General features: G+C 44.0%; 1 protein-coding gene and 1 pseudogene across 1 annotated transcript; one reads left to right on the forward strand and one right to left on the reverse strand.

Annotated features, from left to right (window-relative positions):
• Window positions 1-32,006: 32,006 nt before the first annotated feature.
• Window positions 32,007-97,506, reverse strand: SIAH3 (siah E3 ubiquitin protein ligase family member 3). Its single transcript, XM_066237146.1, has 2 exons — window positions 97,303-97,506; window positions 32,007-32,697 (listed from the first exon to the last, which is right to left on the reverse strand). The coding sequence occupies exons 1-2, from the start codon at window positions 97,435-97,437 to the stop codon at window positions 32,029-32,031; spliced, it is 804 nt and encodes a 267-aa protein (XP_066093243.1). The 5' UTR covers window positions 97,438-97,506; the 3' UTR covers window positions 32,007-32,028.
• LOC136309867 (U6atac minor spliceosomal RNA) lies at window positions 83,564-83,655 on the forward strand (annotated as a pseudogene).
• Window positions 97,507-144,179: the final 46,673 nt, after the last annotated feature.

The raw sequence follows: 144,179 nt of genomic DNA on the forward strand, positions 1-144,179 counted from the left end.
GCACGTCCTGAACTGCAATTCCCTGTTGTTACTGAACAAGCCCATCTTGCTGGAGAGATTTTGTACGTAAAAGGCAAACTTGTTGGCAAGTTATTTTCTATCTCCATGAACTGGCTAGCTTTGGGAGGGGCTGTCCCTCCGGAGTCAGCAAGGCCTGAGACATCAAAGTATCAGAAACAGAAAATAAAAAAGCATTATTAATGCATATATAAATGACTGCTGAGCCAAAAGGTGCCACTGTAGTCTCTCAGGGCCTAATAGAAAACTGGAACTTAGAAACCCTTTACTTGTAAGTGTTAAAAAGTGGTTTTTATCACTTGTCTGGAGGGGGGGGAGATTGAAGGGCAAGGGTGCAAGTCCAGAAGTCAGAGACCGGACTGTATCTGGCCTATTGAAGCAGCACCCCAGGAGGACCCTCAAAGAAGAAGTTTCTAAAGATTTGGATTAAAAACAACAGAGCTGTGTATATCTAGAAAGGGCGAATGTTACTGAATATAAATTTTACCTCAATCAATATGACTTTAAAAAATGAATGAATCAACAGAGCTGTCCTGTTTATTATTCCATCAATGAAGTGAGGGTTGACTAACTTTCTTTCTTCCCCACCGTCCTGCAGAGAGCAGACTCACAATTGAGGGAGAGGCCAAAACCAGAGGAGTCGAGTGGGACCGAGGAAGCAGGCAGACTCTTTGCCAAAGCTTCTTGGCAGGGGGTCAGGCTGCCCGCTCCCCCCATCCCAAGTGCTGTGTGACGGGCCCTAGCACCTTGGAGAGCAGCTTCAGGGACAGCAAGGGAAGCTCGATGTCCTCCAAGCGCCCGTGTTCGTGGGCACACTGAGCTCTTGGAGTCCCTCCAAAGTGTGTTAGAAATTTTGGTGACAGATATTCAGAAAGTCAAGTGGGACTGAATGTTACCTGAAAAATGTCAGCGCACCATCTGGTTGTTCCTTGAGCTTCCCTAACTCAAATCGTGGTCATTTAACAAAATGGAACACCAAGTCCAATCATTAGTTAAAAATTAGTCTTCATCTCAAAAGGTCTGAGTGTTTCAGTATGTCCCACAGAATCTGTGACTACTGTGCTGCAAGGAGAACTTTAAAAATGATGGAATCTACAGCCAAGGACAATAGCCCCTTATCACCAATAGTCAATAGTCACCTTTGGCTTTGTGACTCCTACAGCAACTGGGCTGATGAATGTGTATGTTGGTGGCAGCATGGTGCTTTACACTGAGGTCTGCCAAGGCACTGCCATCTGAATGATCACAGCAGAATGGCTAGCAAAATCTTTGGGACAAAAAAGATACTTAAAATATTTGAAATATTAAATATATTAAAAATCTGTGTATTCACTTAAGATATTTTTTATAGCTTGAAAGAATCCTTTAGGTATTCATTCATATTTACCTAATTAGAAAAAGATATTCACTGATGGCTTGAAAAAATGAACTAATGGTAATATAAATAATACATTGATAATATAGTAGCTGGTACTTACATAGTGCTTACTATGTCCCAGGCATTGTTCCAAGCCCTTCACTTGTTCATTCTTACAACAACCCAATGAGGTAGGTAGTACTATTTCTCTTCACAGATAAGAACAATTGAGACTGGGCGATTTCCCCACTAGTCATGCAGCTAGTAGATGATGGAGTTGGGATTTGAACCCAAGCATGTCAACCTGAATGCATGCTGTATCCCGACTCTTTGTTAAGGGGGGAGGATGGATGGAAGGGCAGCACTGTCTTTGCTCCAGCTGGTTACTTCCTTTTCATTCTGTATTGCTGTCTTGTCTTGTGTCCAATCGGGAGTCACGGCGTAGATCAGGTATGGAAAGTCACTCCTTTACAGTCATCACAGGGTCCATAAACTCACACAGGCTCATCATGGCTTCAGGGTCTTCATATTGCAGCTCTCCTGAAACAGGAGTCCCCTTAGAACACCAGAAATCTTAGAGATCTATAATTACTTATAATTCTGGCAAAGGCTCCTGTGATCTCAAAGCTCTCTTCTTTTACTTGTTCCTGGTTCAAAATCTTGGTTGCTGAATCAATCAGGATAGGCTAGAGCAGTGGTTTTCAAACTTTCAACATTTTGGGACTAGTGACCTAACCAGCCAGAAACACACAACAAATAAAGTTTCATCTTAGTGCACATAACAGTGCAACACAGTGCTTGATTTCCAAACTCCACATGTACGATGCACTGAATACTGCACAAATTTGTCTGAATGCTTTTTGTCTATTCTGCATGATTTGTAAATGCTCTGCCTCTGAAAGTAACACAAAATACAAAGGACAAAACTGGTCTGTGGCTCCACCCAGCCACAGGGGACCAGGAAGCACAATCCCATGTGCTCAAAGTGAGGGAGAACAAACTATAGGTGGCAAAGAGCATGAATGACCTCCACGGGGCTCAGTGTGAAAAACTGTGAGAAAGAGGATTTCAGAAAGTGCTCAATATGCTAATCAGAAGCTGCTGAGATCTTGGTAGCACAGAAGAGGGATCAGTGCCAAGTTTTATTGAGTCTGCCTTAAATGCATTAGATTAGAAATCACTCTATTTAGCTGATTGTTTTCCTGATTTCAGTGACTGTGCCATCCGTTTCCTCTGCTTTTCTCCTTGCCTCCTCCCCCATTTGCCTGCTCGGTCCCAGGATTTTAACAGTGATGCTGCTAAGCTGGCACAAAGCAAGGCCTCAGGGCAGCTTTCATTCATACTGGTTTTAAGGGTTGGATGAAACCATGAATCCAAATGGTGAAGAATAAGAATATATTTGTAAACATGTCCATCCATTGATCCATCCATTGATTACATGTTCAAAAGAAGGTACTCCATGGAACTCCTTCCTTAGCCCCCATTCAAGGGAATCATTTCATTTTGCTGTACTATTTTTGGTGTGTGTAAGATGCCTCCCTTCACTAACACGCTGACCTACAGCAGAGGAGGTAAGAGACCTGCCACTCCTCAGTTGAACTGGTTGTGGGAAAAAGGTTGAACTGCAGACATGACTGATGTCCACAAGAACATCTCAGCACCTGTGCTGAGCACTCCTTGGTCTTGGCCACCAACCTCTCTTTCCTGCGTTTCTGTGATGGCCTCATCAGTGGCCTCCTCAGTTCCACACTCACCTCTCCCTAGTCTGTCCTCATTATAGCAGCCAGGGTTACCCTCTGAAAATTTAAGTTAGATTATGTGACTCTGTTGCTAAAACTCCTATAATTTCTTCTCTTCCCATTTCTTCCAGAATAAAAGCCAAAGTCCATAATTGGGCCCTTCTACACCTCTGTGACTTCATTTGCAACTACTTGCTCAATCTCCCCCAGTGACATTGGCCTACTTGCTGTTCCACAGTCATGTGCCCATGGATAGCTCCCTTGCTTCCTTCACATCTTTGCTCAAATGCCATCTTAACAGATCCCTCTCTCACCACTCAATTAAACCCTCACCATCCCACCAGCCCAAGTAACCTCTTACCCAGTACTAATTTTCCCCTAGTACTTACCATATTTTTACACAATGTATAAATTATTTGTTTATTATGTTTATTGTTCTTATCTTTTCCCAGCCAGAATGAAAACTTGGCTGGGATTTTTCTGTTTTGCTCACTGATATTCTTCTTGTGCTTAGACTATCTAGTAACTTGCTAAGGAAGAAGGAATAAAGGGAGAGAGGGAGGGATAGAGGAAAAGAAAGAAAGATTCTTCCATTTTGTTGGAAGCTCTAAATATTAAAACCAAAATTGCTAAGCCAAAATCAAAGTAAATCCACATTAAGTGAAGGGGTGGGTGCCAAATTGTTGAGAACTAGAGAAGGAGGCATTTCTCACACGCCGTTTTTTTCTGATTGAACTCTGTATGAGTGGTCTGCAGTCCTGGCTCATATTGATTAAATAGCTTCCTGCCTAATCAACTGTCCATCAGTTATTATCCATGCTCTCACCTGTCAGCCACAGTGAGTGGGGAATAGCTTCCCCCGGCTCCTTCTCAGGCCTTCAAAGCTGACAAAGTTCTGAGGATGGTGGAAGAAGATGCTAACTTAAACAGAGGTTGAGAAAATCTCCCTCTTGGTGATCAAGGGCCCCCACTGTAAATGTTTCCTGGAAACCAGCCCTTTGTGGGGGTGCTGGCTTTTGTGAGCTCGCTGTGAAAGCATTTGTCCCATCACACCTGAGCTAGCAGCCGCTATCGCCTGGGGTGAGAAGGCAGATCCAAGAAAGCTGTGAATCGGCTGGAAGTGATTTCTGCTCAACAGCAATATCTCCGTATTAGCCCTCACAGAGCTCGAGGATTACAGGGGGAAAAGCCGGGTCAGTGCCCACTCCATGGCTCCCTATGAAGGTGGCCCTTGGAGCACTTTCACAAGATAGGATGGAGGTGAGCTCACCCTATCTTCCAGCCACCCAGTATCTCACCTTTTTGAATGGGGTCTAAGTTGTCCCATGTTGCACTGGGTGAGGTCCTTATGGGTTGAGTCATTGAAAGGCTTCTCAGTGGTTTTCAAAGGCAAGGACTACATATGAAGGCAGTTTCTCCAGGTGAAAGTGACTAAAGTGGTTTTAAAATTTGGTCACTAGTTCTTGGACTCATCCCCCATTGAGAGGTGAGGTCTAGGTCCCCTCTCTTGTATCTGGACAGGGTCTGTGACTGCATTGTACCAGTAAAAGTGAAGTGATGCCATGTGACTTCTAAGGTTAGGTCATTGATGTCATGCAGCTTCCACCTGTTTGTGGAAACACTTGCTTTTGGAGCCCTGAGCTACCAGGTAAAGAGTCTAATTGTCCTGAGACTGCCATGCTGGAGAGGCTGCTTGGAGGCATCTCAAATGACAGTCCCAGCTCAACAAGCTCATCTCTAAGCCCTTCTAACCCAGGCACCAGACATGGGAGTGAAGAAGTCCTCTTGGAAGCAGGTCATCCAGGTGTCATGGAGCAGCTGTGCCCTTTCCAAATTCCTGACATACAGAATCCTTAAACACAATCAAATGAGTGTTGTTTGATGCCACTAGGTTTTGGGTAGATTGGCAGCAACACATACCTAGAAGAGTGGCATATGGAAAATATACCAACTTGGAGCCAGTTATAGGTCAGTTCAAATGCCAACTCCTACTTGGCTGGATCTGTGACCTTGGATAGGGTCTGATATAACTTTAAGATGGGAGAAAATAATCCTGGCCAGTGGCTCAGTAGATAGAGCATTGGCCTGTCATGTGGATGTCCTGGGTTTAATTTCTAATCAAGGCACACAGAAAAAGTGACCATCTGCTTCTCCGTACTGCCTTCTCTCTTTCTTTCCCTCTTGCAGCCAGTGGCTCAATTGGTTTGAGCATGGCCCTGGGCACTGAGGATAGTTCCGTTGGAGTGCATCAGCCTCAGGTAGTAAAAATAGCTTGGTACTGGAGCATCAGCCCTAGATGGGGTTGCTGGGTGATTCCCGGTCAGGACACATGTGGGAGTCTGCCCCACTATCTCACTTTCTCTCACCTAGAAAAAAAAAAAAAAAGATGATGGAAAATATCACCTGTATTTCAGGTTGATGTGAGGGTTAAATGAGGTAACATCACATATTTCTCCATGTATAAGATGCACCCTTTTTAAAAAAATTTGGGGTCTAAAAACTGGGTGCGTCTTATACATGGTTGTAGATTTTTTAACTTGTATTTCCTGCTTTTTCGCGCTTGTTGTCTTTGCGCTCATTGTTTCGCACTTGTTACTGGTATATTATGGTAGGTTACGTTTTGCCCCGTTTTGCCCAGAAATGGCTCAGAAAAGACTTTTGTACAGTATTGAATTCAAGTTAAAAGCGATCCAGTTTGCAAAAGTGAATGGAAATTGTGCTGCTGAACGTAAGTTTGGTTCTCCTCCAACTGAGAAATCAATCCAAGACTAGCTACGGGAAGAAGAAACCCTACTGAAAACAGCATGGCAGAAGAAGGCCAGGAGAGGCGAGTCAGCAAAATGGCCTGATTTAGAGAGGGAATTGAAGATATGGATTGAAGAGCAAAGGGCAATTGGAATTCTTGTGTCCACAAAGATGGTTCAGCATGAGGCAAGAAGAATTGCTGATGAAAAAGAAGTTACTGATTTCAAAGGAGGACACAATTGGTGCTTCAGATTCATGAAAAGAAATGGACTAAGCATGTGTACATGCACCAGACTTGCCCAAAAGATGCATGAAAGCTATGAGCAGAAGGGCCTTGAACTTCATCATTTTGTCATTCAATGTCAGAAGACACATCAGTTTGAGTTGGGACAGATTGCAAATATGGATGAAGTCCCCCTTCAATTTGATGTCCCAAGTAACAGAACTGTTGATAAGAAGGGGGTGGTAACTGTGAAGACAAGTGGACATGAAAAGAGCCATTATACAGTTGTTCTAGCTTCTTGTGCAGATTTTCAACTGATTTTTCAATGCTGATTTTCAAACACAAAACAATGCCAGAAGAAGACATTCCTTGAGGAGTGATTGTCCACATTCATGACAAGGGTTGGATGGACCAGGATGGAATGAAGATCTGGTTTGAGAAAGTTTGGAGAAGGAGACCAGGTGGGCTCTTACACAAACCTATTGGTGCTTGATCAGTTCAGGGCACACGTAACAAAAAACACAAAAAAGATTGCCGCAGAGCAAAAAACAAAACTTGCCGTCATACCTGAGTCTTAACATCCCAGCTCCAACCACTTGATGTCAGCATTAACAAACCCTTCAAAGCTGCCATGAGAGTCAAATGAAACCAATGGATGAAGTCTTCTGGGGACAATTTGACACCAGCAGGAAGAGTGAAGAAATCAACTATAGGAGAAGCTTGTACCTGAATGAACAGATTCTGAGATAATATCAAGATTGAGATCACTGTCGAGTCATTTAAGAAGTGTGGCATTTCAAATGCCATAGGTGGAACTGAGGATTAAGCAATATATAAGACGGTGATTCATCATCAGACACAGATGAGGACAAGCTAACGGATGGGAGTATTGACAGTGATGAGGAGTTTTTTAAATTTTATGATGAATAAAACTTGAGTTCAAAAACTTTATGTAATATATCTTTTTTTCAAGTTTTGGGCCCCAAAATTAAGATGTGTCTTATACATGGGGAAAATATGGTTTTACCTCATGTATAAACAAGGACTATAATGTATTAGATATTTGCAAAAATATTTTAGTTTTCCTTTTCTTTCTTTCCCCTTCATCTTGGGGAGAAGAAAAATAATAGCCTGACTATGTCTGTGCTGGAAATGTGAGTATAGTTGCAAATTTGACCCCAGAGTGAGTCATTCTGAATTAGAGCAGTCTCATCACTTGTCCCTGACTGCCTGCCCTTCCCCAGCTCCTTAGACAGGGCCTGCTCTCTACAAACTTAGAGCTTAGCCCAGGGATTTGCTCAAAATAGTTGCTCAGTAAGTGTTGTCAAATAAATGTGTTGAGATGTCTATAAGCAGAGACCTGAACTTGTATTTATGGCTTCATAGTAGGTTAGGGATTATGGAAATAATATCTGTAAGAACTAAGCTTGATTTTTAAATGTCAACTATTAACAAAACCCGAACTTTGGCACTCAACTTCCAGAGGTCAATCTTGGCTCTATTCTTTGTTGGCTGTGTGACCTTAGGCAAGTTACATAACCTCTCCATGCCTACGTTTCTCCATTCACCAAAAGGGACAAAAAAAAATGGTACTTACCTAAAAGGTATGTTGTGATGAGTAAACACTATGCATAAAGCACCTGTAACAGGTCCTGGCTGGTTGGCTCAGTGGTAGAGCATTGGCCTGGCGTGCAAGAGTCCCGGGTTCGATTCCCGGCCAGGGCACACAGGAGAAGTGCCCATCTGCTTCTCCACCCCTCCCCCTCTCTTTCCTCTGTCTCTCTCTTCCCCTCCCGCAGCCAAATCTCCATTGGAGCAAAGTTGGCCTGGGCGCAGAGGATGGCTCTATGGCCTCTGCCTCAGGCACTAGAATGGCTCTGGATGCAACAGAGCAGCACCCCAGATGGGCAGAGCGTCGCCCCCTGGTGGGCATGCCGGGTGGATCCCGGTCGGGTGCATGCGGGAGTCTGTCTGACTGCCTCCCCGTTTCCAACTTCAGAAAAATACAAAAAAAAAAAAAAAAAAAAAAAAAGCACCTGGAACAGTGCCTGGCTCCTGGTAACCCCGTATTGTTGCTCCTCAAAGCATGGTCCTTGGGACCAAGACCATCTGTGAGTTTATTAGAAATGTAGGTGTCTCAGGCCCAAACCAGAAAGATCAAATCAAAATTTACATTTTAACAAGATCCACAGGTGATTCCTATGCTAACTAAAACTTGAGAAGTGCTGCTCTAATAAGCCTTAGCTATTATTACAGTGTAGAATTGGCATACATTTGGGAAAACATCTTCCTAAAAATTTCCTGCAGCTCCAACCTGCAGGGTTTTACAAAATGGGATGACGTTGGGGATTAGGCCAAAAGAAAGACAATGCTAGGGATTACCATATGCTCCCGCAGCAGCTTTCTCTTCTTCCCTCCCACCACCATTCATCCTTCAGTGTCTCCCCTTCTCTCACTGCAGGCTATTGCACACCTTGCCAGGTGGCTTCTGGTTTATGCCCAGGCCTGGTCACTCTTTGTGCTCAAGTTTGGTCTATTGTCCAGTGCACACTCCAGGAAAAGGGAAACAGCATCATCTGCAGGACCCCATCCACGCAAATTTGCTTCACATTTGTCAGAGAGATCTTCTTTGGTTACACCTATAAGTACACCTGTAATTTCATCTCAAACTAAAAGCCCATTAAAAATGCATTCCTTTGTATAAAGCCTCAGACAGCTTCACAGTTAACACCTTGGCTGCTCTTATGCAAAAATAACCATCATAGCCTATTTGTGAATTGGTTCTTTCAGTAATATACACCTCCCTAACTACATGTGTATCACTGGGGAGATAGTTACTCAAATGGTTTTTGGAATGAAGGTAATCCTTACTTGTAAAATTACTGCAAGCTGACTTCTCATTAAAATTTCATTAATGCCTTTCATTGAGGGTGTTAAATTGGACAGCTTTAAAAGCATATTACTCTATTTGTGTGTGTGTGTATGTGTGTGTGCGTGACAGAGACAGAGAGACAGAGAGAGGGACAGACAGGGACAGACAGACAGGAAGGGAGAGAGATGAGAAGCATCAATTAATTCTTCATTGCAGCACCTTAGTTGTTCATTGATTGCTTTCTCATATGTGCCTTGATGCGGGGGTGAGGGGGGACTACAGCAGACCAAGTGACCCATTTGACCCATTGCTCAAGCCAATGACTTTGGGCTTCAAGCCAGAGACCTTTGAGCTCAAGCCAGCGACCATGGGGTCATGTCTACAATCCCACACTCAAGCTGGTCAGCCCGTGCTCAAGCCGCATAAGCCCATGCTTGTGCTGGCGACCTCGGGGTTTCAAACCCGTGTCCTTTACGACCAGTCCGACGCTCTATCCATTGCGCCACCACATGGTCAGGCCATATTATTCTATTACATATCCATTAATATTGTCCACTAATTTAATAGTCCTGAACTGTCTTAATACCTTTTTATTTAATACTTCTGCACTTTGTATTTTAATACCTTTGTGCAAGAAAAAGCACTGTGGAGTGACTGAAGTAGAGTAAGCACCCTGACACAGTCCTTTGCACATCCATCCTTCCCCACAGCTCTCTAACTCCATAGAACTCGGCAGTAAAGCAGGAGCGCCTGAGAACAATTCTGGGAAAATACCAGTTAGGGGATCAGCAGATTTTGCATCGGGGTCCTGAGGCCCCTGTGTTGTCATTTGAATGAAAGGGCTCTCCAAAGCTGGAAATGCAGTTTCTTCCATGGCATGGTGGTAGCAACTGGGTCTTCCCTGGGGGCAGCAGGCAGGCTATGGCCAGCGCACAGCATTTTGGACCTGTGACCAAGCTGAAAGTCAAGGAGGCATCGTCCACTCCTGCGTGGAGGCACTCTAAACCTTCTCTGTCCCATGGACCCTGCCATGCCTCCTCTACCTCACACAGGCATAGGTCCCCAAGATACTGCAGACACCAGAGGTGAAATGGTTTGGAACAAAAGGGGAGGAAGGAGTGACCACCTTACCATGGCACCTGTGTTCATGCTGCCTCCTTCTTCTGTTGTGGTTTAATGATTCAGTTAAGTCAAAGAAAGCTGGATGTCTTTATGTCTCCAAAGGGAGTCATTCATATTTGCAAAGCCTCTACCCCAGCCCACAGGAGTCTAAAGGTTTTCTGGACCAAATGATCTCTTTCAGTACAGATATTACTATTTTAATATAATGAAAACAAATGCAATAACATAAAGGGCTGACAGTTGCCTTCATCATTCATCCTTTCAAGCCATGCAAGTACATTTAGTAAATAAATGGAGTAATCAGGGAGCACAGGGCAGGCTGCTCCATTATTCAGGTTTTAGGAAATCAGAATGGCAATATTTACCTTCTTATTTTAGTTTTCCAATTAGTGGGAGGGCAATGACAATAGCCAAGCGTGGGGTCTCTTGGGAGATGTCTGAAATTTTACATGTAGTTTAAAGGGATAGAAGCAGTTATCAGGGCTGTGACTTGTGCTAGTCTTCCCTTTTCACCAAGGGATTAGGGGGAGAGTTGTGGATTTGCACCTTTAATTGGGGAGGCTGCTGGAACTTTCATCACAACCACTGAATAACGCCCATGCTCCTTTCATTTCTGATGGAGCAGGTCACTGGGCCCTTTGTGCAAAGAATCGAGCATTATCGAGGCTTTCTGGAATTGGCAGCTGAGTGGTCAGCTGCTTCCTGCTCTGAGTCCTCCATTCCTGGCTCTGTGATACCCTGTCCCTCGGCCACGTGTATGATTGAGGACACCACACTTAGTTGGACACCTCCTGTGCTCCAGCCAGCCTGGTTGCTCCCAGCCCTCCATCTGTGCCCAATAACTTCCCTGGAATGTTCTCCTTACCCCCCTCGTTGGCCACCACACTGGGCTGTCTCTTCTACCTCTGGGGACAGAATTCGACATGTATCTTCTTTCTCTCAGGCCTAGTAGTCTGTAAGCAGGCCCTTTTCTTCTTCTTCTTCTTCTTCTTCTCTTTCTCCTTCTTCTTCTTTTTTTCCCTCCTCCTCCTCCTCTTCCTCCTTCTTTTCTTCTCTTTTTTTTTTTTTTTGGTGAGAGAAGGGGAGATAGTGAGGCAGACTCCCACATACATCCTGACCAGGATCCACTTGGGAATCGTATCTTGGGCTGATGCTCGAGTACTGAGCTATTTTTAGCACCTGAGGCTGACACACTGGGACCAACCCTAGCTATCCTCAGCACCCAAGGCCATGCTCAAACCAATCAAGCCACTGGTTGCAGGAGGGGAAGAGAGAGAATTGGAAGCAGATGGTCATTTCTCTTGTGTGCCCTGACCAGGGAGCAAACCCAGGACACTCACATGCTGGGTTGACTATCTACTGAGCCAATTTCTTCTTAAAAAACTATGCTAAGATGTGATTATAAGAACAATTTATTTTAGAAAATGGTGGTAATACAGAATATAATATAAACTACATATAACCCCACTGCTTTGGAAGGTATTCATTTTCAGCCTTTTAGCTACGGTTTTCAGATCTGCATATTCAGTTAATATTGTCGCTTGACAATGCCATTAGCTTTTTCTCAGGTCATTAACAATTTTTCTATGGCATCATTTTAAATGGCAGAGTAGTATTTTATTGTTTGAGTTTCATGTTATTGTTTTAAAACCAATTCCTTATTTTGGGCCATTTAAGTGGTTTTTAAGATTTCTCTCACATAAACTGCCCAGTAATGAATGTGTTTGTACATATGTGTTAGTATTGCCTTAAGAGAAATTCCTAACAGTAGATTTACTGAGTTAAAATGCATGCCTATTGTAACGCTGGTGGCCGAGGCCAGGCAGGTTCACATTGGATTTGGGCAGACAGTAGAGAAACTGTGGAGCCAGAAAGTGTCGGGCAATACCCGTTTATTGGAGGCTTGCAAAGACAGGTGAGCAAATAAACAACAAAAGTGAAAGAGCTAATAAACAAAGGAAAATCTGCTATTCGCAGTAAGGGCCAGGGAGCAAGGAAAACTGCACCTCATGGTGTCAGGAGATCGATCTGGGAGAATCACCGCCCAGAGGAAGCATCCATAGCCTTATATGGGCTATGCCCAGGTGCCTCTGTCACGTGCTCATACACTAATCAAGTAAAGGGCTTGCAGCTGGTAAACCTGTGAGCAAGCCTAACACAGCTGCCCCACACAGGATAATGAAGAAAAGGGAGGATTTTAACTTTTTCATAAATATCATAATGGAAATAATCATATTCTTTTTTCATTTGTTTATGAAAAACATATCTCCTTCCATTGTAATATAAGACCCTTGACAAGAGAGATTCTGACTTGTCTTGGTCAGGGCTGTTTTCTAACATTATGGGAGCAATGTCTGGCATGCGGTAGACATTGACACAGAATATGCAGACCCACCCAGCCAAGCAACTGATTTCAACTCAACAAATAGTTAATGATTTTCTATTGTTTGCCAGATCCTGTGTTGGGCCCTGGGGACGCTATGGGGAATAGACACAGATCCAAGAAGACAAAAATAAAAGAAGGCACTACAGGCTGTTACAGAGCAACAGGAAGCAAGGAGCTCGGAGAGAAGAGGTTAAAGGAGCATGAGCCTCTGTTAAACCAGAGGTGTCAGGAAAGTCCTCCCTGAGGCATACGGAGGAGTGGGAGTTATCCAGGTAAACGGAGCTGGGGGGGCCAGAGGGAGAGCATTTGGGGCAGAAGCAACAGCACGAAGGCCCTGGAGAGAGAGGGTGTGGCACAAACCCTGGGGTCTAAGAGTTGCAGGAGGACAGAGTGTGAGGGAAGATGGGTGAAATAAGGGTGATGGTTGCAACAAAGCGACGCCCCAGATGGGCAGAGCATCGCCCCCTGGTGGGCGTGCCAGGTGGATCCCGGTCGGGCGCATGCGGGTGTCTGTCTGACTGCCTCCCCGTTTCCAACTTCAGAAAAATACAAAAAAAAAAAAAAAAAAAAAGAAAAGAAAAAGAAATAAGGGTGGTGGAGAGAGCAGGATAGAAGTAGCCCGGTGGACAGAGCTGACAGAGGCTCAAGGGACAGTGCGCTGGGGACTTGCACTGAGAAGGCTTCAGACCAGGGTTAGGTGATTCCAGAGGCCCACAAAGGGGCAAATGGCAGTGCTGCATGCTGGGCCCTGATGTGCTTCTTTGTCATCATTGGTTAGACCTGACAGGTGGGTGGGGGGAGCGTTTCTCCCATAGGTGTGCCTGACCCAGAGCACACCACTGAATGAGTAGTGTGGATCCCAATCTTAGCCAGATGAAGATTGGCAGCAAAGTCGCCCTGACCCCAACAGTTTACCTGGGAGGGACTTCCAGGGCGGACCTGGTGGTAGTGGTGGGGCTGTTCTGGAGCGGAGCTTTGGCAGTCACATGGCATTATAGTATGGTCTTTTATTACTCATTGTTTTATTGATGTATGCTTTCAATCTCAATTAAAATATCAGAAGAGACATGTCTGAGGCCTGTCCTGGGGGAATTCTAAGCCCTTAATTCCTTCCATTAATAAGTCTATTGAGACTTCCCTCCCTTAGTCTCACCCAACTGATCTTTCTCCAGAAATAGTAACTGATTTTTCTCTAGAAATAGTTTAATTTCTAGCAGGATTTGCTATTTCAACTCAATCCAATAGCATTTTTAAAATTACAAATGACATAAAATATTATATTAATTTCAGATCTACAACAATATACAACATAGTGATTAGACATTTATATAGCTTATGAAGTGATCACCCCCATAAGTCGAGAGCACCTCGGATTCCATCAATAAACATTTCTTGAGCACATGCTATGTCAAAGTGCTAGGTACTGAGGGGGACAGTCTTGGCTCAGGGGACACACGCATTAGGGGAGAGGTATATGAACCACTAAATGATATAAGGAGGGGTGAACTAGCTGCTCTAATAAGGCTTTGGGAAAAGTGGGATCTGGGGGCAGGAAAGGCTTTTGCTGAAGGATGACCCATGTACTGAAGCTGAGAGCCCTGATAGGAGGAAAAGGGAATTCAAGTGGAGGGGAACAGCATAAGCAAAAGTCTAGAGGAGTAAACACACTCCAGTTACTGAAGCATAGTGTGTGTGGTGGAATACGTGGAGGATGCATTTGAAAGGGGTCAGGAGGAACATATTGCGATGGTTTTACATACCACACTCAAGAGTTAGAATTGCCTTGTAAGCTGGTGGGGAGCCATTGAAACCTTGAAAAGAGGAGAGTGCCGTGACACGGTCTGATATGTGCTGCAGAGTGATCGTCTTTCTTGCAGTACAAAGAGAGGATTGGAAATGTAAGAAATTGGAGACATAGGGAATGGGGTAAGGGATGGATGATAATTTTAGTATCTAGGTAAGAATTTGAACAGAAGCAGTAGGAATGGAAAGGAAGGTTAAATATAAAGTCTGAGAGAGAGCACCCCACCTGAAATGAAGTTCATGAATAATATAACCAACTTCCTCTCATAATTTCAGAAATTATAATACACTAAGTGTAATAATATAAAGGAGAAACATCAAGAATGTCATTTACAATCAAATAACATGCATTTCAATATGACGTAGTCAAATATTCTTTTTTTAGCCTGTACTGAAATCACCATGAAGGTGACAACAGGAAATGCAGCATAATATAGTGGGGGGCATTTCATGTGGTAATTTGAATACCTTGAGTGATATTGTGGTGTGATTTTTTGAAATCTGGAAAAAATCTTGGAGAATGAGTGATATAGGGGAAGAATCAAGAGGATGCCAAGACTGCCTGGACAAGTCAGGGAGGAAGAGGGAGGGGTTTCAGGTGCCTCTGGGGTCCCTAGTTTGGGTGACAGAGAGTGGAGTGCTGCCTTAGCACAGGCAGGGGACTCACGAAGAACAGAAGGCTTGATGAGGATGCCCCTGTGCAGGTAGAGGCTGCAGGTCAATGTTGGCTTTGGGTAAACTGAGTTTGAGGTGCTTAGTGGACCTCTGTATATAGTGTTTAGGAATCTTCTTGAAGTCCATGACCACATGTAGCAACAAATGTAGCAGAGAGATCGAGTACAGCCAAGACTGAGAAGAGACCACTGAATTTGGCTATCTGTGACTTGATAGGGCCGAGGTAGTAGAGTTGTGAAGAATGAAGTGAAACACAGAAAAGGAAGACATTAGAAGTTAATGAACCTTGGCCAGACAGCTGGGTTGGTTGGAGCATTATCTGGAAGTGCAGAGATTGCCGGTTTGATCCCTGGTCAGGGCACATACAGGAATAGTTCAATGTTCCTGTCTTTCTCTCCCTGTCTCTCTCGCTCTCAAATTAATTAAATAAGTAAATAGAAGTTAATGAAGTAGGAGCAGCAGATTTTAAACATATAGATTGTTATAAGGAGTGGGAAATGAGTGTGGATACAGAAAAGATGTGTGTGTGTGTATGGGTGTGTACATTGATGTAGATGGGGAAACAGAGGTAGGTATAGTGAATTACAATTAATTTGGCATGGTTCTATTTTATAACTTAGAGAACTATACCCTAGCCAACATTTTACCAAATTTGTTGAATTAATAAAAACAATAGCAGGATTTTTTTTCTTGAGGAATTTATTTATTTATTTATTTATTTGACAGAGACAGAGAGAGTCAGAGAGAGGGAAAGAAAGGGAGAGAGAAACAGGAAGAGAGAGAGAGATGAGAAGCATCATTTCTTTGTTGTGGTCACCTTAATTGTTCATTGATTGCTTTCTCATACGTGCCTTGACGGGGGGGGGGGGGCTACAGCAGGTGGTGTGACCCCTTGCCCAGCGACCTTGGGCTCAAGCCAGAGACCCTGGGCTTCAAGCCAGCAACCTTTGGGCTCAAGCCAGTGACCATGGGGTCATGTCTATGATCCCACACTCAAGCTGGTGAGCCCGTGCACAAGCTGGATGAGCCCATCCTCAAGCCTGCAACCTTGGGGTTTCGAACCTGTGTCCTCTACATTTAGTCCGATGTTCTATTCACTATGCCACTGCCTGGCCAGGCTCTTGAGGAATTGAAAAAGCATCTAACCCAGTGTTTCTGGCACACATCTTTACCGCTTTATTATTATCAGTTAAATCTAGGTATCTGTTGGCCTTCCAGTAAAACAAAGATAAGCTAGTTAAAGGGTGTGTTGGTAATTTAATTATTGTTTTCCAATGATGAAACCAAAAGATCAGAGTCCAAGGCAGCTGCTGTTGGGCTAAGACTCCTTGAGGCAGCAGTGGGCAAACTGCAGATGTCATCTCTTCCTTTGGACATGGACAAAGAAAAATGTGATTTTTTAAAAAGGTCACCTGTGTGGCACCAGGACGGAAGTGCGTGTAGGGTTGAATCATGAGATTAAAATACTTAGAGGGTGATCTTCTGAGCTCACACCAAAGCACCCTAGACCCTGAGCCCGCTGTAGAAAAATTTAATTCCATTTTACATCTCTGACCTGCTGGGCTTATTGCCTTGATTTTCTCCCATTCACCCAATTGTTTAACACAACTGAATCAAGCTGACATTTTGATAATAAACTCCAGGATGGGGCGAGTTTTCAAATTTGGTATCTTTTCCCCTAATCTTGTTTCACAGACTCCGAGCGTTGTTGGAACAGCGGTGGCTCTGTTACCGTTCCAGGCGGGGACTGCGAACACGCTGAGTGCAGAGATAGCTCAGATTTCTCAGCTTCCTCTCCCGCAGCAGCTCGGGGAAGCAGGAAGCGGGAAGCGTAAGTGGGTTGGGGGATGGGGCGCGTGTCGAATGGAAACATTTTTAATCTCAAAGCAACCAAACAAAACGGATCCTTCAGAATAGTTTAATTTTCTGTGGTGACATTGTCATGGGCACACTATCTCCTCCTGTTCCTAACCTAAGGCTATACAGCCTTTTGCCTTACCTCATCAGTAGCAGAAAATAGGATTTCTCACCTACAGATGGTGAAGAGAGAAAAGGCTAGCTTGAACATTAGGTAGAAATTACTTGTCAGGTTTGATCAATTCAGAGAAAATCCAAATCCCTTTTGAAAAGGCACAGTTGATATTTGAAGATTAGCAGGGATATCCTTATGGATCTGTTGTTTGGCTAAATTGTCTGCATATGCAGCATGTGTGCTAAGTGAATGATGCATTTGCATCTAAATGGTCCATAAATAATTTGATTCTGCTGAAGACAGAGTAATAAACAAGCACCTTCCCTACAGTTGGACTCGTGAGATGTGTGTGAGTGTGGACTTCTTTCTTATTGCTTTGACTGTGCTATTATTTGACAAGGTGTTGGGGAAGAAGTACACGAATCTATTAATGAGAACCAATCTCCATTATAAACTGGGATTCGAGTGAGTTGTCAGAGAAATCTTTCATAATGCGAAATCCTTTGGCCTCCAAAATAAAATCCTTTCTGGGCAAAAATTTTAAAAATAGAAATTAGAAATCAGAGTTGCTGCCACCCTAGAAACACTGCTTTGTATATTGGGGACAGCGTGAGGCCTTAACTACCATCTGCTTGCTGCTTTTGATGAGAGCATCAAGTACCTCCACCTCCCATCCAGCCCCTTGGTGAGTATTTCTAGCATACATGTGGACGTGGGGCCGTGATCTACACCAAGTTCTTACTCTGAGGACTTTAGCTACTAAGTGGACATATCCTGGTGTTAGGATCACACAGACCTTTCCCTCCATGTCCAAGCTGATGGGTTCCAGCTCTTAATTTGGAAGGCAGGGGGTTTGAGGATGGCACTGACAATTGCCCTTTTCCATTTGCAGTTATGTCATGCCTGTTACGTAAAAACTGTGACTCTTTATGGTCCCCTTTCAGGAGATTTGTGATGTTCCATTCTTTTAAAGGCTCCAAGGGGATGGTATACCTTGATTTAAGAAAGCTCAATCTATTAAATCCAGCTTTATGTGAAAGAAATATATAAGGACAATTATTCACTTTGCAAAAGGATTCACAGTAGGATTGTAAAATAATAAATGCTATATGTGTCACTTAGCATGTGATTTAGTTTATTTTTTCAGGAATGGATCTATTGGCAAAATGCAGTCTACCTACAGGGTTTCGGTGCTTCTTCAGAATGTTCCCAACCTTGTTTCCCAGCCCACACCAGCATGGGGACAGTCCAGAACTCAGATGATGACTCCAGTGGTGCTTACTTCTAATCCTCTATTTTGTGCCTGGAACTCTGACCCTCTCATCCTTTACTGTGACAGCATAACTTGCTTTCTAAGCTCTGACTCCGATCTCCCTCCAGTTTGCCTTCCCGAGCAAAGAGCCTGGAAGCTAAGACCAACATTCCTATTTTCCTGGGCATTTAAGACTCTTTGTATGATCTAGGGATTTGATCTTCTGGCAAATATGGTGCCAGCAAGGAAAAACATTGGTCTTTCTACCCCTCTGAGTTCTTAGCTGAGACCCTTGTAATAAAACACATATTAACAAGAGAAAAACAAACAGAAGCTTATTAATGTGTATACCTTATGCACACATGGGAGATTTCCAGGAAAAATGAGTAACTCTCCATGGGGACTTAGAATTCAATGGAAATAGGCCTCTTAGGAGAGAGCAAATGATTTTAAGGAAAGATTATGACAAAATTTGTCTGAATGTGACATTGACTTACAACCTCCTCTCCTGTGACGAATCTGTTTTTCCTGGTTGATGGAATTGCTGGAAAGGAGGTCTATGACAGTTGAGTACCTTCTGGAGGCTCTGTCATTACACAGATGAGGGGAGTTTGGAGAAACCCTCTCCTCGCATTTGCTGATTTTTAAGTGCCACAGCTCAACATAATCAGTAGACCAAAGTGGCATATTTTGGGGCTGTGTGCCCTGCTACCCATTCCTCTTCTGTGGCAACTGAGGCGGCGTTGCTGACCCTGGCATCTGGTCCCTAGTGAAGGAAATGAGCAGTCAAAGCGTGTCCGCTGGAAGAGTTCTGAGCTGGGTGTCCTCTCTGGGCTCTGTCCCTGGCTCTGTGACTCTCTGGCCAGCCTGTGAACTTCCTAATTTATTTTCTACTTAAACTAACTAAAGTAGACTTTATTGTCCACAAGTAAAAATCTTGACAGATATACTCCCCCTTCCCTGTGTGTCCCAGGCGGGTCGCACTCAGGGCTCCTGTGTCCGGCCATGCAGACTGTGCACTGGACCGCTACACAGGGCGCTGCTCACATGGAACAACTGAACAACTGTTGCTTACAGATTACTTTCTTCTTGAAAGGCTGTTTTCTGTCCCCGAGCTTGGCTGTTTCCACTGCTTTAGTTTGGGCCTAACTCCACAGCTTATTCAGTAGCTACTGAATAAAGTGTAAAGAAAGAATTTTCCACAAAGATTGCATCTCTTTCAGATCACACGACCCTTTCCAACAGGCTAAAACACATTAGGCTATACCTTCTTCCATCTCGACACTTAGAAAAAAATTTCCAGGGGGCTAGCTGTTTTAATCATGTGTTCTATTTCCTATATTTTATGATGTTCTGACATCTTGGGGTCCTGAAGAACTGTGAAGGGGCTGCCCCTTCCAAGATTAGCTAGCTAATTTCTAGAGACAGCAAACAGCTTGCTGTGAGCATGACTGATATGCAAACCAACCAATCCTGGATTCACACCTCGACCCTCCTCCTCTTAGGCTTCTCAAATTCAGAACATCATCCCTTGCCCCAGATCACCCCAGGGCCAGGTGTGGTACAGATTAGAGGCCATCCTTGTGGCCTACAGCCCACTGAACCAATTCAAATAGTATTAACCTGCTCAGCCACTTAGCCTACCTCACCCATCTTTCCCATGAAGAGACCACAATAAAACTTGCCACTGATGCATCCCCCTTACTCCTCCTGCTGCTGATCAGCTCTGCTTCTTATGTGACTCTGTGGCATGGCCTACCTTCTTCCTCTTGGGACTTGTAATAATAAACTTTGCTTTGTTTTATTATTTTATTTTATTTTTAGTGAGCGAGAGAGAGAGAGACAGGAAGGGAAAAAGATGAGAAGCATCAACTCATAGTTGGGCACCTTAGTTGTTCATTGATTGCTTTCTCATACATGCCTTGATTGGGGAGCTCCAGCTGAGCCAGTGACTCCTTGCTAAAGCCAGGAACCATGGGGCCATGTCAATAATCACATGCTCAAGCCGACGACCTTGCACTCAAGCTGGTAAGCCTGCACTCAAGCCAGCGACCTCAGGGTTTCAAACCTGGATCCTTAGTGTCCCAGGCTGATGCTCTATCCACTGTGCCACTGCCTGATCAGGCAAACTTTGTTTGCAAAGGCAGTGGCAATTGTTTTTATGTCTCTTCTTACCACACTCAATTAAATCAAATCCTGAGTACATCTCGAATCACTGGGAAAGAAGCTATCAGAGCAGCACCACATAGTGTCATAGTCCAAAGTTGTCTTCTACTATGATGAACTGGGTTTCCCAGGACAGACTCCTTTTATTTGACTGTCTTCTGCTTCAGGGAAGTTACAGTCTTCTCCATCAATGCACCCCCCCTCGTTGTTATTATGAAGCCTTAATTCTGATGTTATGGACAGGTCACTGACTTTCAGACGCCAAGTCCCCTCCATCACTTGGTTCAGAGAACATAGGATCTGTCACAGGTAAGGCTCTCCATGGCCTTCTGGAATCCCTGGCTCTTCTAGAATCTTGGAGGTGAATAGATAGACTAAAATTCTAACAGTACTCTAACTTGAGTCTTCTATTTGGGAGAAAACTCAAAATACCTGTATAGTTTATTGTTATTCTACCACGTCCCTAAACAATAATGAATTTCAGAGTGATAAAGGATTCCAGGAATTATGTAATTTAAATATTTCTTCTTTCATTCTTTTCATTATTCACGGCTTCATCCCACTTTCTTCCTCTTGAATGAATCCCTTCTACTATTTCCAACATTTCGTTACCCATTTCTTCTGTGTGAATGTCCATTGTTGTGTGTTCTAGTGTAAGAGTTGACAAACTATAGCCTGTGGGACAAATCCAGTCTGCTGCTTGATTTTGTAAGTAAAGTTTTATTGAAACACAGTCACATTCATTTAGGTATTGTCTATGGCTGTTTCCCTAATACAATGGCAGGAATTGAATAGTTGCAATAGAGGGCACAGGTTCTTCAAAACCTAAAATATTCATTATTTACTAATTAATATTTATTTATAGAAAGAATTTGGCAACCCTATTCTAGCAGATAAAATGGGCTGGTAGTCTTGTATTTACAAATTCTTCAGGGACAATCTGACATTCTTCCTCTATGAAGCATTCTCTAACTGCATCAGCTGCTATCAAGCTCCTCATCAAACCATGTCAGTTAATCATTTCATTAGCTCTGTTACATAAGCCTGAACCCTGTTATTATGGACATCAAGATTGCTGTTGGTAGACAGCTGTCCACGAGTCTCTCATGTAATAGGGACAAACAATCAATTTGCTTTAGAACTATCTTTTCAGGAATATTAATAGAGGCATGGAGTGACTCTTTTTAGAATAAATTTATTTATATTCCTGGATAGGGACGATTGAGGTATTCCCTTTGCAGAAAGATTGGCTTACATTCCAGGGTAAAAAAAAAAAAAAAAATCTCTCTCCCAGACGGGAGGAAAAGCAGATTTGCTAGCAACCCTATATAGGACCAGAGTCTCCTAATCTCAGGGTTCTTCTCCTGCAGTGCACCCCCACTCTGTGTGCAAGTGATGCCTGGCCCTCACTACACCATCTTATTGGAATTGGGGTCAGGGAACCTGCACCAGAATGTTCTTATTGCTGTAAACAATAGCCTAAATACATTTGGGCCCATTGCCTTCTAACTGGCTAAGTCCAACCTCAGCTGCTGGGCTGCTGCTTGGAAAGAGCCAGGTACGTGACCATTGTTGCTGGATGTGTGTATAAGTAACTACACTTGTTTTGTTCCCTCGAGTACACCGAGAAGTTCCTAGGGGACAGGATCAGATCTCTCCCCTTTGCATTCTTCAGCAACCCCAACATACAGTTGGCATTCAGTAATATTTTGTTACTCAAGATAAAGGCACCCCTATACCTTTCCTGAAGTATTCTCCTAGTGGCTCACAGAGACTTGGGACAATTTCTAAATTGCCATGACTTCCTTTTCTGCTCAAGTGTCCCCAAGACTCTGGCATCTAAAGGGATTCTGGTCTTGTTTTATAGCAGAGGCAAGTTCCAGCCCACCAATGTCCACCCAGAGAACAGGCCCAGCACGAATGTAGCCACGGGGACTAAGGAAAATGGCCCCATCAGCCCTGTTGCCAGAGAAAATTGGACACACCCTCAGTTCCCCAGACTGGGGGCAGAATTAGCACAGGGAACCCTCCTTCCTGAATGATTGTGGAGGGTAGAACCTTCATCCACAATAAAATGAATGCACTTTATGGACTCTTTCCTCCTAGGTTTGCCAGATTTAGCAAATAATATACAGGACACCCAGTTCAATTTGAGTTTCAGGTAAACAAACAATACTTTTGTTGTATAACTATGTCCGAAAGTTTTCAAAGATATACTAAAAATTCAGATTGAACTGTGTGCCCTGGGTTCTATTAAGTAGGCTTGTTCTCTGCCTTCTCCCTTCCAGAGCCCACGCCCCACCTCATGCCTCCACCCGCAACTGAGCCTCAGCACAGGGGCGTGGCCACTGCTTTACGCCAGCCTCAGGGGCGTGGCCACTGCTTGACCCCAGCCTCAGCAGTCTGTTTTCCTGATTCTTCCTTTCTGCACAGTGCCTCTCTTGGGGTGGCCAGTGCAAAGCTGGATGTTTAGGAAAGGGACCTAGACTTTCAAGAGACTTCTCTTGCGTTTTGCAGCATGGCCTAACCTTCTGTGAGGGTTTGCAGGAAGCGGGACCACGAGCTTGGTGGTGAGCTTGTTTTCTGAGTGACCTGAAAGCATTTTGATAAGTTGAGGTGCTTAATGTCCTTTTAAATTGTGTTTTATTTTCAAATCCATAATTCCCAGAATTGCCTGTCAAGTCAGACCTAAAAATCAAGAAATGTCTATCTCTTGTGTGCTTATGAAAATTTAATTGGAACCCAGGAACAGGCAGAGAGAATAGAAAATGCAATCTTCTGCTAGCTGGGTGGGAATTCATGCCCCAACTTTGATCCTTAACAGAGCTTTTCCCACTGGCCCCCCTGCAGAGGGTGGGCAGAGTATATCTTGTCTACCTCTAGGCTGATAAGAAATGAGTTTAGTGATTTCCTTTTCTCTTACCCCATAGGCGAGGCTTGTGTGGGGCTTAGCTCTGAGCGGCTGGGGGGAGTGGCCTGATGATTCACAGTCCCCACGGAGAGCCCCGAAACATGACCCCTGCTTGGGATTCCGGGAGATCTGCAGGAGAAATAAATGCCTCCCTGGGGATTTGGTAGGTAACTCACTGTCAGGGCTGGGGGTAGAGATGTAAATATGAATTATCATTCCAGCCTGGCAGGGATTTGCAGCAGGAGCCTCTTCTGTGCTCATAGGGAAGATTGACGCAGTCCCTTCAGTGGCACCAGGCTGCGGGAGTGTCACTGTGTGAAGCTCAGCACTGGGAACCATCCACACTGGCCCCTATCAACCAGCCCTGGTCACGGGTCGTGGCTGATGAGCTCTGCATTCTGCCCTTACAGCCACTCATCTCGCTCTACTGCCCTCAACTGCCATCCCCAAATGACTGAAGAATGTAGAGCGCATTACTAGCAGCTGTGGCTGATGCAATGCTGTGAGAATACTCCAGCTCCCAGAACCTCCTGGGCACACCCAGGAAGGGAGCTTGCCCGCTATAAGGAAGTGACTTAGTGCCAACCACACAGCTCCCTGATCTTTTCAGCCATTGGCTTTGAGGATCACACTGTAACATCCTATTGGCTGAACCCATGTATCTAAGCTAGCTTACTTCCTGAATAAGTGGATCTGCGTCACTGAACCTGGTCCCGGAGTCGGGTCTATGCGTCTCCGTCGTCCTCACCCCCGGCAGGACTTGTCCACAACTGGCGCCCAATGTCAGGCAGGGACCTAACCGGCATCCAAGGGACAAGTGAGTGACCCTCTGCAATGAGAAACCTTCTCCCCCACTCTCGAGCCCTGCAGGCTCGAGCCCTGCACGCCCTATTGCAGAGTAGGTGAGTTAAAGTTAGTGAGAAGGATCTCTGTACTTACTGGGAGATCCTCTCTCATCTCAATCCCTGGATTGAGGACGCGCCGCTCTGGGACCCGGATACTTGGGCCCGAGCTCTTTGACGTGTTCATTCGGCCGAGGTGCATGAGGGATGGGCCTTCCCTCTCGGCCTCATTGGGAATACACGCCTGCTTGACCGGTGCTCCTGCTGGGGACCCTACGCAGGTCCCTAAGGTCCTACAGGCTACTCCTCTTTCAGAGGAACCCTACCTCCCTATTCGCCTCCCTCTGTAGAGGAAGAAAAGGGTTGGGCCACCGAGTTTGATGGACTTGTGGCCGGGGCATACAGAAACAAAACTAGATACATTAGAAACTGCGCCATCAGCTCTGCCACCCGAAAAAGCAAAGCGGAAGTCGCTAGTTCCGCACTCCCTGCCGGGGCTCAGTGCCCCACCCCAGCCTCTCAGACTCCATTTTCTCCAACACATGTTCCTGCTGCAGACCCATGGGCCAGACTATACGCCCCCATGTGTCTTTTTTCTGTCTGTCTTGTATCTCTCGCTCTCTCTCCCCCCCCCCCTGAAATGATGCTGAAAGGGCCCAGCCATGGCACAGTGGCGGGGATCATACCCTCTTCTAACGCAAGGGAGAGGTTATGCTTGTGTTTTTCAGCCAATTTGGATCCCAGGAACCCCCCAACCTGCTTGACAGGGTTTCTTGGGCATCAACTAAGTGGTTCAGTCTTCACCCAACCAAAGCCACAGCCCTGGCCTTCTCCACACTGACTACGCCTGAGGGGAGGAGGTCCTCAGCGCTCCAGAAGAAGACCTCGCGGCCCGCGTGCACCCCATCACCTGGGGGGATGTGGAGGCTTTGGCGGGGCGCCCCAGAGAATTGCCCCTGATGGGCCCCCAGGCCCTGGTGCTCTGTTCTTGCTTATGTGTGCTATAGTAACTGCTGACTCCCAGATGCAGGTGGCGGCAGCCCAGCCCGGGGCTCAAGCCCGGCAGTGCGAGCTGGTGTTTTCAGTTCATCTTTGGAGGATGAGGAGAATTGGGCCAGAGTGACGACCCACAGTCTCCAGAGGTGAGAGCCCAGCAGGAAGAAATACTTACTATGCTCCTGGCATGTCTGCGATTTTGGGACATAGGGGTGACTGCCATCATGCTCTCCGGAGCAGAGATGGAAATGCTGACTGCCATTGCCACATGCTCCTCCTTGGGACAGTGTAAGACCTGCCAGGATGGCAGGGATGAGAGGGTGGCTGAAATCCCATGTGCTTGGACTGATTCCTGGACTATGACCAGAGTAGGCACTGGATGGACTTATGGATTTTGGACAATGTGAAATAACTTGATGTGGGTGGGATGCAGCTTTGCTGGAGGCCCTTCCCCTACCCTGGGAAGTCTCTCAAATGGCAAGGAAGAAGGCTGAGGACATTTTGCTCTTTTAGCAAAGTGCTCAGAGACTGGTGAAGTGTACCTCTGTAATTGTTGAAATTGTACGATTTGTCATGTTGTTGTAATTTGTGTAATGTGTCTTGCAACCATATGCAGTACGCAGCCCATGGCAAGCCATCCATTCTGTGTTTGGACACTGGGACCTTTGTGGGAAGGGGGCATGCAGGGATTTATGTCCATTTTTTAAAATCAAAATGGAACTGTGTTTTTTTTTTTTTTTTTCTTTCTGAAGCTGGAAACGGGGAGAGACAGTCAGACAGACTCCCGCATGTGCCTGACCAGGATCCACCCGGAACGCCCACCAGGGGCGATGCTCTGCCCACCAGGGGGCGATGCTCTGCCCCTCCGGGGCATCGCTCTGCCGCGACCAGAGCCACTCTAGCACCTGGGGCAGAGCCAAGGAGCCATCCCCAGCGCCCAGGCCATCTTTGCTCCAATGGAGCCTCGGCTGCAGGAGGGGAAGAGAGAGACAGAGAGGAAGGAGGGGGTGGGGGTGGAGAAGCAAATGGGCGCTTCTCCTATGTGCCCTGGCTGGAATCAAACCCGGGTCCCCCGCACGCCAGGCCGACGCTCTACCACTGAGCCAACCGGCCAGGGCCTGGAACTGTGTTTTATGGCACCTAGAAGGTCTCTAACACTGGTGAAGTGTACCTCTGTAATGGGAGGGAAATGATTCCTCCCAAACCCTAGGAGGAATCCCCTGTTTAAGACCCCCGATCTATTTCCTAACTAGTCAAACATTACAGAAGCTTGCCTCATTGTTTAATTATAGTTGTTTTAGTTCTACTAGGGTTCCGTTGCATAATGCGTAGCATTCAGAAGCTACAATAGCAGCAAGCTGTCATTCATCAAGTCCAATTGGCCTTAATTAAAAGAGAAGGGGGAGATGTGGGTGGAGCTCAGAGTGCAGTCCTAGCAGCCATGGCTGATGCAATGCTGTGAGACTACTCCAGCTCCCAGAAGCCTCCTGGGCATACCCAGGAAGGAAGCTCACCTGCTATAAGGAAGTGACTTAGTGCCAACTACACAGCTCCCTGATCTTTTCAGCCATTGGCTATGAAGGAACACGCTGTAACACGTTATAGGCTGAACCCATGTATATAAGCTAGCTTACTTCCTGAATAAAGTGGATCTGCATCACTGAACCTGGTCCCTGGAGTCGGGTCTTTGCGTCTCCATCGTCTTCACCCCTGGCAGGACTTGTCCACAACTGAAGAAGAGAGTTCTCTCTGGGGAGCTCCTGCTCAGCTCCCCTCTGCTATCCTTTTTGGCCTCCACCTCCTGATTCTCCATCAGAACTTAACTGTGGCCACTCCCCTCACCTGCGTTCCTGCCTCCCTCCCTCTTGCAGAAGGACTAGCTCTCTTGTTCAGGTGACTTTAATCTGCTCCTTTGTTTTCTGTGGTCCCTTTTCTCACCAGCACGCTCAGCAGAATCCTGCGGGGAGAGTGTTAAAGATCAGAATCCTCATTCTACTCTGGACCTCCTGAATCAGAATCTCTGGTTCTGAGACCCAGAAGTAAAGTTCTCTGGATAATTCTCAAGTACACTAATGTTTGGGAACTAAAACTCTAGATTTCAGAGTGGAGCCGGACTGGGCCTCCTTTGCCTGCTGAATTGCAGGGGGTCGGTTTCTCCTTCCTTTCAGTGAGTCCTCACTCACACTGGCAACCTTACTGCACATTTTTTGAGGGTATTTTGAAGGGAAGGGCAAGTATCTGGGGTGTAGAATTGTCCCAAGAGAAGACATGGCCTGAAAACAAGCCTGGCTCATGCCTATTCATGCTGGCCATTTGGTCCGTTTTGATCGCTCAGATCAATTCAAGGCATTCACTATAAGCCTTTGTGAGAGCAGGAAACAAGTGCTGGGAATAAGAAGGTAAGGGAGAAGATAGAGGTTAAAATGAATTGACAGGCAATAGGATTAGAACTCTCGTTCTATCCTGATCTTGCGAGTAAGTAACAGTAGCCTGAAATTAAAGAATTAAACCATGAAGGCTCCCTTGACAACTGATCTGATAGGCACAGAGTAAATTTCAGGGATACTGTTGTCAGGCAGAGGCTCGGGACAGCTGAGATAAGGGCACTAGCAGGAAGGGGCTGGGGAGTGATGCCTGTTTCTGTCTCTGCAATCTGGTGAGAGGCTCGGTCCTTCTCAGGGCAACACCGTAAACTGAAATAGCATCAGGAGCAAATTAGTGGCTAAGGCTTTTAGTCACCTCCAGTGGCACTTCCTTCCTTACATCCAATTATAACTTTAAAGGGAGGCAGAAACGAAAAGGGGAGGACGATAATGAAACATAAGTCAAATGTGGCAGCTGGCACATTTCTGATAATTGTACTTCCCTTGTAACCTTTCATTTCTATTCCCTCATGTGGCATGGTAGCCTGTGGGGAGAAAAAAAATCCAACAAAAACATAGAACAACTCTGAAGGGTTCAAGGAAACAATAGCAAGTGCAATTTAATGACACTTTCCCTGGGAGGCAGGGTAGCAATAAAGCAGTGTTCTCAGTTTGCTGCTTGTCTTTAACTTCATAAGGTCTAGAGAATTGTATATACATCAGTTTAGGTTAAGTAAAGTGATTCTCGATTACCTTTTTCTTATCTCAATACCTTAAAAAAAGGTTAATAAAAGAGTATTTATAGTATAGCACTCAAGGTAAAATATTTTCATACAATATTGGAAAAGACAAACTCTAACCCATGTTAGAGTTACCTGTGTGATAACCTGATTAGGGGGGAAATGAATGCTCTTGAAGAAACTTAGAAACCTAAGAGTCTCTTCTCCAGAACAGTTTGTATTTTTCTCAATAATTTGTTGTTTTGCTAGCTTGGCTGTCAACTGTGTCCCTTTCAGTGTGGCCACTAGGGTTTTGCTAAAGTCTCCATCTAAAGTCCCCACCTCATTGTGTGTATTGGAGATGTCTAAGCAGTGGTGTGCTGGTTACTGTTTAACAACTAGCTCTCAGAAAAAATAAGCCCAGTTTATAGCATTTGCCAATTTCTATGGGGTAAATACTACCATCACGGTCACTTCAAGCTATGTCACTAAACATGGAGTTAAGAGATATGTACTATAGGATATTATTATATACTATGTTCACTATACAGATATGATAGATGGAAATAAACTCTAGAGCACAGAAAGTAAAAAAGTAGTGAAATAATTAGTGATGAGTTTCAAATATATCTTTGTTTTTATAACTTATTTAATTGTAAATTTATACAATTTAATTTTTAATAATGACTGCGCTTAACATTTGGTTGTTGCAGAAATGCAGGTCAGGTCATACAAAAGAAATCGTCTTTAACAATCGGTCTCTGCATGATCTTGCATCTGAGATGGATCCCATCACTATCTGCAGGGGCAGAAATAGCCTTCTCTTCACAACTCCTGAAAAAATTGTCCTCAAAGATGCCTGAAGTTTCAAATACTGGTAACTTACTTCTTGCTGTTAAGTGAAGCTGTTCCAGGCCTTCTTTTAAAATGCAAATGCTCCTAACCGGGTGAGTCATTAAGTCAGCACCTGGCCTGGTCCTCGGCAACCAGTCCCAGGGCTCTCTGCACAGGACTCCTCCAGGAGCCCGGGAGGGGGCTGAGGACCCTGAAGACTCCACTTGCCGGTTCTCACAACCCTCCTCTCCTCTAGCTTCCAGGGTGACCAGTTCTTCAAGCTGAGATGCTTCTAAAAGTGAATCTCTCTCCCTGCTCCCTCAAGTTTCCCATGACCAAGGCCCAGTTGGCCCTCAGGCCACTGACAAGGTGGGAATACTGCTTAATGTTTGAGTCAGTCTTTCTATTGCAAGGACACCAAGTTTGTAATTGATTTACTTGGTTCTAGTCATGGTTTCAACCACTTGATGTGCAACTTTGGGAAGGTCATTTCATGTGTCTGAACTTTTACATATTTATTTATTTTGGCATATTGAGAATTAACCTGAGACTCAAATGAGGGAGCCCTTTGTGCCTATAAAGCTCAACACAACCTGCTTTGTTGGTACCAGTCTCTGTCCCTGTTCACTGTGTTCAGCTGGCTCCTTGTTCTTCCATTCCTCACACGTGGATTTGAAGAGAAGGGCATTCTTGGTAGCACCACAGATGGACAAAAATAACACATTTCTACCCTTTATTCTAAAGGATTCTAGGAACCAAAAGTATCAGTTCCCATTTAGGATCACTTATTCATAACACAGTCTTGTGAGTAATAACTAGTTATTCCAGATTTGGGTCAGGTAACTCAGCACAAGAAGGCAGAGGTAATGCCTGCTGAAGCCACCAAGGCTCTGTGAATACTAATTATATTCTTATTGAGGTTTCCTTTGTTTATTTCTCCGGGCACCTGTGATGCTACACAAGCGCTATGAAAACGGTTGAGTACCAGACACCCAGTGAGTAGCTGTGGCTTCAGAGAGAACAGACCAAGGAGGTCTTAGCTTCCAGGCGTGGGCCTGGGGGTAAAGCAAGAAGCCAGGTGAGCCAGTCTCTCCCTGGGCTGGCCCAGTGGCTCCAGCTAGCTCCCAACCATCTGTTCAGTTTGAGGGGGGCAGCTGGTGCCCTGGTAAATGTTCTGCCATCCTAAGAGAAAGGTTGCAACCTGATGTATACCTCAGTTGGTGACACAATATTTATTGACCCCTTAGGGCTCTAACAGAAGGAAACCTCAGCCCCAGAGTGGAGTCCCAGCAATCACTGTATGACTAAGGGGCACTTTGTCATTAAATCTTCCTCTGGGAGCTTGGGGTGTGCGCTGGCAGCACAGGTGGCTGGAGGATGACCTGGTCATTAAGGGGAGGTTGTTGTGTTTCAGGGTTGATTATTTTTGGTGGGGAAATGATTGCTGATGGCCAGCCAGGGCAAGCTGCCGGAAACTAAGTACTCCTTCGGCAGCCCGGCAGGGCCCAGGCAAGGTGGCCACGGCGAGGGAGTGGGGCAGACAGCAGTGCTGGGGGGCGCTGGCCCGCTTGGTTCTAGTGAGCACCATGCGAGGCTGGCCGTGCTTCTGCCCGCCTGGGGGCCGGGTGGGGGGGGGGGCAACAGAAGCGACAGAGAGGAGGGAGCAGAGGGTCCACTGGGAAGGCTTGCATAGTCAGCCTTGAACAGAAGAGACAAAGTTGACTAAACGTGCTGTTTTCTTCAAATACATGAGAGATTGCCACAAGATGTTGACAGTCTGCCCTGACAACCACAGGAGAGAAAGCCATCTAGGAGGAGGCAGTATAACTTTTCTTTCACGCTGCAGCGGGGTGCCGAATACCTACCTGAGGAGGATGACACTTGTGTGCTGAATGGGCCCTCAGAGCACCTTAGAAAGTGAGGAAAGGAAAGCGGGCCTGCCCCACCAGCCTAAGGTCTGGCCCAGTTCGGGTCTGTATGGCCCAAGGGCAGGGTGGGTGCCCTGCATGTTACAAACGTGTCCCACATCAGTGAGAGGGCTGCTGGCTTTACACCTTGATAATAAAACTCTCTTGAGGAGAGAGTCCCTTCCCGGAAGTGGGCGGCTGATTTTGTCCTTTGTGTTTTCAGCAGCTTCTCTTTCCCCACATCTCACCCATCACTTTTTGCTCCTTGCTCAAAGGAGGGCAAAGAAGTTTTCAGAAAAGCACCAAAAATGTGAGGACTTGATTCCAGAGCAGGGAAAGATGGCACCGGCAGAGAGCACACCCACGGCAGCCTGCCAAAGGAGGTTTCAACATCCCCCACTCCCGTGGGCCTGGCCTCCACTCAGGGGCCTTGCTGTGTGCTGGCGCCTCCAGCTCGGAGCCCCGCCTTCCAGGGAGACACCGTCTCCTCACACCCAGAGGCAGAGCTGACCCTGAGGTGCTTGGGAGGGAGCCGAGTTGTGTCTGTTCGGTCTGAAATATCTCTGAGTGGCCAGATCCCCTTCCCAACCTGCCACACTCACACCCTGCAGCGCTAGCTTGCGTGGAAACAGACTGGAAAGAGAAGGAAGAAGCGGTTTAAATGCCAAGTCTCTTTTCAACCCCAGCAGTCTGCTTCACGGTCTCAATGGCTTTTGTTTATTTTGGAAGCCATAGAGAAGGGAATTGGGGGGGGGGGGGTGATAACCATGATGAATGAATCTGCTTAAAAATGTTCTATAAAACTATTCCATCTAATTAGGACAAACATCACAAGAAGAGCTTGAATCACAGGATGTTTACATAATATAATGCCCAAGGCAGACAGATACTAGATACCGCTAAGCACCTGAGACAAAGGAAGGAAGGAAGGAAGGAAGGAAGGAAGGAAGGAAGGAAGGAAGGAAGGAAGGAAGGGAGGGAGGGAGGGAGGGAGGGAGGGAGGGAGGGAGGGAAGGGAGAGAGGAAGGAAGGAAGGAAGGAGAAGGATAAAAAGGAGTCTGAAGTCCTGGAATTTGGAGGTCCGAGAAGCTCAGGCAGCATCTCTCGGTGGGGGTGGCCTCTCCCTTCACATCTCAGCTTCGGAGGAGCAGACCTCCGTCGCAGTGATAGCGATTCCAATGGCAAGGCTGCCGTTGTCAGAGAAGAGCTGGGCCAGCGAGGTGTTGAGGACAAGGCAGTCCCCGTCCGTGATCACGGAGTCCACACACTCCAGGACAGACCGGGGGGTGGCCTCCCATTTGAGACGCCGATGGTTTCTGCTGAGCTCCAGGCGGTAGGTGAAGCAGTCGGCCTGGGTGGGGGTCCCGATCAGCATCATGGTAGCAAAGAACTGGGGGTGCCCCTCATGCCTCTCCTGTTTCCTCAGCACGAGCAGGAAGTGGTGGCCGAGGCACGAGTGCATGATGATCCAGTCTGCTGGGGCAGGGAGGTGCATGTCCGTGGCCAGGAAGACGATCTCGGCTCCCTGCAGGATGTCAACCCTGTGCATCTGCCGCAGGTGGGGCACCACCACCTCCAGGTGGCCTTCCCACTGGCAGGAGAACAAGGGGCACACGCAGGGCGTCACCTGGGTGGCGTGCAGCTCTGCCTCCTGGCGGTGGAGGTGGTGAGGGTGGGCGTGGTGGCGGAGGTGGTGCTGGGCGCGGTGGTGGCAGTGGTGGTGGGTGAGGTGGTGGTGGGGGCAGCTGCCTTGCTCAGGTGCACTCTGAGTGACTGCGCGGCGGCTGGACACATACTGCAGGACAAAGAGAAGCAGCGTTAGTGGGGGTGAGGTCGGTCTCCCAGCCTGGCCGAGACTCCCCTGGCGTTCAGAGTGTTCAAAGCAGCCCTCCAGTGCACGTAGAGGAAACTTTATTTCTTAAAAAATGAGAACTGCCGGACTGTTTCCAAAGTGGCAGCCCCCTCAACAGCTCCATCAGTCAGGGAAGGGGCTTCCAACTTCTCTGCATCCTCATCAAATTTGTTTTTCTCTCTTTTGACAAATATTTTTTAAGACAAAATTGTTTTACTAAATTTAGATGCTGAAAATTGTGAGTTCTTTCTATGTCATTTCATTGCAGTATAGAACCTAAATTTACCTAATTAAAAATAGAAGCTCCTTCCAAAGATTCCTCCTACAGGAAGAGATTTTCTAAATCTAATGGAATATTTTTTTAAAGTCTAAAAAGGAAAGTGAGGGTCACAGCGGATGCTTTGGGTAGTTGAGATTCAGAAAACTCAGTCCGGGAAGATGAAATATTTATGCCTTTCTGATTCTTTAATAAGGTACTCCTACAAATAGGCAATTTCCTCCCTGGACCTGCAATATGATGGTCATTAGTTGTAAAGAACAACAACAAAATTTTTTTTGTTTTTGTTTTCTTGACTCTGTCAATACTATGTACAGGTCAATGGATTATTTCTGCCTATTTCATCATTGCTATTATTTTTAAAACAAAATTTCAGTCAGTGTCCATCTGTCCTTCCAGTGCTGTCAGGGGCTGTGCTGCTGTGGGTGCTCTTCCCGTGGATTCGAAGGCAGCTGGTGGGATGTGCAGCTGGTTGATGCCATGGGACAAGTCCCCAGAGAGGAAGCCTCCCTCGGGACTCCTGGGACTTCGGCCTGCCAGGTACACTTCTGCTCTGTTCCTGTTCATTCCCTGAAGCAGTTCCCCAGGGTCTCACCGTCAGGCAGCCTTCACCCTGAGACTCTCCTGACCTTTCATTTCCCATAATAGTGCCCCCACAAATGCCCTCAGAAACCCCAGGAGCCGAGACGGTACCTTCTATCGGGTATCAGTAAACATTCACTGAGCACCTGCGGCAGCCAGACTAAGAGTACAGCCACAAGCAAAAGAAATACCACATTTCTTGGTGTGGGTAGTGCAGACATTCGTGTGCATATAATTAATTTGGTTTTCACGAGGGTCCTCCCCAAGACATGAGGACTGTGATTCATATTTTTCAGATGAAGAAACAGGCTTCCCGTAGTAATGTGGCTGAGGTTAAAACACTGGTCCTTGAAAGACGGGGGTTCATTCTCACACCTGCTCACGCTGAGTGCAGCAGCGTCCCCCCACACCTCTGTATCCCCCCTCCAGCTCGCTCCTCCATTTCTTCGGTTCCTTTTTCCCTTTCATTAGCCTGCAGGATCCGGGCTGCACTCCAGGCAGGTGGCCATCACAGGGCAGTCTTTCTTTGTGGACTTCAGGTGTCTTCGGGCACTTCCCTCCTCATCTGGCTGAGGGGACAAGGGCTTAGGTCTCTCTTCACACTCACCATCATGGCTGTTGGAGTTTCCATCTCCCCGGGCTAAGGGTGTGGCTAAAGCTAAGGCCTGGCTAGCTTCCCTTTCATTAGGGCATAGGGCATGGAGTGTGTGCGCAGTGTGCTTGATGGTCACCCTGGTGGTGGAGGTGACCTGCAGGCAAGAGGGGCCAGACTAACTGGTCTTGAGTTCTTTGCTCCAACTCCCAGCTTCTGCATCTCCCACTGGTAATGCAGACCGAAGGGTGAGCTGCAGTAGCTCCTGTCCCTGGATGGCAGCTACAGGGCAGTTGACCATCACACAACCTTCACACACACAGGCCCATGAAGGAGCAGGCTGTGTCCCAGATCCTGTGCACACTTACCTGTTAGTGTTAAGTACAGGGAAAGGAACCAGTATGTAGCTACTAAGTGTCAGGCACTGTGGAAAGTATTTTTTGCATAATAATTTCATTTAATTTTTCATAGGAATAGATCGATTTCCTCTTTAAGAAAAATAAAATTAAATCTGGCTTAGTTCCGCCAGACAGAGAAAGACAAATAAAGTATGATATCACCTACACATGAAATCTAAAAACGAAATAAACAAAACTGAGACATAGATGCAGAGAACAAACGAATGGATGCCACAGGGGAGGTGTATTGGGGGCAGAGTAAAATATGGTGATGGGATTAAGAAGTACTAAATGGTCACAAAACAGGCTTCGGGAAGTAAGGTAAGGCATAGGGAATACAGTTAACAATATTGTGGTAACTATCTATGGAGCCAGGCCGGCACTTGAATTACAGAGGGAACACTTTGTAACCTATATCAACCTGTTTCATCTCACGGCACACATAAACTAATTACTAAAATTCTGCGGCATACCAAAAAATACATATTTTTTTGTCAATCTGACAAAAAAAAAATAGGTATACTTATGATTCATTCACACCAGATAGTTATTGTTTTGTTGGCTGTTGTCATTATTGTATTTGACCATCTAAGGGAAAGAAGTCACTGCCCCTGACTAAATAGTCAGGTGTTGCATGTTTTAAATGTTTTCGTGCCACACCAGAGTACCACTTGTGGCACACCAGCTGAAAATTGCTGGACCTGTATGAATGTCTAGCCTCTGTGCTAGACACCTGAAACTAATACAAAATAGTATTGAGTGCAAGCTATAATTGAAAAATAAAATAATACACATAAATAAAAATCTGGCTTAGTTCCCATCTGCCTGCTGGTGGCATGTATCATTTAGTCAGTAGGTGAGGGTGGGGATGGGGGGCTCCCCTACTGGTTGGGCTTGTAGAAGCCCAGGGCTCACACACTCCATCAGCAAAGTGTGAGGCCCCCTCCCTGGTCCTTCTACCAGTCTGAGGACCTGCAGAAGGTCGGCCTCTTCTGCTGAACTCAAGAACATCCGGTCTTGCCTTCACATGGAAAGCCCCAAACGTTGTCCCCTCTCCCAGCCTCTGAGAAGCCCCCCTTTCTCACTAAGTCTTTACAACAATCACGAGAGAAACACTGTGTTTGTCTTATCAACGAAGAAACTGATACACAGAGAGGTTGAGTCACTTGACCAAGGTCACACAGGTTACAAGGGTGCGGCTGGGAGTGGAGCCCAGATCGGTTAAAGCCTAGGTGTCAGCCGGCTCTGGTTTGTTTCTCAGGTTACTTGACCAACAGTGTTGATTAAGTTAGATTTCCCATTAACAAAATATTTATCTCAAAATATCCCCTAATATTTATTAGGGAATCAGGTGAGATAATGCCAAACAGCTCTAAGACTACATCAAGTAGTACATTAAGATGGCATTTCCGTTTAGATGTGCTTTGGGGTAAAGATGTGGCAGCCTTCTGCCTCAGTCCTTGCCTTCTGTGTCTGTCCTGGTCAGCTGACCTCTGCACCTGGGCAGTATCCTGGGCTCAGCACAGGCCAACGTGAGGGTCTGGAGAACCTGACATTGCACTGGACTTGGGGCCTCCTGTGCCGGAGCTGATCCATGATGACAAACATTCTGAAAGTCTCATCTCAGAAACGATCTCTGGGTAAGTTATTTTCAACATGCCCTTTTCCAGATCCCTTTTCCCTCTTCTTGATGCCATTCTGTGTAGCTGACATCAGAGGTGTGAAATCAAAGCAGAGGGGGTGGCAAAGAAATACTTTGATCTCCCTGCCTTTTTTCCCTGCCTCCAAACTCTTGCCAGGGTCTCCCATCGGCTGAACCCAATCGGTGCTCAGAGATTGCACTCAGCAAGGGACGGCTCCCTTTGGAAGTGGTGCTGAATGAGGCACACAGGTGAAGAGGAAATGCCCACCTGTATGCAATGTCTCTATTCCCTCTTCTGTGATGTTTGCTATCTGACCAGGCTGGCATTCCTAGGCTGAGATTTGATTTGATGAGGATGATGGAGAGGTGGAAAAGGTAGATCTAAGCCTACAGTTCATTAAGCCATTCAACAAACATGCTATGTACAGGGGGCTGAGAATGCTGAGCAGAATAAGATCGTTTCTGCCTTAGTAGCTTACTATAATTATGTGTAACATATGCAAAATGTAAAAATACAGGATGCACTAGGGGCTCTGACAGTACAAATGGGAGAGGTAGCTACTCTAGTAGTGCAAACTGATATTTACACGGGGCAAAGTGTGAAAGGAGAATGCTCTAACGAATAGGCAAAAGGTGGGCCATGGTGCTGGGAACAGCTGGAACATATTGCCCAAGACTTGTAAGTGGAGCTGTGGCACACCAAGGTGGCACTCGGTCCTCAGTAGAAGTCAGTGGCGGAGGTGCCCAAGACATACAACATCATGCGTTAGGGAGCTCCTGCAGGCAGCACCAGCAGAGCTTGTCCTAAGCTGGCACTCAGGATGGGGCCGGCCGCCCAGCCCCACTGCAGTCCAACTGTTGGACCCTAGCAATGGTCACTGCACCTAGACTCTCTCATTGCTTCCTTTCGGCTTCGTCTTCTACTAGCTTTTTCATTGTTTAATTGCTGCATGGTAACAAAGAAGCTGGGGTATATGCTGAAATGACAGAAGTAAATGACCATGCAAATAGAGTGAGACATTATAGATCACGGAGAACCGTGAGCTTGTTGTGCCCCAAGAAGGAGCTAAGAATTAAAACAGCCTTCTTGTTCTTTTCTTCCTGCTCCATCTTCTGATGTAAAATATGTTTCATTAAATGATCTCTGCGTGAGTGAGGTCACAGGGCTGCTGGCAGGGAGGAGGAATTCTTTTAATTGGCAAAATGCTAATCGTTTCGGAAAATGAGTTCTAATCTTTCCATCTAATACAGTGGATGTGTGAGTAATTACTTTCCTTCACTAAACTGTTAGTGCAACATTAGTGATTACGCTAATTAAAACTAATGAACTCTTACAGACAGATAAACCCCAGTCAGACCACAGATGCCTGCCTTCTATTGGCTGTACTTAACTTCCCATTTGGAAGAAAGATCTTGAATTAACCTTTAGAATGTTGTGCAAAATTGGGTTTAAAATTGTTAGGCTTTATGGGCTGCATATAATTCTTTCCCCAAGCATTAGTGAGACCATTTTCACTGAGGGTGTAATTGAATTTAAAAATGCTTCCTTAATTTGATCAGCCACACTGCCGTGGTTGGTAATGGCTCTCTCTCCAAATTCTGGCGTCCAAAGGCGAAACCGCCCCCTGGAAAATCACGTGAGCCTTTCTCCAGCGTCTGCTCCTTATACTTGGAGGAAGGTTTTGCCATTCCACTTGTTTCCAGGAATAGGGCCATGCTAATGCTTTTCAGCTGAAGGAGGATTTTAACCCCCAATTTCAAATCAAAAACATTTGCTCTGAGTTTGCTCGGGCCCCGTTTGTGAGAGTTGATTCACGTGCTGTCCAGTGCTGGTGCGGGGGAGAGGGTAGTGACACTATGGGTGCATTTTACACACAGAGAGGAAGGCCAGGTGGGTGGGGTGACATGCCAGGGCAGAGGAGTAGGATAAAGTCAAGCCCTGGGAATCATGTTGGCTAAGAAGAGAGAATGATTGTAACTCCCAGGTCCTACTCTGTAGTGTTAGGAAAATTCTCCATGTTTCTGGGAAGGAAAGTTAAGGCTGAAGGCTGAGTGTTGCTCACTCCATTTTCCTGCGGTGCCCTGGCTCCCCACTTCACTTTCACAGAAACTAGTGTGATGGTACATGTGCCAGCAAAATCCGGGAGGACTCTAAAACAGTGGTTCCCAACCTTTTTTGGGCCACGGACCAGTTTAATGCCAGAAAATATTTTCACGGACCGGCCTTTAGGGTGGGATGGATAAGTGTATCATGTGACCAAGACAAGCGTCAAGAGTGAGTCTTAGGTGGATGTAACAGAGGGAATCTGGTCATTTTTTAAAAATAAAACATCGTTCAGACTTAAATGTAAATAAAACGGAAATAATGTAAGTTATTTATTCTTTCTCTACGGACAGGTACCAAATGGCCCACGGACCGGTACTGGTCCGCAGCCCGGGGATTGGGGACCACTGCTCTAGAAGGCTTCCAAACAGTTAGAAATACGTTTAGCTGAGATAGAAAACAAAAAGGGGGCTTTGATCACCTGGGATAGACCATCCTCATTAGAAAGTGTATCTCACCCTCCTTTCCCCACAGACTTAGTATATATACTTGGTTCACAGATGGATGAGGTCTTCATGTGGACAGCATGCTAATGTCTATACTTTTCTTTAAACTACCTTAGTGGAGAGAATGTGATATAAATGTGTACATTTTTAACCTACGCCCTAGGGACTGTCAAATCTCTGATCAGGAATTCACACTTTGAGGTGATCATCTAACATTTCATTGGAAAGGCCACACTCCAGAGATAATGATGACAATTGCCTCAATTAACATCTATGTTTCTGATCCACACCAGATGCTGCTAATTAACATTTCTACAGAGGTTTTCATTGGTCAAATCAGTAGTTTGTTTATGAGCATAATATATGGATGCTAGAAATTTCTCCTTGATGAAATTCATGGTTTTCAAGCTATGAAGATCGGTTAAAATATTTCAGAGAGACTTTTTACTTTAAGGATGGGTCCAGATGCTTTCCCGCTACCACCCCTGTATCTGACCACTCAGTCAAGGGCTTGTGGAGGTCTGATGCTATCACGAAGGATATCAAAATTTGCCTCTGATATATCACTGCATACACAGTTTCTTTTTTTTTTTCTTTTTTAGCCAGAGAGACAGAGAGAGGGACAGATAGTGACAGACAGACAGGAAGGGAGAAAGATCAGAAGCGTCAGCTCATAGTTGCAGTACTTAGATGTTCATTGATTGCTTTCTCATATGTGCCTTGAGTGGGGCACTACAGTTGAGCCAGTGACCCCTTGCTCAAGCCAGCAACCATGGGCTCAAGCCAGTGACCTTTGGGTTCAAGCCAGTGACCATGTGGTCATGTCTATGATCCCAAGCTCAAGCCAGCAACCCCACACTCAAGCTGGTGAGCCCATGCTCAAGCTGGGTGAGTGTGTACTCAGGCCGATGAGCCCGCGCTCAAGCCAGTGATCTCGGGATTTTGAACCTGGGTTCTCTGCATCCCAGGCCAATGCTCTATCCACTGCATGGTCAGGCACATACACAGTTTCTTTACTGGTGATCAAAATTATGTGAATTGAGCAAGGGGATATTGGTTAGAAAACACACAGAAGCCTTGAGTCTTGGGCCATATATGTATTAACTAGTCAGAAAAGAGGGAAATGGGTATTACAGATAAAAGAGAAAAATAAAAACTTTGGTGGACAAAACTTTTTAAAAACAAGGTTTGTGGGTAAAAAACTGTAAAAAAGGGTCCATGCAGATGTCTGCATAGACACAGGTCCTATGGTCTCGAAAGGCTCCTGATCAAGCTGGTCATCTTATAAATACAGCCCTGCCTATGTAAGGGGCTGGGAAGGAGTATGTGAATTATACTGTGAAAACAAAAACTATGACTTAGTCCTTGAGTTACCAGGACCCTTTTTTAGTTCCTAAATGCTGGTCCTTGGCTGCCCAGCATTGGCTGGCTTACACATGAGTAGTTTCCTTCCTGATGAGTACCATCAGGATAGGGACTTATTGTTCACATGTCCTCACTGCTAGCACAGTGCTCAACACACAATAGATGCACGATACATATCTGTAGCACTCGCCGATTCATCAGTGACAGCTTCACATAGGATTATGCTAGCTCGATTCAGGTGGACCAGCTGCAGTTCCGACTGGTGGTGTCTGCTTGAGACCATCAGCGCCTGTAAGACAGGGGTGCTGCCTGCTTCCCTCCTTGCCCTGTGAATCAAGCAGCAGTTAAGATCTGTCTGTACAATTCACTATTTATTTCAACATATTAAAAATCAGCAGTTCACGGCTTTCTTTCTTCAACTAGGATGCAAATCATGTAGGTCATGACTGAATGATTTATAGATGGAGCCTGGTCTGGACCATATCCATGGAAAGGTTGTTTTTAGTTGGAGGCTCTTTCCTTCTTAGCTGCTAGAGAAATGTGTGTGTGTGTGTGTGTGTGTGCGCGCGCGCAAGCGCACGCACATGTGTCCCTGTCAGTCCACAGCTGAGGGCTAATCAGGAAGGTTTCCTGGCAGCTCCTCATCGAGAACCCAACAGTGATGAGACACTGGATATGCACTAGCTTTGAGCAGTAGGAGGCACAGGTGAATGCTCAGTTGCCATCATAGAAAGTCAGATAAGAGCTTTGAAGAAGAAACTTTTCATGCCAGAGAGGTACTTTCTTTGCTTTTACTTGTTACAGAGATTACTCTAAATCTAAGATACTTTCTTTATCAATAGCAGATTGCCTCTTACAAGTTGTTTGGGAAGCTCAGTCTGTTCGATCAACCCAGAAAATCTGTTCATTTCCTAGACTGATCTAGACCTACTCTCCCTGCCCACATGTGGCAGGACCACTGACCCAACAAAAGGCTGGATGCACCCGTACTTCCTTATTCATTTTTGTTAACAATCACCAAGAAGTAACTTTCACCAATGATCACTGGCCCTCCTCCAGTACCTCTCTCCTTGAGATGAGGTGCTAATGGGTTATGCCCACCCAGAGCTCCTAAACTGGCCCTTCTAGACCTTATTCCCGATATCTGTGGTCCTGGAATTTCCTACACAATGACTCTGAGTCAGTTTCTTCTAGCTTGTGCTGTTGCTGAGCTCCAATATCCAGAACGTGGACCATTAGATGTGAGGTATGGTCAATGGGTGACTACTTTGGGGGGCTATGAGCAGAGCTTGGGTGGATGGCCTGCAGTGCCCGTTTACTTTTGTGAGGTTCATTACAGTGTAGGATTATGCCTCATTTGGAAGAAAGTGAAACATGTCACTGGCTGGGGGCTGTGACCATCCAGATCATTATGAAAGGATAATTATTAAGGTAGGAAGGTAGAATGGATTTTAGATTTTTGCTTGTATGTATTTAGACATATGGTATCTGGACCTCCATTTGCACTTTTGCCTTGAGCCCTGCAAATGTTAGGGGCGGCCTGCAGTGAAGCCACAATCAGAGGAATGCCTGCTGTCTTCATTTACCCTTTGGCTCTGCCTTTCATCTGCGAGGTTGTGAGCATGCTAATGAGTTTTATGAATCTTGTAGATGAAATTTTTTTTCTTAAAAGCAACTTTTTGCATAGTCGGATTTTATATGCGCAACTGGCAAGTGAAACCCAGTGACTGTGTGAGCAATTTGAAGGTTAAAATTTAATAAATTGAAGACCCATTAACTATAATCATCTCCACAGGATGACTTCAGGACCACGGGGTGACTTGAGGGAGGTGTGCCCAGCAAGCTGAGAGCACAACTTCAGCCAGTCCCGACAACCTCAGCTTGTGGGCAGCGGAGTTGCTCAAGTAACAAGGGTTTCTATGGCAGGAGTCGATGCTGTAACCTTAGAGAGGGCTTGGTTTGCTAAAAATGGTTACATATGCAAACAAAAACTTCAGAAGCAGATGTGTTAGCAGATGATTCACGGGCAGAGGTGTGGCCTGGATGGTCTGAGACAGTCTGACCAGGCTTTCCATGGCCACGTGCCATCCTTCTTTGTCTGATATTTTAAGGACATCATGACCAGGAACTCCACGAATTCTGCTCCCTCTGACAGAACTCTCTGTCCTCCCTATCCCCGAACACCCTTTGGCGTGGCTGAGTTGTATTCCTCCTAGGGTGTTTCTCATGCTTACATGGTCAGGTATGCCTATTATATGTTTCCTGTACACTATGCAACACTCTTATCCAAGGTCTAGTTTTCCTGCTGGACTCTGATTTGAGCTCCAGGTGGGTGAACATTATATCTGTTTCTTCCCCACTTTATGCCCAGTATCAGCAGTGCTTAGAACATGGTAGGGACCCAAGAAATATTGTGGACAGGCTGAATAAATGAGTCCTTCCTATTGACCTATCACCCCAATACAATCTAACTACTTCTCATCATCTGACTGCCACCACCAGGCACAAGTCATTCTCATTACTTTTCTTAACTACTATAACAGCCCTCTTGATTATCCAGATAGGCCCTAAATCAAATGACAAATGTTCTAAAAGAGACAGAAGAACAAAAAACACAGACACAGCATAAAAGGCCATGTGAAGACAGTGATAGAGATTGGAGTTATGTGGCCACAAGCCAAGGAATACCAGGAGCCACCAGAAAAAGAAGAGGCAAGGAAGGATCCTCCCGTAGAGCTTTCAGAGGGGACATGAACATACCAACACCTTGAGTTTGGAATTCTGACCTCTAGAACTGTATGAGGATGAATTTCTGATGTTTTGAGGCATCAAGTTTGTGGTAATTTGAATGGTAGCCTTAAGAAACTAACACATGAATTTTCCTATGTCCATTCTTGCCTTTTCTCACTAAATATTTTAATGGTTTTCTATCACATTCAGAATGAAACCCAAATGTCCTATCATGGCCATTAAGAATCTATATGCTCCGCCTGACCAGGTAGTGGCTCAGTGGATAGTGTTAGACTGGGATGCGGAGGACCAAGGTTCGAGACATCGAGGTTGCCAGCTTGAGCGTGGGCTCATCTTGTTTGAGCAAAGCTCACCAGCTTGGACCCAAGGTCGCTGGCTCGAGCAAGGGGTTACTCAGTCTGCTGTTGCCCCACGGTCAAGGCACATATGAGAAAGCAATCAATGAACAACTAAGGTGCCACAACGAAAAACTAATGATTGATGCTTCTCATCTCTCTCCGTTCCTGTCTGTCTGTCCTTATCTATCCCTCTCTCTGACTCTCTCTCTGTCTCTGTAAAAAAAAAAAAAGAATCTATATATTCTGGCCCCCAGCTAATTGGCTTTGCCTTTTTTTACCCACATTCCCTTGCTTGCTCTGCTCAAACACATTGACCACTTGCTATTCATTGAACAAGTTGTGTACACCTGCCATAAGGCCTTCACACTGCCTATTTCCTCTGTTTAGAACACTACCAGGTACCCACGTAGTTCATTCTCACACTTTGTTCACATCCCTGCTCCATACTTGTCTTCAGTCTGAGGCTGTCCTTCACTTACCTATTAAAAAAGCAAAACCCCTCATCCTGCTTTATTTCACTTTATAGCATCTATCAGTACTAAAGCAGTTCCCCTTTATCTTCCCGGGATATGTTCCAAGACCCCCACTGGATGCCTGAAACCATGGATAGTACCAAACCCTATATATACTGTTTTTCCTATACATACATACCAATGATAAAGTTTAATTTAAATATTAGGCACAGTAAGAGGTTAACAACCATAAATAATAATAAAATAGAACCATTCTAACAACACATTACAATAAAAGTTATGTGAATGTAGTCTCTCTCTCTCTCAAAATATTTGGAATTTTCCATTTAATATTTTCAGACCATAGTTGTCCACAGGTAACTGAAACCACAGAGAGCAAAACCATGAATAAGGCGGGGACTACTGAATATAATTTATAATATATATATACAGTGTAGATCATCTATTTAACTGTGTACTATCTTTCCTACAGCAATGTAAGTTTCTTAGGAAATAGGAACTTACTTATGTTCACTGCTGTGTCTCTAGAACATTATCTGGTACCAAAAAAAGCTCAATAATTTTTTTAATGTGAAATGAATGGATAAATTCCTCTGGGTTTTAAATGTTTCCATCTTAGAGGACCTGAGCAAAGTCTACATGCACTGCAATGTTGATGTGACTATTCTCACTATTCTCACCTCCCTCCATTCTCTCCATCAGAGTTCTGGGCAATTCTGACCTGGTGGACTTCTCACAGTCTCTGGCTGCCAATACCATGGGACTGCTCATGTCACTAGGGAGCTACGTTGGCAGTGGAGAGTGCTATTTATTCATGTATGGCCCTGATCCAGGTGTGTCTGGTTTCCCACCTGAGGATTTGCCTTTGCCCTAGATGACTGAGAGTAGGAATGGCCTCACTGTCAGGAAACAGTGCATCTACACAAAGGCATGGCTGTGGCCAGGGTCCTTTCAAGGATGGCTATCAACTCCTGCCCACATGATCAACCTGAGATGTGCAAGTCAAGAGCAGAGCCCCAGCTCATTTCACACAACAGACTATGTTCCAATAGCAGGCTGAATATCCAATAATCCCTTTTAGCAAATTAAGACCTTCCTATAAGCCTATTCTTAAAACAAGAAAGGTGCTATTTGACCAAGAGGAGATGGAAAGATGGTGCTACAATATAGGAAGAAAACATACTTGAAGTCAGACAAACTGGGATATGAATTCTGGTATTGTTATTATTATAAAAGCTGTGAAACTGTTAAGCTCTCTATGCTTCAGTTTCCTCATCCATAAAATGGGAATTATAATGTCTCATAGGGATGAAGTGAAGGTTGAATGAGATACAAAGTACATTGTATAATATCTAGCCCAGAATAAGATTATCATCACTATTATATTATTTTTGTTATTTAATAGCTAGCTAATCGAGATGTCAGCTAAGGAGATTTAAACTATGTAATTTCTAGGCTCATGTCTGAATTGGATGAAATCACAGAAACACCAAAGCCCTTCCAAGTTTCCCTTAAAACTCCCTGACAACTCTTACCCAGGACTATTGTTTTCACTGGCAAAAAGCCTTTTACTGAGTATTTTCATTTTGTCACCAGATATTAGATGCTGACTGCAATGTACAGTGTGATTTAATATATCTAAAGAGACTACCTCAGTACCTAGAATATAGTTGGTACTAAAGAAATGATTGCTATCACCATCATGATTATCATCATTGTCATTATCATTTTTAGCATTTTGGTCAGTGTAGTGTTGCTAGAAAGTTTAGGCAATTCTATGAGCAGGTCTGGCCATTGGCCCTCCCAGCTTCCTGACCAGGAAGCTTTCTTTCTCCTCCAATGAGCATCTATCCATCAGGCCTCTCACCAATGGAGGCAGGGCTTGGATGGCATTGAACAGCTAACACCTTCCCTTAAGACGAGCTTTCTTTGTTTAGAAACCACTTTGTACTTTCTATATCCTTAAAATGTGTTTCCTGAGAGAAGTTTTGCTTAGCATGTCTATTAATATATAGTTGACAACCAAAAATCTGGTATTGGTAATGATATTTGTATTGATCTGAACCATAATTATAACATCTAAGTAGTCTTGTATGTGGAGAAATCCCTGAAAAAAACAAAGGCATGGTCATACCAGAATAGCAAAAATGAAACATCAACAATACCAAGTGTTGACAAGAATGTGGAGCAATTGAAACCTCATACTTTGCTAACGGGAATATAAATTGGTACAATCACTTTGTGAAACTTTTCTGGTAGTATTGACTGAAACTAAATACATGCCAATCCCTTTAACTTGGCAATTCCACTCCTGGGAATACACCTGTTGGGAAACAAGTCTCCATTCGGCTCTTGCATTTCTGTCCCTCTTGCAAGCAAGGCATTGAATGTCTTTTGTTCCAGACTATCTTTTCAAAGATGTTTGCATAGAGAACAGCCTTGAAATATAATGTCTCCCTCTGGAGCAAAAGGTGGATTTTCTTATAGCATTGGGACACAGAGATCTTATCTCCCTTCAGAGCTAAGGGTGGGTGTGCTTGCTGTCCATTATAAAAGATTTGGACTCCCTAAGCTTTTGTAATGCAACCTACTGTGTGTGCAGGCATTAGTTAGCCCTACCTGTATTATGCTGTGTGAATTGGGTCCTAAGGAATGAGTGCAAAAATGAAAATACTGGCCCTGGATGGTGGCTCAGTGGATAAAGCATTGACCCAGCATATGGATACCCCAGGTTCGATTCCTGTTCAGGGAACACAGGAGAAGCAACCATCTACTTCTCTTCCCTTCCCTCTCCCCATTCTCCCCCTCTTCCTCTCCTGCAGCTACTGGCTTCATTGGCAGCCAGTGGCTTGATTGGTTTGAGCATGGCCTCAGGCACTGAGGATAACTTGGTTGGTCCCAATGTGTTAGGCTCAGGTGCTAAAAATAGCTCAGTACTTGAGCATCAGCCTCAGATAGTGTTGCCAGGTGGATCCCAGTCAGGTGCATGCTGAAATCTGTCTATCTCCCTTCCTCCCACTTAAAAAAATGCAGATAGTTTGGCTGCTTGCGGTGGGAAACAACCTGACCTTCGTCTCTGACCCAGGATTCTCCCATCTTCCACTAGCATCCCTGAAAGTGGAGCACACCTGCTAATAGAGTAAAATCTCAGATTCTTTATAGTTACATTCAACACCTGACAGAACAGACAGTATGAAATATATATACATGAATATTTATAGAAGGATTAAAAATCATTATAGCCAAAAATCTAAAAACCACCTGAATTTTCTTTAGATAGATACTTTGTGGTATAGTCTCACAATGAAATGCTACACAGCAATAACAAGAGACTGAACTATTACTATACACAGCAAAATGGATGCATTTAAAAAACATGTCAAAGAAAAATTAGGCACAGAAGAGTACATACTTATAATTTTATTTGTATGAAATTCAAAAACATGAAATGTAGATACAGGCTACACAATGGGTATCTTCGTGTGGAAGCATATTGACTAGGAAGGGGCAGGAGGGACCCTCTGGGCCAGAAATATTGTAAGTCTATTTGCAGGCTCACTCCAGTTTCATGGATTTAGGTTGTGGTTATATGGATATACTTAAAGATATAGATATGTATATACATATAGATAGATATGTATATTCATGGACTAGTACACTGAAGATTGGTGCTCTTCGTTGCATGCTATACCTAAAAAGAGAAAGAAAAAGAGTGGGAGGAAGTGTGTGTGGCCATTGTCTCCAGATCACTAGCAAATGGGCATATTGCACGAGATTTGAAGAAGAACCCTAGGAAGCCTTTTCTTCCATTTCCACATGTACTCATTTGACATCTATTGATCTGGTTGCCTGTCATGCTAATAACTAGGGGGACTGGAGGTTGGGAATGAGAGTCACAACAGGAACAGATCCTGGATATCCTAGGAGATTAAGAGCCACGTGAACTTAGAAAGGGTTGTGGCTGTCACACTGAGAGAGACACAGGGTTTCCAAACCAGATGAAAGGCAGAGAAAGTATTCATAGCCATGTCTGGAATGGTGCAGGCCAAGCCGTTCAGTTCGAGGGGCAGAAGGCTCCTCTCTAAGACTAGATTAGATGCTAAGGATTGAAATTAGCACCACAGCATGCCATAGAGTTAGAGGAGGCTAAACCTTGGCTTTGGTGTATGTCTGGTTTAATAAATGGCCCCTTCTTTCTCTATAGCACTGCCATGAAAAGCTGCTGACAGCTCTGAGTACATTCCTATAAGTGAGGTGGGGGCAGGTGTTTTATTGGTTCTAGAGCTTTCCTAGTTGCTGGGTACATATTTAATAAAGATCTTAGGCTTGGAGGAGGGAAGATATAGGAAAGAAGGAGGAGAATTACTATCTCGTGGGCATGGGAAGTTAGCAGCCTGGCCAGTCCCTAATAACTCATTCAACCCGTATTCATCTTTAAGTTATTACAGTCACTGTATGTCTCTAAGGAACATGTTTATTACTGTCTGCTAAGATAATTAGCCCAATGTACTTCAAGGCAACTGAAATTGTGTCCATAAGTATACGTTTTCCCAGAATTCACCATTGCTACATTTTAACATTGGTCCTGTTTTGTTCACATTTCCCCCACTGAGGGTGTTCACTTTCTACAAGCATCTCGAACTAGCCTACAGGGAAGTAGATTAACTTTCCAGGCTCAGCCATCTGCCGGCGAGGATGGTTGCAGCCCACACAATGCCTGCTGCTTGGGTCACTCATGGGATCACACCAGGGGCTGGCCTTGCTTCCTCTCTCTGCTGTTTCCTGCTTTAGGGCGTGTTGTGGTAGAGACGGCACAGGGCACAGGCCAAGCTGGACTGACCTAAAGCCGGATTTTATACCCTGCACTTGTATAAATATCCTATTGTGACCCTTGGAATTTCACAAACAGCAAAACTCTTTTTTCACTTCTCCACTCAGGGAGGGCTGAACCTGCAAGGCTCAGACATAGCAGTGTGCATGAATAAGCTGGGCATCTTGTGAAAGAGCAGGCTGATCCAGCAGGTCTGGGCTGGGCTGAGATTCTGCATCTTCAGCCAGCTCCTGGGATGCCCAAGCTGCTAGGTCACAGACCACATTGTGCGTATTGAGGGACTCTTTCCCACCACTTACATCATCCTGAGGGGCTCCAGAGGTATCCCTCTGGAATCAGATATATGGTTCTTAATGGTCTCAGACGTTCTTCTTATTTTCCTGTCTGATTCTTTTACGACCTCCTATCCTTGCAGGTTTCAAAGTATTTTCATAGAAGAGGGCTGGCCCATTCTGTAAGACATGAACTTGACTTGTCAGTTGTGTGAAGTCCTTGTGCCCTGGCAGTGTGAACCTCACAGGAGGAACAGGGGAAGCACAACTCTGAGGGAGTTTCCAAGTACAGAATGGCAAGTTGGTTTATCTTCTTTTTTTTTTTTTTTACAGTATTTAAATCATTTGTCTTAAGAATAAGCTTAGCTTTAATTACTAAATTCCCCATTTTTAGTGGTTATAATCTCTTATTATTGAGTTTAATTGGGGTTTTCATGTTCAGAATTTAGAAGTAGCTTCTCTTAGTTTTAAGAAGTAAAAATATATACATAAACAAACAAATATCATCCTCTTCAGTAGCGTCCCTTGACTCCCATACCATTCTGCCATTACAGAGTGAATTTGTTCATTCATTCAGCAAATATGTATTGAGCAGTTACTATGTGAGGTATGGTTGCTCCGGTCACAGACCTGACTTTCCCAGTAGAAGGAGAAAACGCTTTCAGGGGTCAGGACGGGATTTTCAGGAGAAAGAGCAGGGTGATGTCCTGTCCAGTGTCCTGCAGGCCTGAGCACAAACTTCCCCATCTTTTCTGTTCTCTTGATGTCAAACCCAACAGGAGGGGAGGGAGGAAAAGGCCTCGGCTAGGAGATGAGGAAGGAACCAGAAGCCACTCTCAGGGTCTGATTTCTGTAAAGATTGCCTGTAAAGGAAAAGGGAGATTGGAAGGACTTTATCCTTCTCCTCATACCATCCCCCACTCCATGGCTGCCAAAATTGCTTCCATGAATCTAATATCAGAGAATATTCTGGAAGGAAGACTTCTTCCATAAGACACAGAAATGACAGGTCCTCAATTCCAGCTCTGCTAATGCACCAGCTTCATGATAGGGACTCAAAATGAACTACAGTCTCTTCCATTTCCCCCCAGACGAGAACTTGGCATTTCCATTGCATTCGGCCTTGGCCCCGCACTTCACAGTAACTCCTTGGCTAACCTTCACAAGTCTTCATGGCTAGACCTCAGGTTGAAGCTTAAATTTTTTTGTGCTAAGAAAGGAAATCAAGGCACAGGTTACCGAGCCTGACCGTGTGGGTGAGTGGGGGTTGGGGCACGTGACAATGAAGACTCCCAAAGAACTGAGATGCGGTCACGCTTCTTCTACGCCTTTTTTTACTTCTTTTCAGGCCTCAGTTTTCATGCCTGCAAAATGAGAATGATGACACCTGCGCCACTCCTAGAGGATATGAGGAAGAGGTGAAGAGGCGTTTTAAATTGTTTGAAAGAAAGTGTTATATGAATACAAATCATGGAAGGGCATGCCCAAAATATAATTGTACTGCCTGGCACCAGTCGAGGACCGAGGCTGAGCACATGACACGCACGGTCTCATTTAATCTTCCTCGGGGCTCCGGGAGGTGGGGACGAGCATCACCAGCATTTTGCATACAGGGAAACAAGGTGCAGGAAGAATAAGCGTCTTTTCCAAGACCTCGGGGTTAGTGGTGGTGGAGCTATATTTTGATCCTTAGGAGTCTGGTTGAGATAGAAGGAACGGAGCCCCCAAAGCGTCGCGCGTCCTCTCTCTGGGTGCTGCCAGAGCTCAATTACCTGCCTGCGGATTATCTGCAGCTTGTGTTTCATTTCTCTCCAAGCTGACTTTTCCCTGCCATCCGGTTCAGCTCATTAGCTGGCAGAGGAGTTCAGGGACTTAGAACTAATCCTGATATTAAGTCTAGAGCAAAGCATAATTAGGAAGATAAATCTTCTAAGGGGAAAATGTATGTAGCACATTCCAAAGTCAAGCATGGGTGATTTTGCTCATCTTTTAGGTGATCCGTTTTCTTTTTCTAGCACAGATAACTATGAGCTGATGAGTAAATTAAAAAATAAATAAATAAATAAAAAACAAACATTTCTTTTCTGATGAGAAAGAAATGTATTCCCATCACAAAACTTTTACAAAATTCTGCACAGTATAAAGAAGCAAGTAGAAAACTCAGAATGCCACTATATTCTGACACTACTTTTTCCAGTGCCTTTTGAACATAAATACCAAATATTATATGGATAGCCTTGTGAGCTGGGTCCCCCTCCCTTTAATGGCTTACAGAACAATACATGTGAAAAAAAGTGTATATTATCACCATTGTTTTTCTTGGTCCCATCAGCCTTGGAGAACTCATTTGGACGTGGTGTAACTGGTGTCATTCAGATCTGGCTAAGAGAGATACAGTTGCTGTGTGTGTTCAGTCATTCGTTAGTAAATTTATTTGGCAAAACTGCCAGATAGGGAGGGTAAAAGAAAAGCAAAACTCAATTCAGATCCTCAGAGTTCGCTGTCTTATCTCAGAATCTCTGCATCAATTTCTTTTGTGGCCCAATCTCATTGTCCTCAGTTGCCGCCTCCTCCCTGTGCACACCATCCAAGAAGTCACTGTGTTGCTGGAAGCAGCAGGATTTGTTCACTGACCTTCCCCCACTTTTAATCCCTTCCCCCCTTTTTTGCCTCTGGGTTTAACAGTAGCATAAAACTAATTTATAGCTATTGCCAGGAAGAGGACAAATTTTTATCTCAGCCCGTCATGCAGAAAGCACTAGTACAAATGAATAATTGTTGACCCATGCTACCTATTAGGGATTATGCGGGGGTCACCTCATTTGTTGTTTTAACACAAGAAATTAACAGTTCCGGAAGGGTTTTCACATGGACTGAACTGGTAATGAGATAGAGCATCACCTTTTTTTCTTTTTCTTTTTTTGGTGACAGAGACAGAGAGAGGGACAGATAGGGACAGACAGGAAGGGAGAGAGATGAGAAGCATCAATTCTTCGTTGCGGCACCTTAGTTGTTCATTGATTGCTTTCTCATATGTGCCTTGACCAGGGGTCTACAGCAGAATGAGTAACCTCTTGCTCAAGCCAGCGACCTTGAGTTCAAGCTGGTGAGCTGTGCTCAAACCAGATGAAGCCGGCAATCTCAGAGTTTTGAACCTGGGTCCTCTGTGTCCCAGTCCAACACTCTATCCACTGTGCCACTGCCTGGTCAGGCTATCATTTTGATAGGTGAACTTTCCTGGTGCCCTTCCCTGTCCATAGTGGGGAGGAAGATGGGACCTCATTTCCATTAACTATCCCATAAGAAGGACAGATTTCTTTCATATATATATATATATGTTATATAGATAGATTGTTTTGAGAGAGAGAGAGAAAGAGAGAGAGAGAGACTGGATATTCCACTTATTTATGCATCTATTCATTGATTCTTTTTTTTAATGTTTTTTTAAATTTTTTTATTTATTCATTTTAGAGAGGAGAGGGAGAGAGAGACAGAGAGAGAGAGAGAGAGAGGAGAGACAGAGAGAGAGAAGGGGGGAAGGAGCTGGAAGCATCTACTCCCATATGTGCCTTGACTAGGCAAGCCCAGGGTTTTGAACCGGCGACCTCAGCATTTCCAGGTCGATGCTTTATCCACTGCGCCACCACAGGTCAGGCTATTCATTGATTCTTATATGTGTCTTGACCAGGAATTGAACTCTCAACGTTGGTATATCAGGACGATGCCCTAATCAGCTGAGCTACTTGGCTAGGGCTGCATTCACTTTTGATTATAGGCTCAGGGCCATTTCCCTCCAGGATCCTAATCAATCGGCATACGCCTGTAGGGCAACTAGAATATGCTGGACACTGTGTGACCTGGTGAGGGAGACATAGCCATCGATATTGTTATTTTGTCCACCAGAAAGCTCCCAGCACGGGCCCTAGGCGAAGCCGTGTGTTTCTGAAGTATAAGAGTGCATGGAGTGAAGCAGGCTACCTTCCCTTCAATGCCAAGTAGCTTGAGTTGTAGGAAAAGGCTTGTACAGGGGGAAACCTTGAAATGGGCCAGAAACCTTGAAATGGGCCAGAAACGGTGGATGAGACCTGAGTAGTGGAGAGCACTACTGGAGGGGGGGGACAGTTAAGCATGGCAAGGAAGTAGTCTTTCCATGAACTGGTAAGGCCTTAGCAGAATAAGGAGAAATAGGCTGGGTTGGAACACTGTAACCATATTACCAAGGACTTTAAAAGCAAGACCAGGATGGGGGTGAGAAGAGATTTGATCGGTTCAGTATCCTGAATATATGACCATGATATGTAAGCTCCATTGAATATGATATGCCTCCTAATAAAAATTACTAAAATTTACAATGGAAATATGTGTGTACAGAGCCCTTCACAGGGGCTCAACAGATAATTAATAACACATTACATTATTCATTCTCATGCTGTCTCTCTGGTCATAAACTATTACTCTGAACCATCACTAGCATTTTAAAAAGTGTTATTTCTAGCATCTTGTGTAGTTTTGAATATAGGTAAGGCCGGAACATTTGTCTCCCAGTTGTTAGCATTTGCTGACTCATATTTCCCATATTCCCGGCATTGGTCTAAGCTAATGGATGAAGACACAAAAGGGACAGCAAGACTGACTTTTTTTTTTTTTTTGCATTTCTCCAAAGCTGGAAACAGGGAGGCAGTCAGACAGACTCCCGCATGCGCCCGACCGGGATCCACCTGGCACGCCCACCAGGGGGCAATGCTCTGCCCCTCTGGGGCGTCGCTCTGTTGCATCCAGAGCCATCCTAGCACCTGAGGCAGAGGCCATGGAGCCATCCTCAGCGCCCGGGCCATCTTTGCTCCAATGGAGCCTTGGCTGTGGGAGGGGAAGAGAGAGACAGAGAGGAAGGAGAGGGGGAGGGGTGGAGAAGCAGATGGGCGCTTCTCCTGTGTGCCCTGGCCGGGAATCGAACCTGGGACTCCTGCATGCCAGGCCGACGCTCTACCACTGAGCCAACCGGCCAGGGCCAAGACTGACTTTTTTTTTTTTTTTTTTTTTTTTTTCATTTTTCTGAAGCTGGAAACAGGGAGAGACAGTCAGACAGACTCCCGCATGCGCCCGACCGGGATCCACCCGGCACGCCCACCAGGGGCGACGCTCTGCCCACCAGGGGCGATGCTCTGCCCATCCTGGGTGTCGCCATGTTGCGACCAGAGCCACTCTAGCGCCTGGGGCAGAGGCCACAGAGCCATCCCCAGCGCCCGGGCCATCTTTGCTCCAATGGAGCCTTGGCTGCGGGAGGGGAAGAGAGAGACAGAGAGGAAAGCGCGGCAGAGGAGTGGAGAAGCAAATGGGCACTTCTCCTGTGTGCCCTGGCCGGAATCGAACCCGGGTCCTCCACACGCTAGGCCGACGCTCTACCGCTGAGCCAACCGGCCAGGGCAAGACTGACTTTTGATGTAGATTCTGTTTGTCTGAGCTGGCTCTAGAAGATGCAGGTAGCAGAGGGAAAATGCTTTTCAAAAAGACTGAGATATTCCTTAAGACAATCAACTAGAAAATCAGTACAAAGAATAAGAAAATTCAATTAAGTTGCAAGGTAACAGGAGTCCAGTCACAATAGGACTGGTGAGTTCACAGAGTGAGGTGGGGGGAAGCAGGGAAGCAACTACTGAGTGACTGCTTCTTTTGAACCTTGGAGTACAGTCCTGGAGCATAAAGGATAATGGGGAAGGTTCTGGGTTATTAAGCTAATTCTCAACAAAAGTATTTAAACACTAGATGGGAGAGATATGTTCGTGCCGTGTGACCAGCAATGGAAATGCTCCAGGATAATGCAGTTTTGAAACATGAAGCCTTGATGAGCCTCTTGGAAATGCCCAGCTAGCTCCAGTTCTGCATTCAGTATGCCATCATGCCAAATTTATATGCATTAGGCAAGCTAAAGAAGGCGGAACAAGAGCTCTGGCTTGAAGCAGCTATGGACCATAACACCTGCTCAGTAGAAAGTAGGCAGAAGTGATTTCATCTCCAAAAAATTTGAAAGTGTGGGTTGCACTTGATATAACTCTGCCCTATTCAGTTCACTGATGGGTATGCAGCAGGTGATCAGGTAGTATCTGTTGGTATGTCTAAAGTTGGAGTGTATGCCTACTTTCTCTAGAAGATATGAATTGACAAAAGTAAGCTCAGAAGAGAAAATTTTAAACATATCAACTGCTAGGATGTAATAGAGAAAATTGTTGCTCCTCTCCCATAGTCCTCCCAAGAGGCAACCACCAGGCCCAGATGGTTTCACAGAAGAATTCTTGTGGGTTTGTTGTTGTTATTGTTGTTATTGTTGCTGTTGTTTTAGGTGAGAGGCGGGGAGATAGAGAGGCAGACTCCCACATGTGCCCTGACCAGGATCCACCCAGAAACCCCCATCTAGGGCTGATGTTCAAGTACTGAGCTATTTTTAGTGCCTGCTCGGACCACCCTAACTATCTTCAGCACTCGGGGCCATACTCAAACAAATTGGGCCACTGGCTATGTGAGGAGGAAAGGGAGAGAAGGGGGAGAGGAAGAGGAAGAGAAGCAGATGGTCGCTTCTCTTGTGTGCCCTGACCAGGAATCGAATCTGGCATGTTCGTGTGTCAGGCTGATGCTCTATACACAAGAGCCAGGGCCACAGAGAAATTCTTTGCCACGTTTGTTAACAGATATTTACTAAACAGATGATCCATATTCTACTTTACTTAAATTGCTCAGCTGACCAAAAAGAAGTCTTATTTTTAGAAAACTATTATAATATTAATAATAAAATTTAATAAAAATAATGCAAAAACTATAGACTAATATCACTTACAAATATCAATGTAAAATTCTAAATAAAATAGTAGCAAATAAAATATAGCAGCAGCATAATGAAGGAATGATATCCTTTGGACAGAAAGTGATCATATCAGGAATGCAAAGATGATTTAATATTTAGAAAGCTATTAATATGATTTACCATATAACTAGATAAAAAAGAACTACAGAATTTTTTTTGATGTTGAAAAGATGTTTGGTGAAGTGAAAAATGAAAGAAAATACCCACAAACTGTATATCCAATAAGCAATCTCTATCCAGAATATATAAAGAACTGTTATAACTCAACAATAAAAAGACAACCCAATTAAAAAATGGTAAAATATTTGAATAGGTATTTCTCAAAAGAATATACCTAAATGGGGAGTGGACAAATGATGTGTTTGCCTCTTCCCATAGCCACATCTAAATGACAAATAAATGACACAGCACTCGTCATTGGGAACTGCCTGAAGACCAGCTGAACAGAAGTCCTATAGCTAAGGATATAAAGAAGAAGAACTGCGAGACTGTTAAGAGAAGTGGAGATGTGGAATGGGCGGGTCCCATAGCCAATGTGTGTTGGTTAGTAAATGAGAGGCTATCTTGGCTGCAGAGATCCCCTTGAGGATCCATATCAAAATAATACCAATGTGGTATTTTTCACAGAACTAGAACAAATGATCCTAAAATTTACATGAAACCACAAAAGACCCTGAATAGCCAAGCCTTTCTGAGAAAGAAGAACAAAGTGGGAGATACCATGGTATCTGATGTCAAACTATACTAAAAGGCTCCAATAATCAAAACAGCATGGTGATGACATAAAAACAGACACACAGATCAATGAAACAGAACAGAGAGCCCAGAAATAAGTCCTCACCTATATGTTCAATTAATTTATGAGAAAGGAGGCAAAAATATACAATGGGGCAAAGACAGTCTCTTCAGTGACTGGTGTTGGAAAAACTAGACAGACACGTGCAAAACAATAAAAGTGGGTCACTTTCTTACATTGTACACAAGGGTAAACTCAAAATGAATTTAAGACTTAAACGCAAGACCCAAAATCAAAAACTACCAGAAGAAAACGTAGGCAGTAAACCCTGACCTTGCTCTTAGTAATATGTTTTTGGATACTTAATCAGGCAAGGGAAACAAAAGAAAAAAAATAAACAAATAGAATCACATCAAACTAAAGCACTTTTGTGGTGAAGGTAACCATCAACAAAATGGAAAGACAACTTACTCAGTGGAAGAAGATATCTACCAATGGTACAACTGATAAGGGGTTAACATAAAACATATAAGCAACTCATACAACTTAACATACACACAAAAAGTCTGATTAAAAATGGGGAGAGCACCTGCATACACATTCTCCAACAAGGACATTCAGATGGCCAATAGACATGTGAAGAGATATTCAACATCCCTAATGATCAGGGAGATGCAAATTGAAACCACAGTAAGATATCTTATACCTGTCAATATCGCTATCATCAATAAACCAAACAGCAAGTGTTGATGAGGATGTAGAAAAAATAGAATACTTGTACGCTATTGGTGAGATTATAAATTGGTGCAGCCACTATAGAAATAGTATAAAGATTTCTAAAAAAATTAAAATAGAGGCCCTGGCCAGATGGCTCAGCGGTAGAGCATCGGCCTGGCGTGCGGGGGACCTGGGTTCGATTCCCGGCCAGGGCACATGGGAGAAGTGCCCATTTGCTTCTCCACCCCCCCTTCTTCCTCTCTATCTCTCTCTTCCCCTCCCGCAGCCAGGGCTCCATTGGAGCGAGGATGGCCCAGGCGCTGGGGGTGGCTCCTTGGCCTCTGCCCCAGGCGCTAGAGTGGCTCTGGTCGTGGCGGAGCACGCCCTGGAGGGGCAGAGCATTGCCCCCTGGTGGGCAGAGCGTTGCCCCTGGTGGGCGTGCCAGGTGGATCCCGGTCGGGCGCATGTGGGAGTCTGTCTGAGTCTCTCCCCGTTTCCAGCTTCAGAAAAATACAAAAAAAAAAAAAAATTAAAATAGAATTACTTTATGTTCCAGCAATTTGACTTCTGGGAAGTTATCTGAAGAAACCCTAGACACTAATTCTAACAGACATATGTACCACTATGTTCACTGATGCTTTATTTTAAAATAATCAAGATATGAAAGTGACCTAACTGGCCATTGATAGATGAATGGATAAAGAAGGTATGGTAATATTACTCAACCATTAAAAAGAATGAAATCTTTCCATTTGCAACAACATGGTTTAAAATTAACCATGGTGGAAATATTTACACCATGGGAACTGGCAAATGCTGATAATCAGAGCTAGAGTTCCTATTTTATTTATTTATTGTAGAGAGTAGACTGAAGAAAGAGATGAAGATATGTTACAAAGACAAATTAAATTTAAAAGTGTGTCGCTGACCAGGCGGTGGCGCAGTGGATAGAGCGTCGGACTGGGATGCAGAAGGACCCAGGTTCGCCAGCTTGAGTGCGGGCTCATTTGGTTTGAGCAAAGCTCACCAGCTTGGACCCAAGGTTGCTGGCTTGAGCAAGGGGTTACTCAGTCTGCTGAAGGCCCACGATCAAGGCACATATGAGAAAGCAATTGATGAACAACTAAGGTGTCGCAACAAAAAATGATGATTGATGCTTCTCATCTCTCTCCCTTCCTGTCTGTCTGTCCCTATCTATTCCTCTCTCTTACTCTCTCTCTCTGTAAAAAAAATAAAAATAAATAAATAAATAAATAAAATTTAAAAGAGTGTCATGTAGGTACCTGTTACTTTGTGTTAAATAGACCTAAAAATTGAAAAAAATATTATTTTAGCCTGATCAGGCAGTGGCGCAGTGGATAGAACGTCGGCCTGGGACACAGAGGACCCAGGTTCCAAACCCTGAGGTTGCTGGCTTGAGCACGGGATCACCAGCTTGAGCAAGGGGTTGCTGGCTTGAGCATGGGATCATAGACATGGTCACTAGCTTGAGCCCAAAGGTCACTGGAAACCCATGGTCGCTGGCTTGAGCCCAAGGTCTCTGGCTTGAGCAAGGAGTCACTCACTCTGCTATAGCGCCCCATCCTTGTCAAGGCATGTATGAGAAAGCAATCAATGAACAACTAAGGTGCCGCATCAAAGAATTGATGCTCCTCATCTCCCTTCCTGTCTGTCCCTATCTGCCCTCTCTCTGTCTCTCTTTCTTGCAAAACAAATTATATATATGTATATATATATATATATTATTTTAGTATTCTACAATTATCTGATTTGGCCAAGAAGTCAGTTATATCATTATAAGTGATATTCTGTTATTTACTTCTACTATTTTACTTTTGTCTAGTTAACATAAAAGAAAATATCAGCTGACATTCACATGGAAATCACACACATTCATCAATGATGTGGTGACATCTCATTGTAATCTGATTTTGTCAAATGATGGCTGAATTTTTAAAATTTATTTATTTATTTATTTATTTATTTATTTATTGTATTTTTCTGAAGCTGGAAATGGGGAGAGACAGTCAGACAGACTCCCGCATGCGCCCCACCGGGATCCACCCGGCACGCCCTCCGGGGCGTCGCTCTGTCGCAACCAGAGCCACTCTAGTGCCTGGGGCTGTGGCCAAGGAGCCATCCCCAGCGCCTGGGCCATCTTTGCTCCAATGGAGCCTCGCCGCGGGAGGGGAAGAGAGAGACAGAGAGGAAGGAGAGGGGGAGGGGTGGAGAAGCAGATGGGCACTTCTCCTGTGTGCCCTGGCCGGGAATCAAACCCGGGATTCCTGCACTCCAGGCCGACGCTCTACCACTGAGCCAACCAGCCAGGGCCAATGCATACTTTCTAAAAGCAGCAATTTAAGAGAGCTGATTGTTAAATATCTACCAGGACATTTCTTCACAGGTACCTCAAAACTTGGATACAACTCTGGGTAAAGCTAGAGAATCTTCCACTTGGCTAAGATTAAGGTTCCACTCTTGATGGAATGGAAACCTTAAATCTATATTAATTCGGTTATGGAAGAAAAAAATGTTGCATTTATTTCACACCTCAAATTATGAATATATTAAGAATTGTACCCATTTCTCAACCTAAAGAGCGTAGTTGAGTCAAAAGCCTCTGTAGCTAGAGTTCCTGAGTTTGTGCCTTCAGTGGCACGTCTCACATGGCGAATAAGTGCACTTCCAACACTGTTGTAACAATATTGATGGTCCTTTCCTGGTCCTGACTCATAAAAGAAGTCGATGAGGGTCATAAGTCTTGAAGTGGACATAAATCCTGAGGCTGTCCTGCATAACCTTTGACCTTTTAGTGGCTGCTGCCTTCAGGCAATGGCTGAGCTGCTGGGAGTTAGGGTGGATGGAATGAGGATGCTGGAGGCTCCATAGAACTGAACCCTTTAAATGGACTCCATAATTTCCATCCCACACTGGAAATTTATTGACTGTGGTTTGAATATCATTACAAGTACTTGACACTTTTTTTTTTTTTTGGTGCCTGCAAATCTGCAGAATGAGAATCTCTGGACATTGTAACCAATGCCCAAGATAAATTGTATATGCCCACTGAAGACTGAGAGCTGTACCTCATGGAGAAATTGCCAGGCATCATCATGTCCACTCATGCACAGAACTGGCTGCTTCAAGACAGCCGGGAAGTTTCAGACAGGAGTATTATCATAGTAATTGGGACCATTTCCCTCTAGCATGGCCATGACTAAATCACGGGATACTGGGCTCAAAAGTGCCCTGAGTACTTACCCAAGAAGGTTCTATCTTCATACTGACCTAACAAAATGTTTACAATATAGTAATTAAAAAAAATAAGACAAGTTAAGCCTATGTATGCATAATGGTATTCAATGCTCTTCTTACTAAAAAATACAATTAACCATACTGCATTAAAAAATTGCTGGAAACATAAACACCAGAATATTAATTGTTATCTTTGGGTGGGATTATAGGCAATGTTTTCTTAGTGATTTTCTGTATTTAACAAGCATCCTTATAGAGCATATACTAGTTTTATAATTTAAAAATATTAATTAAAAATATAATGCTATTTTTAAAATAATGTGTGTGGGGGGGGGAGAGACAAAGAGAGAGACAGAGCAAAGCAAAGGCAGAACAAAAACCACTTTCATTTAGAATTTCTCCTATCAGCAGCCCAAGTCTGGGGTTGTCACCCAGCCCTAGGCTCCTTATTTGTGCTAGTCCTAACCTACAGCACCCAAAGTTCTTAAACCAGTGCAGAGTCCTGGGGCAACACGCTGAAGGCACAATTCAGCAAGAATAACTGAGAAGCCTTCAGCTTAGATCACAATGGCCCATAGCCGAGGTTCTGCGCCTCCTAGGAGACTAAGGTCTTTGTCCTCCCCCAGGAGAAAGCAGGGTCCTCTTTTGCTCATCCCTTCCTTCATCTTCCATGGAGGTGAAATGAGCAGGCCCAGCCCTACCCTGCATGAGTCAGGGTGTTCCACAATGGCTAGAGTGGATGGATGACTGTCTGCTCCTCCCGGGAGTCGGCTTTCGCAGAGTGCTCACATGAGGAATGGTCTGCAGCAGGAGCTCATACATATCCTGACTTCGGTGAATGTTGTCCAGCTGATGTAGTGCTGCTGCAAACCACACTGGATACTTAAAATCCAGGAGGCATGTTTCAAGCCCTGCTACCAGCAGCTGGTGTTCAGTGGCTTAGACATGGGGTATTGATGTGTTCTGGAATCAAAGCAAATCACCCACTGGAGATAGAAAAATGCTGCAACAGAAACCAAGGTACCACTGAGATGTTAGCCCAGCATTTGCCTGGAGCTTGTTGATTTTTTCTACTCCCAGGTTTGGAGTCAGAGACAAACCCTTAGAGAAACAATATGCTGCTATACTCAGGTGATTGATGAGAGCCCAGAATTGATTATCAGCTCCACAAGAACGGTCACCTTGAATAAATTCTGCTTGTAAGATTTGGCTGTGCATTGTCACTGCCAATTCAATCACAGGCAGCTGTGGAGAGATGAAGCACAAACCTCCCCTGTGCCCTGTGGCTTGTCCTCTCCATGGATCCTTAGTTAGAGTTGGGTCTGCACGTGCAGTGCCTGGAAGGGCCTGGGACAGAATTTCCAGAAATCAGGCACAGAGTCACAAAGAAAGGATGCACAGCTTGCATGCTCATATCCCTCTAGTTGTTTTCGATGGAAATATGGTTGAGGAGTTATTCTGTTACACCCAAGAGAGGCAAAATTAGGAAGAAGTTAAGAGCATGAGGCTTGGAGACTTGGGGTCGAGCTCTGGTTCAGCTCCTCATTTGCTGTGTGACCTGGGAAAGTTACTTAACCTCTCTGAGCTTCAGCTATAAAATTAGCACAGTAAGAGAACTTCTGTCATAGGGTGATTTCAAGAATTAAGAGACATTTCGCACATTGCCTGGGACAGAGTAGATGCTCATCAGTGGTGAAGGTTGATGACAATGATGATAATGATCTGAGCTTAGTGAGGCAGGATTAGTTGGAGGGGATGAGGAGTGCCTATACTTGGTACTTTGGCCATGATGGAGGCAATAAACATTTCCTAAGAGAAACGAATGTTTGCGGCCTAATTAGATTTGGAAAGCTCTATAATCAGGCTTTGTTGATGGGACAAATAGACAACCTGGAAAGGCTGCCCCCTAAATGAAACTTTATTGGTGACATTTTCTTTGCATCTCCAGAAACCAGGATCTGTGGCTCTGAAGTTATGTGTGGGACGGGAGCTTTCCTCGCCACCTGCTCCTGTGTCTCTCTCCACGGGGCCCGGGCTGTCCTGTCCCGGAGTTTGCTGCTTTCGGGTGTAACCTCTGCTCCTCAGGTGTATCAGTCTCTACTGACTTGGGGCTCACAGGTCATTTGGGATAATAAATTTTGTAAAGGGAGTGTGATTCTGTATCTGGGGAAGCAGAGGACCATTAACCTGGCTCTGCAGTTAGAAGGGTCCTGGGGTGAGCTGGACCCCCGTGGGGAGGCTTCAGAGATGCCTCAGCTACCGACAGGGAGGGGCATGTCACCTGGGCATGGAGCAGAGGACACATGTAGGGAGTGGGAATGAGGCTTTCCTCATGGACTCAGCCCAAAGCCACTCATCCAAAGGACACCTGTTGGTTCCAGCGGAGATGGAGAAGAAGCAAGTGTCACATTTGAGCAGATGCAGGGACTTCTGAGGAGGAGCTCCCAGGGGACCCCAGCTGTTGGGAGGCTCACAACACAGGGCCATACGTGTGGACATGTCCCAAGCCCGCTAGTTTTCACTGGGCATTCACTTACATGATCTCTTTTTGGCCTTGCCCATCCCCAGGAGAGCAGATGGACAAGCACTCTGTGCCCATTGTATGGACAAGGAAATAGAGTCAGAGAAGTTACATGACTGGCCTAAAGTCGCATGGCTAGGGCATGGCAGGGCAGTGGCCAGGGTGCAATCCCATTCCCATCTATGCCTTGTGTTTTCACCTGAAAGAGGCTGAGAACCACCTCCTGAAGTTTCCCTGGGACTTGGCACTTAGCAGCATTCATTAGTCCTTGGAGTCATTCTGGAGCAGTGGGTGGCTGGGATTATAATGATTATACTGATCATTATCATGACATAGAATCCTAGGGGCTTGGGGTACCGCCTCCTCAATGACATACTTTTTGTGACACATGTGGATACACACACACACCCCAAAGAGCAACCAGGTAAGGCAGCTTTCGCTGGATGCTCAGCGCAAGACCTGAGGTCCCAGCGCCAGCAAGCAGGACTTTCCTGGGGTTTCCTGATGCTTTGGTGGCACAGAGGCCTTTGCAGAGGACATCCACAGGGAGTTGACACAATCAGAGAAAGTTTTGGACGTCTTCACTGGCTCAAGGGCAAGCAGCAAATAAACATGTTGAACCCCACGTGGGCTGGAAACGTGAGGCCACCATCAGTCCTATGGAGCGGAAGAAAGCAGGCCTGCTGGGCTCCATGCGGGCTGCTGGGAAGTGACGGGCCCCCGGCCCTTGCTGTCTGCACTGTCCACACTCAGCAGCAAACTGGCCTGGTCCAGTAGGAGCGTGGTGAACCTGCCCCAGGACCGGCCTGGCACAGCCGGCTGGACTCTGCTCTGGAATGGTCTCACGCACCTGAGAGCATGAGCAGGGGAGAGGCCTGGGAGGATGGGGGCTGTCTGGTTCCACAGCTGGGGAGCCCTGGGCTTGGTGCCCGGGAACCTGGGTGCCACGGTCTGAACGCTTATGTCCCCCGACAAATTCATGTTGAAATCTCAATGCCCAATGTGATGATATTAGCAGGTGGGGCTTAGGGGGGTGCTTAACTCCTCAGGTTGGAACCGTCAAGTATGGGATTAGTGCCTTATAAAGGAGGCTCCTGAAATCTCCCTTGTCCCTTGTGCCATGTGAAGATACATGACCCAGCAAAGGGCCCTCAGCCAACCACGTTGGCTTCAGCCTCCGGACTAAGCAATAAACTACTCTTCGGTACTTTGTATTAGCAGCAGAACAGACTAAGACACTGAAGAGGAGTGACCCTGGGGGCTGGCCTCTGAGGTCTCTCCAGCCAGCTTTGTGATGACAAGCCCTTCTGCCTAGCCTCACAGAGTCATTCATTTTTCCATTCCCTCATCTGTCTTTGTCACTTCAAGCTGCTATAACAGAATACCATCGCCTGGATGGCTTAAATAACAGTATTTCTCACAGCTTTGGAGGATGCCAAGATGAGGCGAGAGCCCTCTTCCTGGTTTGCAGATGGCCGTCTTCTCGCTGAATCCTCCCGTGGCAGAGGGAGCCCCAGTTCCTTTCTCTTCTTATCAAGGCCCTGATCCCATCATGGGGCTCTACTCATCATCTTACCTAAACATAATGACCTTCCAGGGGCTCCACCTCTTAATAGCATCCCATTGGAAGTTAGGGTTTCAATATATATATTTGGGGAGGACAAAAACATGCAGTCCATGACACCCATCCATTCATTTAAGAAGTGTTTTTGGAGCATAATACCCAAGATGCTGAGAATTCAGTGGGAGAAACTGACAAGTTGTTAAACAATTACACTGCATGTAAGAAGTATCCTGACACGGAGGAGGCACTGGGTGTCGGAGGACATTTAACAGAAAAAACAGCACCTTCTTGGGGAATCAGGGAAGGCATCCCGGAAGAAGTGACCTCTCAGAAAATGGGCAAACAGAGAGAAACAGGACAGCAGGCTCGCTGACATGTTGCAATCTATTAATTTCATTCTTTCTCTCTAACCCAGAACTTGGCTCCTCCCTATGCCCCCTTGCTGCTCATATACTTCTAGGCTGTTGGGAGAACCTATGAGTTTATTTGCCTATAAAGATCCAGGGGAAAAAAATCCATCAGTGTGGGTACTTGCTAGAGAGGGGGCTGTACTGATGCATTTTATATTCCTGGATGTGATTGTTAGTTTTATGGGTCAGTTTAGTTAGGCTAAAGTCCTCAGATATTTGGTCAAACACCAATCCAGATGTTTCCGTGAAGGCATTTTTTGGATGAGAGTAACATTTACATCACTAGACTCTGAGTAGAGCAGTTTGCCCTCCATGATGCAGGTGGGCCTCATACGATCAGTTGAAGGACTTAAAGAAAACAGTCTGACTTCCCCTGAGGAAGAGGGAATTCTGCCTGCATACCGTATTCAGACTCAAGCTGCAATATCTACATTTCCCTGGGTCCCCAACCTGCCAGCCTACCCTGCAGATTTTGGACTTATCACTCCCACAATCACGTGAGCCAAGTCCTTAAAATAAATCTCTCTTTTCTTTCTATAAATAAAGTTCTCTGCCTTTTATATAGATAGATAGGTAGGTAGGTAGATTCTGTTCTCCAGAGAACCCTGACTGGGATAAATCCCAGCATCTTTAGGTTGTCTGATTCATTTGAAAGCATTACTTCTTATCTACCAGGAGAGACCAGGCTTTCTGGCTTTTTCTGATTACAGGTGTTCACACTAAGATCTCAGAGGCTTTGGTAGAAAAAAAAGCAAACAAACAAACAAAAACCCTGAATTCCGTTCTTGCCCCAACTATATTGAGACGCTAGAGTCTTGACAAGTCAATGAACTTCCTGGGAACTGGTTTTTTCATCTGTCACACAATCAGCAGAGGCCATTAAGGTGACATGGGAGTGTAGGGTATCCTTATAAAAAAATGACAATGGAGACTTTTTATATCACCTTTTCTGGGAGCCAGGCCTCCCATGAAGCACATCACAGGCATCATCTCATTTAATGCTCACAGTGAAGTCATGTGTTATGGGTCATCATCAACTCTGTTCTAGGGATGAGGAAACTGAGGCACAGGAACACTGAGCTGACTGCCCAGGTCCACACAGGTGGTTGGAGGCAGGGCTGAAGGCCAGGTGGGGCCCTTTCATGTCACCTCTCTGCCAGACCTGGCCCAAGTCTGGCTGGAGCCAAAGGTGAGGCTGCCTCTAACCTGTGTTTCTGGTCTGTGCCACCACATTGCACACCCAGGGCCCCTCCCTCCTTTCACAAAGACTATAGGCATGGTGCCCTTCAGTCAGGCGACCTGGGGGCCTGTTTCTGCTGGCCTCTTCAGCTTAGGATCCTGGTGATTAGACTGGAATAAAAACAATAAGGTGCGGTTTATCCTGTGAGAACTTTTAATGTCCCAGCAAAAGAAGAGAGGTGTTTACAGCCACTTATTTCCACTAGCATGTGGACTAGAAAATGATGGGCATGCATCTATTTCTAGAAATCTTGTTATAAATCGAACAGTTGAGTTACAAAACCTTGAGGAATGGCATTCACCCAAATGTGAATGTCAACACAGCCCTCTCGACAGAAGCACTTTCTGCCACGCCGTTAATAACACTTGCTCCACACTGCTCACCTTCACCTCTGAGTATGGGGAAGGCTCACAGGGCTGCTTTCTGATACCACATACATTCAGCAAGGGGTTCCCTTCACTTCGGGTGGCAGGTAGCTGCTCTCCACCTGCTCTGGGACAGCCAATCCCAGCATGGCTGGGGAAGATGCTCAGAGAACACGGACCAAAGGGAAAAAGTGTTTGCTGGGTACTGCATGTGCCTACAGGCAGCAGTCATGAACAATAACACATGGAGCACTTACCACTAGCTGCATAATTATGCCATCAAATCAGGTAATATTATCTTACTGCAAAGAGGCAGTACTACATATTTACCACAGTGCTACAGAATTATTAGCTAGGGCCTTAATTTCCTAATAGGCATAATTAGTAATAATAATATCACAGGCCTTTTACTATTATTGAGGATTAAGTGCATTATTTACATAATGCACTTAAAATAGTGTTTTGATCACTGTAAGCACTTTAATATGCATAATATATATTAATATCTAATATATACAGCATTTTATGTTTATATGTTTATTTCCCTCCTCCCAACTACCCCATAAGTCAGGCCGCATTGCTATTTCCACTTAGAGATGAGACTATGATCTGAGATGTGTTGGAGTCCCGAACTCATACTCCTGACCTCTCGCACTGTTGACCTGTCCCGCGTGTGGAAGGCTGCGTGCTTGTCTCTCACACTGCAGCAGGTGCTGTAGGTGCCGACCCCTTGCCCTAACCAGCCAACGCTTCCCTCTGCAAGCGCCTGTGGCTCTGCTCCAAGGCAGCTTTGACAAAGGGTGAAAAGAAATTGGGGAAAAACTACCCAAATTTTTCCTTCCCCTCAAGGGGACAGCTCTGAGTAGTGTTCCACACTGCTGCTAACGGGGACCCAGGGCGACTGTGCCCCGGTCACCCACAGTGGTAACTGCTCATGCATGCACCTTGTACGGCCGTCTTCCCAAGGAATAGGCAGTTCTGAAGTGCATCTGGGCAGCAACATTGCCCTACTTCTACCACTCCCCTCCTCTTCTCTGCCAACACACTAAATACCCTCCTGCAGAGGACAGACTGTCTGCCTGGGCTAGTTCTTCCCTGGTGTCAGTTTCCCCAGGGTGGCTCTCCCCGCCACCCCAGATTCTGGCGTCTTTGGAGTGACCTCACCAAGGAACAGCTCAGCTTGTGGGGCTTGTTTCAGTCATGCAGCTGCTGGCCTGGTTTTTCTAGAAGGCTGATTCTGGCCTGCTGGGCCTTTGCACATGACTTTCTGTCTCCCTCTCCCCCTGGCCAACCCAGACTCCCACCAGGACCTGCGCCGTGTGTGTGTGTGTGTGTGTGTGTGTGTGTGTGTGTGTGTGTGTATCGTATGGCTAGAGTTATGTTCCCGAAAAAGGTATTGACGTCCTAACCCCTAATGCCTGGGAATGTGATCTAACTTGGAAATAGGGTCTTTGTAGTTGATCAAGTTAAAAAGGGATCATTACGGTGGGCCATAATCTAATATCATCAGTGGTCTTATCAAAAGGGTAATTTTGAACACAGAAACAAATACAAATAGAGAAAAGAGGATGGGAAGACACAGAGAGAATGCCACTGACAAGCCTAGGAACTCCTGAGGCCACAGAAGCTGGGAGAGAGGACAGAGACTCTCCCTGACAGCTGGCACCTTGATTTGGGACTTGCAGTCTCCAGAACTGTGAGACAATGATGTCTGTTGTTGAACCCTCTAGCCTGCAATACTTTGTTACTATGGTCTTAGGATGTGAATACAGGTACCAACAGCCCAATCACAATGTGTTAGATTTATTTGATTTCTTGTGTCCCCAACTAAACCATCAGCTCCTTGGACCATACTGCCTCAGGATCTAGTACAGGGCCTGACCCACAGTAGGCAGTCAAAACATGTTGGTTCCATTAGAATAATTAGACTTTAAAGTGGAAACATCACAACAGCTCAGATAAGGGCCTAATATCCAAAATTTACAAAGAACTCATAAAACTCAACAACAAACAAACAAACAATCCAATAAAAAAATGGGAAGAGGACATGAACAGACACTTCTCCCAGGAAGAAATACAAATGGCCAACAGATATATGAAAAGATGCTCAGCTTCATTAGTTATTAGAGAAATGCAAATCAAAACTACAATGAGATACCACCTCACCCCTGTTAGATTAGCTATTATCAACAAGACGGGTAATAGCAAATGTTGGAGAGGCTGTGGAGAAAAAGGAACCCTCATACACTGTTGGTGGGAATGTAAAGTAGTACAACCATTATGGAGGAAAGTATGGTGGTTCCTCAAAAAACTGCAAATAGAACTACCTTATGACCCAGCAATCCCTCTACTGGGTATATACCCCAAAACCTCAGAAACATTGATACGTGAAGACACATGTAGCCCCATGTTCATTGCAGCACTGTTCACAGTGGCCAAGACATGGAAACAACCAAAAAACCCTTCAATAGAAGACTGGATAAAGAAGATGTGGCACATATACACTATGGAATACTACTCAGCCATAAGAAATGATGACATCAGATCATTTACAGCAAAATGGTGGGATCTTGATAACATTATACGGAGTGAAATAAGTAAATCAGAAAAAAACAAGAACTACATGATTCCATACATTGGTGGAACATAAAAACGAGACTAAGAGACATGGACAAGAGAGTGGTGGTTACCAGGGGTGGGGTGAGGGAGGACGCAGGAGGGAGGGAGGGAGAGAGTTAGGGGGAGGGGGAGGGGCACAGAGAAAACTAGACAGAGGGTGACGGAGGACAATCTGACTCTGGGTGAGGGGTATGCAACATAATTTAATGACAAGATAACCTAGACATGTTTTCTTTGAATATATGTACCCTGAATTATTAATGTCATCCCATCAACATTAATAAAAATTTATAAAAAATAAAATAAAAATAATAAAGTGGAAACATCACTGGATTGAATTTTAACTGTTGTTCTAATTAACTATAACAAAGATGCAAATTATGAGCAAGCATTGTTTCAATGGCCCTCTTAATTATGTCATCACCTGGCTAATAATCCCAGGAAATACCTGTTCATTATTGGGTTGATGATCAATAAAGTAGGGCAGAAAGGCAGTGAAACCAGGTAGGGAGAAAAAATAACAAATGTTTACTGCAAAATATCTGGAGGTTCTTTTTCCCAGGCCAAACTGATTCCAGGTTCTTATCTGTCAGCACCACCCTCCATGAGCCGCGCAGGGCCCCGGGAGGAGCCCGCAGTAATTTACGAGGGCCGTCAGCAACCGCCATGGGGAATGCATCATACCTGTGTGCTCCCAGCTCTGACTGCATGCCTCTGCTCTGGGGGCACGTGGCCCTGGCTGCAAGGCACTCAGGGCACCTCAGAGAAGTCTGGCCCCTGGAGACACAGATCCAAGCTGCCTAGTGTTGGCCCTGAGACATGCCCGGCTTCTGTGACAGGGCACTTTCTGAAAACATTGGGGTCTCAACTCGGATTTATATAGTCTCCTGCTCTCATAATTTGGGAACAGTGAGCAGAAAATGTGCAGTCTTTCTGAAATTTGATTTAGAGACTTGTTTCTTATATTTCAACCCAGGTTTCTTGTTTCTTATTTCCTCAGTAATCGTTCATTATGTTTTCTAGGCAGCATATTGGTTCATGTGGAAACACTGAGCTAAAAGGACTTACCTAGTAAATAAACTGCTTTTGAATTGAAATCTTTTCTCCTCTAAGCTTCAGCGCTGAATTACACTCAAGTAATCAATGGCATAAAAAACATGAGCTGAAGTTTTTTATTACCATATACAGTATATATATATATATATATATATATATATGGCTAGGAAGAAAGGCAAAAATAATATTAATATTAATAAAATAATTATTGCCTCTGGGCCATGAGATTATGGGGGCTTTAAATTTTTTATATTTTTGATTTCTTAGTTTTGAAAATGAGTATATATTTTTTATACAATCAGAAAAAAAGTTCCTTTTTAAAGACTCAGTCTTCTCAGTTCAGATGACAAATACATATTGTGTAGAAGCCGGGTGTGTAGCAGATTTGGGAGATAGAAACTCCTTCTTGTTCTGAGCCAGGAATACCTAATTTTAAAGCTGCCCCCGTGGCCTCCCGCCCCAGCCTTAAATATTACCTGCGAGTGGTTCTCTTTATTTCCTTTGTTAAGGGACAAAGGCCAGAAGTCACATGGACTTCCATGGATGTCTATGTTTTTGGGTCACCCCAGAGAGAAGCAAACACTAGGGCCCATTTTAATGCCCCTGTGGATGGACAGCTCTTCCTTAGGTTTAACTGGTTTCTTCTGCTACGTATTAAAGCTGTTAGTTCTTACTTGAACCTTAACAGAGGTGGGCACCCAATTCTATAATAGCCCTGGGTCTACTTGCATAGTAACATAATTACAACTCCTATTTGCATGATGCTAAAGAATGACAGTCTCTCAGCTTTACCCCTGTAATTGAAATTGCCTGGTGAGCTTTCAGTGCTCAGCCCCAGCCCCCCACATGCTGACTTAATCTGTGCATGGTGCCCCCCTTCCCCCCTGCCGCTACTCCTGAGTCTCAGCCGGCACTGAGAACCTCTGCTTCCCCCATGAGTTTTTAAAGCACTTGGCCACTATTTCTGTTAATCCGCAGAACAGCTACAGGCAAGGTGAGCCTGCCCCAGTTTCCAGTCAAACCTTTTTATAGCCACTACTTTAGAAACCTTAAGTCTCACTCTACCCCTGGAGTGTTTCCAATTTCCTTTTCTTGTATGAAACCTACAACTGATATGCCTTCCAGCTTTAAAATTCTCCAATTATCTGAATGTGTACTCTGGGCCTGAGAGAGCTTGGTCTATTCCACCATTCCCCAAGCACTGGGAACATTTTGGTGTCAAACTTTCACTGTCTAGGAAGCCTTCCCAGATTTCCCCACCAAGCGTTACCCTCCCCTCCCTTTAAGGCAGACACCGAAAGATTCAAACGGCCATAGGGCAAGCAGGTGAAAATTTATGTCTGGTGGTTTAGTTCTGAAGGCCCCACAATATAGGGAGTAGTGTTGATTTGTATCAAAAGAAGGGTATCTGTCCCACAAAGGCCTGGGCTTTGACCCATGACTCTGGCAAATTGCTTGCCAGATCCGGTTTCCGCTCTGTGGTATCAATGATACGATGTTTTCGTGACTTACATAGTAACCTGACAAAGTTCAAAGATACACCCTTTCTTTTTTTTTTTTCTTTTCCTGTATTTTTCCGAAGCTGGAAACGGGGAGGAAGTCAGACAGACTCCCGCATGCGCCCGACCGGGATCCACCCGGTATGCCCACCAGGGGGCTATGCTGTGCCCATCTGGGGCATTGCTCTGTTGCAACCAGAGCCATTCTAGCGCCTGAGGCAGAAGCCACAGAGCCATCCTCAGAGCCCAGGCCAACTTTGCTCCAATGGAGCCTTGGCTGCAGGAGGGCAAGAGAGAGACAGAGAGGAAGGAGAGGGACACCCTTTCTTTGATCTTCACGCGAACTCAGGGCAAATTTTTATATCCCATTTTACAAACTAGTCAAATTTGACTTTAAAAAGCTTTAAGTGACTTGTTCAAAGTTAAACAAATAGAAACTGACAGAACTTGGTTTTGAAGTAGATGCCTATTACCTCCCAACCCTTTATTTGTTTCTCTCTTCCATATTAAGTTCCCTAAATGTTCAATACTGTTCTTCATTTCAAAGGGTTGTTTGTAGGATTGAATGTGATAAGTCCCAGCAGCAGGCTGGGCAGCTGCCAATAAAGCATTGCTATTAAAGCAAATAATAACAGAGTAACCATCACATCCTTGCCCTTTTCTTCCTTCTCTCTCCCGTTTCTATCAGCTGAAAGGTTTGGGCCTGACCTGATCTAATCAAAGCACAATCTCTGGGTCTGAGACCAAGGTTTCAGCACTTATTTATTTTTTTTAAGCTTCCTAGATGAGTCTAGCATGCAGGCAGACCAGGGAAGCATTGGTAGAAACATGCCACGCGCTAAATTTCTCCGGACTGCCAGACCACATCACATAGAAGCAGCACATAAAGACAGTGATGTGATGTCCTTGGGAAAGTGCACTGGAACTGGAAAAATCCAGTTTTCAATCGGCTCTACCACTTACTGGAGAAAGGGTCTTATTCTCTCTGTGCCTTGTGTTCCCTCATTTATTAAAAAACAAAAGCAGAACAACAGGCCATCTTCTACTGTCTCCACGGCTGGGCTGAGAAGCAATTAAGAGAACTAACTTGCCGGAATGGATTCACATTAATGAATGCAGAACGTTATACAAAAAGTAAGGTAATAGAACAGTTTTAGAGGTGCTTAATAAATACTTATTGATTTTCATGAGATCTTACTGACCCATCTTTTCTTCACTCTTAAATATGAAGCCAGGGGAAATAAATAAGAAATATAATTGCACCTCACACTTCAGGACTCCCCAGACATCCCACATTAATAGGTCTCTTCAGCTGTCCTCTAAGTGCTAATAATTCCTGGGTGTTTGGACGGTAGCACTTTCTCCCAGAGATAACTGACCCCAGCTAAGAGCCCAGCTCCTTCCCAAATCTCATTACAATCAGCCTGATGGCAGACAGGCTTCAGAATGTAACAAAATTGGAGCTTTTAAATCATTATCTCGACTCTGGGAGACTCACATTAATAAATGGGAATGAAGAAGAGAAAGAAAAGGCAGGAAGGGGTGTGCGGCCTCCGAGCCTGAGCTTCCACCACACTCCTCCCGGTAACACACTTTAAGGGAAAGTGATTTTTCCAAAGCCAGGAGGAGCCCAGCTTCTGACTAGGTAGGAGGATGTGCTTAGCATCACCTCAAGGTGGAGGGTGTTGTGTGTGTGTGTGTGTGTGTGTGTATGTGTTTTTCTGAAATTGGAAACGGGGAGCCAGTCAGACAGACTCCCGCATGCGCCCAACCAGGATCCACCCGGCATGCCCACCAGGGGGTGATGTTCTGCCCATCTGGGCCGTTGCTCTGTTGCAACCAGAGCCATTCTAGCGCCTGAGGTAGAGGCTATAGAGCCATCCTCAGTGCCTGGGCCAACTTTGCTCCAATGGAACCTTGGCTGTGGGAGGGGAAGAAAGAGACAGAGAGGAAGGAGAGGGGGAGGGGTGGAGAAGCAGATGAGCACTTCTCCTGTGTGCCCTGGCTGGGAATCGAACCCGGGACTCCTGCACTCCAGGCCAAAGCTCTACCGCTCTAACACTGAGCCAACTGGCCAGGGCTGAGGGTGTTATATTGAATTGACCCTTTCACCTTTGCCAATTAGTGCTCCAATGACCCACATCTCCTAGCTCACCTTCCTGCCAAAGTAAAGGCAGGGAAAAATTAAAAAGTCAGTGTTTTTATGAGTCACGTTGGTGAGCTGCGGAGTGACTGTGGAGGTAGCAGTTTCTGTTGCTGAACTATATTCCTTCTTGTTGTTTTCCTGAGGGCTTACTCCTCACCTGTTCATTCATTCTACAAACATTAGTACACACCTGTCGTAGGTAAGGCACCAGGTGGGCCTGCAGAGAATCCAAAGATGAAAGCCTAGTCATGCTTCTACTTCCTACTTATCTCCCAGATCAATTCTGTTCCCTATCACTCAGCCCCCTCTGCAGTGTGGGTCCTTGCCATTTCTGGTTATTCCGATGCCTCTAATGGGTCTCCTGTTTGCCCGCAGTCCCCCCACCCCAGTGGTCCTCACTGTTAATGCACTGGAGACACCACTCCTCATTCACTGCTCCACCAAGGAGTTCCCAAGGGTCTAGGGCAGGGACCCTCCTCAAAGACCCTTTGTGTCTGCGCAGACCCTCCCCTTTCCCCATGTCACAACTGCTCCAGCCCTGGGCCTTTGTCATTATCCTGCTTTGTCTATAGGACGCCTCTCCTTCTGCTCCTTTCTTGCTACTTGGACTCAACCTCTAATACCCAGGTTTCCTCCAGAGGTTCCCACACACATAGGCAAAGCCCAGAGCCCTCAGCACTCGGAGACCCTGGCCTTCTTCCCTTCAGTCCTCAACGCCGTGGACCTGTGACTATGCTTCTTGGTTTCTCCCTGGCCTCTGACTGGAGGTGTGTTTCCCTGAGCCTTGCAGGGCTGGTGAGCTCATGTACCATTCATTTAGAGACTTTCCTGGATGAACCAGACCACAGAAGCTCGTTTGAATTCTCTTAAAGCATTACCATAACCTGATGTATTTATTTAGTTTTTTCTTCCTCCCTAGATTAGATTATAAGGCTCATGGGATCAGAGACTAATTTATCTCATTCACTAATATACCACCAGAGCCTAGGACAGTGCTTGGCATATAGTAAGTGAGTGGATGGATGGATGAATGGATGAATACCCTTGTCTGAAAGTTAAGCTCTTTGAGAGCCGAGATGCTCTTTACTTTCTCTCTCAGTGCCTGGAATGGTTACTTGTTCTTGGCAGGCAGTGAGTAAAGGTTTGAATGTACAAATGCTCCTCTTAAATCTTCTAGGACTCGTTGGTGAAGCCCACTTCTTCTTTTGAAGTTGAATTAAGAGAACAGTAATTTAACAGAGTATAGTAAGGAAGTCATATTCAGTATTTCTGTGAGACTCAAAAACTGCTATCCTAGCTCTCCTAATATAAGACCTATCAAGCCCTGACCAAATTGCTCAATTGGTCAGAGCATCATCCTGAAGTGCAGAGGTTGCCAGTTGGATTCCTGGTCAGGGCACATACAAGAACAAATCAATGTTCCTTTCTCTCTCTCGCTTGCTAAAATCAATCAATTAAAAAAAATTTAGTATAAGAACAGTCAAAATCTCTTCTTCAACCCCTGCTGAGCTTTCGTGTGGACTGAGATTAGACCCAGGACACTACCCTAAGGATTTAAATGCAGCCGGGACAAGGCAAGCTTCTTTTGGTAAAGCCCACCGTGAGAACATAAAGGTCTTTTTCAATAAGCTAATTTCAACAGTGTGCTCTATTTCCCTTAGGACTGGATCCAGTTGAATTGTAATTCCTGATGGTGAAGGGGAAAACTGCTTACCATACAGAAAAGTCAACACCTGAACCAAGTGTGGTTTAAAAGAAATCTGTTGGTGAATACAAGTGGTATTGACAGAATAGTTAAAAGGAAGGAGAGTTTTCAACAGAACTAATTCATTTTATTGCATTTAGAAAGCCTGTACCTTAAAAAAAGATCCATTCATTTCGAAGTTTTGTAAATAATAATATAAACAGAAACATTGTTTGGAATTAACATCACTATGTTACTTGCACCAATGAAAATGCCTTCTTTTTATTGATGTAATCATCTCCACTCCCTTTCTCATAAATATCCTTTGGCTTTTTCTCCTAATCAGAACATCATTGGGGGTTTTGCCTGAATTAATGATTCTAGAATAGCTATTCTTATTGATCTCAAATAAATGCTTATTTGCCTCTCGCTTTGAAATTTTCTTTTATTTCAAGTATTGTAATAAACAACAGCTTACATAGCTAATTTAATAGTCGTGAATGTAGCTAATATGGTAGAGAACCCCCACTGACTGAGCACAAACTCTTTTCATGTCTCCCACCGCCCTGTGAGGTGGAAGTGTTGGTCTCACCCACTGTGCGTTAAGTCAGATGAGGTTTATGAGGCTAAGAGACTTGCTCAAGAACATAGAGCTGGCAAGCCCATGCTGACTGACTCCAAAGACTACTTGTGTATAAAGTGCATTCATCTCAAGTGTTTAGCTCGGTGAATTTTAACATGTGCATGACCCAGTAGCCACACTCAGACCAAGGTATAGAACGCTTCCAGTACCCCGGAAGCTTCCCGCACGCCCCTCCCAGGTAGTTCTTCCACACACCCCTCCCAGGTAACCCCTCTTCTGACATCTGTCTCCATCAATTACTTTGAGGCAAAATCGTCTTGCTTGTTTCCTTTCTAGCATTTAATTTTTGCTCAGAGAAGATGAAAGGGTACTTCTCTTTCTGAGATCTGCTAATAAATATACACATATGTATACCTTAGTTTGAGTAGCAATTTCCTTGTGTTTTTAAAATTTTGTGTTCACAACACAAGAACCATTTCCCATGATCCCCCTCTTAGAGAACTTCTTTCCTGCCTGGCTGAGGCACAGGCCACTCCTGCACATTAGGGAGACCCAGAGCAGAGGTTAAATAGAGGCCCCATGACCATTTCTCTAGAGTTCCGGAACATGGTAGTGGAGACAGTCAGCCATGGCTGCAGGCTGAGCAGCCCCGCTCCTTTCTCCCCATTTTTGGCCCCATTTCATACCTGATATATGTATGTGGCCACCCAGCCTGTACATCTAAGTTCTGTCCACAGTCTCCACAGAAATGGAGCCTTGAGTACCTGGTAGGCCGAGGGAGATGCATGCTGGTGGCATAGCGAACCCTTGAGACAGACAGATCTGCAGGAGACAAGCTCTACACACCCACACAGAGGCCTGGAAAGGGAAGAGCAAGCTCGGGGCTGCAGATTCTTCATGCCTCAGGGTGGGCACACCTTGAAGAGGACTGGATGAGACCTGTGGGGCTTGGGGCTTAGGATGTGTTCTTTTCTGGTCTCAGGGTGATTCACAGAATTGAGATAATCTGTCTCAATCAAGAAACAGTTCTCTTCATTCTCACATTCATTTCATTCAGCATTTATTTATTTAATAAGGGCCTATTACAGGCAATGGTACAAAAATAGAGATCAGACACTGTCTCTGTTTTCACAGTTATGTTTCCTGGGGGACTCAGACATCATTCAAATATCCCAACACCAGAGGATGTACTTTGAAGAGAGGAGCATGGGGTTTTGAAAGCATATAACCAAGGGACCAGACCTCTTCTGGGTAGTCTGAAAAGGCTTACTTTAGGAATGTGGAGGAGCATTCTAACGGCCCAGTGGTGGGAGGCAGCAAGGCGAACAGTAAAGCTAAACCAGCCCCGAGTGGCTGAGAGTGAGAGAGAGAGCGGAGTGGAGTGATGCCATGTGGGTAAGGTCCTGCTATGCCCAGCTTCATTCAGAGACTTTGCCCCTTTTTTTAAGTGAAGTGTTTTTTAATATTTTTAAGTGTAACACCCAGTGGCATTACTTACATTCAGAATGTTGTGCAACCACCACCACTATTTCCAGAACTGTTTTTATCACTCCACATGGAAGCTCCCATTTTTCCTTCCCTTTAGCCCCTGTCTGATCTAGTTTTTGTCTCTATGAACTTGCCTATTTGAGATATTTTCTGTAAGTGGGATCATGCATATTGTCCTTTTGTGTTTGGCTTATTTCATTTAGCATCGTATTTTTGAGGCTCATCCATGTTGTCGCATGTATCAGATTTTCATTCCTTTTTATGGCTGAAAAACATTCCATTTCATGTACAGATCACATCTTGCTTATCCATTCATCTGTTGATTGACAACTTGGGTTGTTTCCACCTTTTGGCTATTATAAATAATGCTTCAGGGAATCCTGGTCAGCATCTAGATCACCACTGTCAGCTAGAAAGTCAGAGCAGAAGATGAAGGAAACTGGAAAAACATTGGGAAACTGGTGAAGAATTTGGGACCTCTTCCATGAGGTACTTGTTAAGTAGGTATCTTGAAGATTTTTTAAATCTCTCCTTTATACTGGCACCCTCCATAGCAGGCCCTCGATAAATAACCATTCACTAGTAGTAGAAGCTCGACAAACAGACACATGAATGAATGGGTTGCTCCATCTTTCCTTCCCTCTTGCCCCATATCCATTTCATGATCAGCGCTGTGAAGACCTGGCAAGGGTTCTACTCCCTCCGGGGCTCTTAGGCTCCTGTCCAGTAAACCCAGCAAACAATCCCGGCTCTCTTTTGGTCCTGAACCACTGCCTGCCGTTATTCTAAAGGGTGTTCGTAAGCTCTGCAAGAAATTAAAAAAAAAAAAAGGTATGTTGCCTTGAATCCTTTTTGGAATAAGGCAGAGCTAGGCAAACAAAAGGCTGAGAAAAGGAGTAATTTATCCAAACAATACTCTCCATCCACATTGTGCTTTAAAGATCACAGAACGCTTTGCCAGATATTTTCTCATTTGATCCTTGCAATAAGCTGTTGAGGTTGGTAGGGTAAGTACTTGTACTCCATTTAGGTTGTGCAGGAGGGGACAGATTTAGAGAGGTGAGACGCCCCGCTGAAGGTCAGAGCTGCAGTGTCAGGGGGGAGTGAGCCCAGCTCCGGTTCCTCCTCCCAGGGCCCAGGGCGTCATGACGTGATGACGTCACGACGTGATAACGCACCTGGCCTTGCTGCCCCCAACCTGCTCAGGTTCCTCTGGGAAGGCTCAGCCAGACTTTTAATAATCAAACTTCCTTGAGGCGTCCTCACAGACTTTTGGCTAGACTTCCCAAAAGCTGTTCTTGCAAAATGCTTTCTTACTTTTTGCCCAATCAGTACTAAGGCAAAAAAATAAATAATAAAAATTTTTTTTTTCAAAAGTCCTTCTATTCTTTCTTTCTGTACCAGCCAGCCTGCCTGGTAAAGCCCATTTAGTTCCTGAAATTCAAATTGGAAACTGCCTTCTGTTCTCATTAGTTGGAGTTGTAGCAGTCATTATATTCTAAACAATTAATCCCTGAATGCCAATTTCTTACTAGAATTATCCTGGACTCCACAACTGGTTTTCTTAGCAGCAAGGCAGAAGCAATTATTTCTGGCTTTTGTAACTAAACATGCTGTGCTTGGCACTGTACAATGTTTTCATTATCATTGAGATATCAACATTTATCTCTATGGGGGAGAGAAAAGGCTGTCTGATTGTAAAGGCTAGGCAGTCACACAGACCTGTTTACAGACATCAACAGGCTCCCTGGGGCTTCTTCCTTTTGCTGGGAGAAAAGGAACAAAACCCCCAGGTCATAACCGCTCTGTGTTCTGGGACTGGCACTCTCTGAGAAGTGATGGAAAACCCCGGCAACGAGACAGAGGGCTCTCAAATTACACGAGCTGGGGGCCCATTGCTGAGCCAGTATCCTTGTTCCATCGTTAGGGGGGCTCCCCTCTAGGGTTCGCAGCTCAGTGTCTGAGTGGAACAAAACCTTTCCTCCTACCCAGAGTCAGCCTTAGGACTTCGGTGGGGCCTGTGGGATCCCCCGTCTCACCAGCAGGGAAGGCAGGGCTGCTTGGGTTGGGAGGCTCCAGAACAGGTGGGCAGCTCAAGCCATCCTGGGCTGGAGAGGCCCCGCTTACCTTCCTATGCATTAACCCAAACTTCGGGTTCCTGGACAGGTGGTTTAGAGAAGTCAGAGGAGGGACTCTGGCCAGGCTCCTGAGTTCACCCACGATCCTGGCTCTATCACTCGCTGCCATGTGGCCGAGAGCACATCGCGTACTCTCTCTGTGCCTCTCATTCCTCATCTGTCAAGTCGTGGTAATAAATGCTATGTTTCACAGGGGTCATTTTGGCAACTAAAAAAATTAATACTTGTAATTAGAACAGTGTATCTGACACACAGTAAGTGCTGAGATCAATGTAAAAGAGAGCAGGGAGTGCTGCCTTGAGCCGACAACACAGCTTCAGAATGATCTGATGGTCCAGGCAAAGATTTCACTCCTTGGACAACAGAAGAGCAGAAGTTTGGGAAACAAGCTTTGAAAACATACCCAGTAAATACACCTGAAAGATGGGGAAAATAGCAGCAGCAGTGCCTGGCAGGACAAGGAAGATTGCAGGAAACGATATCAGGGACTTGCCAGGATGGTAAAGCAAAGAAATATGCTCAAGAGCGAGTACTCAGCACAAATGCAGCCAGAAAATGACTCATGACAATCTTTGTTGTGTGTGCATTTTTACAATAAAACTAAAAATTCTATAAAAAGTAGAAAGTAAGCAGAAACTTTCCTTTAACTGCTAAAGGGTCTTTTTTTTTTTTTTTACAGAGACAGAGTCAGAGAGAGAGATAGATAGGGACAGACAGGAAGGGAGAGAGATGAAAAACATCAATCATTAGTTTTTTTGTTGCGCATTGCGACACCTTAGTTGTTCATTGATTGCTTTCTCATATGTGCCTTGACTGTGGGCCTTCAGCAGACCAAGTAACCCCTTGCTCGAGCCAGCGAGCTTGGGTCCAAGTTGGTGAGCTTTATTGCTCAAACCAGATGAGCCTGCGCTCAAGCTGGCGACCTTGGGGTCTCAAACCTGGGTCCTCTGCATCCCAGTCCGACACTCTATCCACTGTGCCACCACCTGGTAAGGCTAAAAGGACTTTTTAATGTTCTTTTGTCCCCGTTAGGTCTTGGAGTCCACAAAATAGATGATAAAGAAGAAAAAGAAAGATACCTCATCCCCTAAACCACAGAGTCCCCTGATTCATTTAAATGCACCAGCAAACCAAGTCCAAACCCATGTTTCTTTAAAAGTCAACCTTTGGCATCATGGTTGGGAGTGACTGTTCCCGCGGTACTCAAAAAGTAGAATTTAAAACATTTCTCAACAGCAAGTAGGGAACTAATCTTCAGGATTCGGAATTAGGAACTAATTCCTAAGCAGTTAAAGTGAGAGCAGCTCTAATGCGGTAGATAAAAGCCAAGACGCTAGCTCCCTCTTTCTCCTTTCACTGCATCACTGTTAGGACCTAAGGACTAAGTGTGCCTCACACCTGGTAAATATAATAACAGCAGCAGCACAAATAATAATAACAACAGTTATCATCCAGGTAGCATTTACCCTGTGTAAACCACTGTCCCAAGCAATGTACTATATTAACTCATTTAGCCCTTACAACAATCCTAGGAGATGGATACTATTATTATCCCTCTTTAACAGATGGGACAACTGAAGCATAAAAAAAGCTAAGTTGCAAGTCGAAAGTCACGGGACTGACAGAGGTAATAGCTGCACCCACGTAGTGGGGCTCCTCAGTCTAATACTTATTATCACATTATACTTTCTTGTATCATTGACCCCAACCATGAACCTAGACCCAGTCCAGGCTCAGAAACTCAATGCTGTCTTCAGGCAGGAGGTATATGGGGGGTTTGGAATCAAGTCTCACTGCTTGTCCAGCTCTGGCTTTGTAACTTGACTGTCATCTTCACAGAGAGTTTCTGGCTAAGAACAGGCATCAGGAGACAGACTTCGTCTCTCTCCACATTCTTGAGCTTCTATCTTGACAACCTACTTGGTTCAACCACTTATTTGCCTTGTTCTCACGGTCCTGAGCCTTCCGTTTATTGATTAGATCCACATTTACTAAGCACCTACTATAATATATGCCAGTCATGTATACCAGGGCTGTGGACACAGAGCTCTTGGGAGATTGGCATCTGATAGAGACACGGATGTCCATACAAATAACTGCATAGAGAGAAAGAGTGTGAACACTGTGATTAAATCTTTGAGGATCAGTGAGACAGAATGAAGAGGGCCTGGTTCTCACCCAGAAGAGGGGTTTATTAGACAGACTTCACAGAGGAGGCACTGTGGGCTGCTTCCTGCTGTTGCCTTTCCCTTAAGCCAACCAGGTGACTGTAATTATTTGCTGGTGGTAACTTTGCAAAAATCTCATCCTGCCTGCTTGGACATACCCATGTGACCTCAGAGAGTAAGAGGGAATGGCTGTTGTCATATTTTTTATATTTTTAAATTTTTTGTGAAATTGAGGTGACATTGATTAATAAGATTATATATGTAGTAGGTTTCAAGTGTACAAGTCTATAATACATCCTCTGTATATTGCACTGTGTGTTTACCATTCAAAGTCAAGTCTCTTTCCATCACCATTTATTCCTACTTTACCTGCATCTACCTCTTTCCACACCTGTTTCCCTCTTGTAATCACCATACTGTTGTTTGTGTCTATGATGTGGGGTGTTTTTTCTTTGCTTAATCCCCTCACCTTTTTCATCCAGTTCCCAACCACTACCCCTCTGACAGCTGTTAGTCTGTTTTCTGTATCTATGAGTCTGTTTCTCTTTTGTTAGTTCATTTTGTTCATTGATTCTACATATAAGTGAAATCATATGGTAATGGTCTTTCTCTGACTGGCTTATTTCACTTAGCGTAATACTCTCTAGGACCCTCCATGCTGCCACAAAAGGTAAGATTTTCTCTTTTTTAATGGCCGAATGGTGTTCCATTGTGTAAATGCACCTCTGCTTTTTTATCCACTCATCCACTGACAAGTACTTGGGCTGCTTTCAAATCTTGGCTATTGTAAATAATGCTGCAATGAACATAGAATAGGAGTGCATATGGTCTTTTTTGAGTCAGTGTTTTGGGTTTCTTCAGATATATTCCCAGAAGTAAAATTGCTGGGTCATAGGGCAGTTCCATTTTTAACTTTTTGAGGTAACTCCCTACTGCTTTCCACAGTGGCTGCACCAATCTGCATTCTCACCAGCAGTGCAGGAGAGTTCCCTTTTCTCCACATCCTCCCCCACACTGTTGTTTGTTTATTTACTGATGATAGCCATTCTGACAGGTGTGAGGTGATATTTCATTAGGGTTTTAATTTGCAATTCTCTGATGATTAGTGACTTTGAGCATCTTTTCATATGTCTATTGGTCATCTCTATGACTTTTGGAGAAGCATTTATGCAGATCTTTTGCCCATTTTTAATGGGATCGTCTGTGTTTTTGGTGTTGAGTTGTATAAGTTCTTTATAAATTTTGATTTTTAACCCCTTATCAGATGTGTCATTGACGAATATGTTCTCCCATTCAATGGGTTGTCTTTTCATTTTGTTGAGTGCTTCCCTTGCTGTGTAAAAGTTTTTTAGTTATTGTGGCCCCATTTGTTTATTTACTTATTTTTTTGTTTACCTTACCCAAGGAGATATATCAGGAAAAAATATTGCTATGAGAAATATCTGAGATTTTACTGCCTAAGTTTTCTTCTAGGATTTTTATAGTTTTAAGTCTTACATATACGTTTTTAATCCATTTTGAGTTTATTTTTGTGTATAGTATAAGAAGGTGGTCTAGTTTTATTTATTTATTTTTGCTCATATCTGTTCAATTTTCCCAACACCATTTATTGAATAGACTCTTTACACCACTATATGTTCCTATCTGCATTGTCAAATGTTAATTAACCATAAAGGTGTGGGTTTATTTCTGGGGTTAGCACTCCCCTTGACAAGAATAGAAGAGGCTCTTGGGTCTAACAACATATATATATATATATATATATATATATATATATATATATATAGTTAAAGCATTGCCACTTACATTTTTTTTTTCCAATTCAAAGAAGAGATGAAATTATTTATCAAGGCTGAACTTAATTCCATATTCCAGGAAGCAAAGGAGTTTGGTCAAAAACTCTAAAACTTAGCAGAGCACAGTGATCCTTAGGTGAGAGATAATGTTGTATGATTAATACCCAAATTCTGTTTTTGTTTTTGTTTTTGTTTGTTTGTTTTCTTTTACAGAGACAGAGAGAGAGTCAGAGAGAGGGATAGACAAGGACAGGCAGACAGGAATGAAGAGAGATGAGAAACATCAATCATTAGTTTTTCATTGCGCATTGCAACACCTTAGTTGTTCATTGATTGCTTTCTCATATGTGCCTTGACCGTGGGCCTTCAGCAGACCGAGTAGCCCCTTGTTGGAGCCAGCGACCTTGGGTCCAAGCTGGTGGGCTTTTGCTCAAACCAGATGAGCCCGTGCTCAAGCTGGCGACCTCGCGGTCTCGAACCTGGGTCCTCTGCATCCCAGTCTGACGCTCTTTCCACTGCGCCACCGCCTGGTCAGGCAATACCCAAATTCTGAATAGCTGAATGTTCTCACAAGATCTTGAGCAAATTTTGGTGTTATAATATGAAACTAATGCATATTATAACTCCAGTTTTTATATTGTCTATATTGACCAATGGAGCCAATTTTATGGATGGATACCAAACGACCTTGAAAGTTTGAATATTTGTTGATTTGTATTTTGCTATATAAATTGAGATATTTTCAATGTTTTTGTAACATAACCTAAAAGTGAAACTGTTTATCCTAAGTTATACTTCTGTGCTTTATATTGGCATGAATGTATTCATTTGAGACTTCGTTTACATAAGAAAGTTGCATGCTAAAACTGGTGGAAAAAAAAGACTTCTGTTCAACTACTTTTTGGTTGGTTATTAAGGTTGATTGTTTATATTTCAGTTATAATTCCATTTCGGTTCTGGGAGGGGTTGAATGTACCTTACACCTACTCTGCTTCCATCTTGAATCCCTGTCATATTCATTTTTAATGGCTAGAGAAAAATGTGCAGACATCTGCTGTCCCAGAATGGCAGGTTTTAGTGCCTCCTGGATCACCCAGCCATACTGTTGTTTGAAGCATCACATCTGTCCGGCGTTGTGCCCTGGACCTCAGCAGCCCCGTCCTCCCTGCGTTCCCCTTTCTCCTTCTATGTCCCTGTGGGAGATCTGAGGTATATGAAGAAATCCATCTTATTAACTCTACACCCGGATAACAAAAATAAGATGTAGAGAATTTAAAAGACTCATCTGTTGGCTTTGGATAAGTTAATTGAGTCATGTACCATCTGGAAAATTTGTCCCTTCTCTGCATGACAGGGCTCTCTTTCTTTTATAATTTCAAACTCCCAGAGATTCCCCTCTAATTCACTAATCAAATAATGTCAGAGATGTTTCATGGAGACTTTCTTTTTTAACATGGAAAACAAATGAAAAGGACAAGAAAGGAAAAAAAGAAGGGAGAAGAGAAGGGAAGGAGGGAGGAAAAAGAAATCAGGGTTTACAAGGGCTCTACTCTGCTCCTGGCACTGGCCTCGGTGCTTTTGCATATATTTGTCACATGTACTCCTCCTTAACTTCACATTGTACATCTCACTACAGATGAGGAAAATGAAACTCAGAATGGTCAAGTAACTTGTCAAGGATCACACAGTTATATATATTGGAACTAAATTTGAAGCCACATCTGAGTCCAAACGCCATGATCTTTCCAGGACTTTGAGAGGTGTTTAAAGTACGCTCATGGAATTTTACTTTTCAGCTAAATTTATGTCACCCATGATTAATGGGTGAAGTCCATACAATTAATCTGCTTGAGTTCTTGATTTTACTTCCATTTTATTTTCCTTGTCACGCCATTGTTGACCTCCAACCCCCTTTGAAAAGAGGTGGCATGTAGATAAGGCCAGCAGTAAAGAGCCATCCCTGCACACCATGGTCACGCCAGAGGGAGGCACAGTGCAGTGTTGTGTCACTCTCTCCCCTGACAGAGGGAGAAGCCAAGGTGAAATGACTGTTCCAGACCCCACAGGACTGGGCCAGACTGCAGAGAAAAGCTTAGCCTCTTGGTTCTGAGGAAACTTCCTCTGCCAAGTGTTTTCAAGGTGTGGGTGGTAAGTGCCTGGGAGCTCTCCTTTCTGCCTCTAATTTCAGATTCTTGGAGAGCCTCCTGTATCTGGCACTCGCTACAGTTAAGCACACTGAGATGGGTCCAATTGGCATGTATTTAATTACCATAAACAGATGTATCACTTTGGCTTCAATGAGGCAGCTTCTTAATGTGCTCATCAGTGCTCCTGTGTGTGGGGATGCCGGGCAGGGCACAGGCACGGCAGAGGCCCCTACGGGGCCAGCGCCTGCACCATCGCCTCCATGCCAACCCCCAGGCACACTGGTGAGCAGATGTCATGGGGGACTGGGAATGGTGGCGATGGCACATCACTCATGTCTGAGGCCCTTTCCTCACCGAGTTCCTATGATCCCTTCCACTTCAGTGTCCCTGTGAGCCCGCTGCAGCTCTGTGTGACTTTCTCCAGTGTCAGGACTGGTGGGTGAGCCTCAGCTCCGGGCTTTACTTTGGTGACTACCCCCGCAGCTCCTGGCAGAGTGTTTAGATGCTCTCTGATGTCAATATAAACCACATCCGAATTTCCCCAGCTTGCACACTGAAAACAAACCTGATAAACATCCACTTTCCTCCAATACGCTCCTTCCCATAGCAGTTTTGGAAAAAGAAAATATTCGAAAGACATTAGAGGAAGGGTTTACTAGAAACCAAGGTAGTAGAAGCTGAGTTAAATAGGGTAGAAAATGGTCATTAATTTTTTTTCCTCTTTGCTTAAAAAAATAAATTTACTAATAGAGTATGGCAACTAATGAGAAAGAAAATTTCAAAGGCCTGTGGATTTCTCAGAGAACAGCTGTGACATGGTGAGAACCACATTCTCTTAAAGGACATATTTGCTTTGGTATAAAAAGGTGACTTTTTTTTTCTCTTTTCACAGAGAAAAGGCTACCTGATTAATGCTATCCCAATGCATAGAGAGCATTTGCATTTCTGATGCTGTCAACTAGCTCCCATTGTCATTTAGAAGCCAGTCAACCACAGGTCCCAGATTTGGGGATCACTGCTAATTTCAGAGGGGTTGGCCACTTGTCAAAGAATTAACCCATTAAAAAAATAGTCATGGAGCACAAATTTCTTTTTCTGCAGGATAATTTTGAGTCAGTCATTTAGGTAAAGATGTTGCAAAGATTCCCCTCAAGTATTTTATACAAATCATAATTTTTAAGCCTGAATTTGGACAGTTTGGCTCTTTGTAGAAGCTTCCAGACAGCCAATCCTGTGATCAAGAGGGAGAGACAGCATAATAGAGAGGTTAAAAGCACCAGCTAAACTCCACCACTCACTGAGTGTCTCCTTGCCTGAGTTACTTAACTTCTCTGTGCCTCAGCTCCCTCCTGAGTAAGGTGGGGCCAGATGGATGGCATCGTGCTTTGGATGTTTTAAAAGGCAATTCATTCAGGTAAATTACTTAGCACAGCACTTGGCACTTAGTGAGTGTTCAATTAACATTAGCTAATAAAAAACATACACCTACATGGCCTTCATCTGGGTTCCTGAAAAGTCGAGCCTGAGACACGGACTTCAGTGCAGGAGTTTATTTGGGAGATGATTCCAGGATGCAGGCGGGAGGAACAAAGTGGTATAAACTGCAGGGCTAGGTTCCATGGGCAGCTCAGAGAGGCCTGCATGCCTCCCGGGGGGGTCCCCCAGCAGCTGGAGCATCTAGTGTGCGCGCGATGTATATACACACAAGGGTGGATAAAACAGAGTCCCAGATCAATATTTTTAAGTGAAATATAATACACTCAATATTAGTCCTTATGGCCAAGCAAGTTGGCTCACTTGTCTATTGTGAAAACAAACACTAAGGGATGGCATATCAGTAAGTGCTTCGAAGCACGGGGTTTTAATTTAAAAAGATTCCGCCACAAAGAGCTGTGAGACATTGAGCAAGCTCCTTCTTTTTCTGCTTTTATATTCTGTATAATAGAGAATGATAATAATATACCACTTCCTAATGGGAGTCAAACGCATAGCATTTAACACAGTTCCTGCACATAGCATGCCTTCAGTAAAAGGTAGTCATTTTGCAGTCGTTCTTATCATCATCATTATTGTGTGCATAACTGAGACAGTAGAAAACTATTGTCAGAGGGTATCAGGATGTATAGCCAGCTTACCTTAATAAAAGTAACAATATACCCCTATTTCTAAGAAGGGAACCTGAGGTTCTGAGGGGTTGCGGGCCTCAGATTTCCCAGCACATCCTTGGTGAGGTTGTGGTGAGCTGAGGGGCCATGGTGTCTGGCTGCAAAGCTGGGCAGATGGCTAGACTTGCTGGCCAGCCTTTTGGAAAATCTGCTATTGATCTGGATTTGCTTCCATCTCTGTGGGAGCTTTCTGATGCCAAGCTAACCCTGTCTTCTCTCTCCAAGCACCGTCTGCAATGGCCTTTCTCCTCCATAGAGGACACTGTCCGGTTTTGTCCCGGGCGGTCCAGCCCTATCTGGTCCAAAGGCCACTCTCTCCTGGCTGAAGTTCCTAGTGTGGCAGCTGGAGACAGCCCTGCAGCACACAGCTCTCCCTACTGATTATGGATTTGTGATAAAAAATACATTAAAGGGCCAAGAAATGATTGAGATACAGCACCTTGCAAGGAAAACTGACATTTCCAGTTAGACCACAATTTTCAGCTAAAAAAAGTGCTAGACTGGTTTTAAATCTGTTTTCTGATTTCTCTTTCATCCTGGGCCCATGGTCAAGATGAAAATGTAACATTTTACAGCAGAGCTTTATCCATTCTGTTATTTGGAAGTCTGGGGTTATGGCTTTATGGTCTTGGTGACTTCACTAGGAACTTCATCTTTGTCTTTGCTATGTATGTGTGCCAGCACTAGAGACACAAGGATATTTGCCCTTTTAATGCCCACTGTTGCCCCACTGAATTACACCCTGCCAAGTCACTGAGCATCAGAGCCTCCTGCGAAGATGTCCAGCACTGCCACGCACTGGCCATTACAATAGCAGCATCTTTAACAAACGCCCCTCTCCCCCAGCAGTGTGGTGATACAGATAGAGCAGTGGATTCCGCCCCTCATCAGCTGTGACCTTGGACAAGTCGCTTCATCCCTTTGGGCCTCATCTGTTAGACCACAACCTAGAACAGGAGCATCATTCTGGTTATCTGAGCTTGAACCTCATTTAGTTCAAAATCATGGTCACACATTGACAGGTCCTTTCACTGCTGACTGTTCCCTCTCTTACCTTCAATATCCAGTTGGAATTGGAAAACTTTGGTCTAAAGAACCTTAGTCATATCTTGTGCATCTGGTAATAGCTCTAGGGAACTCCCCTAAATAGCCACAGTGGCTACCATTTATGGAATATTTATTACATGCTAGGTGCTATACTAAGCACTTTATGCATACATATTATTTATCTTCACAACAATCACTTTGCAGGTGAAGAAATATAGGCCCAGGGAGGTCAAAGACATTACTCAAGGAACACGATAGCATTGGATTCAAACCCAGATCTGTCTGATTCCAAAACCCATACTCTAGACCAGTGGTAGTCAACCTGGTCCCTACCACACACTAGTGAGCATTCCAGCTTTCATGGTGAGCGATAGCAGAGCAACCAAAGTATAGATAAAAAGATAGATTTAACTATAGTAAGTGGTTTTATAAAGATTTATTCTGCCAAACTTAGCAAAAATCCGATATAAAGTACTTGGTAAGTAATTATTATTATATGCTTTAACTTGCTGTAACTCTGCTTTATAAATTTTATAAAGTAAAGTTACTTCCCTACTTTATAAATCACCATTACTGTGGAACCGGTGGGCGGTTAGAAAACTTTACTACTAACAGAGATACAAAAGTGGGCGGTAGGTATAGAAAGGTTGACTACCCCTGCTCTAGAACCTCATCTAGACTATTACTCCCAGGCTATGTTCCCCCTCAACTGCATCCTGATTGGAGCAGTCACAAACTTGGGAGGAAGATCTGTTCCTGTCTAGTCTTTCTTCCTTAGTGCCGGCGACTGGCCTTCCCAATCCTCTGCGCTTTGGATCTTGTACTGCTATCCAGAGATCACTAAGGGTCCAAGGAGGTTGGCATCTCAGAATCACCATCAACTGTGTGTGTGCATGTGCATGTATAGAAACAATTCAGACTGGACTGTGGGGGACCTAGGCCCATGGCCTAGCCTTGTATTTAAAAAAATTCTCTAATGACAGTTGGGATCCAGGACCCTCCAGATCAGATGCCCCTCACAGGGCCACTAACCTGTGTGCACACTCAGCTGCTGCTAGTGAACAGAAGTCATGCATAAGTCATGAGGGGCTAGTTGCAGGCTGGTGGAGAAGGGGGCTGATCTACTTGGTTGGCCCCTGTCTCAGTGACTGACAGGGGGTCCTACTCTTCAGCCCTTGTCCCAACACTGTTCTCCCGAGACCCAGCCTTCCTCCCATTGGACCGCTGGGCTCAGAACCCAATCAGGATTCAGCGTTTTCTTTGAAATTTGGCATTAAGGACAAATCTGACTTTTATATAAGGCAAGAGACTGTTCTATTCAAAATTCTCTTCAAGGCCAAGAGCAATTTACATACTAAGGAACAGCAAGGGCTGGGCTTGTAGGGAGGGGGGAGAAAGGCAGAGAGATGGGCAGGTGCGAGCGTGGGGAACGGGCGCCAGCTTTCGAGGAGCTGCTTTCCCTGTAATGACCCTGTTGACAATAACTGCTATTCATTGACTCTCCTCTGTGGCAGACATTTTCTTTATGTGAGCTTGTTTAATCCTCACAGCTGCCGTAAAATGTGGGCATTATTTTCTCCCTTTTATCAATGAGAAAATGGAGCCTCCGAAAGGCCGAGTCATTTGTTCAAAGTGGCACATCAGGAAGTGGCACAGTCTGAATCTGAATTCAGGACTGTCTCTCCCAGTGCCCTGGTCTCCCCCATACCCACTGCTTCTCTCTGTGTTGATCTGGTGGGTTTACAAAATATGCACCAAGGCAGCTAAAAGTAACACAAAATAATATGGAATATAAGCTGTAATTGAAAAATAAATTTAAAAATAAATAAAATAAAATAAAATATGCACCAAGGGCAAAATATAAAGCACCACGCTTTCGACTGTGTATCTCATTATTAATTGATTTTTTAAATATGATGTGCATGCATCCATGGGAATTGTATTATTTTTAAAAGTTTGAAAAAGGAAAAGAAAGAAAATTTATGGAGGGGTAGGGGGATGGAGGAGTAATAAGGTACAGGCCCTAATTTGTTAAGAAAATGTGGGTCTGGTGAAGGAGAAATGGTAGGAGTGTGAGGTACAGCCCTGGGGTCGTACTGCTGGTCCAGGGCAGACTGATGGGCACCAGGAGGGAGCCCTGGGATTTCCTGCTCCCACAGAATATGCTCACTAAAGACCATTTAGTTTGGGCTGATTTGAAGGCAGCCCAGGGCAGTGCAGGGAATGTAGGTTAGTCATTAGGAGACCTAAATTTTGGTTCCAATTCTGTCAGGAAGTAAGTTGACTTTGCAAAAGTCCTGTAGTGGGTTGATGGTGGCTCTCCAAAACATATGGTCACATCTCTCTTTTTTTCTGTTTTTTCCCCCAATCTGGTCACATCTTAATACCTGGAACATGTGAGTATTACCTCCTATGGCAAGAATGACATTAGGCTCTTGAGAGGGGCAGTTTACCTTGAATCTTTCAGGTAGGCCCTGAATGCAGCAATATCATGCATTCTTGTAAGACAGACACATAAAGCAGAGGACACACAGAAGAGGAGAAGGCAATGTGACCACAGAGCAGACACTGGCATGATGTAGCCACAAGCCAGAGAACAGAGGGAGCCACGAGAAGCTGGATGAAGCAGGAAACAGATTCTTCCGGTGGCCATGCTGACGCTTCGATTTTGGACTCCTAGCCTCCTGAACTGTGAGGGAATACAGGCTTCTAGTTTTAAGTGTGTGGTGATTTGTTTTAGCAGACACAGAAAACTAACACAAGTCACTTCCCCTTTCTGGTCTCAGTTGCCTTGGCTGTAAGATAAGATTTACCCTCTGACATTCTCCCCATGGGAGGGCAGGTCTCCATTCTTTAGGTTGACCCCTTCTGTGTGACATTAATGTCTAAACAGGTCAACTTTTCCCTTTGGGGGAACAGAACTGGTCAAATCAAGATGACTTTGCTAAGGGTAAAACACCTTCACAGACAGTTAAATTTTTTTTTCTTACTGTTAATTGCTAGAAAAATATTCAGTCTCACCCCAGGGAAGCCATCCTAATAACTCTGGCCTCTCTGTGCATTTCAAAGAAAGCTTTCCGTATCTGCTTTCTAATTTCCTCCAAACAGCCCCTGCAGCTTGAGGGAGCATGGTTAAAGGAGTTCCACAAAATTTGCTTTGGGGCTGCTGGGTAAATGTGGTTCACAGGTAATCGACTCACCTTGTCACAGGGCCAGCGTCAGCCTCCTCTGCGACTCCATCACTAGCAGTTCACCGAATGAGTGCTTGGGGCGCAAGGCATCCAGTTATGTGACTCGAGAGTCTCATTTGCAATTACCACTAACCAGAAAAGCCCCATGACTGCTCTGTGCCCACAGGGTGGAGTATCATACAATATTCACAGAAACCAAAGGGTTGGAAGAGGCCGTAGGGGAAAGCCGTTGGAATTAAGCTCCGAGAGTGAGCACCACCGGCTTTGGCCCCTCCCTTATCCTTTCTGCCCGCAAAGGTGCTAATGAGCTGGGAAGAGCCTGGAGCCTGGGCAGCAGGAAGAAGAGGGTATTTCCAGAGGATGGGAATGGGACCCTGGGAGAGGGCTGTGTCAATAAGAACTGAGTAACCTCCACAATTCAATAATCTTGTCGGAGCCTGTTACTGCTTTAATAAGGTACTCAGGCTGAGCACTCCAAAGGCCATGTCTACATCTCTAAAAACCATGCCCAGGTCTTTAGCTCACGTTTGGCTGCCTGCTGCGACTGTGTCAAGCAGAGTTAGTAGAAGCCCATGGCCCATGAGATTTCCGAAGATTTATTCCATAAACAGTAGAGGAAATGTTTGGCTTTGCCACACGTTCCTCCTCAGCTCAGTCCTTTGATGGTTTCCCTCTTCCTCCATGTACCACACCCCCATCCATCCCCAGCAGAGGCACTCAGCACACTTCAACCACAAAGTATAGTTTTAGAATGAAGGGCACGCGGATGCTTCATGAATGCGGTGAATGAAGAAGCAGAGGGCAGCAGTCAAGAACACTGGCTCCTTGCTTCAGGTACTAGTACTGAAATGTCCTAATTTTAGATTTAGTATGTCAGGCACTTAAAGCCACTATTGTCACATATGCTCCTCCCACCGCCATGTGTGAATATGTGCGTGCGTGCGCGCATGCGCAGATGTGTACAAACACAAGGTTAACAGGTTACAATAGAGAAAGCTCTGGGAAGGCTGGACGGAGGTATGAATAACCTCCCAGGAGAGGTGGAGAGGTTACACCTTCAGGCCTAGATGCTGGGGAGGGCACTGTGGGTCTCAGCAACAATGCTGATACAAGCAAGGGCCTTTCGGAAGCTTGTCAGAAAGATTTTTCTAGCCCTCTTTCAAAAACTGGTTTATCAGGACTGTGGTTCAGAGGAGGAAGTTGCCTAGATGGCCTCAGCTCAGCTACTACTACCTGCCTGGGAAGGGCTGAGGACTTACCTCAGAGGGGCTGTGGCTGTCACCACAGACCGTTCCCTGCGGATGCCTGAGAGCAGGAACTGGACAGCCCACCCCTCAGAGGGCACTCAGGAGATTGGGTAGAAGAGGGGAGGACTGCCCAGGGCAGGGCATTATACAAGCAGCTAGTGTAGATGGGAGAGGTGCTGGGGGAGAAAGGCTTTTGGGTGTGGAAATAAGCAAAAGACACAAGGGAGAAAGGAGTGCTGAACCCAGACAAGGAGCTGGAGCCAGAGCTGGAGACCCAACTGGTGCCAGCCAGAGGCCCACGGGCTGCACCTGAGTAACTGCAGTGAATGAAGAAGCAGAGGGCAGCAGTCAAGAACACTGGCTCCTTGGCAATGGTCACTTTCATGGCGTAAGGAGCATAAGTGGGAGGCATCGTCTGTGCAAGGAGCCCTCCCTACAGGCAGAGACAGACAGACAGATGCAAGGCAGCACAGAGTGTCCTTTGTAGTTCACAGTGACAGCTCTGCTATATATAGATCCATCCCCTAACTGGGACTTGCTTAAAGCAGAGGTCCCTCATATTCTAGGCTGGCTACACTAAACATCCCTTTTAATTAGGGTGGGATTTAGGGGTGGAATGACTTTAACCAGGGTGTCTATATTCCTAGGAAGTCTCCTGCCTTCCATTAGAAGGAAAAGCATCAGCTTTGAAGGAATCCTAGGTTACTGACTAATCGCCCTAATAAGATTGAGAACGAAGGTGACCTATACAAACATGATAAATACAGGATTTTCTCTGCTCAGTAAATGAATTTTGATTATAACTCAGCACTTGCCCCAGTTCCTAAAATGCTGTCAGCATTCTCAGCAAAGCCCGGGAAAGGACAGAATGCAGAAATGCTTCCACAAAACAAAACAAACCAAACCCAACACAGGCTTCCCAGCCCCCTTATGTAGCTACATGCCACCTAGAACATTGAAAGCAAGGTTGCAGCTTCCCTGTCTTTAGTCACCATTTCATGTACCAGCTTGTCATACAAAGTGCGAGGACCACCACAGATCAATAGCTATTCTGTGTTAACATTGCTGCAGCTTTCTTTTTTTCCTTTAAGAGAATATTTTTTCCCATGTGGATCACAGCTCATTATAACCCAGGCATATTTCTGTGGTCTGTCTCTGGAAATTATACTTAGAAGGAGCACTTTCCTTTTGAGGTTTTATGTGCTTTATAATATAAGTGATGGGACCAGCAGTGCTCCTATGGAACTGTTTGTTTAAAAGCTCTGCAAACGACCATTAGCACTCAGGTTTGAGAAGCGGGTAAGTTTTACCTGATGCAGCACCTGGACCTTGGATGAGCACAAGGTGCTTATCGAAATCTCCACCGAGGCAGTCTGGGCTGCAGAGGTATCTGCCTGGCACAGCCTTTGGGAAGCTTGTTTGTTCTGTGGCACCCCTGGTTGCATTAGCAGCACTCAACTTGCTTTGCTTACCTGCGGTGATGCTCATCTGAGCATAATCTCTTAAGCGGTTTTTTATGGGAAGTGAAAAGCCAAATGAGAATGTATTTGAAAAAGTAAGCCATGAGAAATAGCCTCTCAAAGCATATATCACTTATTATTTTTTTTAGTGCTTATATAGTTTCAAAATTGGCTAATGGCTTTAAGTGACAACTTTTGAAGTTTCTAATGAATCCCTACATATTAAGTACAATAACGTGTGTGTGTGTGTGTGTGTGTGTGTGTGTGGAGAGTGGTACAAAGCATATCTTTTTTCAGCCTTTCAGAACTGCAGAGGAGACAGGATAGGTATTTATATGTTCATTTTGATAGTGAGGAAAGGCTCAGAGAGGTTAAATCTTTTGAGGTCACACAGCTGGTCAGAGCTGACCCCTGGCCTTCAACCTGACTTCAGACTCCTGGGTTCGGCAGCAGGACTACTTGTCAATATCCAGGCACATCACTGAAAAGTACGCACAGCGCACTGAGCCCCACACCCAGGGCTGAGCACCTCTCCCCTCCTGCATCATAAGTTGTAGTCAATGAATCATATAAATTCAAACTTCAGAAATGCTAAATCTCATAAACAATTTTTATATGTATTAAAATGCAAAACAGGAGTAAACAAAATTTCTTGCCACAGGGAACTAACTAATGTAAAGTGACAAAATAATGGGAGTTTCAATGCATTCTCAAAAGTGACCATGAAATGGAATTCAGAGTCATATTTCACTATGTACCTCATACAATTGCTTTGCCAAGGATGACTGCTGGTGAATTCTCATTTACAAAACTAAGCCACAAAGAAAAAAAGAAATAGTGAAATGAGGGGAAAGAGAGAGAGAGTGAGCGCGAGAGCGAGCACAGGGAAGAGAGAGGGAGAGAGGTTGCATGAGCTGGTGTTAGTCATAGCTTGGCATTGCAGAGAGCCAGCTCATGAGAGCAGTTCTAGACCAGTCCATCACCCCTTCAACCTAGCACTGGCCTTGGCATGGCCCCAGGGGCTCCTGGCAGCTGTCCCTCCTAGGGACTTGCAGAAATTGGGGTGTGGGAGGCACCCAGCGAGCGGCATTGCCCTGCAATGATCTGAGTAGAGTCTAACTTCTTACAGGAGTTTATAAAGTGATGAGCAACAAACACCCCTTCCTCCCCAAGATCAGAGGTCAGCATCATAGATCTATCTTCATAGAGATTATTCTAGCACTCTCTCTCTCTCTAGACATGCCCTTCCCTCTGTTACTCAGCCCTGGGTATAGCGAGGCCAGGAAAGCAACTCCAAAGGAGTCCATTCTTTATTTTTGTACAGAGTTATGGTGGCCTCAGTTTCACATTTGGGGAGTTCAGCTGTGCCCCCGCCCCTCCACTAATGCACAGCCTTCCCGTCCGTCCTCCCTACCACCCGTAGCTAGTGGTTCTTCATTCATTTCCCCATCAGTCTTGGCCAGGATGTGGTGCAGTCCTCCAGGATCCCATATTTGGGCTGTTTTTTTTTTTTTTTTTTTTTTAAAGCATTGACCTGAAGGCACAAATGCAGAGGCAGCGGCGCCAGACGCGCAGCCGGGAGGCCACAGGCAGCACAGCACCAGCAGCCGCCTGTGGTGAGTCAGACAGGAGCTCGGAGCCGGTTTCATTATTAGACTACTGACGCAAATCTGCCTGCTCTGGTCCCCAGAGCGCCGAGCCTGGGGAGAAGGGGTGCGGTGGGGGGAATCTAGCTCGCAGGAAGCAAAGAATACCAACTCCTGATTCTCTCTCTCTCTCTCTCTCTCACACACACACACACACACACTCACACTCACGCCGAGTCTGAGCACAAGGAAAAACACTTTGTAGACAGCCCCCTAGCCAGCTCCCAGATCCCTGTCTGGGGATCTGGCTGTTCCTGCCTTCGTTACTTCAGCGATAGCAGGAGGGGGCTTTCAAAATCCACATGCTTGCATGCTTTTGCAAACACATGGGGCAGACTACAATTTAGTTAACTTTTTAAATCCTGTCTACTGAACGCTTACCCACAAATATTCGAGTAGGTGTGGGGGGGACGCCCCTACTCCATCCACCACTCCTCTTCTGACCCCCACCACACTCTTGGGCTGACAGCTTGGAGGAAAGAAACTAGACTGTCATGACAGTTGCTCTGGCCAGTCAGGGAAAAAGCACACTGTCACAGACAGTACCAAGCCACCGAGAGAGCGAGAGCGAGAATGAGCCCAGGCAGCCACTTTGAGTCCCAAACACGGTCCCAGCACCAGCCAACCCGCCTTTGCCAGGAGCTCCGTGCACACACTGCAGGGTCACTGATGCCCGGGGAGAAAGGGTTTGAATTCCAGCGACGTGAATATAAAACCACAGAGAACAGCTCACCTTTAGGTTGTGCGTGGGGTTTACCACACAGACAAGTTGCCCAGCGGCGGAGAAAACCCGTTTAGCCTTGTAGTGCTGAAAGCGGAGGTGAATGAGATCTAACACAGCTCCAAAGCACTGGGTGAAGAAAAGCATCACAACTTTTGGGGGGTCGTTGGCACAGGAAGGCAGCAGGGGCAACTGTAAGTCCGCGGGCTCTGGAAGGAGTGCAGTCTCCGAGACACTCGCTCCAGACCGGCTTACCGTGCCTTCATATTCATCATCAAAATAAGACGGTTGGAATCTTGCAGCAGTGAGGCGGCCAATCAAAAGGACAGAAGTGTTATCCTTGAGGTGCAGAGACAGCCAATAACAAATGCCTCCCCTACTGAAACTCCCTGATGAATTGAGCCTGGCGGAGAATGTATTATTGAACATTACCATAGATCAGCACATTGCATTTATCTTGTGATTACAGCCAACCGTACATAATGCCGGGGAGATAGGCTGACAAAATTGATTGCTTAATGTGTCTCCATTTATTAATTGACTTAATTTAACACGAGAGCTTTCTTAATGCGTTGGCAAAAAACGTAAAGCGTTTAAACCTCCAAATAGTAAAAGAGCCTATTCCAAAGTAGGCAGATGGATAATGCAGATCGTGGCTCAGTTCACCAGAGCTGCTTGGGAGAAAATCAAATATTACAAGACTCCTCTGATTCCAGATAAGGACTTGGCAGGGGTAGAAACGTGCATCTTTTAATCTTGCACTCTGCAATTTGGGTTTCAGCCTCTTGGAAAAATCTTACTCTCCACTCTTAAAAAAAGAAAAGAAAAGAATCCTGGACAAGGAAAACAAACAAACACAATATATATACCTGTATATATCTCCATATATACATATATATCTCCATAATACTGTAATTACTGAAGCCTGAAAATATTAAAGCATAAAAATTCACTGAGTATACTTCTAAAAATAATGAAATCCCTGATGCATGAATGCACACACACAGAAAAACCTACACAGAGAGGAAAGTGGCTTGTAAATCAGCAAAATAATTACAATGTGTAGAGTCTTTGCTTGTCATTTGCATATTGGTGGGCAGCAAATTGCTAATTAACCACTAGATTGTTTGATACAGTAAAATAGAGAATAAGAGCACACATACCACATCATCTGTTTGTGTCTGCGAATGCCAGCAGCTGGAGCAGGCACAGGGCATCCCAGACCTCAGACTGTACACCCTCCCTCTCCAGAATGGGGCTAGGGTGGGGGTGGGGGTAAGCACCACCATGGATTCTGGAAGAAAGGCTACAGAGCAGCACTTGGGGAATCAAAATTTCTGGGGACAGGCCCTGGCCGGTTGGCTCAGCGGTAGATCGTCGGCCTGGCGTGAGGGGGACCTGGGTTCGATTCCCGGCCTAGGGCACATAGGAGAGGTGCCCATTTGCTTCTCCACCCCACCCCCTTCTTCCTCTCTGTCTCTCTCTTCCCCTCCCTCAGCCAAGGCTCCATTGGAGCAGGGATGGCCCGGGTGCTGGGGATGGCTCCTTGGCCTCTGCCCCAGGCGCTAGAGTGGCTCTGGTCGCAGCAGAGCGACGCCTGGAGGGGCAGAGCATCACCCCCTGGTGGGCAGAGCATCGCCCCTGGTGGGCATGCCGGGTGGATCCCGGTCGGGCGCATGCGGGAGTCTGTCTGACTGTCTCTCCCCGTTTCCAGCTTCAAAAAAAAAAAAAAAAATTTCTGGGGACAGTCAGCCTTTGTGACTCAAGCAAGAGAGCTGAGCGTGCTCCGTCTCCCCATTTCTTTGGTTGTTTATCTATTCAGAAATCAGACCAGACCCAGGGAGCCTGGGTGAGGGTGGTCTTTGTGTGTGACTTCACTCAGAGCTGTGAGCCCATTGCTCCTTCCGGAATGGCTCTCTCTCTGCCCTGGCTACAGGTGGTTTGCTGTACTTGTGTGCCAGGGCAAATTTAGTTTTGTAAATGGGTTGTAATGTATGAAAGTGTACATGCATCTGGGATACCTGCTCTGTGACCTGGTCAGGCAATTAAACCAACAATAGATTAAAATAAAGGAAAACAACAAACAAGTGGACTGAAACCAGGCCAAAGCCCAGGTGTTAGTTTTAATTTGAATTTTAAACCAAACCAAATGTTTTAAGAGACAAATAAGCCAAGCACCAATTAAAATGGAAACTTAGTACTTTCTAAAATAATTGCACTGGCACAAACCTAGACGATGACAGTGTTTGAACTGACTAGCGCCTCATCAATATGGTACTTTTACAGGATATGAGCTCCTGCAGCCAGTCTCCAAATGGTTTGTAAATGAGGTTGCTGACCCACAATACCAGCATTTGCTCTCTAAAGTTTATTTTCTAGAACAATCAGCTGGAAAACACTCAATATTCTTTTACTGTCTTACATCTTTAAGAAATAAAAGTGAGATTGTAATCCTATATATATAATTTCTTAAAAACACATCTCATAATTCATAAAAGTCCAAACTTCTCTTTTCTCAAATCCTTTGTTAGAATGGAAATGTTGTATTTTTGTTTCTCTTTGTGCAACCTCAGACAGGTTTCTTAACCTTGTGGAAGCTCAGTTCCCACACCTGTCACAAGGGGATAATAGAAATTTATTTCTTTCAAGGGTGTCGTGAAGACTAAGGTGATGTGTCTGGAAGTAACCAGCATAGTGCCTGATTCAAAACAGCCTCTCAATACTTGAGCCTAATGATCATCTTGGTGGAAGGGTGATTATTTGGCAGCATGCTTTTTCTTTCTGCTCCACAAAATATTTACCTCACTGATAGTCATTCTATCATCCAGGGCCATGCAAGCAGAGGGCATGATAGACTGAATTTGGCTCCTGCTATGTTCTTATAGTTTAGTGTTCCTATTATTATCTAGAAACTGGTCTGCGAGTGAGGGTTTGAAGGGCTAAAGGGTACATATCAGCTCTAGCTGGTTGGCTAAGCGGTAGCATGTTGGCTGGGCATGTGGAAGGCCCCAGTTCAATTTCTGGTGAGGGCACACCAGAGAAGCAACCATCTGCTTCTCCACCGCTTCCCATTCTCTGTTTCTCTCTCTCTCTCTCTCTCTCTCTCTCTCTCTCTCTCTCTCTTCCCTACCTGCAGCCATGGCTCAAATGGTTTGGGCAAGTTGGCTCTGGGTGCAAAGGATGGTTCCATGGCCTTGCCTCAGGCACTAAAATAGCTTGGTTGCCGAGCAACGGAGCAATAGCCCCAGATGGACAGAGTATTGCCCAGTAGGGGGTTTGTTGGGTGGATCCCACCTGGAGTGTCTGTCTGCCTCTCCTCCTCTCACTTAATTAAGAAAAAAAAAAGAGTGCATATTGACATCAGCAGTGAGAACAGTGCCACAGACCTGCTATTATGGTTTCATATCCTTGGTCTCAGTTGACCCCTTGCTCTAACTCTGTATTCCAAAACTGATCTACGTCACTCTCTTTAAAAAATACTAAGCATATCCATCTGTTCTCAGAATTAGTCATCAAAATAATCATTCATTAGAAATCTTTTGGACCTCGCCTTAATAACAGATACTCATGCTTAATGCCCCCAAAATAGGGTGGCACAAACTAGCCTTCAGGTAGAGATTTAGAGCTGTGCCCACCTCTTACCACTAAACTGACTCACTACAATAGCCACATCAAGCTCCTCATGCTACATGTGATGCCTAGGGTCCCCCTTCAGCTCTGTGACAACCAGGCTGACATTTTATCTGGACTAGAAAGTCTCTAGGATTGGTAACCAGATGAATTTGTATTCAAACCCTAATTGCTACTTACTGTTATTCTGGGCAAATTAATTTCACTGACGCTTAGTTTGTTGTCTATAAAATGAAACTAATAACTCCTTTGAACAGTAGTTTAAGGATTAAATACTTAATATAGGTAAAATGACCAGACCAATGCCTAACTTTCATAATAACATTAATGAGAAGCTATTATCATCACTATTATCATATTCATATAAAAAAATTTTTGTCCCACTCAACCCACAGTGGAAAAACCTGGACTTGTCCTAGGATTTTTATCCTAACATAATACTAGTATGGTTTCATAGCAACTATATTCACTATTTATTAAAAAATGGAAACAACCATAGTATCTCTCAATAATAAAATGTATGAATTATATTATTTTTTCCTCCTTTCTTTAAATACTACATAACAATGAAGAAGAATGAGCTATTGTTTCATGTAACAATGCAATAGCATGAGTGGATCTCACAGATACAATCTTGAGGTGGAGAAGCCAGACAGAAAGTACATGTTGTGTGATTCCATTTGTATTCTGTTTTCTTTATCTGTGTGCCAGTTTCAAGACTGTTGGGGGTTGAATTGTTTCCTTAAAAACAGATATTTTGAAGCCCTAAACTTCAGTACTTCAGAATGTGATCTTATTTAAAAATACAGTACAAAGATAATCAAGTTAAAATGAGCTCATTAGTGTGGGCTCTAATTCAACATGACTAATGTTTTTATAAAAGGGGGGATTTGAATACAGAGATACACTCACAGGGAAAATGCAATTTGCACCTGAGGGCAGAGATTGGGACAATACATCTTCAAGCCAGGAACACCAAAGATAACCAGCAAACCACCAGGAGCTAGAGGAAAAACACGGAACAGATTCTCCCTCCCAGCTCCAGAAGGAACCAACCCTGTTGACACTGATTTCAGACTTCTAGTCTTCAGAACTAAGAGATAGATTTCTGTTATGTAACCACCCATTGTGTGGTACAGTTTTTATGGCAGTCCTAGAAAACTAACACAATGAATATATCCATTTTGTGGTCATTCTTCAGGCTGTGAACTTACTTATATTTCTATATGTAAGTCCAGTGTACAGTTCTCTATGTAAGACATATGCACCAAATAATACTTTTTTTCCCCCGAAGCCAGAAACAGGGAGGCAGTCAGACAGACTCCCACATGCGCCCGACGGGGATCCACCCGGCATGCCCACCAGGGGGTGATGCTCTGCCCTCTTGGGGCGTCTCTCTGCCGCAATCAGAGCCATTCTAGAGCCTGAGGCAGAGGCTATAGAGCCATCCTCAGTACCCAGGCAAACTTTGCTCCAATGGAGCCTCGGCTGCGGGAGGGGAGGAGAGAGACAGAGAGTAAGGAGAGGGGGGAAGGGTGGAGAAGCAGATGGGCACTTCTCCTGTATGCCCTGGCGGGGAATCAAACCCGAGATTCCCGCACGCCACGCCGACACTCTACCACTGAGCCAACCGGCCAGGGCCACCAAATAATACTTTTAAATGTGGATGAGCACATAATTGAATTTTGGAATGGTGAATTTTGAAATTTTGAAAACCTTCATAAAGGTTTTAAAAGCTTATTGAAGTAATTACAAAAGGAAATACTTGATTAGATAATGTTGAACTCCGTATGTCAAAATAATGTTTAGCCCTGGCCGGTTGGCTCAGCGGTGGAGCATCGGCCTGGCGTGCAGGGGACCCGGGTTCGATTCCCGGCCAGGGCACACAGGAGAAGCGCCCATTTGCTTCTCCACCCCCCCCCCCTCCTTCCTCTCTGTCTCTCTTCCCCTCCCGCAGCCAAGGCTCCATTGGAGCAAAGATGGCCTGGGCGCTGGGGATGGCTCCTTGGCCTCTGCCCCAGGCGCTGGAGTGGCTCTGGTCGCGGCAGAGTGACACCCCAAAGGGGCAGAGCATCGCCCCCTGGTGGGCAAAGTGGCGCCCCTGGTGGGCGTGCCGGGTGGATCCCAGTCGGGCGCATGCGGGAGTCTGTCTGACTGTCTCTCCCCGTTTCCAGCTTCAGAAAAATGCAAAAAAAAAAAAATAATAATAATAATGTTTAACAGCTAAAATGGAAAAAATCTAAAATATCAGGAGATATATTTGCAGCAATTATAACAATAAAAGTTTTGTATTCCTACTAAAGAACTTGTATATATATTTTAAAGAACTAAAATTATATAGAACAGACAAAGTATATATACAGAGTACACAAAAGAAATTAAAAGATTAGTGAATAAATGAAAATGTTCAATGAGAGTATAAGAGATAGAAATCAAAGAAATTCAAATCAAAACAGGATATCATCTTTTAATTGTCAAATTGGTACTTTTTATTTTTAAACAATAATATCCAGTGCTGATGAATCTTCAATGAGACTGACATTCTCATCTGCTGGTGATGAGAATAACAACAACAGACATTTAATGCTGTGGTATTGTGCATCAGGCACTGTGCTAAATAAATACTTACCCTATCTATGTACTCAAGTACATTTGTAGTCAAATGTCTTATTTTTTGCTTTACAACAACCCCATGACATAAGTATTATTTGTTCATTTCTAGACAAAGAAAATTAACTTGCTCAGGGTCATACAACTAGTAAATGGTAGAGGTAGAAATTGAACCAATATTTCTCCAGTGCCAGATACTGAGATTTTCTGCCTCTGACAGTGTAACTTGTCCTTTTTTCTTGAAAACAGTTTGATGATATGCATCAGTGCCTAAAAAGTTGCAGAAACTTTGACTTAATAACTTTATTTTTTTTTATGTAGTGCAGCACTTAATTTTTTTAATTTTTTATTAATTTTACTAGGGTGACATCAATAAATCAGGGTACATATGTTCAAAGAAAACATGTCCAGGCTATCTTGTCAATCAATTATGTTGCAAACCCATCACCCAAAGTCAGATTGTCCTCCGTCAACTTCTATCTAGTTTTCTTTGTGCCCCTCCCCCTCCTCCTTTTCCTTTCCCTCCCCCCCCCCCCAACCACCACACTCTTATCAATGTCTCTTAGTCTCATTTTTATGTCCCACCTATGTATGGAATAATACAGTTCTTGGTTTTTTCTGATTTGCTTATTTCACTTCATATAATGTTATCAAGATCCCACCATTTTGTTGTAAATGATCCAATGTCATCATTTCCTATGGCTGAGTAGTATTCCATAGAGTATATGTGCCACATATTCTTTATCCAGTCTTCTATTGAAGGGCTTTTTGGTTGTTTCCATGTCTTGGCCACTGTGAACAATGCTGCAATGAACATGGGGCTGCATGTGTCTTTATGTATCAATGTTTCTGAGTTTTGGGGGTATATACCCAGTAGAGGGATTGCTGGGTCATAAGGTAGTTCTATTTGCAGTTTTTTGAGGAACCACCATACTTTCTTCCATAATGGTTGTACTACTTTACATTCCCACCAACAGTGAATGAGGGTTCCTTTATCTCCACAGCCTCTCCAACATTTGCTATTACCTGTCTTGTTAATAATAGCGAATCTAACAGGTGTGAGGTGGTATCTCATTGCAGTTTTGATTTGCATTTCTCTAGTAACTAATGAAGATAAGCATCTTTTCATATATCTGTTGGCCATTTGTATTTCTTCCTGAGAAAAGTGTCTGTTCATGTCCTCTTCTCATTTTTTTTTATTGGATTGTTTGTTTGTTTGTTGTTGAGTTTTATGAGTTCTTTGTATATTTTGGATATTAGGCCCTTATCTGAGCTGTTGTTTGAAAATATCATTTCCCATTTAGTTGGCTGTCTGTTTATTTTGTTGTCAGTTTCTCTTGCTGAGCAAAAACTTCTTAGTCTGATGTAGTCCCATTCATTAATTTTTGCCTTCACTTCCCTTGCCTTTGGAGTCAAATTCATAAAATGCTCTTTAAAACCAAGGTCCATGAGTTTAGAACCTATGTCTTCTTCTAAGTACTTTATTGTTTCAGGTCTTATATTTAGGTCTTTGATCCATTTTGAATTAATTTTAGTACAAGGGGACAAACTGTAGTCGAGTTTCATTCTTTTGCATGTGGCTTTCCAGTTTTCCCAGCACTATTTGTTGAAGAGGCTTTCTTTTCTCCATTGTGTGTTGTTGGCCCCTTTAACGAAAATTATTTGACCATATATATGTGGTTTTATTTCTGGACTTTCTGTTCTGTTCCATTGGTCTGAGTGTCTATTTTTCTGCCAAAACCATGCTGTTTTGATTGTCGCGGCTCTATAATATAGTTTGAAGTCAGGTATTGAATTGCCCCCAACTTCGATCTTTTTCTTTAGGATTGCTTTGGCTATTCAGGGTTTTTTATAGTTCCATATAAATCTGATAATTTTTTGTTCCATTTCTTTAAAAAATGTCATTGGAATTTTGATGGGAATTGCATTAAATTTGTATATTGCCTTGGGTAATATGGTCATCTTGATTATATTTATTCTTCTTATCCAAAAACAAGAAATATTCTTCCATCTCATTGTATCTTTTTTGATTTCCCTTAACAATGGTTTGTAGTTTTCATTATATGTCTTTTACATTCTTTGTTATGTTTATTCCTAGGTATTTTATTTTTTTTGTTGCAATCGTGAAGAGGATTATTTTTTTGAGTTTGTTTTCTAATGTTTCATTGTTGGCATATAGAAAGGCTATGGACTTTTGTATGTTAATTTGTATCCTGCGACCTTACTGTATTGGCTTATTGTTTCTAGTAGTTTTTTTATAGATTCTTTGGGGTTTCGATGTATAGGATCTTATCATATGCAAAAACTGATACTTTTACTTCTTCTTTTCCAATATGGATGCCTTTTATTTCTTTGTCTTGTCTGATTACTCTGGCTAGAACCTCTAGCACAACATTAAATAAGAGTGCAGAGTTGACAACCCCGTCTTGTTCCTGATTTAAGGGGGAAAGCCTTCAGTTTTGCACCATTTAATATGATATTAGCTAATGGTTTATCATATATGGCCTTTATCATGTTGAGATATTTTCCTTCTATACCCATTTTGTTGACAGTCTTAAACATAAAATTGTGTTGCATTTTATCAAATGCCTTTTCTGCATCTATTGATAAGATCATGTGGTTTTTGTTCTTTGTTTTGTTGATATGGTGTATTATGTTAACTGTTTTAGGTATGTTGAAACATCCTTGAGATTCTGGGATGAATCCCACTTGATTGTGATGTATTATTTTTCTAATATGTTGTTGTATTCAATTTGCTAGTATTTTGTTTAGTATTTTAGCATCTATATTCATTAGAGATATTGGTTTGTAGTTTTCTTTTTTTGTGCTGTCCTTGCCTGGTTTCGGTATGAGGGTTATGCAGGCCTCATAAAATGTGTTTGGAAGTATTGCTTCTTCTTCAATTTTTTGGAAGATTTTGAGTAGAATCGAAACCAAGTCTTCTTTGAATGTTTGATAGAATTCACTAGTATAACCAACCGTCTGGGCCTGGACTTTTATTTTGGGGGAGGTTTTAAATAGTTTTTTCTATTTCTTCCCTACTAATTGGTCTGTTTAAGCTTTCTGCTTCTTCTTGACTCAGTCTAGGAAGGTTGTATTGTTCTAGGAATTTATCCATTTCTTCTAGGTTGTTGAATTTAGTGGCATGAAGTTTTTCATAGTATTTTACAATAATTCTTTGTATAACTATGATGTCCGTGGTGATTTCTCCTCTTTCATCTTGTATTTTGTTTATATGAGTTCTTTCTCTTTTTTTTCTTGATAAGTCTTGCCAAGGGTTTGTCAATTTTGTTGATCTTTTCAAAGAGCCAGCTCCTTGTTCTATTAATTTTTTCTATAGTTTTTCTGTTCTCTATTTCATTTATTTCTGCTCTGATTTTTATTATCTCCTTTCCTCAGCTGCTTAGGGTTGTCTTTGTTCTTCTTATTCCAGTTCCGTAAGGTGTGAAGTTAAGTGGTTCACTTTGGCTCTCTCTTGTTTGTTCATATAGGCCTGAAGTGATATAAACTTCCCTCTTATCACTGCTTTTGCTGCATCTCATAGATTCTGATATGTCATATTGTCATTTTCATTTGTCTGTATATATCTTTTGATCTCTGTGCTTATTTCTTCTTTGACCCATTCATTTTTTAAAAGTATGTTGTTTAGTTTCCACATTTTTGTGGGATTTCTTTTCTCTTTTTTGCAGTTGAATTCTAGTTTCAAGGCTTTATGATCAGAAAGTATGCTTGGTACAACTTTGATTTTTTTGAATTTGCTGAGGTTGTTTTTGTGGCTCAACATATGGTCAATTCTTGAGAATGATCCATGTACACTGAAGAAAAATGTATACTCTGTCACTTTGGGATGAAATGTCCTGTAGATGTCTATCATATCCAGGTGCTCTAGTGTTTCGTTTAAGGCCAATATATCTTTACTGATTCTCTGTTTGGATGACCAATCTAGAGCCATCAGCGGTGTATTGATGTCTCCAAGTATGATTGTATTTTTGACAGTTTTTGTTTTAAGGTCAATAAGTAGCTGTCTTATATATTTTGGTGCTCCTTGGTTTGGTGCATATATATTAAGAATTGTTATGTCTTCTTGATTCAGCGTCCCCTTAATCATTATAAAATGATCATTTTTGTCTCTGAGTACTTTTGCTGTCTTGTAGTCAGCATTATCAGATATGAGTATTGCTACGCCTGCTTTTTTTTGGATGTTATTTGCTTGGAGTATTGTTTTCCAGCCTTTCACTTTGAATTTGTTTTTATCCTTGTTGCTTAGATGAGTTTCTTGTAGGCAGCATACAGTTGGATTTTCTTTTTTAATCCATTCTGCTACTCTGTGCCTTTTTATTGGTGAGTTTAATCCATTTACATTTAGTGTAATTATTGACACTTGTTAGTTCTCTATTGCCATTTTATACATTACTTTCTGTTAGTTTTGTGTCTTCTTTAATTCTTCTCTTTCATTTTTCTATCTTTTGTTTTTGTTTGGTTGTATTCCATACTTCTTTCTTCTGTTGTTATCTTTTTTAAATCATGTGCTTCTGTGGTGGTTTTTTCAATGGTGGTTACCATTAAGTAATGAAAAGGGTTCCTACCCTGTTCATTGTAGTGCACTATCTTGTGAGTACTTTTGCACTCCATTGTCCTTTGCTACTGTTAATCTCCGTCGTCTCCTCCCCTATTTTTTGTTGTTGTCACAGTTTAAATTTGGTTTTATTGTGTTCTTGGTGGAGCTTTTACTTGTGGTTTTGTTTTGTTCTTCGTATCTGGTTGGAAAACCCCCTTAGTAATTCCTAGAGTGGGGATTTTCTAATGATAAATTCTCTCATTCTTTTCTGTATCTGTGAATGCTTTTATTTCTCCTTCATATTTGAAGGATAGCTTTGATGTGTATAGTATTTGTGGCTGAAAGTTCCTCTCTTTCAGGACTTTAAATATTGGGGTCCACTCTCTTCTAGCTTGCAGAGTTTCTGTTGAGAAATCTGATGATAATCTAATGGGCCTTTTTTTATATGTTGTATTCTTCTTTTCCCTGGCTGCCTTGAGAATTTTTTCTTTGTCGTTGGTTTGTGCCAATTTCATTATGATGTGCCTTGGAGTAGGTTTGTTTGGGTTATGAAAACCTGGAGTTCTGTTTGCTTCTTGAATTTGAGGCTTTAGTTCTTTCCACAGGCTTGGGAAGTTCTCATCTATAATTTGTTTGAATATGTTCTCCATTCCATTTTCTCTCTCTTCTCCCTCTGATATACCTATTATTCTTATGTTATTCTTTTTGATGGAGTCAGACAATTCCTGTAGGGCTTTCTCATTTTTTTAAATTTTTGAGTCTCTTTCTTCTTCTCTCTGTTGTGCCTCAAGTTGCTTGTCTTCTATTTCACTAATCCTACTTTCTATCTGGCTTGTTCTATTAGCTAAGCTTGTTACCTCGTTTTTCAGGTTGTGAATTGAGTTTTTCATCTCTGTTTGATTTGTTTTTATAGTTTCAATTTTTTGGTAATATATTCTTTGTGTACATTGAGTTGTTTTCTGAGCTCCCTAAATTGCCTTTCTGTGTTTTCTTGTATATCTCTGAGTATTTTTAGGATTTCTATTTTAAATTCCCTGTCATTTAGCTCCAAGGTTTCCAATATATTAAATTTTTTCTCCATAGATTTTTCCTTATTCAATTTTTTTTCCTTAATGGCATCTGAGGTGGTTTTGTTGATAGTATTAATGAGAATTAATAAAGAATAAAAAGTTAAAAAATAAAAATAAAAAAGAATAAATAAAAAATTTATTATTCCCCTCCTTTTTTTTTTCCTCTCCTCTCCTCTTCCCTCCTTCTTGAGAAAATCTTGTTGTGAACTGTGAATTATATTGTGCTAAATAAAACAAAAACTATCTATAATGGAGGGCCTGAGTTGGGGAGAAGTGATAAAGAGGTAAAAAAAGCGGGTATGGACACACAAAATGTAAAAAAGGAAAAAATTTGGGTCAAGAATAAAATGACTTGCTTTCAGGTGATGGTTGACTAAGAGATATGATGAGAGGAATAAGAAAGAAACAGAAAAAAGGGGGGAAATTTTTAAAAATTACTATGTATTTAGTGGAGCAAGAACTAGATAAAATGGAGAGCCAGGGTTGAGAGCACTGCTAGTGAGTTAAAAAAAAAGTGACGTAAAAAAACCCCAAAGCACCACAAAGAAAAATTTGAGTCCCAGATAAAATAATTTGTTCGTGACTGAGGATTGAATGAGAGGAAAAGTAAAGGTGAAAAGAAGAAACTAATATAGAGGGAGAAAAAAAAAGAAAAAGGAAAACACAAAAAGAAGAAAAAAGAATAAAAGGAGAGAGAGAGAGAGAGAGAGAGTTAAGTGTTTTTGAGTGCAACCCTCATAGAGAGAAAGGAAGAAGAAAGAAAAGATAATGGGAGATGTGACACTTATGGGTAGTGCAGTTCAAGGAGAAGAGAGGTAAAACTGGCAGAGAATTAAATGACCAAATTGGAAGAGGAAGAAAATAATCAAGACAAGAAGATAGGAGAAACAAATGAACAAATATGATAAAATGGGATAGGTTCTAAAGTCTGTGGATTGCTTGACGTCACGGAAATGGCGCCGTGAGCAGCGCGTCCGACAGCTCTCCCCTAAATCACAACAAATTTATCAACTAGAAACAGAAAAATTTATCCTCGGAGCATTCCGGAGTTCCACACAAACTGATAGCGAAAGGACTGTTATCACTTGAATCTGAGAGACGAGGGTGTGGAGGAATCTACCACAGGGACGTTCTTTCAAACCGCAAGGAAGTGCGCCTGTGGTGAGTCAGCCCATATACTTGGGAACCGCGAGCCGCCGTGAGCGGCCGACGCGAGCCGCCACCGCGAGCCGCCGCGAGCCCCCAGGAGCCGCCGCTGCAAGCCCCCACAAGCGGCCGCCACGAGCCGCCGCCGCGAGCCGCCCTGAGCAGCCACGCGCGCACCCAGTCCGGTTGAGCACCGCTGACGTTCCCAGCGGCCCGCACACTGCGAGTGGGGGTCGCCGGCCACCGGTGCCCGGAGCGCCCCATTCGCGCGTGCCTTGGGCATTCCACGCGCCCAGGGCGCCCTGCTGGCCCGCACACCCAGGGGGCTCCATTATCCTGCGCCTGGTGCGGTCCAGCCGCCAGCGGCGGGGCGAGCGGGAGAGGCTTGGGAGATTCTCTCCGTGGGCGGGGCACCTCACCCAGCCATTCAAGCTAACAATCAAGCGTTGGGGGAGGGGCGCGCGCAGGCAGCCTAAAATACCTTCGGAAGCACAGCTGCGACCCAATCACTGAAATTAGCTTAACCCATGAAATCTGCGCACCCTCGGTTCTAATTGATAAGATCTCTCTCAGTTCAGCGATCCAAGACAAGAGGCGTGATATTTTTTAGTGCCTCTCGCTAAAGGGGCGGGGGCAACTTCTGATTGATAGAGCCTCCATATTCAGGGATAAACGCTAACAAGAAGGACTTGGCAGATAATAAGGTCTATACTACACTAGTCGTAAGCAGAGACTAGTGCCTCTTCTACCCTGCAAAAACAGGCTACAAAGTGTGGAAAGCCTGGGTTGAGAGGTCCAACTAAATGATAGGCACTGAACAGTCACCTTGACAACAATTGACTCCCACCCCCGCCTGACTACACTGGAGGCCCTGACTCTCAGAGCCTTTCCCAAAGCCTTGCACTGAGTGGGGATAGAGTGGGGATTTCCCAGCTCTTTGAGCCTCTTACTCCCCAGGCAGAAGCAGTTGCAGCCTTATAGCTGGATCACCAGGCTGCTAATTCAGAAAGGGGGGACTAGGAGAGAGAATCCAGGAAAAGCAAACTCTCTCATCGTTGGACCCTGCAAACGCCAACAAGCCTTTACTTCCAGCAAGACTAAAGCCAAATATATGACATTGCCATAGAATCCCATCAACTGCAAATCCCTACCTAAGAGTGACACAGGGGCAGAGCCTGGGGTACAGAGTCACCGACCAGGAAGAGGGAGAGAAAAGAAAAAGGAAGAAGTTAACCTCTCAAAATCAAGAAAAACCCACAGACTTTACAACTTGATCCACTAATTTTTTTTTGTTGTTGTTTGTTTCTTCTATCTTTTTGCCTTTATTTCCTCCACCTCGGTCCTTCTATTCTCTGCCCATCTTATGCTTCCCCTTTCTTGAACTACACTACCCATGAGTGTTGCATTTTATTTTTCTTCTTCATCCTCACCCTCCTTTAAGGTTATACTCCAAAACACTTAACTCTCACTCTCTCCTCTTTTGTTTTTGTTTTTTTTTGTCTTGCTTTATTTTGTTTTCTTCTCTTCCTATTTTATTTCTTCCTTCGTTTTTCTTTTTCTTATTTTTTCCTTTCTATTCATTTTTTCTTTTCTCATTTTACTTTCCTCCCATATAATCCTCAATCACGAACAAATTAGTTAATTTGGGACTCAAGGCTTTTTTTTGGCTTTATTTCTCTTTTTTGCTTTTGTTTTTATTTTTTTTTCTTGTTTGTTTATTTTTGTGGCATTTTGGGTCCTCCCAACCCAAGGTCTCCATTGTATTTAGTCTTCGCTCCACTTAATACAACAGATTTTTACTTATTATTTTTATTTTTTCTTCTTTATTATTCTTTTTTGGTCCTTTTTTCTGGTTCCCTCTTATCCCTCTCATTATATCTCTTAGTTGACCATCACTTACAAGCAAATCATCTTATGCTTGTCTAAGATTTTCTTCCTTTTTTTTTTTTTTTTTTTGCATTTAGTAGGTCCCTACTCCCTTTTTTTTGCCCCTTGAACTCTTCACCCCAAATCAGGCCCTCCATTATAGGCACGATATTTCCCTGAGGAGGGGAGAGGAGGGAAAGAGAAGAGAGAAAAAAAGGGGGAAATAATAAATTATTACCGTTTTTTTTTGTGGGGTATTTTACCCTTTTTTTTTTTTTTTTTACTTTTTACTCTTTATTAATTCTACTTAGTGCTATCAATAAGACCACCCTCAGATGCCGATAAGAAAGAGGAAATCGAATATTATGGATACAAAAGAAAGAGAGGTAACACAAATAGATGTGGAAAAATCTATGGAGAAAAGACTTAACATATTGGAAGCCTTGGAGCTAAATGACAGAGAATTTAAAATAGAAATCTTAAAAATACTCAGAGATATACAAGAAAACAGAGAAAGGCAATATAGGGAGATCAGAAAACAACTCAATGAACACAAAGAATATATTACCAAGGAAATTGAAACTATAAAAACAAATCAAACAGAAATGAAAAACTCAATTCACGAGCTGAAAAACGAGGTAACAAGCTTAGCTAACAGAACAGCGCAGATTGAAGATAGGATTAGTGAAATAGAAGAAAAACAACTTGAGGCACAACAGAGAGAAGAAGAAAGAGACTCAAAAATAATAAAAAACGAGAAAGCCTTATAGGAATTGTCTGACTCCATCAGAAAGAATAACATAAGAATAATAGGTATATCAGAGGGAGAAGAGAAAGAAAATGGAATGGAGAATATACTCAAACAAATAATAGATGAGAACTTCCCAAGCCTGTGGAAGGAACTAAAGCCTCAAATTCAAGAAGCAAACAGAACACCAAGTTTTCTTAACCCCAACAAACCCACTCCAAGGCACATCATAATAAAGATGACACAAACCAATGACAAAGAAAAAATTCTCAAGGCAGCCAGGGAAAAGAAGAGTACAACATATAAAGGAAGGCCTATTAGATTATCATCAGATTTCTCAGCAGAAACTCTACAAGCTAGAAGAGAGTGGACCCCAATATTTAAAGCCCTGAAAGAGAGGAACTTTCAGCCAAGAATACTATACCCATCAAAGCTATCCTTCAAGTATGAAGGAGATATAAAAACATTCACAAATACAGAAAAGATGAGAGAATTTATCAACAGAAAGCCCCCACTCCAGGAAATACTAAAGGGGGTTTTCCAACCAGATTCAAAGAACAAAAGAAAACAACACCACAAGTAACAGCTCCACCAAGAACACAATAAAACCAAACTTAAACTGTGACAACAAAGGAAAAAAAGGGGGGAGAGGATGGAGATTAACAGTAGCAAAAAATGATGAAGTGCAGAAATACTTATAAGATAGGGTACTACAATGAATATGGTAGGTACCCTTTTCATTACTTAATGGTAACCACCCTTAAAAAAACCACCACAAAAACACTTGACTTAAAAAAGGTAGCAACAGAGGAAAGAAGTATGGAACACAAACAAACAAAAACAAATGATAGAAAAACAAAAGAGAAGAATCAAACTAGATACAAAACTAACAGAAAGCAATTTATAAAATGGCAGTAGGGAACCCACAAGTGTCAATAATTACACTAAATGTAAATGGATTAAACGTACCAATAAAAAGACACAGAGTAGCAGAATGGATTAAAAAAGAAAATCCAACTATATGCTGCCTACAAGAAACACATCTAAGCAACAAGGATAAAAACAAATTCAAAGTGAAAGGCTGGAAAACAATACTCCAAGCAAACAACACCCAAAAAAAAGCAGGCGTAGCAATACTCATATCTAATAATGCTGACTACAAGACAGAAAAAGTACTCAGAGACAAAAATGGTCATTTCATAATGATTAAGGGGAAGTTGAATCAAGAAGACATAACAATTCTTAATATATATGCACCAAACCAAGGAGCACCAAAATATATAAGACAGCTACTTATTGACCTTAAAACAAAAACTAACAAAAATACAATCATACTTGGAGACCTCAATACACCGCTGACGGCTCTAGATCGGTCATCCAAACAGAGAATCAATAAAGATATAGTGGCCTTAAACGAAATACTAGAACACCTGGATATGATAGACATCTATAGGACACTTCATCCCAAAGCAACAGAGTATACATTTTTCTCTAGTGTACATGGAACATTCTCAAGAATTGACCATATGTTGGGCCACAAAGACAATATCAGCAAATTTAAAAAAATTGAAATTGTACCAAGCATATTTTCTGATCATAAAGCCTTGAAACTAGAATTCAACTGCAAAAAAGAGGAAAAAAATCCCACAAAAATGTGGAAACTAAACAACATACTTTTAAAAAATGAATGGGTCAAAGAAGAAATAAGCGCAGAAATCAAAAGATATATACAGACAAATGAAAATGAAAATACGACATATCAGAATCTCTGGGATGCAGCAAAAGCAGTAATAAGAGGAAAGTTCATATCACTTCAGGCCTATATGAACAAACAAGAGAGAGCCGAAGTAAACCACTTAACTTCACACCTTAAGGAACTAGAAAAAGAAGAACAAAGACAACCCAAAACCAGCCAAAGAAAGGAGATAATTAAAATCAGAGCAGAAATAAATGAAATAGAGAACAGAAAAACTATAGAAAAAATCAATAAAACAAGGAGCTGGTTCTTTGAAAAGATCAACAAAATTGACAAACCCTTGGCAAGACTCACCAAGGAAAAAAGACACAGGACTCAAATAAATAAAATCCAAAATGAAAGAGGAGAGATCACCACAGACATCATAGAAATACAAAGAATTATTGTAGAATACTATGAAAAATTATATGCCACCAAATACAACAATCTAGAAGAAATGGATAAATTCCTAGAACAATACAACCTTCCTAGACTGAGTCATGAAGAAGCAGAAAGCCTAAACAGACCAATCAGCAGGGAGGAAATAGAAAAAACTATTAAAAATCTCCCCAAAAATAAAAGTCCAGGCCCAGACGGTTATACTAGTGAATTCTATCCAACATTCAAAGAAGACTTGGTTCCTATTCTACTCAAAGTCTTCCAAAAAATTGAAGAAGAAGCAATACTTCCAAACACATTTTATGAGGCCAACATAACCCTCATACCAAAACCTGGCAAGGATGGCACAAAGAAGGAAAACTACAGACCAATATCTCTAATGAATACAGATGCTAAAATACTAAACAAAATACTGGCAAACCGAATACAACAACATATTAAAAAAATAATACATCATGATCAAGTGGGATTCATCCCAGAATCTCAAGGATGGTTCAACATACGCAAAACGGTTAACGTAATACACCATATCAACAAAACAAAGAACAAAAACCACATGATCTTATCAATAGATGCAGAAAAGTCTTTTGATAAAATACAACACAATTTTATGTTTAAGACTCTCAACAAAATGAGTATAGAAGGAAAATATCTCAACATGATAAAGGCCATATATGATAAACCATCAGCCAACATCCTATTAAACGGCATAAAACTGAGGACTTTCTACCTTAAATCAGGAACAAGACAGGGTTGTCCACTCTCTCCACTCTTATTCAACATGGTACTAGAAGTTCTGGCCAGAGCAATCAGACAAGACAAAGAAATAATAGGCATCCATATCGGAAAAGAAGAAGTAAAGCTATCACTTTTTGCTGATGATATGATCCTATACATCGAAAACCCGAAGGACTCCACAAAAAGATTATTAGAAACAATAAACCAATACAGTAAGGTCGCAGGATACAAAATTAACATACAAAAGTCCATAGCCTTTCTATATGCCAACAATGAAATATTAGAAAATGAACTCAAAAAAATAATCCCCTTCACTATTGCAACAAAAAAAATAAAATACCTAGGAATAAACATAACAAAGAACGTAAAGGACCTATATAATGAAAATTACAAAGCATTGTTAAGGGAAATCGAGAAAGATACAATGAGATGGAAAACTATTCCTTGTTCTTGGATAGGAAGAATAAATATAATCAAAATGGCCATATTACCCAAAGCAATATACAAATTTAATGCAATTCCCATCAAAATCCCTATGAGATTTTTTAAAGAAATGGAACAAAAAATCATCAGATTTATATGGAACTATAAAAAACCCCGAATAGCCAAAACAATCCTAAGGAAAAAGAATGAAGCTGGGGGCATTACAATACCTGACTTTAAACTATATTATAGGGCCACGATAATCAAAACAGCATGGTATTGGCAGAAAAATAGACACTCAGACCAATGGAACAGAATAGAAAGCCCAGAAATAAAACCACATATATATGGTCAAATAATCTTTGATAAAGGGGCCAACAACACACAATGGAGAAAAGAAAGCCTCTTCAACAAATGGTGTTGGGAAAACTGGAAAGCCACATGCAAAAGAATGAAACTCGACTACAGCCTGTCCCCGTGTACTAAAATTAATTCAAAATGGATCAAAGACCTAAATATAAGACCTGAAACAATAAAGTACATAGAAGAAGACATAGGTACTAAAATCATGGACCTGGGTTTTAAAGAACATTTTATGAACTTGACTCCAATGGCAAGAGAAGTGAAGGCAAAGATAAATGAATGGGACTACATCAGAATTAAAAGTTTTTGCTCAGCAAGAGAAACTGATATCAAAATAAACAGACAGCCAACTATATGGGAACTGATATTTTCAAACGACAGCTCAGATAAGGGCCTAATATCCAAAATTTACAAAGAACTCATAAAACTCAACAACAAACAAACAAACAATCCAATAAAAAAATGGGAAGAGGACATGAACAGACACTTCTCCCAGGAAGAGATACAAATGGCCAACAGATATATGAAAAGATGCTCAGCTTCATTAGTTATTAGAGAAATGCAAATCAAAACTACAATGAGATACCACCTCACTCCTGTTAGATTAGCTATTATCAACAAGACGGGTAATAGCAAATGTTGGAGAGGCTGTGGAGAAAAAGGAACCCTCATTCACTGTTGGTGGGACTGTAAAGTAGTACAACCATTATGGAGGAAAGTATGGTGGTTCCTCAAAAACTGCAAATAGAATTACCTTATGACCCAGCAATCCCTCTACTGGGTATATACCCCAAAACCTCAGAAACATTGATACGTGAAGACACATGTAGCCCCATGTTCATTGCAGCACTGTTCACAGTGGCCAAGACATGGAAACAACCAAAAAGCCCTTCAATAGAAGACTGGATAAAGAAGATGTGGCACATATACACTATGGAATACTACTCAGCCATAAGAAATGATGACATCAGATCATTTACAGCAAAATGGTGGGATCTTGATAACATTATAAGGAGTGAAATAAGTAAATCAGAAAAAAACAAGAACTACATGATTCCATACATTGGTGGAACATAAAAATGAGACTAAGAGACATGGACAAGAGTGTGGTGGTTACCAAGGGTGGGGGGGGGAGGGAGGACATGGGAGGGAGGGAGGGAGAGAGTTAGGGGGAGGGGGAGGGGCACAGAGAACTAGATAGAGGGTGACGGAGGACAATCTGACTTTGGGCGAGGGGTTTGCAACATAATTTGATGACAAAATAACCTAGACATGTTTTCTTTGAATATATGTACCCTGATTTATTAATGTCATCCCATTACCATTAATAAAAATTTATTTAAAAAAATAAATAAATAAAGTCTGTGGATTATTCTTGATTTTGAGAGGTTATCTTCTTGCGTTTTCTTTTCTCTCCCTCTTTCTGGTTGGTGACTCTGTACCCCAGGTTCTGCCCCTGTGGCACGCTTAGGTAGAGGTTTGCAGTTGATAAGTCTCTATGGTGATGTCATATATTGGGCTTCAGTCTCGTTGGCAGTCGAGGTTCATTAGCATTTGTAGGCTTCGCCAATGAGAGAGTCTGTGTTCCCAGAGCCTCTCTCCTAGTCTTTCCTTCATGAATTAGTAGCCTGATGATCCCGCTATGGGGTTGCTGCTGCCTCTGCATGGAGAGTAAGAGGCTCAAAGAGCTGGCAAATCCCCACTCTATTTCCACTCAGCGCAGGGCTCTGGGTAAGGCTCAATCAGTCAGAGCCGCTAGTATAATCAGGCGGGGCTTCAGCCCACACAAAGACCTCTGACTCTGCCCCTTTGTCCGGGTATGTGGGCGCCCACTCCTGGGGGAATCTCTCGCCCACTATCTGTGCTCGCCGACCAGGATATCCGGCCAGCCGCCTCTCACTCCCGGTGAGGTGCCCCGCCCACATGGAAAAGTTCCACCGTAGGATATTTTGCTACTACTCCCTCCCCCCACTGCTTTTTGGGGCGCAGGAACTACCTCAAGACTCTGGTTTCAGCCCACAGAAAGGCCTCTGACTCTGCCTCTCTGTCCAGGAACACAGGCACCCACTCCCGGGGTGCTCGGAGGAATCTTTTGCCCACTCTCCACGCTCGCTGACCAGGATATCAGGCCGGCTGCCTCATTCCGAGTGAGGCGCCCCGCCCACACAGAAAAGTTCAAGCATAGGGAATTTTGCTCCCACTCACTCCCCACGTGCTGCTTTTTGGGGTGCAAGAGCGACCCCGAGACTTCGGTTTAGGCCCACAGAAAGGCCTCTGACTCTGCCCCTCTGTCCGGGAACACAGGCACCCACTACCAGGGCTCTTGGAGGAATCTCTCGCCCACTATCTGCGTGCGCTGACCAGGAGATCTGGGCGGGTGGCTGTCCCAAGTGCCTTTCTTTGTTTGGGTTTAGCACGAGCGTTAGCGTATTTTGACTGGGTTGCCACAGCACAGTTTTTTCCTTGGCTTGGATGTCCGTGCCACAGCCTGGTTCGGACATTTGTGCCACAGCCTGGTACTATTTACACCCTATACCTACCTTAGTTCCTATACTCTCAGTTCCCAGTGAAAGCATTTCTTATTTAGGTTAGTGAGGAAGGCGGATTGTTTCTTCCTTCTTATTTCCTTCGGGGTTGATTATATATTTAGTCAATTTTTCGCTCGATCATACCTTCGCGTTTAGTGTGGAACTTCTGGAGGCTCCAAGGATAGATTTTTCTGTCTCTGGTTGAAGATCTTGTTGAATTTTGGGGGAGATTTATCGGTATCACTCTGTATGGCGCCATTTCTCTCATGTCCTAATAACTTTCTAAGAATCTGTTCTTATGATACAACCAGAAATATTAACACAGATTTAAGTACAAGGATGTTCATTGCTATAGCACTTATACTATTGGAAAAAATAGAAATAACCTGCAAGTCTACAATAGAAATAGACTTAAATAATGTAGGGTACATCTATCCACAACATGGAATAAATTATAGCTATAAAAACATATTTCTGGAAAAAATTAGAAAGATGTATGCATAAAGATGTTCATTATAGCACAAATTGTAAAGACTAGAAACCTTCTCTATACATTAGTGACTGCTAGCCACAAAAAGAAATCATAATTATTTTCAAATACTGCTATAGAATGATTTCAAGTTATATTGGTAGATTATAAAAGATTATGAAGAATTGTACGTATAACATGCAAATATTTATCTTAGAATGAGAGGTATATATTTGATGTAAATTTATTTGATATTTGTGTTCTTAAAATGGGAGAATAAATGAGAAACTAAAAACAAAGTTCACTATAGGGGAGAAAATGGAGAGCACGGAGGGGGCAGAAATGAGACCAAACTTCTCTGAATATACCTTGTTCTATCAGTTGACTTCAAAAACTTGAAACTCTTTATAAAATTGTGAAATAGAAATCCCCAAAAGTCAAAAGCAAAATAAAACAAACTGTTTTTCAAGTTGGTGGCATATGCACATAGAAAGGACAATTTTAAGTGACCTTGAAACATGATAATATGACTAAACTCTCTAAGGACAAAAGAGTTAAAAAAATTTAACTACTTTTAGCAGTTATATTGTTGGGAGTAGTGTTTTGAAAACATATCATCACCTTCAAAAAGTGGAGGGAGCCTACTCACCCTTCCTTGAATATAAGCCAGATTTAGTGATTTGCTTCTAATGAAAAGAGTGGAGATGACAATGTATGCCTTCTGAAGCCAGATCATCAAAGGAATGGCAGTTTCCCCATTGTTCTCTTGGATCACTTGCTCTGGGGCAGCCCTCATGCCATGAGGACATCTGTCAGCCCTCTAGAGGGCCCATATAGGGGGAACTGACGTCTCCTCCCAATTTGCCATGTCAATGAGACACCTTGAAAGCAGATCCCTCAGCCTTTGTCAAACCTTCAGATAACTGCCTCCCTGGCTAAATTCTTTACTGCAACATTATGAGAAACTCCCCACCAGAACTAACCAGCTGAGCTGCTCTCAAATTTTTAACCTACAGCAACTGTAATATAATAAATACTTCTGTTGCCTTAAGCCAGCAAGTTTAAGGATGATGTATTAATATTATGCAGCAATAGATAACTCATAAAGAATTTCTACAAGGAGTAGTGTGCTGCCACAATAAAACCTTAAAATTTAGGAGCAGCTTTGGCACTGGGCAGTGGACGTAAGCCGAAACTATTTAATGAAAGTCTAACGGGACATGGAAAGACAGCTAGGAGATGCCCAAGGTGAAGAAAGGCTTATTTTGAGTTTGTGAATATGGTTTTGTCTGAGTGGGCTACAACAAGAATCACAGAATTAAATTGGCAGAAATACCACAAGTGTGACTTGGACAGGGGCAGAGTCAATATAAACTGACAAGGAGCCTTTGGATCCTGAAGTTTCTATAGGTGGGAAGTGAGCTGAGAAAACTACTGAATACAGTGGAAAGAGAAAGAATGACTTAGAGGGTAGAACCAAGAGCTCAGAGGCTGAAGCTGAGAGCTTTAAAGACATTTTTAGGCCTTCATTCTAGTCAAGAAACTGTCAACATTTGCCCTGATAGATTTTTCTATGGATGGAGGCTCCTGTGTGTCTCCTGCTTTCCTCTGTTATGAATGGGGGTGGGTCCATAGTAGTTATCCTATGCTTGTCCCACCATTGTGTGTGTGTGTGTGTGTGTGTGTGTGTGTGAGTGTGTGGCACATAACTTTTCTCTTTAGATCATCGGTGTTCAGACTGTGAGGAACATCAGTGTTCAGACTGTGAAGAACTATATCGAAGGACCGGTACCGGTCCATGGGCCATTTGGTACCGGTCCGCAGAGAAAGAATAAATAACTTACATTATTTCCTTTTATTTATATTTAAGTCTGAACAATGTTTTATTTTTAAAAAATGACCAGATTCCCTCTGTTACATCCATCTAAGACTCACTCTTGACGCTTGGCTCGGTCACGTGATACATTTATCCGTCCCACCCTAAAGGCTGGTTTGTGAAAATATTTTCTGACATTAAACCAGTCTGTGGCCCAAAAAAAGTTGGGGACCACTGCTCTAGGACACCTAAGACTTCTCCTCCACACCTGAACCTGATGTAGGTAACAAGATTCTGGACTTTAAGCTGATGTTGTAAAAGAATAAGACTTTTGGGGGTCTTTGGAAGGGATGATTATACAATATTTCACACTGGCAAGATGAATAAGTTGCAACCAGAGAGTGGAAAGAAATACACCTACAAATTTTGTGACATTCTTCTTTCTATGGATGGAGGCTAATTCTCTTCCCTTTGAATATGAACCAGAGTGAACCATTTATAATAACAGAATCTGATAAACATGACAATGTGTAATTTTTGAAGGTAGATAAAAATACTGCCATTCCTACAGTGTTCTCTTGAATTACTCACTGTAGGCAAAGCCAGAAACCATGCTGTGAGGATCCCTAGAAGCCCTGTAAGAGCAGCTGAAGCCTTCTATAAACATCCAGCATGGACTTGGTAGCCATGTAAGTAGGCTTCCTTGGAAACAGGTCTTCAGCCCCAGTCATACCTTCAGATGACTGCAGCCCTGGCCAACATATTGTCTGCAATCTCATGAGAGACTCTGACCTAGAACCTTGCAGCTCAGCTGGTTCTGATTTTCTAATCCTGAGAAACTGGGATATAATTAATGTTTAGCATTGCTTTGAATCATTAATTTTGGGGGTACTTTGATGTGTATATTGTTGATGAAGCAAATGAGTAATTATGTTGGTGTCATAAGAGAAAGAAACCATGGGTATATGGTTGATGAGATTAAAGAAAAATACTGTAGTCTTGAATGCAAATGGCAATAATTTCAATGGTGGATTTTAGGAAGAGAACAAAAGTAAATTTTCTTAATTCTGTTCACTGAAAATACCTTAACAAATAAGTACCTTAAAACCCTCTTATTTAACAATGTCACCCCCATCAAATTTAATTTTTGAAAATAAAAGAACCTGGAAACTAAAAACAAACAAACTAGATCTCCTTGAAGAAATAGCCAGTTTAGATCTGAAGCAGAAAATGTTTGAGTCTGGAACATCTCATTGTGCTAGAAAGTGAGAATGCAATAAAAGAAATACTAGAAAGAAATTCTTAAGGATTCAGGAAGCAAGGTAAAGAGATTCTCACCGGCTAAAGACGGGGCAGTTGGAGCATGACTGAGAATAACAACTGTAATGGATTAAAACACATCAAATATGTTTAAGTCCGTGCATTCATAATAGTACTAGAAAAACTAATTAGTTCCTTTTGGATCATGCTTGGCACTTCATTATATTGATAACTGACAAATAAAGGGAATAATTTAGGCATTTATCCTGCCTTTCCTCATATACTGTCCCTCAGTATAATTGGTATTGTGTACCTCCTGGGAATTCTTCCACAGCATTTACAAAGCATTCTTACTGAAGTAACAAACATGAAATCAGATCAAACTTCTAGATTTAGCTAACAAATTTTAGGAAATATAGGAAAAAAGACAGAGGAACATAATAAATGACAACACAGGATACAGTTAGCAAAATCTAGGTTATAAGACATTCTACAGTAAAACTGACCACGTTCTTTTACAAATAAATACGAGAGAGAGAGAGAGAGAGAGAGAGAGAGAGAGAGATATGGGGGAGAGGAGAAAGAGAAAGAAAGACATCATGTTTCAAATAATTTTTGTAACATACAAAAATGCCCAATGTATATTAAATTGGGAAAATCAAGACATAAAATTGTATTTATAAAACAAACCTATCTTATTAAAAAAAATAGCACCAAAGAAAAAAGTGTACAAAAGTAGTAACCATGTTTATCTACGGGTAGCAAGATTATTGGTAATTTTAAAATACTATTTTCTATTTTCCAATTCTGTTTTGAGATGCAAATATTATTTTGTAATCACTACATTCTATCCCTTTTGGAATAAGAATAAACGAGTAAAAATGTGTCGTAGTCATAAAAAAAAGCAGATTTTAACACGTTGCTTTTTCAAGTGGTGTTGAGATTCTGTTTTCTACAAGAACACTGACTGATCCCATTGGATTGTAATGTGATGGTGGGTCCTGCCTCCCTAACAGCAGGTGTATATTTTACTAAGGGTTCTATGGGAAAGACCAGAAGCCAAAAGAATGACCCCACCCTTTGAACCCTGAGATGATGGGTAGAGAAGTTCTGTTAACCCTCATGTAACTGTTCAGGAAGCTCAGCATCTGAATGATCAAGTCTGACTTTTGGTGGATGAAAACAGGAAAAGGGAACAGACAGCCTCAACATAGCCCAGGTTGGGTACAGATGGTCCAAGAGCAACAAGTTTATGCTGTAATGTTGCCAAGGCAACAGCAGCTGCTTCTTGCATCACAGAGTGGAGGGGGAAGGGGAAACAGTGGTAATAAAGAGGCAAAATGATTCTGTAAATACTTCCTAGGAAAATAGGAAGAATACTAAAATATCAGCTATTTTCTGAGTGAACATACTTCCATAACACTTGAAGTATCATCAATGAAAGGAAATGGTATTTTCCATATTATAATCTACCTGGAAACAAATAGGAACCCAGTGCCTCTTGTCATATTGTCATTTTCCCTTCCATGGTTCCAAACAGCGGTGGGTAGAGCTTTCTCACAGCTTTAATCCCTTGAGTGTTAAAAGACATTGATGGTTTCTTGTGACAGTTACTGCAGCATTTATTCACATGGCTGAAAGAGGCTTATTTTATTTGTACTGAGTCTGGACTTGAGAGGAAAGATGAGAGGAAAGGAACAGGATTGGTCTTCCTCCTTCCTCCTCCTTTCCTCCCCTTGGCTCCTGTCTCCAGATCTTTTTATCTGCAAAGGAAAGTAATGAAGGAAAGAGCATGTGGCAGCACGGAGGGAAAGAAAGCAGCAGGGCTGGGGTGAGAGATCTTTTCCCCTAAGGGGCAGAGCAGCCAACAGGTACTGCCCAGAGGGCAGCTTCTGTAGGAACATAGGGGGCTGGGAAGGGCGAAGTCAGGAGCTGTTTAATCAGGGCTGGAGGCCAGCTCTGCGCGTAAAAGGACAAGACAGAGATATGGAGATAATCAGTGGGTGGTGTTAAGCATCCAAATCGTCCTCAGTACGGAGAAACTGAGAGCTCCGGTGCACTGGTGCAGGAAGACTCCCTTTCTCCGCTGATGTTCGGAAGCTGAAAGAGTTTCAGGGCAGTTTTCACGTGCTCGGTTGTAAAAAGGCTTTAGAGTCCTGCTTGTCCCTAATAAAAACTGAATATTTTTTTTCAAATGTCAAACCACTTTTACAACAAGGCTAGATGGCATAGAGGTTGAAGGCCTGAACTTGGGAGTCAGGCAAGTCAGGTGAACCTGGATCTGATGTGCCACTTAAGAGCTTCTTATATTATTTAGCTGGAGTCACGTATACAAGGCTAGAGACAGCCAGTAGTGCCAAGCCTTAGCTAAGGCCAGCCTCCTAATGTGGGGCTCTGCACCTGGCACAGCACCTAGACCATCACTGGTATTTGAACATGTCTTTGAAAAGTGGGAAGGAATGGAGCTCACCTGTGCTTGCTTCTTGGATTTGAAAGTGACACCAGAGAAGGTAGAAATGGGGTTGGGGGAGCAAAGAGGAGGGGTTTATTTTAAGGAATTGATTCACATAATTATGGAGGCTGGCAAGGTCAAACTCTGCAGGGCAGGCCAGCAGCTTGGGCGCCTCTGGAAAGAGTTGATGGCTCCGGTTCAAGTCTACAGGCAGTCTGGTGGCAGAACTCCCAATTCCTCAGGGGATATCAGCCTTTATTAAGGCCTCCAACCGATTGGATGAGGCCTACCCACACTAGACAGAGTAATTTGGGTTACTTAAAGTCTGTTAATTTAAATGTTAAGTTCATTAGAAAAAAAAAATACTTTCGTAGAACCATCTAGAATAATGTTTAACCAAATATTTGAGTACCGCGACCCAGCCAAGTTGCAAGATACAATTAATCATTACAGGGTCCTTAGAGCACTACCCCTACAGAGCCGCTCACACAACGAAAGGGAGTCCATTCACGCAGTCACAGCACTGCATCTGTGGGCGGGGCTAGGACCAGATTTCAGTTTGGTTTATTTATGCTGCACCTTCTTTAGGAGAAAGTAAAACAGAGCACAGTACCAGGCATTACATCAAAAGAGCAATTTCTACCACAGACCCCATGGTTAATATGTCTTTATTCCAAACTCTTCAATACTGTGTGAAAGAGAGAAATATTTAAAGGGCACACTGGTCGGAGAACCAGAGGCTCAACGTACCACCCTGCCATTTAGGCAAGTGTCCGAACCTGCAGAGAAACAGATAAGCATACCTGTGCTAAACAGGGGAGCAGGAAGGATGTGCTACAGTAACCTAGTTGAAAGCGCAGAGGTGTCAATCACACTAGAATCTGGAAGAGGACCAGAAGCTGAAACCTCGTTGGGCTCATTTAACTTGTTTGGAAGAGCAATGCTGCACAAACAGAAAGTGTTGCCACCTTTTAAACAGAAAAGAAGGAATGAGAAAAGCAAGCTGCCTATATCTGAGGCTGACACCTTGCTCTTTTCTCTCTTTCTTGCTCCTAAGCAAAATTTTACTGTGTCCTGACAGCCCATCCCAGTGAAGTCTCCAGTTTATGGCTGCCTGCCTGTTTTCTTTGTTTGGTGCACCCACATAGTAAGAGCTATTTCAGTTCACTGCTGTCAGGAAAGGAGTGTGTGCTGGATGGGAGTCCAAGGGCAAAGATCGTACACAGGATTGAAAAAGGTGCCTTTCACTGTACGGCCCTGGCTGGGTAGCTTAGCTGGTTAGAGCATTGTCCTGACATGTAGAGGTTAAGGGTTTGATCCCTGGTCAGGGCACATGCAAGAATCAACCAATGAATGCATAAAAAAGTGGAACAACAAATGAATGTTTTTCTTTCTCGCACACATCAACCAATACATCTTTTTTTTTTTTTTTTTGTATTTTTATGAAGCTGGAAATGGGGAAAGACAGTCAGACACACTCCCACATGTGCCCAACTGGGATCCACCCAGCACGCCCACCAGGGGCGACGCTCTGCCCACCAGGGGGCGATGCTCTGCCCATCCTGGGTGTTGCTATGTTGCGACCAGAGCCACTCTAGCGCCTGAGGCAGAGGCCACAGAGCCATCCCTAGCGCCCGGGCCATCTTTGCTCCAATGGAGCCTCGGCTGCGGGAGGGGAAGAGAGAGACAGAGAGGAAGAAGAGGGGGAGGGGTGGAGAAGCAGATGGGCGCCTCTCCTGTGTGCCCTGGCCGGGAATTGAACCTGGGACTTCTGCACGCCAGGCCGACGCTCTACCACTGAGCCAACTGGCCAGGGCCTACATTTTTTTAATTAAAAAAAAAAAGAGAGAAATCATCTCTCATGGGTTTCAGAAAAGAGTCTCTCTTTGATACTGTTGCTAAAAGTAAATCAGTACAATATCCCATAGTTTGGGAATATGTAACAAATGCCATAAAAATGTATATGTACCTAGCAATTCCACTATAAAAATTTTATCTTAAGAAAGTAATAGAAAAGTATGCAAAATGTAGATATAAAGATATTCATTAGGGTCTACCTTTAATGGTGAAGAGCTACAAGTAACCTAAATGTCCTAAAAGATATAAAGGACTGATTAAATTGTAGCTTGTCTTGAGACTAGAATATTATTTACCCATTAAAAAAGTAATGATGTACGTGTGTGTATATATAAATGTATAAATATATTAATGATATATTAAGGGACAAAATAGGTCATAGATATTAAATATAGCATTAATTCCATTAAAAAATAACCACATATATATGAAATCTCTTCCTAGTCCGTTTTGGTCTCTATAATAGAATACTATAGAGAAAATGGCTTATAAACCACAGAAATTTCTCTCTCATAGTTCTGGAGGCTGGGAAGTCCAAGATCAAGGTGTGAGTATATTTGGTGTCTGGTGAGGACCCACTTCCTGATTCATAGTAGCTGTGTTTACTGCATCCTGGAGACTCTTTTATGGCACTAAACCCATTCATGAGAGCAGGGATTAATCACCTTCCAAAGACCTCCCTCCAAATACTATCACATAAAGGTTAGGATTTCAACACATAAATCTGAGGGGAGGGCACAAATATTTAATCTATAGCAATGGCTATATACGAAATTGTTTACAGTGATTTTCTTTGGGTAGGAGAATTTTGGTTGATTGTTTTATCTCTTGTTACTTATCTGTATTTTCTATTTGTCTACATTGAGCATATGATTACCTATATAATTTTTAAAATAAGGGAAATGCCTTTATTAGTTATTATTGTTGTATAATCTGCCCAAGCTGGATTCAAAGGGTGGGTGCTGTATATTCTTGGAGCCTTTCAGGACATCTGAGGAGAAGAATTGTTCTCAGCATCATCGCTGTTACTTTATCTCTCCACTGTTTTTCAGCATCAACGTTGATGGTAACCTCTGAGATTAATTTTCTCTCTCTTGTAAAAAAAAATCCCAACCGATGTCAACACTGGATAGCTCTCTCTAGAGTCTAGATTATGAACCAGAGCAAGGTAAAGCAGACATTAAATTCCATAAGAAGCCCCGGTCTCCATATTGTCATAAAGACTGTATTTCTTGAGCTGTTTGTCAATCTAAATTCATCAAGAAGGTTCTGGGGTTAATGGTGAAAACTGGAAGTCAGGAATATAAACAAAGTTAGCAGTGAGAAACCTGACAGTTGTGTGTGTGTGTGTGTGTGTGTGTGTTTCCGTGAGAAAGGCTGATGTTTTTCTTCCTCTTGGCAGACCATGAGATCTGTTATTTTTAGTGAATGTAATGTCAGGGCTTGAGATGATGCTGTTTCCTGATAACGCCGGTACATTTCACCCTGAGTGCTCATAGTGCAGATAACCCAGAAGACAGCCAGCAATTTTTCTATCGGATATGCAGAAATGTCAGCACCTAATCATGTACCCTCTTCTCTTGGACCGCTAGCCGAGACAGTAGTCTCCTGGTCAGAGATTTAGTCTCCTGGCTGCACAAATATTAAGACCATGTGAGCTCATTTCAGACTTTTAGATCCTGAAACACAAGGCAGAAGGCCAAAGGTCACTGTTTTTTTAAACAGCCAGCAAATAGTGAATCCTAATAGCGGGTGGGGAGGCCACCACACTGCCCATATATTTACAATGTTAGGTTGGGTTTAGGAGGCTGGGCGGTTGGTATTCTGATTGGCCTTTTCCCTCTCCCCTTTCTCACACAACAGCTCTGCCACCTTGGAGCACCAGCTGGCCTTTATCTGCATCTCTCTCAGGGCACTTACCTTATCTTGCCTTGTGCTGTAGGAATATACTAATACTTCTTAGACTCTTATTAGATTGCAAGCTCCCTGAGGGCACTGACAGTTTCTCACTTGGCTTGGCATTGATAATGTACAGTAATTAGCCATGTTCAGTAAAAAAAAATCATTGAATAAATGAATGAACATCAGACACTCAAATTTTACTCACTTCCACTGACAGAACAAGAAGTTCTCTTTAAGAAAAAACAAAAGCCCATTTTTCAAGCCCCTAACGGTTCAATGAATGTGTGTGATTTCCCTTCTCAAGAAAGGAGTTGGCTCTGATATCCCTGACATCACCACTTTGATGCGTTCTTACTCTTCTCCTGCCAGCAGCAAAGGTGAACCTAGCCATGAAATCCAGCGGCTCACTATTTAAGTTGCTGCGCCCCATCTGAGACTTTGCCTAGTCAATTTCTCTTTGCATTCTGCTGTTAACAAGCTGTCTGATGGAGGAACAGCCTTAGTCTTTCTGTTACAATCTATTAAATGGATTTGTAAACTCAGCCCCATGGTATTTATTATTTAACTACTAGGTATACAACACTGAGAATCACAACACTCATATTTATACAATGTTTGGATTGAATGGAAAAGTAAAGTGGCTTTTCATAGATTACAAGGAATAGTTTAGACAGATCATTTAATCCATCCATTTTGCAGAAAAGATTGAACCAAACCATTCCAAGGCAACATCGTCACTCTCTTCCTCATCTTCCTTTTCCTCCTCCTCCTTCTCCTCTTCCTTCTCCTCCAATCATCTGTCACCAAGCACCCTGTGTACAGGACATTATGCCAAGTTAGTAAAATGAACACAGAGAACTGTTAGATCAATATATGCAAATCCATAGAACTATTTTCTCATGATTTAGTGTTACATTGTGGACTGAAACAGAGATTATATCTTCCATGTCTAATCCTATCCTAGCATTTTGTCACTACTTCGAAGGACATGCTGACTATATTAATAGAACATGCAACAATTTGCTGGCCCCGTGCCCCTTTCTCTCTCCCAGGGTCCAAAGGAGCATGGCCAGGGGCAAACCCTGGCTGTTCCTGTTAAAGATGGCAGAGGCATCTCTGATAGAGGTTCCTGAGAGAGAGAGGCTGCCCCCTTAATTAGGCAGCACCCTTCTCTTGAACTCCAGCCCAAAATGTGAACTGCATGTCATCACGTGCATGTGCACCAGCATTTGTTCCCTCTTCCCTCTAGGTCTTTCTTCCTTGAAGAAACTCCACTTTCCCTTTCTTCAGACTTAAATGAAGCCTCACACATGCCCCAACTCATTGGGCCAAATCTGCCAGGAATCATACAGAAAAAAAAAATGTTTCTGGGAGTGACTTATATACAACAGTGAATTCATACACTCTGTGTAGCTCCAGTTCCTTCCATTATGTTAATTCTTCCAACTCAATAATCTAATTCTCTGCCCCCCACCACACACATTTTTTTGCCCCCTGGGACAGAAGCTGATTGATGCTGAAGTCAGAATCCATCCAATTTTGTGATGGGCTAAGTACTCCAGGCAATTGCCCCGCAGCTGCCGGTAGCTGTCTTAAACCCACACTGAAACCACGCGTGCTCAGCAGGCTCACTTAGAGCTGCAGGCAGGTCGGTGGAGTGTGCTAGGTGTGCATTTAGGAGCCTGTTTGTTTGTGGCCCCATGTCTTGGACGAATGCCAAGGTCAGGAAATGTATGGAGTGGCCCTAATATTTCCTCTTTGCTCTGTCTCAGTCTGCCTTTGTGTCGCCGGGGGAGGTGCTACTCCCTCCAGCCTGTTGGCATTGCTCCCTCACACAGTTCAGCAAATTGTGACTCAATGCTTATTTATTATTAAATTATTAGAGTTATTGGGTATGCTCGTGGCTTCTTGCCCTCAAGGCACATTTACAAATAGGATCAGAAAGATCTACAGCAGCTTAATTTCTGTTATTATTAGAAAGTATATACTTAGTGTGAAATACTGCCTTTGTTTCATAAAGCTTTTATGGCATATTTATCTTCCCAACCCCTGATTTTCCTTTTAGGGGCTACTTAAAATGTATACATGAGTCCTCTATATAAAGTAGGTTAGTGGCAAAAGACTAGTCTAATTGCCAAGAGCCCCAGCAATTGGGAGAGGGCCCCAGAGGGAAAACCTGATCCCTGCAAGTTGGCGCTTGGCTCCTGATTGTGTCAACATTCGCTTCCAGTCCTTTCTGCCCTTTCTCAGAAGCTTGTTCTCTCTCTTCAGTGTGTGGAAAAACACATGTTTACACAAGCAGATACACACAGACACACACACATACACAGACACACACTCACACACAGCTACAATATTTAGCGTCCTACCTATACCATAAACCGAAAAGCATTAACAGTTTACTGGGGACTAAGGAGATGCATTTCATGTCATCTCAGCAGATCCTTTATCGCGGACACTTTCAGAGGCCAGAAGGTTCCTGGTTTTCTGCATTGCTGCATACCCTGATGGAAAAGGAGGGTCCTGAGCATGTGTGAACTGACTGCACGTGGGGTTGAGCTCCTGTGCACATAGATGCTAAAGGGCTCGCAGTGTGCGTAGATCAGGGGTCCCCAAACTACGGCCCGCGGGCCACATGCGGCCCCCTGAGGCCATTTATCCGGCCCCCACCACACTTCCGAAAGGGGCACCTCTTTCATTGGTGGTCAGTGAGAGGAGCTCATTGACCATCTCATTAGCCAAAGGCAGGCCCATAGTTCCCATTGAAATACTGGTCAGTTTGTTGATTTAAATTTACTTGTTCTTTATTTTACATATTGTATTTGTTCCCATTTTGTTTTTTTACTTTAAAATAAGATATGTGCAGTGTGCATAGGGATTTGTTCATAGTTTTTTTTATAGTCCGGCCCTCCAACGATCTGAGGGACAGTGAACTGGCCCCCTGTGTAAAAAATTTGGGGACCCCTGGCGTAGATGTTGCAGACACCGCCCCATCCCCACCCCACCCCGCCTTGGAAGAGGAGTGCTGGAATGGAAAGGACCTGGGAACCTAAGCTTTATTATTCTGGCTATAGTTTTTCAGAGGTTGTAAAAGAAAAAAAAACCCTACAGAGGAACATAAGAGTTCTGTCATTTATTCTTCCTCATTTTCTCTTATTCCTGCCCTTGTCCTTCAACAATCCTACCTCTATGATTAGAAAGGACTCCGGCTATTCGGCATTGCTGCAGAGATCATTTAGGTCCCAAATGAATTCTTAGCCTCCTGACAGCTCATGCCAGAGGGAGGTCTGACTGTCCACCATGGAGACAGGCAGCAGTTAGCTCTGCCCTCTCTTGGAGGTGACACATGCATGCTCTGTCTAGTTTTCTTTTCAAGGCTTGAATGAAGTGTGTTATCAAATTCTCACAAGCAGTCAGAGCCTGCCCTCCTCTGGTCACTCTCTTGGACCAGCCCGAGGCAGAGGCCATCCAAAATAGCCCATATGCGGTTTTGCTAGATGGGCTGGGGTCCCTGGAGACAGCATCTGGTAAGCCCCCACTCTGGCCTGTCTGGGAGTCACAGTTTGCTGAACTTGGTGTCTACAGGCAAACCAGAGGGCAGCAAGGAGACCCTCCACGCAGGTGCCTGGTCTCCTTAGTGCAAATGTGCCATTCACATGGGTGGGAATTGGCCTGTTCTTCCTGCATGACTCTTAACTTTAACGGTGGTGCTAACGCTGAAGCCCTGGGGAGGGACGATCTGAGTAATTTAGACACCCAAGGAGTGTTCGCCGGTTGTCTATTGATTGTTTCTGCTGCCTCTCTGTTGTCTGGCCAGCCGCCAGCCGCTCTCTCTGTGCAGTTTGCCTAGCTCCACAGAACAGCTTCTGAAGAAACCACTTTTCCATAGGGTGTTCCAGGTCCATTTTCATCTCAGCACTCCTCATTCTGTGAGTCTCACTCCCTGCTGCACCTGTGAATAGCTTCTGTTGCCTCTTTATGGATGACACCCTTCCGTTTGCCTCTTGGAAACACTGTTATTCCATCCCTGAAACAGCCCCAAACCGCTGCATCTGGCCTTCTTTTCCCTCAGCTGTTTGAATCAGATGAGGAGAGCACCTGGTTCTGCAGTCCGATCACCAGCACGCACTCACTGGTCATGCTTCCTGGAGGAAAAGCTCTGCTGTGGAAATGCAGATGGCTTATCCAAGTGCTAACTCCCTTCCAAGGCCATGAGCTGGCTCTGCTTTATCGGCTTTGCCGAATATTTCCAATAACCTCCCTGATCTAGATGAGGTGCAATATTGGTATTTATCATTAATTGAGTGAGTATGAGAGGAAAGAAAGAGAAAGCTTGTCTCCATTTTTAGGGGGAACCAACCCCATTGACTTTTGGTCTTAGCAGCACTTACAAGGTCTTTAGCTGGCCAGACCTCATTCTTAGGGAGACCACCCAAAAGGGCTTCCAGGCCCTGCCCTGCTGGTGGGGAGTCTGATTACAGACATAACAGATTACTTTGATCACTTGCATTCTCCTGCTTAGAGGGTCATTCCAAGCTGCTGGCAGAGTTTCTGACTTTGCAGCAAATTAAAATGCCAACTATTTGTCAAGATAGATTTTCTTAACCAAGTGTCTCCAAGTGTTGGAATGTCTTTGTCTAGATGAAAATGACCTCTTGGAGAGTTGCCATGGCAACTGTGGTCTACAGACAGGCAGGATCAAATCCTTAAGAGAGACTTCCAAAATGGTGTGGCCACTTTCGGCCACAGACAGATACTGGATTTTGCTTTAGGTACCTATCTGATGACTCTGGCCTAGGGGATGAAAGTCCAGGAAGAAAACTCAAAGGTATCAAGCATATATGAGGCACAGACTTGCAGGGTCTTTTTTTGTTTGTTTATCAGGCTGGGATTATTTTTCTCTGTGCTTCCTTCACCTTTTGGGCTCAAGGTCAAACACTGAAAAGCAGATTTACTTCTCATAGAAAAATGCTGACATGCAAGTTAGGGAAGAGGTAACTGGCTCAATAATGGGAAATAAAAGAAGAAAGAAACATTTCAAGGTTCAAAAAGAATCAAGAATTGGGTTTTGATAAAAGATTAAGGTAATTTTCAAGAGAGCTTAGTGATTGCATGTGTGTTTTCCTCCCTCCCTCCTTCCTTCCTTCCTTCCTTCCTTCCTTCCTTCCTTCCTTCCTTCCTTCCTTCCTTCCTTCCTTCCTTCTTCCCTCCCTCCCTTTCTTCCTTCCTTCTTTCTTGGAACAGAATACAGATGTAAACAACCACAATATTGTGAATGCACAATTTTGAAGCAGGTTAGGAAAAAAACTAGGAAAATTTCCTGGCAAGTGGAAGGAGAAAACTGAGCCAAATGGCTGAATGAATGGCCAGAAGGGCTGAGCAGTTAAGAGCCAGCTGATAAATCACAAGACTCCATCCCCCTAACCAGAGATACTTTAAATCACCATAGTCAGGGAAATAGATAACAACAACAAAATGAAAACAATTAGAGCCAGACTAATCCAAGAAAGTGAAACTAACCAGAAATCGACCCCTGACCCTACTATATGCTCATTTTGATGTCAGCATATTAAACACACCTGGAGAGCTAATAAATATTCTGTGGAAATCCTCCCCTCGGAAACCCCCTAAAATGCTTGCCTGTGGAAGACAGATAAGACTCTCAGGACAAAGAAATCCTGCACTCTCTCCTTTCTGGGCACACCCACACCCCTTTCCTCAGGCACATGCTTTTACTTTCTTTACCTAAGATTTAGTAAACTTACTTCTTCTTCCTCTCCCCCCTCCCCCTCCCCCTCCCCCTCCCTCTCCCCCTCCCCCTCTCTCTCCCCCTCCCCCTCCCTCTCTCCTCCTCCTCCTCCTCCTCTTCTTCTTCTTCTTCTTCTTCTTCTTCTTCTTCTTCTTCTTCTTCTTCTTCTTCTTCTCCTCCTCCTCCTCCTCCTCCTCCTCCTCCTCCTCCTCCTCCTTCTTCTTCTTCTTCTTCTTCTTCTTCTTCTTCTTCTTCTCCTCCTCCTCCACCTCCTCCTCCTCCTCCTCCAAGTGAGAAGAGGGGAGGCAGAAAGAGAGACTACCACAGGTACCCCAACCGGGATCCACCTGGCAACCCCCATCTGGGGCCAATGCTCTGTCCATCTGGAGGCATGGCTGCAGGAGGGGAAGAGAGAGAGAGAGAGAGAGAGAGAGAGAGAGAGAGAAGAAAGAGGGAAAGGGGTGAAGATGGTCGCTTCTCCTGTTTGTCCTGACTGGGAATTGAATCTGGGACATCCACATGCTGGGCTGATGCTCTACCACTGAGCCAACTGGTCAGGGCCAATAAACTTACTATTACTTCCACCTGGACTCCTGTCTTGACATTTGTCCTGCACAAGTCAAGAACCTGGAGGTTGCCTGACACGTGAATGGTCCTGGACCAGGCTGAGTCAGGGCCAGCTCTCCCCATCTCATGCAGAAGCAGTCTGGTATCAATTTTTTGTGTGGATGTTATTTTTAATTTTTTATATTTTCATTTTTAATTAAATTTATTGTTAACATTGGTTAATAAAATCATATAGGTTTCAAATGTACATTTCCATGATACTTGAACTGTATATTGCATTGTGTGCCCACTACCCAAAGTCAAATCACCTCTTGTCACCATATGATTGGCTTCCTTTACCCTTTTCTACCCCTCCCCCCCTCTTCCCCCTGGTAATTACCATAGTGTTTTCTGTGTCTGTTTCTGTTTTATATCCACATATGAGTGAAATCATACAGTTCTTAGCTTTTTCTGATTGACTTATTTTGCTCAGCATGATTTTTTTTCTTTTTCTTTTCTTTTTTTTTTAGCAAGAGAAAGAGAGACAGACATAGACAGACTGGAAGGAAGAGAAAGATGAGAAGCATCAACTCGTAGTTGTGGTACCTTATTCATTGATTGCTTTCTCATATGCGCCTTGACTGGAGGGCTCCAGCCGAGCCAATGACCCCTTGTTCAAGCCAGTGACCTTGGGCTCAAGCCAGCAACCTTGGGCTTCAAGCCAGAGACCATGGGGTCATGACTATGATCCCACACTCAAGCCAGTGACCCTGCACTCAAGCTGGTGAGCCTGCACTCAAACCAGAGACCTCAGGATTTCCAACATGGGTCCTCAGCATCCCAGGCCAATGCTTTATCCACTGCGCCACCTCCTGGTCAGGCCAGATCTACTTGTTTCAGCAAGACTTCCAGAAGATTCTCAAACATTTTTATGCCTGAGGACTGACTGGCCTGAGAGATGCTTCACTACCTCAGTCTCACTGTCCAGTCTTTCTGATGATCTGGAGAAATTAAAAATGTAAGAATTCTGAAGACTCAGATCAGTATCTCTACTTGGTGCACATTGAGATATCCTGGGAGGTTTTTTTTTTAATTACCCATGTTTGGTTTCCATCTGCGGAGTTTCAGATTTAACTGGTCTGGGGTGCAGCCAGGACAGGGAGAATTTTTGAAATTCCTCTGGTCATTCTAATTTTCAACCATAGTTTAGAACTGAACAAGAAAATAAAAGGATTTAGCTGCAAGAAAGCAAAAAAAAATTGGAGGTCTTGGTCCCTCCCTGCTGGCAGGAGGCTATACAACTCATCTCCCAGCGACTTCAGATAGGTGAGAAGAGGTGCTGGCCCGGTGGGCTTCCAGTGAGTTCACGGCACATATCTAAAGTCCAGCTGATGTCTGCACAAGAAATGTCCTTCCAAGAGAAATGCTTAATTCCTTGATCCATTTAAAAAACCACACTACCTCGAATTTATGTAACATACTCACAAAGACCATTACTATGTGCCATCCACTGACCTAAACACTTCACAAACAACTCGTCCATCCTCATAGCTGCCCTCTGAAGTCACTACTATTATTACTTTCAATTCATTGATGGGAAAACTGCGCGGCCCAGATAGACTAGTAGTTTGCCTCAGCTATTAAGTGGAGGAGCCAGGATTAAACCCCAGCAGCTGGCTCCAGATCTGTGGTTTTAAACACGCCATTGTCTTGTGATCTCTCTGCTCTGTTCTCTGCAGCATCTAGAATCTATTATGTGCTGGACACAATATCCTTGTTTTAACCAAGAGAAAAAATGAAGCTTAGAAAGTCCCATTCACTGTTGTGGGTGGTTCCTAGACCTCACAGTTTCCTGGACCCATAGTCAGTCACTGCAATACTTCAGAGATCTACATTCATATCCTGCTCTAGCCTCCATCTCTGCTGTGTGACTTGGGCAAGTTATTTTACCTCTCTGGGCCTCTACTTCCCCATCAGAAAAATGAACACAATATCCATTTCTAAGTCATAAAGTTGCAGTGAGATTTACCCATTCCAAGCTGTCACCTAACATTCTTTGACTTGTCATGATGATTTTTTAAAAGGAAAAAAAGTTTATTATTGTCTTATTATCGACTTTAACCTAAATACATTGAAATATTCTTTCATAGGGCCAAAGGTCCAGCCTGCATATGTGTTGTAAGGTGGAGTATTGGGAAGATACCCTTCAGCACACAGCTGGATTACATCAGTAGCAAAGGCTGGTCTGTGAGCACATTCTATTCAGATCTTTATGGAGTAGTCCATCTGAACTAAATGTGGTTTTCTAATATGCTGATGCTTAAAACTCCATTATAACTTCACAATCATTAGGATGGCTACAATGAAAAACACACACACAAAATAGCAAGTGTTGATGAGGATGTGGAGAAAGGGGAAGCCTCTCCATTGCTAGTGGGACTGTAACATGGTATTGCCGCTGTAGAAAACAGTATGGGGCTTTATGCTTCTGAGTAAAATAGAATTACTATATGATTCAGCAATCTTACCACTTATATACCTAAGATAATGAAAACAGGGTCCCAATGCCTGGTTGGCTCAGCAGTAGAGCGTCAACCCACTGTGTGGAAGTCCCGGGTTTGATTCCCAGTCAAGGCACATAGGAGAAGCGACCGTCTGCTTCTCTTCCCCTCCTCCCGCCCCCTCTCTCTTCTCCTCCTGCATCTATGGCTGGATTGGTTTGAGTACATTGCCCCGTGTGTGCTGAGGATGACTCTATGAAGCCTTTACCTCCAGACACTAAAATAGCTTAGTGTGAGCATGGCCCTGATAGGCAGAGCATCAGCCCCAAACTGGGATTGCTGGGTGGATCCCTGCCAGGTACATGTGGGAGTCTGTCTCTCTATCTCCCCTGCTCTCACTGGAAAAAAGTAAAAACAAAAAAGGGTCCCAAAGAGATCTTTGTATACCCATGTTCACAGCAGCATTATTCCCAACAGCCATGAAGTGGCAGCAACCCAAGTGTCCATCAACAGATAAATGGATTAACATAAGGCGATCCATTCATACACTGGAATATTAATCAGCCTTTAAAAGTAAGGAAATTCTAACACCTGATACAACATGGCAGAACCTTGAGTGTGGACAAGTCCTGCCAGGGGTGAGGATGACAGAGACAAAAAGACCCAACTCCAGGGACCAGGTTCAGTGACACAGATCCACTTTATTCAGGAAGTAAGCTAGCTTATATACATGGGTTCAGCCTATAGGGTGTTACAGCGTGTCCTTCATAGCCAATGGCTGAAAAGATCAGGGAGCTGTGTGGTTGGCGCTAAGTCACTTCCTTATAGCGGGCGAACTTCCTTCCTGGGTGTGCCCAGGAGGCTTCTGGGAGCTGGAGTATTCTTACAGCATTGCATCAGCCGTAGCTGCTAGGAATGTGCTCTGCGCTCTACTCACACTTGAGAATGGACCTTGAGGGCATTAAGCAAAATGAAACAAGTGAGGCAAAGACAAATACTATATTAGCTCACTTAATATATGAAATCTAAAGAAGCTTAAACAATAGAAACAGAGTACGGTGGTGGTTATTACCAAGACCTGGGGGTTGGGGAAATGGGGAGATGTTGGTCAAAGGGTACAAACTTCTAGTTAGTTATAAGATGAATAAGTTCTGGGGAGCTAATGCACAGCAAGGTGATCCTAGTTGATAATACTGTATTGTATACTTGGAAGTTGCTGAGAGTAGACCTTAAATGTTCTTACCACAAAAAAAGAAATGGTAATTATGTGAGGTGATGGAAGTGTTAACTAACTCTAAGGTGGCTATCATTTTGGAATGATAATTATCATTATAATGTGTGCCAAATCAACATGTTATGTGTGTATGTAAATTATATCTCAATAAAGCCCAGAGGGGAATATACCTGGAACTTCAATAAATAGCTGTGTAAAGGATAGTTCTGGCCCTGGCCGGTTGGCTCCGTGGATGGAGCATCAGCCTGATGTGCAGACATCAGGGGTTCGATCCCCAGTCAGGGCACACATGAGAAGCAACCAGCTGCTTCTTTTCCCCTCCCTCTCTCCCTTCTTTCCTTCTTAGGCACTGGGAATAGCTCAGTTTGTTTGACCATCAGCCCTAGACAGGGGTTGCCAGATGGATTCCAGTCGCGGTGCATGTGGGAGTCTGTCTCTCTATCTCCCCTCCTCTCACTTAAAAATAAGTAAGTAAATATTGATAAATAAATAATGAAAAAGAACATTTACAAAAACATGAATTAGACCACACACAAAAAGAGTTCATTTAATTAACTTAGGAAAAACTTAACCTCTCTCTCTGGCCAGAGTAATAAACTAGTAAATTGAACGTTCTCACTTCGATAGCCCATGACACATCCAGGACTAGAGGAGAAATGAGAAAGACTTTCGGGAGGAAGTAATCCTACTGAGTGTGAAGAGGCAGATTGCTGCTCTGCAGGGATGGTCAGTGAGGCTGTTCCAGGCAGCGAGGGGAGCAGAAGAGTCAAGGAACCTGGTGCAGGGCATCTGACTTTCCTTGCCCTCCACCCCAGACTGGCTTCTGTATCCTAGGAAACCAGCCACTCTAGCTGACCGCCATTTGATTCATATTCCAAGTAGGCCTTTCACCAGCTCTCAATAGATAACTTCAAAACCAGGCAGCAAGAGAAGGATTCCGGAGTCTTACCGGTTCTGGAGTGGGGGGCTGGATCAGAGATCCCTCCTCTGGAACCACTCTCCTCCTCCTTCTCTAAATTTGGCACTTTATGGAGAATGCAGCATGGATTCACCCTGGGTGCTTTGGAGGCAGAGAGGGGCACTACCCCCACTCCTACCACTACTTCCTAACGTCTTCTGAAGGGGACAACAGGTGGGCAGATGCCGCACACTGGCACCCTGTCCTCTCTGCCTGTGCCTGCCCGGACCCAGCCTCGGTTCTCTCTCCCCATACCCACGCACAGTCAGCCTTGCCCGGCAGACCCTCCGCAATCATCTGCAGCCATAGAGGCACATCACAAGCACTTAGAGGCCCCGTGCTCCCCAGGGGCCCCACAGCCTAGCCTGACACCCAGCTCAGTCCTGGAGACTAAAACCCTGCAGCACAATGCCTTCAGCATGGTGGCTGACAGGTTGCCACCAAAGACAAGTGGTCATCAACACGGGCCCAGGCACCTGTAGGGTGGGCTTCATGGGGCAGGCCTGGCCCACCTATACTATGGTCACCCTTCTGGGCTGCCAGCTACCAGGGAGCAGGCAGTGCTGGAGAAGTTCATTGGTGAGGTAGCCCGTGCTCTCCCGGAGCTGACCCTGGTGCAGGCAGTGAGGAAAGACAGCTTGGTGGCCCTGCTGGACCACAGCCTCCACGTGGCTTCCCTGGACCACCTGCTGCCGTTCTCCCACCGCCTGCCAGCCCCACCCACCCTGTTCACCAAGATTTGTGAGAATCTGGTGGAGGTGGCCTTGGGGTTGCTGTGCTCCCCCACTTCCCTGTCGGTACTATCCATCTGTGCCCACGAGCAGGTCAGAGGCTGCTGGTGGACACAGGCTGTGGGTCACCTGCACAGTGCCTTGTCTTCCAGGGCTACCACCTGCCCCATACCACCAAGAGCCTGGACCTGGGGGCACCCCACCTGACCGCCTTCCTGGCAGACACTGCTGGGCTCCGGCTTGCACCTGGGGCAGCGGTCGTGCACACTGTGGAGACTCGGGCGCCACTATTGCTGCAGGGTCCTGACTTACAGGAGGAGCAGAGCCCGGCCAAGATAGAGTGCAGGCAGAGCCTGAAGCTGCCCAAGCGACAGTTAGTCACTCTGGGCAAGGAGCTGTTCCGGTGTCCAGAGCTGCTGTTCAGCAGCCCCAAGGTCCCAGGGCTGTAGCCCATGGGTGTCCACACCATGGCCAAAGAGACTTTTCTCAAGGTGGCCCCTGGATATGGCCCAGAACCTGGGGCTCCAAAGACGCTCCTCGCTCTTGGTCGGGTTCAAGTCCACTTTGGGCCAAGCTGCTGCATAGTCTGTCCCCAGGGGAGCACATGGTGGCAATGGCCCAGCCCATCTGGAACTTCTCAGTGTGAATTGGCGCTCCATTCTGGCCTCATTTCCCACCTTCCCGTCCTGCGAGAGCAATATGAGGAGCAGGGTGCACGTCATGTACAGCAAATGCTACTGATGAGAAACGAAGGTGGAGACAGTGAAACCTCTGCTGCCTGGCTGGCTCTGTCCTGCCTGTCTCCCGGGTATTGTCTGGTCCTCTGTTGGACCCACACAGGCGTGACCCTACTGACCCTGTCACACCCATCTCCTAGGATCGGTCCCCCAGCCTGCAAGGTAATCTCAGTTTAGGATTCTACCCAAGCCCTCCCCCACCCAAACACGCCCTGATTTGGACCTCCTAATCTCACCCCCATGATCTAGTGCTTCTGATATTGTTCCCCAAGATTACCCTGGGCTCTACCCCCCCAATTCACCCCTTTGTGATGTCCCTCCAGAATCCCCAACCCATCCTCGTAACCTGTTTCTCTCCGAGGAAACCACACAGGGTGCCCCACCCCCTCTCCCAGAATCTTCCCACCAGCCTCTAGGCTCTGCCCTCATAATCTGACCCTTATTTCTAAGCCTCAAACATAGCCCCTAGATCCACCTGCTAAGACACCCCTGGTTCTGAGCACCCCAAATCCCCCTTGTTGGTTTTCTCTGTTTAATTATCCAAAGTTCTATGATACCCTATGTTCTGAGCACTCTCAGACCCCCCACAAATACCAACCCCCTTCATCTACCACAAAGTTCCACGTTCTGCTCTACACGGGCTCCCCTACAATGGGACACTAAAGTGTTCCCCAGTGTCCACAGGCCACCCCCCAAGTTCCATCTTCCCCACAGGATTTGTTCTCCTAATGGGATCTGTCCCCCCAGACTCCTTCCCCTCCAAGTCCGTCCCCATCTATAGCCCCGAAACCACCATGCTCTGAGACCCCAACTCCCAGGATGGTCTCGAGCTTTCAACCCACACCCTTGTCCTGCCTCTGCCCTGGATGTACTCTCACAGGGCCTGTCCCACAGTGCCCCTCCTGTCTCATGCCTCACACCCTCCTGAAGGCTCCGGCTCCACAACCATTCTGTGATTACCCTATTAATGTCCTAGGTCATCTGCTATATCTGACCCACAATAATAGTCTCCCAAGATCTCCCTGTGACAAACCCAGGACACTCACCCTGGGGTTTTCGGACTCCCAGGAACCTACCTCTAGAACTAGCCTCCAGGCTCTTTCCCATTAGTTGTCACCAGTGGGTAGTGATGTTCCCCAAGGCTGCCCCGCCCACTGTGACCTGAGGCAGATACCCCAGGTGGGGGCTCCACCTAGAAACTGGTTTCTTTCCCCCCTCACCATCCCTATATAGATTCCCAGAGGTCAATTATCCTGGGCTGTTTTCCAGCTCCCTCCTTTCTGCTAGTAGTTCATGCCAAGTTCACTCCATCTCCCCAGACCTTGCTCAGCCTGTTTGGGCCACACCTCTCCAGGGCTTTCTCTGGGATCTTCCCTGAGGATGCTCTATGACAGCGGTTCTCAACCTGTGGGTCACGACCCCAGCAGGGTCACCTAAAACCATCAGAAAATACATAATGCATATCAGGTATTTACATTCCGAATCATAACTGTAGCAAAATTACAGTTATGAAGTAGCCACCAAAATTATTTTTTGGTTTGGGGTCACCGCAACATGAGGAACTGTATTGCGGGGTCACAGCATTAGAAAGGTTGAGAACCACTGCTCTATGAGGCTTCTCTTGTCCCACCACATCCTTGCAGGGGCCTGGAGTGGGAGTCTAACCTCTCTTGTTGGGAGGATGCCAGTCATTCTCAGCTAACCTGATCCCCTGCTGGAGGCAGGACCCTCTGTCTTCATACCACCAGCCCGGCCCAGTGAACACCAGGACTGGGTCCGCACACTGGACACATCCTCCCAGTTTATCCACAAAATAAGCACAAACTACCACAGCTTATTCATGTTCATGTTGGGCCCTCTCCTCCCCAGTCTTTCCTTTCTTCAATTAAACAAGTCAGTATTTATTAAACATCTCCCTCTCTCTCTCTCTCTCTCTCTCTCTCTCTCTGTCTCTCTCTCATTATTTCTCTTCACACCTTCCAGCACTATTCTTACGCAGGAGTTTTCTGGAGTAGAAACATATATTTATGGAGCATTGAATCCATGCCACCTGACCTCCTCATCTGCCATCAGACAATGCGGTGGGTGAGGGCCCTGGCTGTCCCCACCCACCCTGTCCCACTTTGTCCTGGGACTGAACAGAGGGGATTGGCCCCGTACTCAGACCATGGTCTCCAGATCACAAACAGTTAAGTGTTGTATCCCTTCCCCCTTGCCTCACCTCCCTACAAGGCAGGCAACTTCAATGTGCAGAATCAGCAAGAACCCCCAGATTACAGGGGAAACTGCTCCTTCTTCCCACAAGGGGGCAATACTGCCAATCTAAAGGAGCTGACGGCAGCATAAAATTTAGAACCACAATGACTGCAGCAAACCAGTCATCTCAGACTTCAAGGGAGACTGTCAGACACACACACACACACACACACACACTCCACACACTCACGGCATGAACAAGCTGAGTACCCAATGCTACAGGAAGTGAGAGCTGCTGTGTTGACTCTATTTTAGACCCAACTAAGGTTCCCCCAGCTCCAAACCTTCGCTGGGGCATAAATTTCTCTACAACCCTGTGGACATGTGCCCTCCTTCCCCATTCTCACAATCAAAGGTATGGGAGCTCACTACCTCAAGTCTGTTAGAAATCTTACCTCCTCACGGAGGTCTTAGGTAAACCTCTGCACTTCTCACCTGGATCCTGGCACACACCCCTGAAGTCTGCTGTCTCCATGTGGATCAGGGGCTCTATTCTGACCTCACCGTTCCCTTCCTGTCCTGCTGGGCCTGTGGGAGCAGGAGGAGGAGCAGGGGCCTCGTATCATGTACCAGAAAAGAATGTTTTAAGGAGATGTGTGTATGCCAA

This window comes from Saccopteryx bilineata, chromosome 6, assembly GCF_036850765.1.
Source record: "Saccopteryx bilineata isolate mSacBil1 chromosome 6, mSacBil1_pri_phased_curated, whole genome shotgun sequence".
Taxonomy (NCBI): domain Eukaryota; kingdom Metazoa; phylum Chordata; class Mammalia; order Chiroptera; family Emballonuridae; genus Saccopteryx; species Saccopteryx bilineata.

Excerpts from the sequence above, each read along its gene's own strand:
- SIAH3 (XM_066237146.1), bottom strand. The coding sequence starts at position 97,437 with ATGCTTTTCTTCACCCAGTGCTTTGGAGCTGTGTTAGATCTCATTCAC. Across the intron at positions 32,698-97,302 it reads ACCCCACGCACAACCTAAAG|TATGTGTCCAGCCGCCGCGC; the intron begins GTGAGCTGTTCT and ends TTTGTCCTGCAG.